General features: G+C 45.1%; 1 protein-coding gene across 3 annotated transcripts; it reads right to left on the bottom strand.

Moving 5' to 3' along the window:
• Positions 1-20532: 20532 nt before the first annotated feature.
• Positions 20533-117779, bottom strand: RADX (RPA1 related single stranded DNA binding protein, X-linked). Of its 3 annotated transcripts, none has more exons than XM_044305334.1 (14): positions 117196-117779; positions 90349-90491; positions 83927-84119; positions 75457-75565; positions 71013-71104; positions 68225-68347; positions 66318-66425; positions 47931-48098; positions 45938-46071; positions 44826-44965; positions 37309-37397; positions 34176-34475; positions 27205-27354; positions 20533-24103 (listed from the first exon to the last, which is right to left on the bottom strand). In XM_044305334.1, the coding sequence occupies exons 1-14, from the start codon at positions 117743-117745 to the stop codon at positions 23967-23969; spliced, it is 2436 nt and encodes an 811-aa protein (XP_044161269.1). In that variant the 5' UTR covers positions 117746-117779; the 3' UTR covers positions 20533-23966. The 3 variants fall into 3 exon arrangements, with proteins under 3 accessions (XP_044161269.1, XP_044161270.1, XP_044161268.1); XM_044305335.1 differs by having other exon boundaries at positions 44826-44959; positions 45938-46074; XM_044305333.1 differs by having other exon boundaries at positions 45938-46074.
• Positions 117780-144179: the final 26400 nt, after the last annotated feature.

The raw sequence follows: 144179 nt of genomic DNA on the forward strand, positions 1-144179 counted from the left end.
TATTCAGAATGCTATTATTTTCCCTTATAACCATGTTATAAGGGAAAATAATACAATCTTCAGAACATCAATCCCAAGCCCGAACTTCTATGAAGAAGTTCGGGTTTGGGTACCAAACATGCGCGATTTTTCTCACGCGAGTGCAACGCATGACAATGTTTTGCACTTGCGCAGAAAAAATCGCGCATTTTCCCGCAACGCACCCGGCTCTTAGCCGGGCCAAAAAAATGACGCCCGTGTGAAAGAGGCCTTATAGTCCTGGATGCACACAGGTTTGGAGACTGATTCTGTGGATCCACAAACTGGAACAGGGGTGGATCTGTCAGCATGTATGGTAGTAAGTACAAAGATGTCACGCTTGTCTTTGTACTTAACAAGTATGTTATTACTGCAAACTGCCCTGCTTTCCCTCACTCTTATTCTTTGGTCTATAAAAGTTTTAGGCAGAGGCATGCAACAGTGTCTCTGGAAAACAGGCATTTCAGTAGTGGGACACTTGTGTAGAAGTTGTCAAGGTACAAGTTGTACCCTTGACCTAGCATGGGGTGAATCAAGTCCTATGCTATTTTGCCTGCTATTCCAAGGAGAGTGGGGCACTCTGGGGGTTCAATTTTTGGAATCTTTTCCCTTGTAAACTCTAAATTTATGTGTATAGCCACTTTGTCTTTCAAAGAGTTTGATGCCATACTTGGCCCGTTTGTTGGGCAGGTATTGGCGAAAATGCAGTCTGCCCTTGAAGTGTACAAGGGATTCACCAATGGACAGATGCTTTTGGGGGGGGGGGGGGGGAGTATACCTGGCCAAACTTGAGATTATAATAATTTATAAATGGGCCAAATTGTGTATAAATGATTGTATCCAGGATCATTAGGGGGGTGGACAATCTGTAGAAATTTCAGGAGACTTTCGAATCGGGTCCTGGAAATAATGGTGCGGTATATTGGCGTGTGATGTAAAAGGTCATTACTCCAATATGACCGTAGTGATGGTTTTTTAATTATCCCCATATTAAGTATTAGACCCCCATTGAAAGTCAATGGGGGATGGATCCTTTTTCTATTGTGTCAGAGAAAATGGATACATCCCCATTGACTTACACTGTGTCTCAAAACGGATCCGTCTTGCTCCGCACCACATCACTGACATAAAAACACTTTATTCTGTCCGTGATGGGAGTGCAACCAAATGGAACGGAATGCATTTTGGTGCATTCCATTTTGTTCAGTTTTGTCCAATAGCGGAATTGAAAACGCTAGTGTGAATAAAAGTAGCCTTAGAGTCACTGTCCTTTTATACAATTTAATTTCATTTATTAGAGAATGGTGTAAAAACACATTTTTGAAATCACTCAATTTAAAAAATATGCATCAACCTAAAAATAAAATTAAGGAAAGACATAGCCACTAGGTGTCTTACTTCCACCTAATTTGCAGTCTAGTGCCTTTTGTCAGGCAAGATCCATCTAAAATATAAAGCTGAGTTTATGTGTGTGTGTGTGTGTGTCCACTAAAGGAATCCGAACAGTTGCATTTACAATCACGAAAATTGTCACACAAGTACAATCAGGTGTCCGGGAAGGTTTTAGACCGGGTCTCAGCTCTCTAGCACGTACCGTTCGTGAGATCTACAAAAAATAAATAAAAATGCATTAGCCAATAGAAGCCTGCACATGACCTTTATCAGCTAATAGAAGCTCGCAGGCCCTTAGTCTCCACATACACAGTTTTTCACCAGGCTTCCATAACAACCCAGCCATTTTTCTTCACTGCTGTAGGTCAGCTTTAAAGGAGCAGGGTGCTGTGGATGACACTTAAGGGAGTGGAGTGCTGTGGAGATCACAGTTAAGGGGGCAGGTAGGGTGGTGTCACGGTTGGGAGTGGGGGAAACCCCACACCATACAATGAGGAGCGGGAAGAGCAACTAGGCCTGAGAGATAGGATAAGGGAGCAGGTAACCTCCTATTGCTTTCCTAATCCTGGCCCGTCTCCTCACCGTATGAACGGACCTGGATGGTAGGACATCTCATACCCAGGAACCTGGGACCCCGAGCCCTAATAATCCCTCAAATAAAGAAAGGGCTGAGACGACATGTTCATCCCAGACACGGCTGAACAGGAGTCTCACTGGCCTAGCTGCCAGGGATGGGACAGACAGCTACTGATTCGGCAGGCAAGTGCCCAGAAACAACACGCACTTACCTGCTGCGACAACAACGACAAACTGAGCCCCATGCAGATAGGATGCATGGCAGCCCCCTGGCAGAGCTGCACACTGCCTTGTGGTCCCCCTCCGGGGAACCCTGAGACCCCCTTCCAGAGGAACAACACACAGGGAACATGTCTAGCAAACATGCTGGACTACAGACACCAACAGACCAGACATGTAACAACCACTAGACAAGACAATAATCACCCATACATAAACATCACCAAACATATGCAAGGGTAGGTAAAGACATCAAGAAGACATTGATGTCTAGCTAGGAGGCCCTCCCACTGGACAGATGGCATATCCAGGATAGGAGCAACACTCCAGCTCTCACAAAGGCTGAAGGGAAACTGACCTCAAGCTCACAACACTACATATAAAAGATCCAAGAGGCCACACCCAAGACACACCAGCCAGATAATTAACCCCTCCAGCACCAGACAGGGAAGGACCCATGGGAAAGGAGCAGCCACCCACATGCTGCAACAGCATGCATGGCAGCACACACAACAAAGACAGTGACAGGTGGCTAATTAGGCCACCCTCAAAAGATGGACTTAAAACCCCTCCCCAGGTCCCACTAAGCCACACCCCCATCTGGTAAGGCCACACCCCTCCCACTCCGCAGCCGACGGGGATTGAAAAAATAAAGGTAAAACTCAACTTCTGTCAGCTGCAGGGGTGGGAGGGAAGGTGACTTTCTCCCTTCAGCTCACGCTCAGACAGCACAGTGCTGTCTGCGGGCCGCTGTGAAGGTCACTGTTAAGTGGGCAGGATGCTGTGGAGGTCACTGTTAAAGGAGAGGGTTCTGTGGATGTTACTGTTAAGGGGGCAGGCACTGTGGAGGCCACTATTTAAAGGGCAGCAAGGTACTGTGAGGTCACTGTTAAAAGGGCAGTCTCTGGGGAGGTCTGTTAAGGGGGACAGGAATGGTGGAACACCTTTAAGGGGACTGTAACTTATGGTCAGTGTTAAGGGGCGGGTTCTGTAGAGGTCACTTAAGGGGACGGACCCTGGGGGAGGTCAGTGTCAATGGGGTGGGGTGCTGTGGAACTCACTTTTAATGGGACAGGCTGCTGTGTAGGTCAAAGTTAAGGGGATGGGCTATTGTGGAGGCTCATTAAATGAATACATGAATATTATATATTTTGCTTCATTAATAAATGCCTAATTGTATAGGTAATTATCACCAGCTGCATAGAGCTTCTCTTTATCTCCTGTCATAAATTTAAAAGTAGACAAGGAGGCCTCTTCTCAGACTGGTACATTCATGAGAAGAATAACACTGAAGAGTAGAAACCTTTGTGCGACCTTACTGTGGACTACTCAAGATATACAAAATTATAACTATAGTCGAGCATGGCTCTTAAAGGTAATGAACATTCATCTTGACAAAAATAATTGGATATCAATGCATTTACCTATGAAAATGCACAACAAGTGTAATTACACCTTTTTCCTGACAACTCCACTGACAGGAGGAATAAAAAGAACAACTAAAATAGGGTGGGACAGCAGCAGATTGAACGTTACGGCCAAAAGATAAATCCTAGTTAGCAAAAATGCCCAATAATAATATTTGCCCAATGCCCAATTATAATATTTAAAGGTCATTGAGTTCGCCCAAGTAGCTGCCTGGCAAATCTGTTCAATGGAGGCTGAAACCTCTTTCTGCTCAAATGTCCTTTCAGATACAGCTGCTAGCTTCTTGCTTCTCATTCCCTTGTTGATTTACATAGGCAACTGTGTTTACATTGTCAGAGAGGATGGACATAATGGGTCTTTACGAAAGACTGGAGAGATGTCAATGCTAGAAAGACAGCAGTTCCCTCAAGTTGGAGGAGGCCAGAGCCATATCTTTATCTCAGGTGTTCTTAACCACAGACTGATATAGGAGTCCCCAGCCTCTAAAGCTGGCATTGGTAGTGATAATAGTTTGGTTCCCTGGTGCCATGATATGCCTTGTTGAAATTTGCTCTTTAGTACCCTCCCCCAATAGAAGAAACGTTTTACCTGCAATGGATCTATCAACTTTTTGTCTAAAGAGGACTGGTTCCTGTCCCAAGAAGTAAGTCGATACCATCAGGCCCAGAATGGTCATGCTATCTTTTATTGAAACCAGTCTGGCATATTGAAACGAGAAGATTTTCTGAACTATCGAGTTCTGTTTTTCCAAGGGAAAGAAGGACATAAGTTGTCGAGTCCAGAAGGAACCCCAGGAATATCTTTTGTTGACTAGGTGAGAGATAAGATTTTTTTTACGGTTTAGCAGCCATCCAAGAGTGGAGGAGGTTTAACCCCTTAAGGATCGGGCCATTTTTCACCTTAAGGATCAGACTGATTTTTGCAAATCTGTGTCACTTTGTGTGGTAATACCTTTAAAACGCTTTTACTTATCCAGGCCATTCTGAGATTGTTTTCTCGTCACATATTGTACTTCATGACACTGGTAAAAATGGAGTAAAAAAAAATCATTTTTATTTATAAAGAAAAATATCAAATTTACCCAAAATTTTGAAAAGTTTGCAAGTTTCCAAGTTTCAATTTCTCTACTTCTATAATGCATAGTAATACCTCCAAAAATAGTTATTAATTTACATTCCCCATATGTCTACTTCATGTTTGGATCATTTTGGGAATGCAATTATTTTTTGGGGGACGTTACAAGGCTTAGAAGTTTAAAAAAAAAAAAGAAATGGAAAGTTTCCAGAAAATTTCCAAAACACACTTTTTAAGGACCAGTTTGCATCTGAAGTCACTTTGTGAGTCTTGCATAAGAGAAACCACCCAAAAATTACCGCATTTTAGAAACTACACCCCTTAAGGTATTCAAAACTGATTTTACAAACGTTCTTAAACCTTTAAGGTGTACCACAAGAATTAATGGAAAATAAAGATGAAATTTCAGAATTTCACTTTTTGGGCAGATTTTCCATTTTAGCCCATTTTTTCAAGTAACAAAGCAAGGGTTAACAGCCAAACCAAACTCAATACTTATTGCTCTGATTCTGTCGTTTACAGAAACACCCCATATGTGGCTGTAAACTGCTGTATGGGCACACTGTAGGGTTCAAAAGGCAAGGACCGCCATATGGCTTTTGGAGGGCAGATTTCGCTGGAATAATTTTCAGGTGCCATGTCACATTTGAAGACACCCTGAGATACCCCTACAGTGGAAAACCCCAAGAAGTGACATCATTTTGGAAACTACACCCCCCCCCCCCCCCCCAAGGAATTATTCAAGGCATGTAGCGAGAACTTTGACCCAAGTGATTCATAGAATTAAGAAATATTTGGCTGTGAAAACGAAATTATTTTTTTTTACAATAAAATGTCTCTTTAGGCCCACATTATCTATTTTCACAAGGGGTAACAGAGTAACTTACACCCACAATTTGTAACTCATTTTCTCCTGAATATGGCAACACTTCATATGTGGCCGTAAACTGCTGTATGGGCACACTGTAAAGTTCAGTGTACTGATAAGCAACAGCTTATGTATTGGGTATCCTACAAATTTTATGTATAAGCTTTATATGGTAGGACATAGTCGCCAAATATAGCAGCTAAACAACAAGGGTCTCAAATTATATCAAAGAAATATGTTGTATACTATATGTTATCACATTGCAGAGGCACTGAGCTACCAGAACATACAAAGTTCTAGTCCCCTTTTATAAAACAACACCCATCAAGGTATTCATCCAGGGGTGTAATGAGAATTTTTAGCTTTATTATGGTTTTTTTTAGAATGCCAATTGAAATGTGGAGAAAAGGGAAATTATAATTTTTACCAGCATACAGTTTCAAGGGGGTGTTTTAGAAGATGATCAAAGGGGGTTTAGTTAAAAGTCAACAGAGGTGTGGTAGATTCTAAAACAATCTTTTATGCAAAGACCCGGCATTGAGGAGCATGTCTCACAATGATGAATTGTGTCTTTCCTGATTTCATTTCTGGAGCATACCCGACATCTTTTTTGTGGCCTTCTCCGCTTCTCTGTGGGGGAAACTACACCAGGGAAATGCTGTTCTCGTATTATTCTGCTCTCACTTCCTGTGACCCTGCTCCCTTCCCCTTCCTGTTCCCCAAATAAAAAAAAGTATTTATTACTTTTTCTTGAAAGTGCAGGAATTTTCCTGTTTCCTTCACTTCTGTATATTACAAAAGCATTATAGAGGGCAATTTGCATCAGGTGCAATGCCAATTTTTTATACCAGGCTCGAGTTTTGCAGGGGGCAGTGTATGGTTGCAGTACCTGGTCTGACAGATCCACCCCTCCCATAAACTTATTAGGCCCCTTTCACACGGGCGACTTTTCCGTGCGGGTGCGATCCGTGCGGCGAACGTATGGCACCCGCACTGAATCCTGACCCATTCATTTCTATGGGGCTGTGCACATGAGCGTTGTTTTTAACGCATCACTTGTACGTTCAGTGCAAATCGCAGCATGCTCTATAATGTCCGATTTTGACGTGACGCAGGCCCCATAGAAGTGAATGGGGTGTGTGAAAATCGGATGGCATCCGCAAGCAAGTACGGATGCCATGCGATTTGCACGCATGGTTGCTAGGAGACCATCGGGATGGAGACCCGATCATTATTATTTTCCCTTATAACATGGTTATAAGGGAAAATAATAGCATTCTGAATACAGAATGCATAGTAAACCAGCGCTAGAGGGGTTAAAATAAAATAAAAAATAATTTAACTCACCTTAGTCCACTTGTTCGCGAAGCCGGCATCTCCTTGTGTCTCCGCTGCTGATGAACAGGACCTGGGATGAGCTGCTCCATTAAATAGAGCTTAAGGACCTTCGATGACGTCACTCCGGTCATCACATGATCTTTTACCATGGTGAATCACCATGGTAAAAGATCATGTGACGTACCATGTGATGACCGGAGTGACGTCATCGAAGGTCCTTAACCGGTATTTAATGGAGCAGCTCATCCCAGGTCCTGTTCATCAGCAGCGGAGACACAAGGAGATGCCGGCTTCGCGAACAAGTGGACTAAGGTGAGTTAAGTTATTTTTTATTTTATTTTAACCCCTCTAGCGCTGGTTTACTATGCATTCTGTATTCAGAATGCTATTATTTTCCCTTATAACCATGTTATAAGGGAAAATAATACAATCTTCAGAACATCAATCCCAAGCCCGAACTTCTATGAAGAAGTTCGGGTTTGGGTACCAAACATGCGCGATTTTTCTCACGCGAGTGCAACGCATGACAATGTTTTGCACTTGCGCAGAAAAAATCGCGCATTTTCCCGCAACGCACCCGGCTCTTAGCCGGGCCAAAAAAATGACGCCCGTGTGAAAGAGGCCTTATAGTCCTGGATGCACACAGGTTTGGAGACTGATTCTGTGGATCCACAAACTGGAACAGGGGTGGATCTGTCAGCATGTATGGTAGTAAGTACAAAGATGTCACGCTTGTCTTTGTACTTAACAAGTATGTTATTACTGCAAACTGCCCTGCTTTCCCTCACTCTTATTCTTTGGTCTATAAAAGTTTTAGGCAGAGGCATGCAACAGTGTCTCTGGAAAACAGGCATTTCAGTAGTGGGACACTTGTGTAGAAGTTGTCAAGGTACAAGTTGTACCCTTGACCTAGCATGGGGTGAATCAAGTCCTATGCTATTTTGCCTGCTATTCCAAGGAGAGTGGGGCACTCTGGGGGTTCAATTTTTGGAATCTTTTCCCTTGTAAACTCTAAATTTATGTGTATAGCCACTTTGTCTTTCAAAGAGTTTGATGCCATACTTGGCCCGTTTGTTGGGCAGGTATTGGCGAAAATGCAGTCTGCCCTTGAAGTGTACAAGGGATTCACCAATGGACAGATGCTTTTGGGGGGGGGGGGGGGGGGGGGAGTATACCTGGCCAAACTTGAGATTATAATAATTTATAAATGGGCCAAATTGTGTATAAATGATTGTATCCAGGATCATTAGGGGGGTGGACAATCTGTAGAAATTTCAGGAGACTTTCGAATCGGGTCCTGGAAATAATGGTGCGGTATATTGGCGTGTGATGTAAAAGGTCATTACTCCAATATGACCGTAGTGATGGTTTTTTAATTATCCCCATATTAAGTATTAGACCCCCATTGAAAGTCAATGGGGGATGGATCCTTTTTCTATTGTGTCAGAGAAAATGGATACATCCCCATTGACTTACACTGTGTCTCAAAACGGATCCGTCTTGCTCCGCACCACATCACTGACATAAAAACACTTTATTCTGTCCGTGATGGGAGTGCAACCAAATGGAACGGAATGCATTTTGGTGCATTCCATTTTGTTCAGTTTTGTCCAATAGCGGAATTGAAAACGCTAGTGTGAATAAAAGTAGCCTTAGAGTCACTGTCCTTTTATACAATTTAATTTCATTTATTAGAGAATGGTGTAAAAACACATTTTTGAAATCACTCAATTTAAAAAATATGCATCAACCTAAAAATAAAATTAAGGAAAGACATAGCCACTAGGTGTCTTACTTCCACCTAATTTGCAGTCTAGTGCCTTTTGTCAGGCAAGATCCATCTAAAATATAAAGCTGAGTTTATGTGTGTGTGTGTGTGTGTCCACTAAAGGAATCCGAACAGTTGCATTTACAATCACGAAAATTGTCACACAAGTACAATCAGGTGTCCGGGAAGGTTTTAGACCGGGTCTCAGCTCTCTAGCACGTACCGTTCGTGAGATCTACAAAAAATAAATAAAAATGCATTAGCCAATAGAAGCCTGCACATGACCTTTATCAGCTAATAGAAGCTCGCAGGCCCTTAGTCTCCACATACACAGTTTTTCACCAGGCTTCCATAACAACCCAGCCATTTTTCTTCACTGCTGTAGGTCAGCTTTAAAGGAGCAGGGTGCTGTGGATGACACTTAAGGGAGTGGAGTGCTGTGGAGATCACAGTTAAGGGGGCAGGTAGGGTGGTGTCACGGTTGGGAGTGGGGGAAACCCCACACCATACAATGAGGAGCGGGAAGAGCAACTAGGCCTGAGAGATAGGATAAGGGAGCAGGTAACCTCCTATTGCTTTCCTAATCCTGGCCCGTCTCCTCACCGTATGAACGGACCTGGATGGTAGGACATCTCATACCCAGGAACCTGGGACCCCGAGCCCTAATAATCCCTCAAATAAAGAAAGGGCTGAGACGACATGTTCATCCCAGACACGGCTGAACAGGAGTCTCACTGGCCTAGCTGCCAGGGATGGGACAGACAGCTACTGATTCGGCAGGCAAGTGCCCAGAAACAACACGCACTTACCTGCTGCGACAACAACGACAAACTGAGCCCCATGCAGATAGGATGCATGGCAGCCCCCTGGCAGAGCTGCACACTGCCTTGTGGTCCCCCTCCGGGGAACCCTGAGACCCCCTTCCAGAGGAACAACACACAGGGAACATGTCTAGCAAACATGCTGGACTACAGACACCAACAGACCAGACATGTAACAACCACTAGACAAGACAATAATCACCCATACATAAACATCACCAAACATATGCAAGGGTAGGTAAAGACATCAAGAAGACATTGATGTCTAGCTAGGAGGCCCTCCCACTGGACAGATGGCATATCCAGGATAGGAGCAACACTCCAGCTCTCACAAAGGCTGAAGGGAAACTGACCTCAAGCTCACAACACTACATATAAAAGATCCAAGAGGCCACACCCAAGACACACCAGCCAGATAATTAACCCCTCCAGCACCAGACAGGGAAGGACCCATGGGAAAGGAGCAGCCACCCACATGCTGCAACAGCATGCATGGCAGCACACACAACAAAGACAGTGACAGGTGGCTAATTAGGCCACCCTCAAAAGATGGACTTAAAACCCCTCCCCAGGTCCCACTAAGCCACACCCCCATCTGGTAAGGCCACACCCCTCCCACTCCGCAGCCGACGGGGATTGAAAAAATAAAGGTAAAACTCAACTTCTGTCAGCTGCAGGGGTGGGAGGGAAGGTGACTTTCTCCCTTCAGCTCACGCTCAGACAGCGCAGTGCTGCTGTCTGAGAGTGAGCTGTACAAAAGGACATCCCTGTGTCCGTCCAGGCCCTGTGCCGGACAGAGGACGGAGTCTGAAAACCGGACCTCTGGCCACCATAGGGGCAGGCTGCTGTGGAGGTCACAGTTAAGGGAACGGTCCGCTATGGTGGTCAGTGTTCAGGAGCAGATTGCTGTAGAGGCCACTGTTAAGGGGACGGGGGTGTTGTAGAAATCTCTGTTAATGAGATGGGGTATTGTGGAGGTCACTAATAAAGGGGCGGGCCGCTGTGAAGGTCACTGTTAAGTGGGCAGGATGCTGTGGAGGTCACTGTTAAAGGAGAGGGTTCTGTGGATGTTACTGTTAAGGGGGCAGGCACTGTGGAGGCCACTATTTAAAGGGCAGCAAGGTACTGTGAGGTCACTGTTAAAAGGGCAGTCTCTGGGGAGGTCTGTTAAGGGGGACGGGAATGGTGGAACACCTTTAAGGGGACTGTAACTTATGGTCAGTGTTAAGGGGCGGGTTCTGTAGAGGTCACTTAAGGGGACGGACCCTGGGGGAGGTCAGTGTCAATGGGGTGGGGTGCTGTGGAACTCACTTTTAATGGGACAGGCTGCTGTGTAGGTCAAAGTTAAGGGGATGGGCTATTGTGGAGGTCCCATTTTAGGGAGACGGGGCAATGTGGGAAGGGGAGGAGCTGTGGAGGTCACTGTTAAGGGGGCAGGGTACTGTAGATGTCACTGTCATAATGGATATTGTCAATTTCTTTTATATTTTAATGACACACCCAACATTAAATGAAATATACCCGTGCAAAGCCGGGGCCTTCAGCTAGTTCCTAATAAGAGAGAAACAGAAGACGGCAGCAATGAAGTGGGTGTGTGTAAGAGCTAGCTGAGCTGAACCTGATCAATGAAAGTGATAGGAGCCTCCTGAGTGTCTGTAAGTGTGATTTTCCCTCCTTATCTGTTCTGTGAGCTCTGGAGCTGATGTAAGGGTAAGGATGTCACAGCAGTATAGTACTAGCAGATTCCCAAAAAAAGGGAGCCGCCCTCTACTTGTGAGAGAAATGCATTGAGCTGTGCAGCTGAAGTAGGGAATAATTAGTCTGAAAAAGTCATTAGGGAAGCCCAAAAAAGACCTATTCCTTCACACTTGTACAAAGAAAAAGCCATTATGCTAACTTTTTTTTTATTCAGGTATGTTTTCACAGATCTATATCTTCAAAATGGAAGGGAGGATTTCTTTTTTTAAATCCAAGCAACTGGGGGTTCAATTGTAGGAGTCTTATCCTACAAAGCATTATCTTCTGCTGAAAAGGCATACTTCCTTTTAAACACGTTATAGACTGCTGCTCTCCCCTCTGGGTCCCTCTATGCTTTAGAGATTAACTTCTTGACATTAAAATGGGATTGGGAAGAATATCCTTTTCCTTTCACCTAGATATTGAAACACCTGATCCTGAATGGATTAAGACTCTCTAATGTTCTCAATATTCATTGTAGTCCTAATGGTTTTAAGGAGTGACTATGTACCTACATAGGTGGAGGCGAGACCCATTGTCTGAGGAATGAGAATCGAAAACAATTACTCCTTCATCAAGATCAATACAGACATTAGAAGCATCTTAGGCTTGTTGTCTGATGGATATAGAAGGACCAGGAGAAGAGGGGGTTGTCTTGATTCAATTGCAGAATAAATCTGTTCCTTAATGAAAGTTCCGAAGCTATCCAGTAGAAGGAGCATTCTTCAAAACAACTTTATCCATGCATTTAAAGCAAAGCATCTTTGTATAAGTGGGAGATAAGTATTGTGCCATTTGCAGAAATGCCTTATCAAAAAGGTCCCCACTGGAGGACTTTGAAAAAGAGGTTTCCCTGCCCTAAACAGGGCCCATAAGAATATGTGAAAGTATTGAAACCTACCATAAAAAGATCATGTAAGGGGGAAAGACACTTGTATAAAACCAATAGGTTAAAGGATAACTGTCACATTTAGACCCCAATTTCAATTTTCATATATGTAGTTACTAATAACATGATATTCCAGAATCAGTTACTATTAGACTGACTTACCCCATATTTAACCCCTTAAGGACACAGCCCTATTTCACCTTAAGGACCAGGCCATTTTACATGTTACTTTTATGGAGAAGATTTTTACGGACGCGGCGATGCCTTATATGTATGGCTCTCAGACTTTGGAAACAATAAGCAGGCATCCTAAAACTGCGGCCCTCCAGATGTTGTAAAAATTAGCTTCCGTGTCTCCAAAGTCTGAGAGACATAGTTTTTTATGTTCTCCAGGGGACTGTTGGGGATTATAAAAATTTTGTACTCCATGGAAGTGTGATACTCCCTGAAGCAATCGATAACACAGAGGCCCGGATGACAGTGTCACATTGAGTGGTAGTGTCCTTCCGTATCCCCCTCTTGTAACACACTCTGCATCTTTTTTGGGTTCGTCCCTTCTTTCCAGTATGGAGGACCACACCTGGAAAGTGTTGGCCAGGGACGATCCGGGCGCCTCCAGTTACCGAGGTACTCCGGCCTGCTCTTTCCCGGTCCGAAAAGATTAGGTCCTTGAGGACTGCCTCATAGAATTGGAGGAATGCCCCTGTGCTGCCAGCGCTTCGGGATAGTACAAAAGAGTTGTATATGGCAACCTGTACCAAGTAGACCGCAACTTTTTTGTACCATGCCCGGGTTTTGCGCGTGGCGTTATATGGCTTGAGGACTTGATCAGAGAGATCAACTCCTCCCATATACCGATTATAATCGACGATACAATCGGGCTTGAGGACCCTTGCCGCGGTACCTCGCACAGGGACAGGGGTGGTGCTGTTACCGTGGATTGTGGACAGCATAAGGACATCCCTCTTGTCCTTATATCTGACCAGCAACAGGTTTCCACTGGTAAGTGCAGGGGTCTCACCCCTGGGGATAGGTACCTGGAGGGGGTGAGCAGGGAGGCCGCGCTGATTTTTCCGCACGGTCCCACAAGCGAACGTGGATCTGGCGGCAAGGGACCTGAACAAGGGAATGCTGGTATAAAAGTTATCCACGTACAAGTAGTAACCGTTATCCAGCAGTAGGTACATAAGGTCCCACACGAGTTTCCCGCTAACACCCAGAGTGGGGGGGGGGGGGGGGACAACATTCTGGGGGTTGAATACGGGAATCTCGCCCCTCGTACACACAAAATTTGTAAGTGTACCCTGAGGTACTCTCACAAATTTATCGGAATAATGCAGACATTTCCGGATGGCCTCAAACCGGGGACGTGTCATGGCCATACTGTACAGTGGGCCAGGACGTCCCCACTCCAGTATTGCCTGACACTGGGTTTTTGGACTAGACCTATATGCAGCACGAGGCCCCAAAATGTCCTCATCTCGGCTGCACTGACTGGCATCCAGCCACCGGGTCTAACCAAAAATGAGCCTGGGTTTTGAGCGACGAACTGTTGGACGTACAGATTCACCAGTGGGTTACTGAAAAAAAATAATAATTTCAGTAAACCCCACTGTGGGAATCTGGATTCCAGGATTGCCAGCAAAATTCGGAATTTCTGGCTCAAAGTCCACTGGGGGACACCAGCTAAGTTCATCGGCAGGGGGCTCCGGTGGACTTATGTGGTGGGCCGGGAAACCAGTACAAACCCCAGGGCGGCTCGTACTAGAGTGGGCCACAGGATCCCTAGCCTTGGTTGCTCATCGTCATCCGATGATGATGAAGAGGAGGATGTGGATGACAAAAGGAACGTGGGGTGATCCTCATCCTCACTGGGGCTTTCGGAGTCGGAGGCAATCTGGGCATATGCCTCCTTGGCCGAGAACATCCGGCAGGCCATGGGTGTGTGCGTGTATGTGTGCGTGTATGTGTGCGTGTGTGGAAAACTTTATTATATGTGCGTGTGTGTGGGGGCAACGGGTGTTCGCGTACTAAAAAAGGCAAAAAAAAAGGGGCAAGTGTTAGGAAAAAAAAAAGTTCAAAGATGCTGATCAGCGGTACAATGCTGATCAGCGCTGGGGCGGGCGATGCGCTAACAGTGGCCGGACGATAAAAGTGCAGGACAGTCAGCGCACGTAGAAAGAAAATAAAAAAAATAAAATAAAATAAAAAAGTGGTGGTAAGGGGGGGGGGGGGCAAGTGGCAGGGGGGGGGGGGGGTCTGATAGATGGATCAAAGAAAGTTTAGGGTAAAAGTTATATTTTTTTATTTCCTAACTAACTTTTCCCTTCCTAATGGTTCCTCGCCCTCACTGACCCTAACCTACCTGGGTAGCGATGGGTGCAGGAGGGTGATGGATAACAATTAGGGGGACGCAGGAGCTGGTGCTGAACGGTGAGGGTGCTGGACAGGAAGAGGAGGGGAGAGAGGAGCGCAGGAAGTTTGAATCTCGCGCCTCTCTCCCCTGCACCAATCAGCACCTTGGACAGCGGTGTTCAGCACCTCTTCAAATCTTCGTACTGCGATTGGTGGTGTGTAATCACGCCACCGATCGCAGTCTTTTTCTGGTTCCGAATGGACCGGAAACGCAGAAAACCGCAGGTCTGAATTGACCTGCGGTTTTCTGAGATTGCAGATAGGGGGGGGGGGGGGTCAAATGACCCCCCCCCCCTGCGTTGTTACGGGATGCCGGCTGAATGATTTCAGCTGGCATCCCGTTCCGATTAACCCCCGCGGCGCCGGAATCGCGAATTAAAGCCATACGTCATGGGTCCTTAAGGATTCAGGATCCATGCCGTACCGGTACGTCATGGGTCCCTAAGGGGTTAAAAAGGGGTTTGGGCGTGGCCTCTCATGAACTATATATTTACATAAAAAAAACTGCTGTAAAATAGAGCAAATCTACGCCAGCTCATAACTGGAGAGATTTGCTTTTCTGTTACATGGACTGCCAGACAGACAATGTTCCAAATGTATTAAGAGGCCTGCGCCTCTTAATCCAGCACACTTCTTAATACTGGCACATGATTCCCTCCCATAATGTGGAACTCTTCTTGTAAATGCCTTGCTGTTGCCCCTCTGTAAATGTAAATACTATGCTACAATTAATTCCCAGACGTCTGCAAACTATGTACAGCATTAAGCACATTATTGAAGCAGAAGATCAAAAAACTAATTCTGCATTATAAAAAAAAAGGCAGAAAAAAAATTATATATTAAATATATATATATTACATACATTCACAGAACTCAAAAAGTTAGGGATACAGGTGAAATTTATGGAAAACGTAAGAAGTTCACACTAGTGATATTATATCATGAAATTAGGGCATTTAAAGGGCTTCTGTCACCCCACTAAAGTCTTTTTTTTTTTTTGGGGCTACTTAAAGTCCTTATACTGCGGTTATTTTCGTTCAGCAGACTTTTATAATATGTAAACTACCTGTCTACCAGCAAGTAGGGCGGCCACTTGCTGGTAACAGCCGCATCCTCCTTTCATAAAGATGCCCCCCTCCTCATGTTGATTGACAGGGCCAGCGAACAGCTCGTCCTCTGGCTAGCCCTGTCTGCGTTCAAAATCTGGCGCCTGTGCCGTACCGGTCTTCAGTCGGCGCAGGTGCACTAAGAGGAGGACGCTCGCTCGGCCACTCCTTCCTCTGTGCGCCTGGTGTAGATGTGACGTCATCAGCGCATTGAGGATGGAGCGGCCGAGCGAGCGCCCTCCCCTCAGTGCTCCTGCGCCGACTGAAGACCGGTACGGCGCAGGCGCCAGATTTTAAACGCAGACAGGGCTAGCCAGAGGACGAGAACGTTCGCTGGCCCTGTCAATCAACATGAGGAGGGGGCTGCTACCAGCAAGTAGCCGCCCTACTTGCTGGTAGAGAGGTAATTTACATATTATAAAAAGTCTGTTTTTTTAAGAAACTGCTGAATGAAAATGAGTAAGAGCATAATATATTGATATAGCGCAGTATAAGGAATTTAAGTTGATATATATATATATATATATATATATATATATATATATGACTTTAGTGGGGTGACAGAAGCCCTTTAAGTAGAAGCAGCAATATTGTTTGATGAGGAAATCTATTTATTGAAACAAAAGCCAACAGTGGTAGGTATACCCCCATGAAAAAAAGTAAATGTCTAAAAAACTTGTCACGTGGCCTTGTGCGTCAAATACAACTTGACAATGACATCTCATGCTGTTCACAAGTCTACTTATTGTCTGCTGAGGCATGGCATCCTATTCTTCAAGGGCGGCCCTCAGGTCATTAAGGGTCTTCTGGGGGTACAGAGTAACAAGCCTCTACACGGCAACTCAGCTGGTCCTATAGGTTTTCAATGGGATTTAGGTCTGGAGAAAGTGTAGGCCACTACATTTGTGGTACCCCAGTCTGTAGGAGCCGTTCCCTAATGATGCGACCTTGATGAGATGGCGCATTGTTGTCCATGAAGATGAAATTAGGCCTGCATTGTTCATGCAGAGGCACAATAACTGATTATTTTATTCAACTAGTATGGGCTTGTCACTGTACCACTCACAAAGTGTAGTGCAGGTCTCTATTGACTAGACACACCAGCCCACATTAACACCACCACCAAACGCAAACAGTGGCTGATGTACAGCGCTCTCCTTGAAGCCTTCAACATCGTTGGCAGCCATCATTTCTGCTCCGTGTGAATCGACTTTCATCAGTGAACAACACTGAGGCCCACTGGTCTTCTATCCAGTATAGATGCTCCCCGGTCTATGCAAGACGAGGACGCCTGTGCCTGGTGGTGTGCAGGTACACTCTGATGTAAACAGTTTCAAATGGTCTGACATGACTCTTGAATGCCATACAACTCCAGGCACATTTAAGGGAGGCGAGAGGCACCCATCATACGGCTCCACAAGGCATTGTTCACAATGAAGAGGTCATCAGTGTGGGATGTGGCCAAAAGACATCCACTTATATCCCTTTCTATGACTCTCCCATTCTCTCCCTCTCTGTTGCAACCTGCTGATGACACTCGCACTCTAAGCTCAGTCTGTACCTGGCGGTTTCTGCCCCGAAACGCGTTATACCACCTGCTAAACCATTAAATCAAGTTTGTCGTCGTCAAAGATTGGTTCTTTGTGCCGTGGGTTTCTTCTCTCTCCATTTGGATCTATCCACCTTCTTGGGGAATCCAGGCATCCCTATGCGGAAGTGCGTACATTCCTGGCTGCATGACCATCTGCTTTGGGTTCGATTGCACCCCCTTTAAGCCTTCACTAGTTTTGTGCCTATCTATTGCAGAACTCATTCAGGTGAGCCTCCAATTTGGAGTAATTCAGGTTTGCTTATTGATCTAGACTGTACTACCCTATGGTGCGCCTATTGTGTTTTTCAGAGAAACACCACCTGTTACGGTGAACTCTAAAGCTCAGTGGCCACTTCCATCTGAGAATATCCCGCTTAAAGACTCGCAATGGTGAGGTACTGTTGATCAATTGTTAGGTGTCGTCTTGGTCCCATGATGTCAAAATGTGAACAGCGTGATGAGGAGGACTGTTTAAATATGAATTGTAATTGAGCCAGTAAATTTATAGGGCGATTTATAGATTAAACACCTTTTGCCATTAAGCTCCTTGTTAGAGAACAAGTTGTTCAAAAAGTACAGAAACGTTGAACATGTGCATTCAAAAGTTTAGAGAAAGTCACATTAAGTTCACATGTAAAGGTTAGAGTGCATTTTAGGTTCATTCTGAAATTTCACCCACAAACCAAATATCCCTAACTTTGTGAGTAGTGTACATATACATACACACTGTATATAACAAATACATTATATGCATCGAAAATACAAACCCAACACCATTTGGTTATATGATAAAAATCCTAATGTTTATTTTAAATGTCTGATAAATAAGCACATAAATACCCTAAAAATGCCTGTTTACATTAAATATTTCATTTAAAACCAATCACATTTTTTATATTACTTTAAGGGGTTCAAAAATACACAATTTCTAATTTCCAACCCCTGGCTGAAGAGGATCAGGTGACCATGCCTATGGTGGGAAAAAGAAAACAAATCCGATACCAAAAGAGAACACAGGAGTCAGCACAGACAAAAGTATGATTCGTTCAGTAGGGTAGGCAGGCTGCCAGCACCTGTTAGAATTGACTGCTGAAAAACCCCTTTGGCTGCTCCCTGCAAGTGCATTTGTTGGCTTCACAGACAAAGAACCAAGAGGAACAAAGGATATTTGAAGAGGTTGTGACTTCTTAGACTCTGATGACATATCACTAGGAAATGCTATCAAAGTCAGATAGGTGTGGGTACCACCTCTGAGATCCACACCTATCTGGAGAATGGCCCCCTGAATGTGAAGCAGGGGGCACTGCCCATGCACTCCATTCACCGTTATGGGATTTCTGAAATTTGAAGAGCGATTGTGCTTGGCTATTTTCAGAAGTCCCATAGAAATTAATGGAGCTCACCCCATACATTACTTCATTCACTTCTCTGGGACTACCATAGATAGTCGAGCCAGTGCTCCACTATTTTTGGCAGTCCCATAGAAATGGAGGGCAGCTGCACAGGCATGGCTACTCTGTACTCACTTTGTGGGTCCTGTTCTGGAAATAGGCGCAGGTCCCGCCCTTAACTGACAAAAGGTGGCATTATCCTAGCGATACACCAACGATGTTACCGATACACCACCTTTATTATTTTGTAGCTCCCTATTGATCAAGAGTTCCCCAAAACTTTAAAGGATTTGGTCACTTTGTGGTTTATGGGCAGCAATTCACAAAGGAAGAAATCAGCAATAAGTTTTTAATAACCATATATTAATAAGTTGAACTTTATAAAGTAGTTTACAACATATTTATAAAAATAAATAAAGTGGCCACCCCCTTTAAGGCTGGAATTGTATGGTAGTGTTGTACTTTTAACAAACTTTACATAAAGTTTAAACTCAAATAAAGATATATTGGACAGTTTCTTATATCAGAGGAAAATTCCATTTTCTCCCTCTAGCAGCTCTACTTCTCACCACACCCCTTTCCATAGACTTTTATAGGCAGCACATAATCTGATCCTTCAGTGAGCTGGCAGTTTAGGAATATTCATTTAGGAGGGAGGAAGTGGAGAAAGACATTTTTCTATGATGAGATAATATTACACAGCTTCTTGCATCCACCTGTACTATCAATTTATGAAAATTCTGTTCAAAAGTACATTGACCATTTAAATACGTTGGTATTCAGCTTAAAAACTTATTGTGCGATTCCAGCCTAAAGAAAGTATATTTACTCAACAAAAAATACAATTAAAAGTAGAGTTACGATAAATTACAATACAATTTACATTTTAATACTGTGAAAGATTTCTAATAAATCAACACATGGGTTTCAAGAATGCTCTTAAAGAGGCTGTGGTGATATATAAACGTATTTCCTATTTCAAGGATAGGGGGTAATCATGATTGGTGTGGGTCCAACAGCTGGCATTGCCCACCAATCTCAAGTACTGTGCAACCATATTATTGGAGTGGCAGGTCAAGCATACATGATGCTACTCCATTAATTCTCTATAGGACTGCCCTTGATGGAGTGACCTGAGCAGCAGCACACATGCTCCTCCATTCAAAAGGAATCCCACCGATCAGATACTTATACCCTTAACCTATGGGTAGAGGATTATCCGATATGTTTGTGCAAACAGTTTAACCTTGTTCAGGCTATGGCATTTACTTCAGGGGTTGCACACAGGATTTTATCACAAAGGAATGGGTGTTTACAGACATGTTTAGGAACGCGCTGTAAAACACTCAGGTGTGAACCCAGCCTAAGTCCTCTTGCACACAAACTTTTAGGCTATATTACACTGGCACCGGCCCACGTGCTTCTTTGGCGTTTCTGTCCGTGCCTCCGCACCGCAAAAAAAAATAAAAAATAGAACTTGTTCTATATTTTTTGGGGCGCAGACTGATTACGGACCCATTCAAGTTGAATGGGTCTCGATCTGTCCCAGCCACCACAAGGACGTGCATTGGGGACCGCAGATTGTGGTCCCCAATGCACGAAACTGATGCACAACGTTCGTGTGAAAGAGGCCCAAGTCTATGCTATGGCTATACTTGCTTGAGGAGTCTTAGTAAATAGAGATGAGCGAACTTCTGTTTTAAGTTCGGCGTCTAAAGTTCGGGTTTGGATTAGCGGAGAATCCCGATCTGGAACCGGATCTGGATTCCGACTTCCGTTGTGGTCCGTGGTAGCGGAATCAATAATCGGCCATTATTGATTCCGCTACCACGGACCACAACGGAAGTCGGAATCCATATCCGGTTCCAGATCGGGATTCTCCGCTAATCCAAACTCGAACTTTAGACGCCGAACTTAAAACAGAGGTTCGCTCATCTCTATTAGTAAATAAGGCTAGTGGGTGCCATAATTCTGAACATGCACAAAATGGGTGTAAAGGCCACTGTTCAGAAGGAGCACTATAGAGGGAATCTTAGAAAATCAAAACCGTATCACTTTAAACAATGCCACACGAACAAAATAGTGCCAACAAAAGGTTGGTTGTATAATCGGTGGTGGTTGTAAGCAGTAAATTAATAGTAGTCTAGGATGGTGAAGTGGTTAGTGTCAATTTGTTTTGTTTAAACTAGACATAATTATGTGCAAATAAATTTTATAGATATCATTTTTGACTGCATTTAAAAAAAAAAAAATTTGCAGGTACTTTGAAAATAATATGTTGACAATGTAATAGTTTGGGTTGTCATAAATGTGATAGTTTGAGATAAAGCATGTTTAATTCAGAAAGGGGTTTGTTATTTTTACAATCGGGAAAAAAATAATTATATTTGCGTTTTACTTATTTTAGGCATTTTTTTTATTGGTCTTTATCAAAAACATTGAGCCGTTCTTTCACAAAGGGTTAACCATTTGTCTAGCTGTGTGAATAGTTCTTTTTAGTAATTTAGAGATGAGGGTTATTAGATTAAGCAAAAAGTGAAAGGTCATAGCATGGTAGCTCAGTGGTTAGCACTGTTGCCTTGCAGCACTGGGGTCCTAGGTTCAAATCAGACCAAGGACAAAATTAGCATGGCGTTTGTATGTTCTCCCAGTGTTTGTGTGGGTTACCTCCCACACTCCAAAGACTTAATGCTAGGGACCATAGATTGTGAGCCCCATACGGGACAGCATGATGCTAATGTCTCCAAAACAAAGTAATACTGATGGCACTCACTATGATCGCCCAATCGTTATTTTCATCCAAAGGATTATGCAGTGGCAGCAGCGGTACAAAGCGCAACACAGGCACCAATGGCCGTTTCGCATCAACGCACTTCCTGATGCCAAGGTCTGTAAAGCGCTGCAGAATATGTCAGCGCTATACGAGTATAAGAAATAATAATACACTTATTTAATCCACATTCTTATCCGTAAGATAAGAATTGAGCTTTAATGAGTGCTTATAAGGTCAGAGATAAGGAACCAGTCGGTTCCATGCCTGACGAAGCAGCCAGAAAATACAGATACAGCTAGTAAGTAAACTGAAAGCTGTGCAGGGAAAACAGCTAAGAAAAAGAAAAAGATTTTTAGCTCAAAATAGGTACAATGCAATATATAAAAAAAAAAAACAAAAAAAAAAACACAAAAGGTGTACATAGCCTTTAAGTCCTGTTAGAGGTCTTCACCACTAAGAGACTTGATCTGTGTTCTAAAACACTGCAGTAAATATGTAATGCAGTATTTTATGTATACATATGTATGCAGTGTATACTAACAGGCATATTATAAGACCCTTGGGGTGATGGGAACGTAGGTCACTCATAACTACACATAAGGAGTTTGGCAATCGATTACATCTGAGGAGTTTTATGGCCAGGATTTGAGTTCTCGCCAATCCTGCTAATTACAGGAGGCCCAACTCTGGCAGTCACTGTTTCTCTACCCCAGTATACATAGGTAAATCTTTAGCAGGTACATAATGCAAATGTACATGTACGACATTCTGCATTAAGGGATTAAAGGTTAAAATTCTGGCTGCTTGCAACAGCCACTGGAGAATCCCATTTCTAAAGCTGCCACAGACATTGAAGAAAGGAAGGTCTAGGTTTAAAAAATAAATAAATAAAAAAAATGGCTGCTTTCTTCCAAAACCAGTGCCACACCTGTCCACAAGTTGTATGTAGTATTTTAAGCTCTGTTCTATTCAGTTCAAAAGGAGCCAAGCTTCTAGAAGGCAGCCATGGTACTGTAATTCTGAACATCCCCTTCAAAGTGGTGTACTTAACCTTTCAAAACATTTTGCATTAATCAATAGTACAGTGTGTGCACGCATATGAGGGAAAACACTATTTCTGTTCATTATTTATGTATCTGGCATTTTTACCAGTTTTAATCTGTGCATGTTGAATGTCTAGTTTGCAGTTCTCCAAGATCTGGTGGGTGGAGACCAGCTGCCATCCACTGCACATAAAAAGGAGAATCTGCATCCAAACTTTCTCACACTCATTCATAAGCAGACCCAAGACCATGGATGACATTACAGAGAGGAGCTGACGTGTATGGATGTGAATTTAGCACTTGGCTGAGACACTTTATTAGCAGTCTCTAACCTCCTGCTCACTCCTCCCCTTCCCTTCTCCATAGACTTATGTGATTATGTAGTCTGATCCTTCAGTGAGCTGCTCTGTTCTGGACTGCTTCAAGAGAATTTTCAGAGAAAAACGTTAAGCAATCAGAGAAGGGAGGTATACAGATAAGAGGAAAATGTAATACGTCTTATCAGAGAAATGCTGCTAAGTTTCTAATTGTCTCTTGTACTATTGATTTATACAAAGTGGTGTGAAAAGTTAGCGACTATTTAAATATGAACCGTGTAACTAAATGTTTTCAGCTCCCCCAAGAAGTGGTCACTTGCAGAAGCAAATATAAACATATTTACTCCACAAAGGGATGAAGGCCAGTGGTAAACCCTGTAAATTTCCGCCTCTTTTTGTAAAACTAATTTCTTTAGTACAAAAACATAATTTGTTTGTCCATATACAACTGTAAAAATGTAATCTTCCTGCTGGCACCACTAGAGGGTGAACCTGTGTCTCCAAGTATTTTCAATCGGAAATATATGCAATATAGCTAATATTAGAGATGAGCAAATCAATTTTTCTCATCAACAGGGCTTCTTCATCTGTGGATGCTGTGCTGGCAGGTGATTAATTGCCCACCTACCGCCACAAGATTTACAGCGTCAGACATGTTACCTAGCCTTGACAGTTTCCTGCATCCCTGCTCCAATTAGCAAAGCAAGCTCTTCTACGGCTTCGGAGCCATATCTGTGCAGACGGTGCTCCGAAGCGAAACCTGTGTTCATCCTCTGCTAATTGAAGCAGCGGCATAGGCAGGAAATAGTGAGAGCTGGGCTAAAGGTCGCACCCTGCCAAACTTTCGGCAGGTGGGCGTTTCTTCACCTGTGACGACAGCCCCCCTCCCATGGGAGGAAGGAGAAAAAAAATAAAAAATAAAAAGGAGAGAGACACACACAAAATAAATGTTATACATTAAAAAGGCTTACTAAAATATTACATTAAAAATAAAAGCAAGAAATACAACAATAGGAAGCGAAAATATAAATATAGTTCAAATATTAAAAAGTCACAAAATCTTTAGTGGTTTAAACCACATCACTTAATCTTAGGATTAAAAAAACTTCCCAATAAAAATATCATTTATCAAAGTTTCCAAATGTTTGATAAATGACAAAGTGCAATAAAAAAAATAGGACTGATAATCGTAATGCTGTATTTTAATCAGTGCAGTCTATTGTTGGATAATATACTCTGTTTAAGAAAACTTCCACTTTGCTTTCTCCAAGGTGACACAAGTCCAAGATGCAGATGACATGCAGTCTGTCCCGTGTTCTTGCATATTCTACAAGCTCACCTGAAAAAAAAATGTGCTGTTTACACCACTGTCAAAGTACATATACATATAAAAAATGATCAGTTAATAGTAAAGTGTGAGGAGGTCATGACAAGCACATCCCTAGAGAATTAGCTGATCTACTGTAATAAAAATGGGACAGTAACATTTTTCTACAATCGGAATTATACTAGTAACACTGCCACCAATGTATTAAAACAATAGAGGGAGGAAGGGGGGGGGGGGGGGGGGGCGCACACTGCCACTAATGTATTAATAAAAAATAGAAAGGGGGGCGGGCGCGCGCACACTGCCACCAATGTATTAAAACAATAGAGGGAGGAAGGGGGCGCACACTGCCACCAATGTATTAAAACAATAGAGGGAGGAAAGGGGGGGGGGGGGGCACACTGCCACCAATGTATTAAAACAATAGAGGGAGGAAAGGGGGGGGGGGCACACTGCCACCACTGTTAATGCAATAGAGGGAGGGGCGGGGGGCGCACACTGGCCACCAATGCTATTATTACAATAGAGGGAGGGAGGGGGGGCCGCACTGGCCACCAATGATATTCAAACTGGGGAGGGGGGGGGGGGGGGTCTGCCCCCTGCTGCCTGGCAGCCCCGGATCTATTACAGGGGCTATGATACGCACAATTAACCCCTTCAGGTGCAGCACCTGAGGGGTTAATTGTACAGATCACGGCCCCCTGTAAGATCGGGTGCTGCCAGGCAGCAGGGGGCAGTCATGTACACAGTCCCCATCACCATGGGAACGCCTCTGTTAGAATATACTGTCGGATATGAGTTTTCACGATGTACCTCATAACCGACAGTGTATTCTAACAGAGGCGTTCCCATGGTGATGGGGACGCTTCAAGTTAAAATATACCATCGGATTGGAGAAAACTCTGATCAGATGGTATAAAAACTCCAGACTTTACATTGAAAGTCAATGGGGACGGATCCGTTTGCAATTGCACCATATTGTGTCAACGTCAAACGGATCCGTCCCCATTGACTTGCACTGTAATTCAGGACGGATCCGTTTGGCTCCGCACGGCCAGGCGGACACCAAAACGACTTTTTTCATGTCCGTGGATCCTCCAAAAATCAATGAACACGGACGAAAAAACGGTCACGGATCACAGACCAACGGAACCCCGTTTTGCGGACAGTGAAAAAATACTGTTGTGTGCATGAGGCCTTAAAAAGACAGTTGCTATGGCTTGTCTATCTCCGGCTAAGAAGACAGAGACAGAGGGGCGGTCCTTCACACTACATGCCTGAGTTAGGCTTCAGAGTGAGGAGGCGTGTCTCTCAGTAATCCAATCTGATTGGCTAGTAGGGAGCTGCTGGCTACAGCAAGTGTGTATGGGAAGTGAGGGACAGCAGTTTTGGCCTCAAACTACTGGCAGAGGAGCCATCTTGAAACGGTCCTTATATTGTAAATGTTTAAACAGCCGTAACTAAGTGGAAAACTCAAGGAACAGTGGTATGTGAAGAAACTAGATTGCTTTATGCCTAATGCTGCTGCTGCAGCAGTAACATATGCTAAAATAGATTTTTTTTTGATGCAAACATGACAGTTACACTTTAACTTTCCCTTCAGCAAATTGCATTTATCATGTAGATAGACAACCCCTTTAACATAAAGGCAGACTCATTTTCCAGTGGTCCCACTGATGCTAAATTCCTGACCGCTTATGGTTGCTATCCACAGGCCTAAACTGTCTCATCAGCTTGGATGTTATGTCACAGCTGTGAGGAGAGGTAAAATTCAAGCCATTGGTCATGGGATCCAGCTGCTTCTTGGTCCTGCAGGAATCAGAAGCAGCCAGGAATGGAGTGGTGACGTGGCCACTGGCAGATAAGTCTGCTTTTATTTTTTATGTTCAGGGGTGACAAGGGTTGGTGGCTTCAAGGTCAGACAACCTCTTGGAGCCTGCAGAATTGTATAGTAGCTCTGGAGTATGAATGTTTGAGGTGGGCTGGGGGCATGCGCCGCAGGACCAACCTCTTGGGATAGTGTGGGGGATTTGTGGGCTCAAGTATATAATCTAGTTTAGTATCTAATAATTAGCATTTTCGGTTACTTTAATAACCAAAAAACAACCTATTTTTCGTTGCTGGGTAGGCCATTTATTTTTACATTTTGGCAACCAGATGTATATTTAACTTTTCAGTTCAATACATTTTCTGTGTGTATATTTGGTCTAGGGTGTGATATTCTAATAAAATGGGGCATAGGAATATACACTAATAAAAATGAGTGGTTAATTATTTCATTATGGTTATGCAATTTATTATTTATTTTTTTTGTAACAGGATTACAGGCTATAACCCAGGTGGTCAGTAGTAAACACACCTTAGGATTCTGTGGTTCTGTAACTCAGGTTGGGATGAACCAAGGAAGGTACGTGTTTTGTGTTCACAGAAAAGCACCTGTATTACAACTGTCTGAAAGTCTGTGGCAGAGTTATCAAAACTGGTGTAAAGCAAAACGGGCTTAGTTGCCCATAGCAACCAGATTCAAAATTTCATTTTCCAAAGGAACTCCGAAAAATTAAATATGTAATCTGATTGGTTGCTAACTTTCCCCATGTGTCGGTAACGTGGCACTGCTCATTTAGTTATTAGGTCTTTAAGGGGACCCCATCAGCACCAACTGAACTGCCTGCAGTACCTTACATCGGATGCCATCTGGTTTCTACTGATGCGCTCTAAGTCGTCTGATGGGCACGATTGCTGTAAAACAAGTTTTAATTCACTGCACGATGTATGCAAATAAAGATTTGGTTTCTTGTTGTCTTCATGTGCGATTCCTTCTTGAGATCTTGTGAAAGCACACCACAGATCATATGGCTCATGTACGAGATCTCAAGAAGGAATTGCACATGAAGGGGCACAGCAAGCGTGACTTCAACATCCTCATTTGCATACAGGCTGCAGCGGAATAAAACTTGTTTTACAGCAATCAGTCGACTTGGATAAGCACATCATTAGAAACCAGATGGCATCAGTTTTAAAAAGGTACGGCGGGCAGTTTAGGGGCCATTTTGGTGCAGACAGGTTTCCTTCAAATGGTAAAATATCTCCTTATGTTATTACAACCATCTTACCTCTTAGAGAAAGCCATTGGTGGCCTTGGATTTCATAATTAATACCCGATCCAGCAGGTTGGAGACGATTAGGAAGATGGTTCTTACCAAACACACTGAAGTTTTCTAACATTGGTAAAGATACATCTATTGCTATATTCTGATTTAGTCCTGTTGAGAAGAAGCAAAATCTTAAACATTAAAAATCTGCTCACAGCAACTGAACTTGCTAAAAAAAAAATTTGGTATTGAACAGTAAAGTAGTAAAACAAAAACTGCATACATTTTGCATCATAATCATGTTGACAAACAGAAAATTTAGCATGTCCTTTACAACACATTGGACCCAGTAATCATTCACCCCTTCCAGTCCTGATGAGTCTTCCGAATGATGTGCACAAGCTCATCAGCCCTGTTAGGCAGGACTGAGGTCTCCCCATCTGCTCTGATATACACCATCCCAGGCAGCATGGGAGCTGCTGAATATGAATATTCAACAGGAGGTAGAGAATGCCTGGAAGGATACCAGGAAACCTTAATCTATGAGAAAATGCAGTTAAGTTTTACTAAAAGTAATACATATTAGAATAAGTCTGTCCCACTATGCATTACTTCTTATGTTCATTTGGAGGACCGCTCAGCCATGTACCGTATTTTTCACCCTATAAGACGCAACTAGGTTTTTGAGGATAATAAGAAAAAAATATTTTCCATTACACCTCAGGTCAAACCAACAATCAGACACCCAATGTTAATCAGACCTCAGATCAGCCCCCAATGCCTCAGATCAGACCCCCATGTCAGCCATCAGCGTAAAAAAAATAAAAATAACTTACTCTCCTGCTCCTGGACGCCGCCACCAGTGCTCTCTCTTCTTACTTATTCTCAGCTGTCAGCTTCGAAGGCTGCGCACAGTGAGGTCACATGGTGCGCAGCCCTGAGGACCAGGAAGCGGCGATCTTCACCGCTACTAATGAAGCGCTTCCAAAATGGAAGGGGCATTTTTTCCCCCACTTTGGGGGGTGGGCGTGGGAAATGTGTCTTATGGGGCGAAAAAATTGGATTTTTTGTACTCACCGTAAAATCCTTTTCTCGTAGTAGGCATTGGGGGACACAGCACCATGGGTATATGTCCAACTACCACTAGGAGGCACTAGACACAAAAAGTGTTGGCTCCTCCCAGGTGGGCTATACCCTCTCCACAGGCACGAGGCTATTCAGTTTGTACCAAAAGCAGTAGGAGAGAGAAGAAAAGCAAGGAACCAACAACTCCCGTACCGGGAAAGATCAAGAGACCAGCCCGGAGAAGCGGAAGTAAAAACATAGGGTGGGATCTGTGTCCCCCAATGCCTACTACGAGAAAAGGATTTTACGGTGAGTACAAAAAATCCAATTTTCTCGTGCATGGCATTGGGGGACACAGCACCATGGGACGTCCCAAAGCAGTCCCTGAGGGTGGGAAAAGAAGAGACGTGCCACCGGCTGGGCATACAGGTGCAGGAGAATGTGACCATGTGACCCAACAGGAAAAAACACGGAATGGGCAAGAGGTCTCATAACAAGGAAGAAACCTCAGAAGAAGCAGGGAAGACTGCCAGCACCCCAGGACAAATGTCTGGAAGAAAATCCCAAATGCAAGAAGGTGGCAAAAGGGAACACCAAGCGCAGCCAAGGGCTGGAGAGAAAAAAAAAAAAAATTAGGACAGCACTGCGTGTTGGATCGACCCAACGCCCTACATTGTCTCAGACCCATAAACCTGTGGCCATCCCCTGAAAGGCCAGGGGAGAAAAGAAACAGGGAAGCACTGGAAACCAAACGAGTGAGGGAAGCCATAGCAAGGCTCACATGTGAAGGGAGAAGGACTCCCCTCACCGCAAGGCCAGGTGAAGAAGCCAAGCGCCCCATGTAAAGGCGAAAACCCAAGGCTGCTAGAGGAAACTGCCAACCCTTGGAGAAGGAGGGGGTTGTAGGTAAAAGCCAGGAACAAAGAACGATCGCTCCTGCGTCCCCAAAAACAGGAAACGAGGCACAAGCCTCCGAAAACAAGATAGCACTGTAAAGCGCAAGACCAGAGGAAACTCTGGGCATGTGAAGTATCATGGAAAAAAGGAACCAGAGACAGGCCCAGGCAACCTTGGCAGGAACACACTGGACTGACAGACATGGGAGTAGAAGAAGAGCACTCCAAACAGCCTAAGGAGGAAGGGGTCTACAACAGGAGGAGGTCCCTCCCGAAGGAGACCATACGGTGGAATTGCAAACCGTAGCACCAAACCACTCAATACCAGGTACTTGACGTGGGAGGATGGAAAAAAAAGACAAATCCCAAGAGGACCTCAAATGAACAGGGACAGGGACTCCAGAAAGGAGTACCCAGATGGGGTCACAAGGAACCAGGAGCTGAACCACCGGAAGACAACGCAAGCCAGCATATCCAGGAAAGGCGAAAAGAAACCGCCATAGGGGAAGGGACATTGGCCATGGACAACTAGCCGCACCAAAAACATTGACCAGCAAACCGTAAACATTGTCCCAGAGAGGGCAAGTACAGCAGCTCGGAGGTACCACAAAACGACAGACATCGATATGCATAAGGAATGCAGAAGTCGCCATGAAAAAACCGGGGTAGCCTACATAGAAATGTAGAAACCAGCTGCGACCGGCATACAGAAAACTCGCAGGGGGGAGAAAGTACCTGATAGGTACAGACGACGGCAAGGTCCAAGGGGAACGTCCCTCCGCCATGTAGTGCAACCAAGCATAAAATACAAGGGAAAACCGAAAACACCTGGACCCAGAAGGAACTACGGGGCCCTGACCGATACCAGAGCAATCAGCTGAAAATTCAGACAGATGTGTGGCGCGCAGTGGTTCTGTCCTTGACCCGTCAGGGAGGACGTCCAGCGACGAAAAAAAAAAAGCCGTGGACCCAGAAGGATACCGTGAGGCGGACATCCAGCGATGACCGAAAACCGCTGCCGATGCTCACCAGCTACATGTCCAAACAAGGTAGAAGATCCAGTGGAGATCCTTGTACTACACCAGGAATGGCCCGCTCAGCAATAGGAAACAATGTGAGTACTCCCCTATAACATGGGGTAACGCGGAGCACAGCATACCGTAGGACCTTAAAGAGAAAGCAAGAGCAACTCTAGCACAAAGGCCAACAACCACCTGGCCATGGAGTAGGAGGTTGAATGAGGACCACCCGCCGGACCAGACAGATCAGTCATATACTGGAGCTACCAGAAGCAGCACTAGACCGATAAGGTGGGGGATGGGCTGACCCACCCCTGCCAGATATGGTAACCATGCACATGCTGAACAAGGGTGACCTGGTGCTGACAGTGCCTTGAGCGGCACAAGGAGACCAATGAGGACGACAGTAACGGAGTGGCAGACGTATGGAAGAACCAAACAGATGGAACCAACATCTGCAGCACAGATTAGAACCCGTGGGCAGAAAACACCTAGTAAGAAAGAAACTGTCTGGGCCACAGATCGCACCATAGGGCCCAGGACTTGGGGTACTACAAACACACGCCTAAAATAAAGGTAAAGTGGCTGCATGTTGCCGACCAAGGAGAGTGGAAACATAGCCACAGCATCTGGGGATGCGACAGCATTCGGAGGGTACAGGTACACAACCTGTAAAGTAGAAATATGGCTGTGAAGAGGAACTTCATTTAAGATCGAAGCAATGTGGCCGCATGGTGCACCCCAGACCCAGAGAGGTGCAACAGCAACTGCGTTAACAATGGAACCCATAGGGCCGCACGGTACCACAAAGAACAAGACAGGTGCACACTACAATCAGGTAGGTGCAATGGCAACAGAAACAGGGCCGCATAGTACACCATAGAAGCCAGACAGGTGTAACGGCTGCAGCATCAAAGACGGTTCAGGAACTCTACCTATGAAGGAAGTAAGATGGCTGTTTGGTGCACACTATGATGAGGTAGGTGCAATGGCCACGGCAACTGGAGGAGGCCTCAAAATCTCGTCCTGTAAGGGAGAGAAAATGCCACATGGTACACCATAAAGCCGGACAGGAGGAACGGCTACCACATCCGGAGATGGTGCAGGTACTCTACCTGTTAAGGGATCAAGGTGGCAGGGAACAGACAGGTGTAACTGAACCGGACAGGGGCAACTCTATGGCAATAGAAAGTGGCCTCTATATCTCGCCCGTAGGGAGAAATGTTGCCGCCTGGAAGACAATAGAGCCCGCCAGGGGGATCGGCCACAGCACCGGAGATGGCGTAGGTACTCTACCTATGAAGGGAGCAAAATGGCTGGGAATAGACAGGTGCAATTTCAACGGCAATTAAAGGCGGCCTGTAAATCTCGCCAGAAAGGGAGAAATAGTGCCGCACGGAACACCATAGCGCCAGCCAGGGGAATTGGCTACAGCATCAGGAGATGGCGTAGATACTCTACCTATGACGGGAGCAAAGTGGCTGGAACAGACAGGTGCAATTGCAACGGCAATCGAAGTGGCCTGTACATCTCGCCCGGAAGGGAGAAATAGTGCTGTATGGAACACCCCAGAGCCAGCCAGGAGTAATGGCTTCAGCATCTGGAGTAGGTGTAGGTACACTACCTATGAAAAGGGGCAAGGCAGCTGTACAATTGCTCTTAACTCCCCAACCTACAGGAGGCGATAGCCGAGCTAACCGCTTGCCCAGAACAGGAACCTCCTGTAATGAGGTAGAGTGGCGAACACCACCACCAGGATGGGGACCCTGTGGAAACACTCTCAAATGTGTAGAGGATAGCCCCTGGTATAGGGGAACCAGGAAGGCTTGTCAGGGACAAGGAGAAGGCGTACGTATCAGAGACACCGCGTAGGTGACTCAGTATGCTAAACACGGGGACGGCTGCCTTACCTGTGCGGTTGAATACCTGTGCGGTCAGGGGAGCACCATCCGAAAATCCACTAGAGGGGATACCAACCCTGGGTAGGAAAGGTTCCTCCGTCCACATTCGTCTTGACCTCCCAGAGGGCTTCTGTATGGAGGAAGACCGCCTGATGCTCTGTTCCGAGGGAATCGGCGCAGAGGTGTCCCCAGAGGCAACGGATGGGGTGACAGGAAGGATTCGTCACCAGCCTCAGGCCTGTCCTGGGGGGGATCCGAGGATGCCGAGGAGGGGTGGTACCCCGTTGAGACCACCCGAGGGAGTACCGTGAGCTACCCCTAGCCGAACCCGGGTGCAGGTACCCCTAACTGAGCGTGCCCCATCTGCAGGGAGGACCCTGGGAGGGCAGAGGTGGCCGCAATTTGGATTGGTAGCGGCCAGCGACACCGCCAGGGAGAGGCGGTCAAGGTTCCCATGGCATTGACACGGAGGGAGCCCATTCATGGGGGACCGACACAAAGGGATTGTTCGGGGAAAGGATCTGGGAAGAGGTACTGCACCCAGCAGGGACAGGCTGACCGCACGGCAGCCATTGTTAGACCCAGAGAGGTGCAGACAGCGGACGCACGTGAAAACACGTGGCGACCGAGGAGAGGCTGGGAGAGGAGATGCTCAAAAAGCAGCCAGCAGAGGCTGTCTATCTGGACCCGGACGCCCTGTTCCCCCAAAGAGGCGCTGCAGCAGCTTGTCCCCCCAAAAGAGGTGGTCAGTAGGGCTGCAGGGGACATGAAGCAATTGAGGGGAGGGAAGGGGTTAACCACCCCCTTCAGCAGAAAAAACACGCTAGCCCAGGAAAGGGTGAAGAGATAGCCCCTCCCAAGGGCCGGGCGTGGCTCAGAAAAGCCCGGGAAGCAAGGAGGAGGGGCCGGGAAGATTGCGGCCTAGCAGGCCCAAAAGCCGGGGCCTCGATTTATTAAGGCGGCCGGGAATGGAGCGAGGGGGGCGGGGCGAACCGCGGCCGACAGAGGGCCCACCGAATCATAAAAATAGGTGAGGAGGGTAGGGGGGGAGAAGCGACACCTAGGGACAGGTGGATCAGGGCAAACGGAGCACCTGGGAGCCGGGAACGGGCCACAGAAGATGAGGCCTAGTCCCGGCAGAAGCCGGGGACTAAAGTAGCGGAGAAGCCAGGGAGAAGACTGTGTGGCCAGGGAGGAGAGAAAAGACCAACCAAGGGGGAAGAGAAGGGAGGGGAAACAAGAATATAACCCCCCCCCCCCCCCCCCAAAAAAAAGGGGGGGTTGGCTAGGGGGAAGATGGAGGCTCCCCAGGACCCCCAGCTAAGGTGGATCCCATCCCCCTGGCCACAGGAGGGAACCTAACCCTGGGGCAGGGACACAGGGACAGGGGAGTATACTCACCATCAGATATACTCACCATCCGATGTCTTCGGGCGCAGCACGGTCACCCCTTCGGCAGACTCAACACGGAAACCGTGGGAATGCCGGCAAGCCACTGCGGATGCAGTCCGTGGGGACTGGGTGACCGGCGATGGTACCGAAGTACGCGCCCGCAGGGGGGCAACTAAAGTGGAACACGATGGAGCCCCAGCCTGCAGCAGGTATAACGGTGGAGAACACCGAGACCTGCGGAAGAGAGAAAAAAGAAAAGAATAAAAATAAAAAACAGCAGAACCTGCAAAAAAGCAGGACAGGTCTGCCTCCTACGGACACTAGACTAAAACTGAATAGCCTCGTGCCTGTGGAGAGGGTATAGCCCACCTGGGAGGAGCCAACACTTTGTGTCTAGTGCCTCCTAGTGGTAGTTGGACATATACCCATGGTGCTGTGTCCCCCAATGCCATGCACGAGAAATACAGTACATAAGTTCTCAATGGGGTTAGGGAAGTAAACTAATGCCAGACACCTCTGATGCTGGCTTATCTCCATGAGAACAGAAGAAATTGACATTTCAACATACCTGACCCATCTCCCTCACGACATCAGCCTTTGGGAGGTTCCATCCAAATTTGGTAGGCCGGTTTCAAAAGTTATCGGTAGGTTTGGCCAACATAAACCTAATGAGCATGGCTAGTTTTAGTTTTCACAGTTAAGTTCATTATTTCACTTACCTAGTATTGTCAATTGGTGGTGGCCAAGCGTGCTGGCACTGGTAAGGCTGGGGCGATGTCTTGTTAGGCTAGTGACTTTTGCTGAATGTAGGTTATATTGCTGTATCAGAAAGTCTTTCATCTCCTTTTGTTTATAGTCATATTTCTGAGTTAAACTTTCTGGAAATAACTTGCTGTAGTATAGATGTTCCTTTACATTCTGCTTAACCTCAGACCACAAAGGATTCTCCCAGGACAAACTAACACATGAGGTTTCATCACTTGCATCACTTTCTGCAGCACAGCTTCCAGCTCCTTCATCTGCACATGTGGGAACAAAGTGCAAGACACACAGTTAGCAAATGTCACATCCCGGCCAATTTACAAACATGTAGATATTTTTGTGATCATGCCGATTTCTGGACACTGATTGGAACATTGGTCCAAATACGAAATGACACTAACCTACATGAAGATTGCAAAATACTGCTTGGCAGAGGAAGAGGAAAATGCTTCCGATTACCATATAAACGTGCCTGAAAAGTTACATTTTGTTCAAGCATATCCTGGCCATATCAAACTTGCTGATCAGTGGGGGGTGGGGGTCAGAAGCAAATTGGTGGCCAATGCGGATCCATTCATTCTCTATGGGACTAATGGAAATGGAGCACAGCATGCCAATTTCAGTCAGTCCCAAAGAGAAAGGAGTGACAGTGTGCATGCATGAAACACAGGAGCCCCACTGTCATGAACTCCCAGCAATATAACAATCACTAATGTACAGTCGTGGCCAAAAGTTTTGAGAATGACACAAATATTAGTTTTCACAAAGTTTGCTGCTAAACTGCTTTTAGATCTTTGTTTCAGTTGTTTCTGTGATGTAGTGAAATATAATTAAATGCACTTCATACGTTTCAAAGGCTTTTATCGACAATTACATGACATTTATGCAAAGAGTCAGTATTTGCAGTGTTGGCCCTTCTTTTTCAGGACCTCTGCAATTCGACTGGGCATGCTCTCAATCAACTTCTGGGCCAATTCCTGACTGATAGCAACCCATTCTTTCATAATCACTTCTTGGAGTTTGTCAGAATTAGTGGGTTTTTGTTTGTCCACCTGCCTCTTGAGGATTGACCACAAGTTCTCAATGGGATTAAGATCTGGGGAGTTTCCAGGCCATGGACCCAAAATGTCAAAGTTTTGGTCCCCGAGCCACTTCGTTATCACTTTTGCCTTATGGCACGGTGCTCCATCGTGCTGGAAAATGCATTGTTCTTCACCAAACTGTTGTTGGATTGTTAGAAGAAGTTGCTGTTGGAGGGTGTTTTGGTACCATTCTTTATTCATGGCTGTGTTTTGGGGCAAAATTGTGAGTGAGCCCACTCCCTTGGATGAGAAGCAACCCCACACATGAATGGTCTCAGGATGCTTTACTGTTGGCATGCCACAGGACTGATGGTAGTGCTCACCTTTTCTTCTCCGGACAAGCCTTTTTCCTGATTCCCAAACAATCGGAAAGAAGCCTCATCGGAGAATATGACTTTGCCCCAGTTCTCAGCAGTCCATTCACCATATTTTCTGCAGAAGATCAATCTGTCCCTGATGTTTTTTTTTTTTTGGAGAGAAGTGGCTTCTTTGCTGCCCTTCTCGACACCAGGCCATATTCCAAAAGTCTTTGCCTCACTGTGCATGCAGATACGCTCACACCTGCCTGCTGCCATTCCCGAACAAGCTCTGCACTGGTGGCACTCCGATCCCGCAGCTGAATCCTCTTGCTGAGACGATCCTGGCGCTTGCTGGACTTTCTTGGACGCCCTGAAGCCTTCTTAACAAGAATTGAACCTCTTTCCTTGAAGTTCTTGATGATCCTATAAATTGTTGATTGAGGTGCAATCTTAGTAGCCACAATATCCTTGCCTGTGAAGCCATTTTTATGCAACGCAATGATGGCTGCACGCGTTTCTTTGCAGGTCACCATGGTTAACAATGGAAGAACAATGATTTCAAGCATCACCCTCCTTTTAACAGGTCAAGTCTGCCATTTTAACCCAATCAGCCTGACATAATGATCTCCAGCCTTGTGCTCGTCAACATTCTCACCTGAGTTAACAAGACGATTACTGAAATGGTCTCAGCAGGTCCTTTAATGACAGCAATGAAATGCAGTGGAAATGTTTTTTTGGGGATTAAGTTAATTTTCATGGCAAAGAAGGACTATGCAATTCATCTGATCACTCTTCATAATATTCTGGAGTATATGCAAATTGCTATTATAAAAACTTAAGCAGCAACTTTTCCAATATTTATGTAATTCTCAAAACTTTTGGCCACAACTGTACATAGGTGATAGTTATGGCAGGAGAACCTGTTAAATGAACTAATCACACTGGCAATTTTTTTTTATTATTTTTTTTTTAGAAATTTTGGTCTTTGAGGATGTGGCTCTCGCCAACACTTATGACCAGCTGTTTTAAAAGGGCATCTGTCAGATTTGTTCCTATGAAACTGGCTGACCTGTTGTCTGTGTGCTTGGCAGCTGAAGTCATCTGTGTTGGTCCCATGTTCATAGGTGCCCGCATTGCTGAGAAAAATTATGTTATATGTAAATGAGCCTGTAGGAGCAATGGGAGCGTTGCCATAACTTCTAGAGGCTCAGCTCTCTGCAACATCAGTCAGGCCTGGCCCTGTCAAAGTGCAAAGGGTGCAGTAGAGAGCAGAGCCTCCAGCAGGGCATTGTGGGAGTTGTAGTTTTATAACAGTTGGAGGGCTGCAGTTTGAGGATGCCTGCTCTAGGTGTAATGGCAACACCACTGTTGCTCCTGAAGGCTCATTTGCATATATTAAAACATTTTTCTCCCCAATGCAGGCACACAGGAACATGGGACCAACACATATTCCTTCAGCTACCAAGCGCACATGAAACTGCCTGACCTGTTGCACAGGTACAAATCTTCTGCCAAAAGGGCTGCTAAACGTGTGCAATCACTGTGGCTTCTTCACATCATACTTTTTGTAGTAGCCGTTCTTGGAATTGCAGCTTTGTACCATTCAAGTAAAACTAATGTAAAAAAGGATTGTTTAAATAAAATAAAAAATGCACCATATCCAATATGGAAAACTACGCTAATGTCGTATAGAGTTAACACAAAAATACCTTCAAAGTGTAGGGATTCCCAAGACTCAGGGTTCACTTCTTGGCCTAACTGCTGTGTGCCTGTGATATTCTCAGGTTTGGAAACTGTACTAAATGAAGAGAGAAAATAGTAAAGACCAACTTATACGATACTTTTTTCTTTCACGAGTATTCTTCCCCAAAAAAACACTTTAAAAAGATGTATTATGAACCAAACGAATAATATTTTTTTTCAAATTGGACTGAAGTTAAACTGGAGCCTCTTAAGCGCACATTAATGCAATTATTAGAGGTTGTATTATCAAGCTAAAAGTGATTTTTATTGGCTTTGCAGAAATGGGACATTTAAGAAACATTTTAGTAAAGCAGGGCTGTTGTAATGGAGGATCATCAAAGCTTTTTCTTGACCCCAGCCTAATGCTTAGACTTCGTAGGGTGCCATTTTTAACCCTGGCTGGGACCATGATGAGGGGCCTTTTGAGACTCCACACCCAGAGCAAAGTTGAACCTTTTTGAATGCTGCAATGTAATGGTTAAATTACTATTTGGAAATCATATCCAAAATATTTAAAGGAGTTTTCTGGTCCTTTTATATTTATGGCATATCCTGTAGTGGACGAAGCTGGTTACTGCAGTACTGTTCCCACTGAACTGAATGGGAGCAGTGCTGCAGTAACCAGCTGTAGTTCTGGCACGGACGACTTCTTAGGAAAGGAAATCACTATACAAACACAGGAAAACCCCTTTAGAATTGAAGTGCAAATCAGTTTTGTAGAAAATGGTCAATTTTCTCAGCGAATAATATTTACCCCAAAAAATGACACCCCTAATTCTCCCACACATCATATGTGTACACTGCGTAATGTAACAATGCTATAGTGCTGTGACAGAAAAATCTTTACTACTCGTGTATCTCCCTCCCTATACATGACATGTACAACATGATTTTACATATTTAGTGGACTCGCATTGAGGTTGCACTAAGCTTCAGACTTAAATCTGCATTTATTTTCAGCCTTCTCATATTCAGTTGACAACCTGCTCCTAGTTTCAGACTTTGCTTATGTGGACGTGTCCCTCCCAGTAATATAGGCTGGATGTGAGATCTGTGTGTCAAGGATGCTGCTGCCTTCACCAGATCTCATGTATAGGGATAAGCGAACTTGTGTTTTCAAGGTTTAGGTTTGTGTGCAACTTATGGTCCGTAGTAACGGAATCCATAATTTAATTCTTCGATAACCCGAACCTTGTATGCCAAACTTAAAGACTAGTTTGCTCAACACTACTCATGTATACATCAATCTTTTAAAGGGCTGTCTGTACTAAGAGCTGATCAACCCAAACGTGCCCCATTAAAAAAAAAAAAAAAATTATAAAAAATAAATAAATACAGGCCTGTGTGCCTGCACCACTGCCCCACACCCAATTAAAGTCTAAATGCTGGACAACCACTTTACGAGTGTTTCAAAAGGTAAAAAATACAAATAAAAAATGCTGCAGCCAGATATATGCTAAAAGCCAATAGTGAAATATAAAATGCACTTTAAGCAAACAAAATAAACCCCACTAAAAACCTGTATGTGAAAGAAGCCTACAGGGGGTTTCCAGCGTCAGGCCATCAGTATTCCATCCTTAGAATAAGATATCAATATAAGATCAATGAGGGCTCTAACTTCCAACACCCCCATCAATTAGCTGAATACTGAACGGGCCTCAGTGTTCCAGCTCTAGTGGCTCTACCGGGTATTGCAGTGGGGTACCAGGAGTCAGACCCCGAACTATCTGATATGGATGGCCTACACCAGGGATGGGCAAACTGCGGCTCTCCAGCTGTTGTAAAACTACAACTCTCAGTCTGCCTACAGCTATCAGTCTACAGCAGGGCATGATGGGATTTGTAGTTTTACGACAGCTGGAGAGCCGAAGTTTGCCCATCCCTGGCCTACACTAACCATAGGTCATCATTGTACTACTACAGTCCCATAAAACCCATTTAAAATGTACTGATGTACTGCAGGATTTATCAAAAAGTAATATTTACTTGAATGCCTTAGCAGGTAATCCATGAAAAAAGTGGTATTTAGGCAGGTAAGATTGTAGGAAGGAAGAACTCTTTTGGGGTTTAAAAATGTTTAAGTTTCTTTTTTTTCTTTTTTTGTTAAGTTGGATGGAGTTATAGCTAAGGACCTGGCAACCCAGGGTGGTAAACGATTTTACAATTTTGTATTTAGAATGTACAGGCAAATCCTGGTGAGGGTCAATTCCCATGCTTCTACTGCAAAACGTATTTATTTTTATTTTTTTAGGCTGCTTTCACACTTGCGTTCAGAGCAGATCCGTCTGGGGTCTGCACAGATGGATCTGCTTCTATAATGCAGACGATGGGATCCGTTCAGAACAGATCCATCTGCATTACAGTTTAGAAAAAATTCTAAGTGTGAAAAGTTGCTCAGACGGATCCGTCCAGACTTTACATTGAAAGTCAATGGGGGACGGATCCGTTTGAAAATTGAGCCATATTGTGTCAACTTCAAATGGATCCTTCCGCATTGACTTACATTGTAAGTCTGGACGGATCCGTTTGCCTCCGCACGGCCAGGCGGACACCCGAACGCTGAAAGGTCGGGCGTCCACCTGCTGAGCGGAGGACAAACGGTGCCAGACTGATGCATTCTGAGCGGATCCGCATCCACTCAGAATGCATTAGGGCTGGACGGATGCGTTCGGGGCGGCTTGTGAGAGCCTTCAAATGGAACTCACAAGCAGAGCCCCGAACGCTAGTGTGAAAGTAGCCTTAGAAAGATAAAAAAGTGGGAAATTTCCACTTCATTTTTTAAGTAGCATCTAACCATCTGTGTGATGTCCGGCCAGCTGAGTGTTCAGCCTCAAACGTTATCACTACAGAGAAAACCATTTGGTATCTGTGGTTTTTCACAGAACCAGGATGTAAACCCTCTTTAAAGTGACTGTCTTATGTATTTAAAGGCAACCTGTCACCATGAAAATGTGGCACAATCTGCAGGCAGCATGTTCTAGAGCAGGAGGAGCTGAGCAAAGTAATATAGATTTCTGGGCAAACATTTCAGAACTTGTAATTTATGCATTTAAATTTCCGCCCTTTGAGCACAGTGGTCAAGTGGGCGGTCCTAATCAGTAATGGACGGCGGTGTATCCACACTAATACAGGGAAGGCTGATCACATGGCTACTGAGCTCAGAAAAAGCAGTTTTAAATTACAAGTTCTACTGAAATCCAATAAAACTATATACAACAATCTGCTCAGCTCTTTCTGCTCTAGAACCCGCTGTCTGCAGATTGCACTACATTTTCACGGTGAGAGGTTCTCTTTAAAAGGCTTGGCCACCTAATATACACTCAGTACAGAGGAGTTGGTGAACAGGTTATAGGCAACTTACTAATAGTCTTCAGAAATCTTACACCATTTCTATTTAGTCTCACCCTTTTGCTATCAAAGTCTTCTCTGCAGACAGCCCCGTTTCTCCAGCACCGAAAGTGGCCTCTGATGGAGGGCACCAGACATAACCTCGCCCATCAGCATTTAAAAGCATTAAAAGACGCTGTGCTGCACCAGTCTCCTATCAAGATGCAGGTCCTAGACGACCAGGAAACTATTAGGAGGCACTGACCGCTGAGGTCGCATGGCATACCCCTCCATCAGCAGCCATATTTAGAATGAGAGTGGTAGGGCTGTGTGTGGAAAGGACTTGGATGGCTAGGGGACGTGGCTTCAGAAATAGACGGCACAGAACTTATGAAGACCATTGCATATCTTAAAGAAAGTGTGTAAAGAGGATATAAGCAACATATTGAGAAGATAGGTAAGGTGACCAACCCATGCAATGTTTACATTTACCATGTAGAGGAAGTTGATACAAGACACTTACTAATGTATTGTAATTGTCCTTTGCTGGCTTGATTCATTTTTCATATTATATATAAACACTTTATATATATATATTGCTTGTTGCCAGGGTTTGCAACCACCCTGCAAATCTATCGGTGGCGGCCATACTCACACTTACAGGTTTTCAGAGATTTATTTATTTTTACTCATGACCTATCCTCTGGATAGGTCATCAGAATGTGAACAGTGTAGGTCAGGGGTGGACAACCTGTGGCTCTTGAGCCACATGCGGCTCTTTGCTTCTTCAAGTGAGGCTCTAGCTGTGAAGCCAGGAAGCACTCTCCACCCCATGCTCAGATTTCTTTTCCTGATCGGGCACTGTTACTACTTTGCAGCTCCAGCTCACTCTCCACTACGTCCTGATGCACACCGTGTGAGAACGTAGTACATTGAGACACGTACTATGACCTGACGTTGTGCTCATCAAGTCACAGTGGAGAGTGTCAGACCTGCAGAGCAGCAGGAGCCCGAGCAGGAGCCCAGTGCCTGATCAGGAGAGGGAAGAGATATTTTTTTTTTATTATAGAACTGAGCATGGAAGGTCCTGATCTGGGCATGAGTGAGAAGATCTGAGCATGAGGGTGCAGATTTGAGCATGAGGGTCTTGTTTGAGCATGGGTTGCTCAGGTTTGAGCATGGGGGTCCAATCTGAGGAGGGGGAGAGAGATCTAAGCATGCGGGGTAGATCTGAGCTCTGAAGGGTCTGACACGGAGTATGATTTGTGTTGTCTGAGCCGAGCATTGGGGGTCTGTTTTGGAGGTTTGATGAGATTTGGGGATCTTATTGTAGGTCAGATGAGGATTGGGGATCTGATTTAGGAGTCTGATCTGAGGTCTGATGAAAAATATATTTTTTCTTTTTCTCTCTGCCAATGAATGAAAAATATTTTTTTTATCTTATTTTTCTTTGTTAAAACCTTGGTGCATCTCGTAGGGCGAAAAATACAGTGACTCGTGTGTAAATGTATAGCTTGTGGCTCCTGGTAGTCATAAGTTGTTGTTTTTTTTGGCTCTTTGTGTATGTAAGATTGGCCACCCCTGGTGTAGGTCCACCCAGAACCCCTGCCAATCAACTGTTGAGCGCCACAGCCTTCTTTCTGCTTTTCCTAGGCCATGTAACGACACGTTCATCGATGTACGTGGCCTAGAAGCAATACAACGTACGACGCAGTGCTTGGTAAACTATTTTTTTGCTGTGCGGAGGCATGGACAGAAACACCATGGAAGCACTCCGTAGTGCTTCCGTGCCTCTGTTCTGCACCACAGCTCCGGATTGCGGACCCATTCAAGTGGGCAGGCTGCAATACGGCAACGGCCATGTGTAGGAGGCCTTAATCAGATATAAGTCTGTAGAAGAAAAAAAAAAAAAAAAAGTTTTTTTTAAATGTTGCATTTTGTTTTAGTTATAGCTAGTGTTGAGCGAACTTGTGTTTTAAGTTCGGCGGCTAAAGTTCAGGTTATCGAAGTATCCGGTTATGAATTCTAAATTTCGTTATGGTCCGTGGTAGCGGAATCCATAACCGGATACTTTGATAACACAAACTTTAGACGCCGAACTTAAAAATCACAAGTTGGCTCAACACTAGCTATAGCCATATCGGTGAGACACTTTCCTGTATAGAGTATATAGACAGTACATCAGTTTGTGTTCATTAAATGCCTGCTCTCTGCTAATGCTATTCAAGTCTACAAAACAAAGCTGTAAAGTAAGCTACAGGCACCCTACTGCGACTGCTCTAGTGGCTAGTGTGTAAATAGGAACACATTAAAGTTTTTTCCCCTTGTGGCAAGTCACTAAAAAAAGTTAAAGAAATTTATAAAGAAAACTCTGTTCAGTACTGAATTCAGCAAGTCCTGAGTACTGAAACAGCGAAAATACGGGTGGACAGCACTCCTTGGTGATACTGTTTCGGGTGCTCGTCTCCAGGAGGGGTGGTAAAAAGCCCCTAGCAAAGCAACTAATAGGTATCAAGAAAAAAAAAAAAAAAAAAAAAAAAAAAAAAAAAAGGAGACGGCACGTCCAAAAAGGTGGAATTTATTCCAGATGCAACGTTTCGGCTGTGTGGTAGCCTTTTTCAAGCATGCATATACATCACCTTCTGAAGTATATGCATGCTTGAAAAAGGCTACCACACAGCCGAAACGTTGCATCTGGAATAAATTCCACCTTTTGGACGTGCCGTCTCCATTTTTTTATTTTCTTGATACCTATGAGTACTGAAACAGTTCAGTGACAAAATCAGCTCTGTTACATCTGTACCTGAAATGTACATAATAATAATAATGATAATAATATATTTTGCAGCACTTTACAAATTTAGAGGGTTCATGTACAAACCAAGACATCAAAATATAACTGGCTAATTAATACACAGCTGAAACACTAAGGCCCCTTTCACACTGGCGAGTTTTCCGCAAGGGTGCAATGCGTGAGGTGAACGCATTGCACCCGCACTGAATCCGGACCCATTCATTTCTATGGGGCTGTGCAAACGAGCGGTGATTTTCACGCATCACTTGTGCGTTGCGTTAAAATCGCAGCAAGCTCTATTTTGTGCGTTTTTCACGCAACGCAGGCCCCATAGAAGTTAATAGGGCTGCGTGAAAATCGCAAGCATCCGCAAGCAAGTGCGATTTTCACGCACGGTTGCTAGGAGACGATCGGGATGGGGACCAGATCATTATTAATTTTTCCTTATAACATGGTTGTAAGGGAAAATAGCATTCTTAATACAGAATGCATGGTAAAATAGGGCTGGAGGAGTTAAAAAAAAAATTATATTTAACTCACCTTAATCCACTTGTTGGCGCTGCCCGGCTTCTCTTCTGCCTTCATCTGTGAGGAAAAGGACCTGTGGTGACGTCACTGCGCTCATCACATGGTCAGTCACATGATCAATCACCATGGACAATACGGATTGGCTCAAGATGCATTTAGTAAAACTCGCACAATTTTACAAGCAAGTTCAGTCAGTTTTGTCTAAGACAGCATTCAGTTCAGTTTTTCCAGCACTGGTGCAATCCATTTTGATACGTTTTTCACGCGTGTGAAAAACAACTGAAGGTTTACAAACATGTCCTAGCAACAAACAGTGAAACAAAACGCATGGCAACCGGACTGCATCCAGGTTACATCTGGATGCAATGCGTTTTTCACTGACGCACTTCTATGGGGCCAAGGCTGCGTGAAAAAACACAATATAGAACATGCAACAAATAAATTATGCGTAAAAAAAAAAATTCTGCACAGACCCATTGAAATGAATAGGTCAGGATTCAGTGCGGTTGCTATGCGTTCACGTCACCCATTCCACCCGCTCAGAAAACTCACTTGTGTGAGAGGGGCCTAACAGTGAGGGTCCTGCTCGCAAGAACTTACAATCTATGAGGAATTGAATACTTATGCTTCTATAGCAGCATTCTATATACTAATGCTTATACAGCCAGCATACCATCATGGAAAGTGCAGCCATTTCTTGTAAATAGGTAGGATAATTAAAAACTGAAATTGGGCACCAGCATTGGCTTAAATCCAAAATGAACCTAAGAAGTACAAATAATTGCCTCTCTGGAAAGCAGAGTGCACAGTGCCACTAGGAAGCGCCTCACTTACGGGCCCACTCCTGAGTCCGGCCGTTTCCTTCTCTTTACCAGGTTAGGAGCTTCCTTCAGAGGCGTCAGCTGTTCTGCACATCGTTTTGAAATGTTGACAGAGTGGTCCGCCACTGCAGAGACCCCGCACAGAACCTGCTCCTGACAAACAATGAAAAAAACGTTAGGGTCAAGTTAAAAAGTAAAGTACTAAAGTAAACCCAATTACAAATAAAGAGCATTTCTATGTAAAAGAGAAAACTGTATCTGCAAATGTCCCTCCTGGAGTTTCATCTTCAGGAAAATTGCTAGAAACCTGTATATGGTGCATAACCAAGCACATTTGCCATTTAGGAGTACAAGAATGTTTCGTGACCATCAATATTACGAGACCATTAAGGGGGTGGACTTTTAAAACTGGATTAAACAATTTATTTATTAGTACTTTACATTTTTTGGGCACAAATGCTACTTTATTCTAGGGAAGGGAAGGGAACTCTATATATTCATTGCAGTCGTCTCACATAACTTTAGAAACAGGATGAGTGCTGACAAATAAGGCTACTTTCACATTAGCGTTCGATCGGATCCGTTCTGAACGGATCCGCTCATATTAATGCAGACGGTGGCTCCATTCAGAACGGATCCGTCTGCATTATAACTTAGAAAAATTTGTGATCCGTTCAGACTTTACATTGAAAGTCAATGGGGGACGGATCCGCTTGAAGATTGAGCCATATGGTGTCATCTTCAAGCGGATCCGTCCCCATTGACTTCGATTATAAGTTATAACGGATCCACTCGCCTCCGCACGGCCAGGCGGACATCCGAACGCTGCTTGCAGCGTTCAGGTGTCCACTCACTGAGCGGAGCGGAGGCTGAGCGCTGGCAGACGGATGCATTCTCAGTGGATCCGCCTCCACTGAGAATGCATTAGGGCCAGACGGCTGCGTTCAGGGCCGCTTGTGAGCCCCTTCAAACGGAGCTCACGAGCGGACACCTGAACGCAGGTGTGAAAGGAGCCTTACACTGTTATATGCAGGGAAAGGATTAACGCCAAAGACAAGAACATAATTTGGCCACTAGGAGACACTTTTTGCATGGTACATTAACTGTCTTATTAGTTACACCCACCATTTCAGTTTTTGAGTCATTTTCCACAAATGTACAAGCAGCAATAATTCCCTGAACAGCAACACGCTTGTGCTCCCTGTAATGAAGCTGCTCAACCATTGCCTTCAGTTCCAAGATTGTAATTAATATTTCCTCTGCTGCAAAAAATAAATAGTTGGTAGAATACCATTGGTATGTTGTAGTAAAGGGCACAACTTCCATTACATTTGAGGATAATTCAACTACTAACGGACACCCTATACATATGCATAATATGTAGTCTCTTGAGTTATGCAACAATGAGAGAGTTAAATTCCTGGATATTGGAACTGTCTTAGTAAGTACTGTATTCTCTTGGGCTTGGTCTTCTTTAGTAGGCCTCTTTCATATCTCAAAGTGAAGATATTTTGGGAAGGCTTACTGGGAATTAGGATATAGTGACATGCAGTATCCCATCCCGTGTGAAAGTACCTTCAGGGTACGATGCCTACAATGTAAGGCCTTATTCACACATCAGTGTTTTGGTCAGTGATTTCCATGGCGATTGTGAGCCAAAACCAGGACTAGAGCCTCCACAGACGTAAGGTATATGGCAGGCATGTCCAAACTGCGGCCCTCCAGCTGTTGCAAAACTACAACTCCCAGCATGCCCTAATAGCTGTAAGCTATCCAGGCATGCTGGGAGTTGTAGTTTTGCAACAGCTGGAGGGCCGCAGTTTAGACATGCCTGGTATATGGGAAAGATCTGCACCTGGCTTTGGCTCCAAATCACTGAATAAGGCATAACACCCTACTCAGGGGTTTAGTGGGCTCACTTATACCCACAATTTTAAAAGGAGTTATCTACCATTTTACATTAAGGGCTCATCCTTAGGCCTTGAGTGGGTAATTGGGAAGGCTTCCCCTACACTGTTGCAGGATAAGGATACCTGGACTTCAGATACCACTACTTCATTGCAGTACTTGAACCGAATCAGTCAGCAGGAAATTCACTGTTAAACCAGGCACGATGTCTTGAAGGGCTAGCTCAGCTGAATGTAATTCACTTGTTATATTCTGGGAAAAAACTATTTTTAATCCATATGCAAATAAGCAGTTATGTGTACTGAGTGCAAGCCCAAGCCACTCCGTGCACCCTTGCTCCTATATGGTGGAAGCCGTTGCTTTATGGTGCAGCGGGCGCCATAACCACTAGGTTTCAATGGCAGCGATCGGCCACAACACCAATCTCATACACTTAACCCCACAGATGCAGCAATCAAATGTGAGCGCATCTGAGTGGTGGAAATGTGGGAGTCTAGCGCTCCTGCTCTGGTTGAGAATGGGGAAGCTGTTAACTTGTAGTGAAAGGCCAGAACTTTCTTGAAGCTCTGATGCCCATCGTTGATATATTCCAATACAATCAAACTGTTGCTCTATTCTGGAGAAAAAGGGCTTTTAATTCATATTCAAATAAGCCGTTAAGCATAGTGGGGGTGGCAGCCTCTTTGCACTCTTGCTCCTCCTTCCGGCCATTCCCTCTTCTTAATAGAAATGGTCAGGTTCCTGCATAGTCATCTGGCCCCATCAATCAAGGAGAGGCTGGCAGAGGAAGAGTGCACGGGGTGGCTTGCGCACTTAACTGCTCATTTGCATATGGATTAAAAGTATTTTTTCTCCAGAAAGAGGCAACAGATTGCTAAGTGAATTCTGCTAAGCTAGCCCTACAGGGCATTGTGCCCAGTTAATCAATGAATTTCATGGTGGTTACAGGTCCCTTTAACAGAGTGACATCTATGTGTACGCAGGCACTGAAATGAAGTAGCAACTAAAGATCAGCCATCAATGTAAAGTCTCAAAAAGTACTTAAAACCATAATAACAAGATGTACATAAAAGTCCCTTCAGTCAAGTTGATGTAAAGAGATAAAAATCATGCCTCAGTAATACAATGCACAGTATGTATTCATGATGTAGACCTTTCAGCAGATTGTACTTACAAGCAATATAGTGTGAATAAGGTACAAGACACTAACTTTTTCTATCATTAAGGAACTTGGAAAAGGTTGATGGGATTGGTGGATAGGGATGGTAGCCACCAATTGATGTTTTCTGCCCGATTTCAGCTTCATTTTGAGTTTTCATCCATTTTATATAGTTCTTTACTTTCTCATCGCTTGTATACGGCTGCCCTTTATGATGACCTAAAAATGAAAAATGTCACAATCATGAATGCCACATGACAAAACGAAGGCAAGATTCACCAGCCTCACCTCAAGCAGAAGACAAAATTACTAATAACAGCGACTCCGGTGTGAAGTCCTAAACCCCAAGAATGACATATTTGAATCTGCCATATTATAAACATATCGAGGGTAATTTACCAACAATTTCTTTTTATATTAGTTCTATTTCTGGTGCAGATTACGGCACAAATGTTCTTTGCGTCACAATCTGCGATTTTCCCCACTCACGCCAGGTGTAAAAAAAAGCAGGAGGGGCATCGACCGGGAAAGGGGACAGGCTGGCAGGCCCATCTCATTCATCATTTTCTACGCCTGTTTTAGGTGTAGAAAAATGGTCTAAATCTATGCCAACAAAAGGGAGCTAGCGTAGATTTAGAAGTGGTGGTGGATCCGCCTAAGTTATGTAGAGGCCGGTACCTCTACATAACGTCGGTAGATCCACCGGCAGCACTAGTGCTTATTAAAGACCATAACATGGCAGATAAGTAGGTAGCTTAACATGGAAAGTTAAAAATAACATCCTTAAAAATTCATTAAAAAAAATATATTACAGGATAAAAACTTGGTTTAAACAATAGGTCATTTTCTGATGACATCCCCTTTAACGACCGTTTTAGTCAGTGTTTCGTGATTTTCTGCGGACCCATTGACTTTCAATGGGTCCGTTGAAAACTCGGCTAATGCACAGTTTGTCATCCGTGTCAGTTATCCAGTGGTTCCTGTCCGTCCAAAAAATATAACCTGTCCTATTTTTTTTTCACGAAAAACGGTTTGCGGACCCATTCAAGTCAATGGGACCGTGAAAAAACACGGAGGCACACAAGATTGTCATCCGAGTCCGTTTTTTTCCTATCATTTGCATGGCAAACTTAACTTAGATATTTTTTTTTTACTTTCCTTCATGTCTGGTGATCCTCCAAAAATAAAGGAAGACACACGGAAACAAAAACTGATCACGGAACAACGGAACCCCATTTTGCGGAACGGAACACAACAACGGTCGTGTGAATGAGGCCTTAAGCTGGTGACAGCGTTCAGCTGAAGACTCGTTCGGCCAACAGCTTTATTCTCTGACCCACGACTCACACTCGCATTTTATGCAGATTTGTCATGGACGGATCGGTTCAGATAATACAAACGCCTGCATCCGTTCAGAACGGATCCATTTGTATCATCTGTAACATGGCCAAGGCGGATCCGTCTTGAACACCATTGAAAACAGAGGAAGGATGCTTTTTGTATTGTGCCAGTGAAAACGGATACATTTGGCTCAGTTTCATCAGACGGACACCAAAACTGCAAGCAGCGTTTTGGTGTCAGTCTCCAAAGCAAAATGGAGACGAGACTGAACTGATGCATTCTGAGCAGATCCTTTTCCATTCAGGATGCATTAGAATGCAAAGTGATCCGTTTTGGACCGCTTGTGAGAGCAGTCCAAAACGCCAGTGTGAAAATAGCCTAATCTGTAAGTCAATTGACTTATTTACTACAGTTGCCATAAAGCATACATGACTTACTGCACTGACTAAACAGGAAGGTGGTGTGCATCTCCAAAATGGTCCCCAGAGAAGCTACAATACAATCCCTTCAATAGTCTTCAACACAGAGCACGAGTTATTCTAACTATATTTGCAAGGATGACAGTAAAAAAAATACTTGCAGACCAGAGATTTCACTGTCTTAAACACATTTTCTAACATTTAAAATATGGTTTCATTCTAAATATTTTTTCTATCCAGCAATGAAAAAATAAATAAAAATCTTGAAAATTTCAGGTTTCACACTGGCCACTAAAGCAGACATACAATAAACTGATGTTTCCAGTTTTCTTCAGCTAACTATCAGCTTTGCTGTGTAGCCTGGGACAAGATTGGCAGAGGGGATTTAATGGCAGCTTCTCTGTACTATTTGAGGTACAGATAAAGTAGGACGGCAACACAAATCTCTAGAGGTAGCACCCCTGTCACTTTCTGGTCTCTGGGAAAGGGATCTGTACATCACTTCCTGGAGACTTCGCCAGTGAGATGTCACTATACTATTAAAGTCTCTACAGACTTTTTTCAATATAATTCATAAAAATAAGATGAAATACATGGTATTTTCCGGAGATCGTACAAAAGTCATAGATGGCCATTTTACTTGCTGAAAAAAATATATTAAAAATAAATAAAAAGGCTGACGCATATCAATAAGTGTTAGACTTTTCTCTCCTCCAACGTAGATGTGAACAAGCCCTTAAAGGGCTTCTGTCACCCCCAAAAGTTTTTTTAGGCTAATTAAAATCCTTATACTGCGATTTTTCAATATATAGTGTTCTTACCCTTTTCTGTTGGCTAGTTTCTTTAAAAACCGCACTTTTATAATATGTAAATACCCTCTCTACCAGCAAGTAGGGTGGTTACTTGCTGGTAGCAGCCGTATCCTCAAAAAAAAAAAAAAAAAAAAGCCCCCTCGTCCTGCTGATTGACAGGGCCAGGGAGCGCTCTCCTCCTCCGACTGGCCCTGTCTGCAATTCAAATCCCCCGCCTGCACCTCATTCGGCGCAGGCGCTCTAAGAGAAGGACGCTCGCTTCCTCAGTGAGCCTGCGCCGATGAAGTCTTCTCTTTCGGGTTTAGAGGTGACGTCATCGGCGCAGGCGCACTGAGGGAGTGCTGAGGGAGGAAGAGAGCGTCCTTCTCTCAGAGCGCCTGCACCGAATGAGGTGCAGGCGCGGGATTTAAATTGCAGACAGGGCCAGTTAGAGGAGGAGAACGCTCGCTGGCCCTGTCAATCAGCAGGAGGAGGGGGCGTTTATTTGAAAGGAGGATGCGGCGGCTACCAGCAAGTGACCGCCCTACATGCTGGTAGAGAGGTAATTTACATATTATAAAAGTGCATTTTTTAAAGAAACTAGCAAACAGAAAAGGGTAAGAACACTATATATTGAAAAATCACAGTATAAGGATTTTAATTAGCCAAAAAAAAAAAAAAAAAAAAAAAAAAAAAAAAGATTTTTGGGGGGTGACAGAAGCCCTTTAACATTATGTAAGCCTACATATTATTTATTTGAATTACTGCAACATTCGCACTCCTCCTCAGTCTCATGATACTCCTCAAAAATGGTAATGGGAGTATTTTTACTATTGTCAGAAAAAAAGCGTAGTGCAACTTCTGGTACTTTCCATCTATCATATTAAAGTGACGGTCTATGTTAGAAGCCATAACTAAGGTATTGGAAAACTAAGACAAGTAATTTCCACCAAACTGCTCATTTTAAATGAGGTAACAGATGAGATCAGCAAAAATATCTTAATCGAAAAAGTGTGCTCTCATCAAATTATCTGCAGAATTAACGAGCCCTTTATTGTAGGCTGTATTTTGTCACCAAGGAGAGAAAAGGGGCTGCTGTAAAATCTTCAGTGTCTTAGTGGCTCCAACCAACCGTGCCCGTATTCTGACTATGGACAGCAGTGGTGGCATATACCAGTATGTACTAAAGAATAGGAAATATTAACCCCTTAACCCCTTAAGGACACAGCCCTATTTCACCTTAAGGACCAGGCCATTTTTTGCAAATCTGACCACTGTCACTTTAAGTGCTGATAACTTTAAAACGCTTTGACTTACCCAGGCCGTTCTGAGATTGTTTTTTCGTCGCATATTGTACTTCATGACACTGCTAAAATTGGGTCAAAAAAGTTAATTTTTTTGCATAAAAAAATACCATATTTACCAAAAATTTTGAAAAATTTGCAAATTTCAAAGTTTCAGTTTCTCTACTTCTGTAATACATAGTAATACCCCCAAAAATTGTGATGACTTTACATTCCCCATATGTCTACTTCATGTTTGTAGCATTTTGGGAATGATATTTTATTTTTTGGGGATGTTACAAGGCTTAGAAGTTTAGAAGCAAATTTTGAAATTTTCGGAAATCTTCAAAATCCCACTTTTTATGGACCAGTTCAGGTTTGAAGTCACTTTGTGAGGCTTACATAATAGAAACCACCCAAAAATGACCCCATTCTAGAAACTACACCCCTCAAGGTATTCAAAACTGTTTTTACAAACTTTGTTAACCCTTTAGGTCTTCCACAACACTTCATGGCAAATGGACATACATTTTTAGAATTTAGATTTTTTGGAAGATTTTCCAATATAATCAATTTTTTCCTGGAAAAAAACAAGGGTTAACTGCCAAACAAAACTCAAAATGGGTTGCCCTGATTCTGTAGTTTGCAGAAACACCCCATATGTGGTCGTAAACTACTGTTTGGCCGAACGGGAGGACATAGAAGGAGGGGAACACCATATGGGTTTTGGAAGGCAGATTTGGCAGGACTGGTTTTGTTTATACCATGTCCCATTTGAAGCCCCCTGTTGCACCCCTAGAATAGAAATTTCAAAAAAGTGACTCCATCTAAGAAAGTACACCCCTCAAGGTATTCAAAACTGGGTTTACAAACTTTGTTAACCCTTTAGGTGTTCCACAAGAGTTATTGGCAGATGGAGAAACAATTTAGAAATTTCTATTTTTTGGAAAATTTTCCAATATAATCAATTTTTTCCAGGAGTAAAACAAGGGTTAACTGCCAAACAAAACTCAAAATGGGTTGCCCTGATTCTGTAGTTTGCAGAAACACCCCATATGTGGTCGTAAACTACTGTTTGGCCGAACGGGAGGACATAGAAGGAGGGGAACACCATATGGGTTTTGGAAGGCAGATTTTGCAGGACTGGTTTTGTTTATACCATGTCCCATTTGAAGCCCCCTGTTGTACCCCTAGAATAAAAATTTCAAAAAAGTGACTCCATCTAAGAAAGTACACCCCTCAAGGTATTCAAAACTGGGTTTACAAACTTTGTTAACCCTTTAGGTGTTCCACAAGAGTTATTGGCAGATGGAGAAACAATTTAGAAATTTCTATTTTTTGGAAAATTTTCCAATATAATCAATTTTTTCCAGGAGTAAAACAAGGGTTAACTGCCAAACAAAACTCAAAATGGGTTGCCCTGATTCTGTAGTTTGCAGAAACACCCCATATGTGGTCGTAAACTACTGTTTGGCCGAACGGGAGGACATAGAAGGAGGGGAACACCATATGGGTTTTGGAAGGCAGATTTTGCAGGACTGGTTTTGTTTATACCATGTCCCATTTGAAGCCCCCTGTTGTACCCCTAGAATAAAATTTCAAAAAAGTGACTCCATCTAAGAAAGTACACCCCTCAAGGTATTCAAAACTGGGTTTACAAACTTTGTTAACCCTTTAGGTGTTCCACAAGAGTTATTGGCAGATGGAGAAACAATTTAGAAATTTCTATTTTTTGGAAAATTTTCCAATATAATCAATTTTTTCCAGGAGTAAAACAAGGGTTAACAGCCAAACAAAACTCAATATGGGTTGCCCTGATTCTGTAGTTTGCAAAAACACCCCATATGTGGTCGTAAACTACTGTTTGGCCAAACGGGAGCACGTAGAAAGAGGGGAACGCCATATGGGTTTTGGAAGGCAGATTTTGCAGGACTGGTTTTGTTTATACCATGTCCCATTTGAAGCCCCCTGTTGCACCCCTAGAATAGAAATTTCAAAAAAGTGACTCCATCTAAGAAAGTACACCCCTCAAGGTATTCAAAACTGGGTTTACAAACTTTGTTAACCCTTTAGGTGTTCCACAAGAGTTAATGGCAGATGGAGAAACAATTTAGAAATTTCTATTTTTTGGAAAATTTTCCATTTTAACCCTTACTTTATTACTGAAAAAAATGGGTTAACAGCCAAACAAAACTCAAAATGGGTTGCCCTGATTCTGTAGTTTGCAGAAACACCCCAAATGTGGTCGTAAACTACTATTTGGCTAAACGGCAGGACATAGAAGAAGGGGGAACGCCATACGGTTTTTGGAAGGCAGATTTTGCTGGACTGGTTTATTTACACCATGTACCCTTTCAAGCCCCCTGATGCACCCCTAGAGTAGAAACTCCATAAAAGTGACCCCATCTAGGAAACTACGGGATAAGGTGGTTGTTGATTTGGTACTATTTTAGGGGTAAATATGATTTTTGGTTGCTCTATATTACACTGTTTTGAGGCAAGGTAACAAAAAAATTAAATTCTAAAATTTTTCTACATTTGCTATTTAGTTTTGTGGAACACCTAAAGGGTTAACATAGTTTGTAAAGTAATTTTTGAATACCTTGAGGGGTGTAGTTTCTTAGATGGGGTCACTTTTTTGGAGTTTCTAGTCTAGGCTACATCAGGGGGGGCTTCTAATGGGACATGGTGTCAAAAAAAAAAACTGTCCATCAAAATCTGCCTTCCAGAAACCATATGGAGTTCCCTTCGTTCTATGCCCTGCCGTGCGGCTATATAGCCATTTACGACCACATATGGGGTGTTTCTGCAAACTACAGAATCAGGGCCATAAATATTGAGGTTTTTTTGGCTGTTAACCCTTGCTTTATTACTGGAAAAAAAGGATTCAAATGGAAATTTTGCCCAAAAATGGGTGTTTTGGCACCGTTTTTATTTTATATTTTTAACACCGTTCATCCGAGGGGTTTGGTCAAATGTTATTTTTATAGCGACGACTTTTACGCACGCGACGATGCCCAATATGTATGGCTCTCAGACTTTGGAGACACTAAGCAGGCATCCTAAAACTGCGGCCCTCCAGATGTTGTAAAACTACAATTCCCACCATGCCCTGCTGATGGCTGTAGGTTGTCTGGGCATGCTGGGAGTTATAGTTTTACAACATCTGGAGGGCCGCAGTTTGAGGATGCCTGCACTAAAACTAATATTTTTTTGGGGAAAAAAAATTGTTTCTGTGTCTCCAAAGTCTGAGAGCCATAGTGTTTTATGTTCTCTAGGGGACTGTTGGAGATTATAAAAATTTAGTACTCCATGGAAGTGTGATACTCCCTGAAGCAATCGATAATGCAGAGGCCCGGATGATCGGGGCAAGTGTCACACTGAGTAGTGGTGTCCTTCCGTATCCCCCTCTTGTGACACACTCTGCATCTTTTTTGGGTTCGTCCCTTCTTTCCAGTATGGGGGACCACACCTGGAAAGTGTTGGCCAGGGACGATCCGGGCGCCTCCAGTTCCCGAGGTACTCCGGCCTGCTCTTTCCCGGTCCGAAAAGATCAGGTCTTTGAGGACTGCCTCATAGAATTGGAGGAATGTCCCTGTGCTGCCAGCGCTTCGGGATAGTACAAAAGAGTTGTACATGGCAACCTGCACCATGTAGACCGCAACTTTTTTGTACCATGCCCGGGTTTTGCGCATGGCATTATATGGCTTGAGGACTTGATCAGAGAGATCAACTCCTCCCATATACCGATTGTAGGCGACGATACAATCGGGCTTGAGGACCGTTGCCGTGGTACCTCGCACAGAGACTGGGGTGGTGCTGTTACCGTGGATTGTGGACAGCATAAGGACATCCCTCTTGTCCTTATACCTGACCAGCAACAGGTTTCCACTGGTAAGTGCACGGGTCTCACCCCTGGGGATAGGTACCTGGAGGGGGTGGGCAGGGAGGCCGCGTTGATTTTTCCGCACGGTCCCACAAGCGAACGTGGATCTGGCGGCAAGGGACCTGAACAAGGGAATGCTGGTATAAAAGTTGTCCACGTACAAGTGGTAACCCTTATCCAGCAGTGGGTACATAAGGTCCCACACGAGTTTCCCGGTAACACCCAGAGTGGGGGGACATTCTGGTGGTTGAATCCGGGAATCTCGCCCCTCGTACACACGAAATTTGTAAGTGTACCCTGAGGTACTCTCACAAATTTTGTATAGCTTCACGCCATACCTCGCCCGCTTTGTGGGAATGTATTGGCGGAAACTGAGTCTCCCCTTGAACGCAACGAGAGACTCATCAACCGCGACCTCCCTTCCAGGTACGTAGGCCTGCTGAAATGTGGCCCCAAAGTGATCGATGACCGGCCGTATCTTGTACAGCCGGTCATAGGCAGGATCACCTCGGGGGGGACATGCTGCATTATCGGAATAATGCAGACATTTCCGGATGGCCTCAAACCGGGAGCGTGTCATGGCCGTACTGTACAGTGGGGTCTGGTATAGGACGTCCCCACTCCAGTACAGCCTGACACTGGGTTTTTGCACTAGACCCATATGCAGCACGAGGCCCCAAAATGTCCTCATCTCGGCTGCACTGACCGGCGTCCAGCCACCGGGTCTAGCCAAAAATGAGCCCGGGTTTTGAGCGACGAACTGTTGGGCGTACAGATTCGTCTGCTCCACCATCAGATTCACCAGTGGGTTACTGAAAAAAAAACTAAAAAAAGTCTATTTCAGTAAACCCCACTGTGGGAATCTGGATTCCAGGATTGCCAGCGAAATCCGGAATCTCAGGCTCAAAGTCCACTGGGGGACACCAGCTAAGTTCATCGGCAGGGGGCTCCGGTGAACTTATTTGGTGGGCCGGGAAACCAGTACGAACCCCAGGGCGGCTCGTACTAGGGTGGGCCACAGGATCCCTAGCATGTGTGGCCCCTGGCTCCGCCTGGCGGCGTCTCCGCTGCCTTGGTGGCTCATCGTCATCCGATGATGATGAGGAGGATGCGGATGACAAAAGGAACGTGGGGTCATCCTCATCCTCACTGGGGCTCTCAGAGTCGGAGGCAATCTGGGCATATGCCTCCTCGGCCGAGAACACCCGGCGGGCCATGGGTGTGTGTGTGTGCGTGTGTATGTGCGTGCGTGTAAACCTTTATTCTATGTGCGTGTGTGTGGGGGCACGGGTGTTCACGTACTAAAAGTCCAGGCAAAAAAAATGGGCAAGTGTTAGAAAAAAAAAAAAAAAAAGTTCAAACTTGCTGATCAGCGGTTCAACGCTGATCAGCGGTCGGTGGGGTGGTGGGGGGGTGGGGCGGGCGATGCGCTAACAGTGGACGGACGCTAAAAAGTGCCGGCCAGTCAGCGCACGCAGAAAAAAAAGTGGTGGTGGGGGGGTCTGGTGGGGGGGTCTGGTGGGGGGGGGGGGGGGGCTGGTGGTGAGGGGGGGGCAAGTGGCAGGGGGGTCTGGGGTCTGGTAGCTGAAAAAAAAAAGTTTGGAATAAATGTGATTTTTTTTTTTTTTTTTTTTCTAACTTTTCCCTTCTATCCCTGCCTAAAGGTGACTCTCCCTCACTGACCCTAACCTACCTGGGTGGCGATGGGTGCAGGAGGGTGATGGATGGCGATTAGGGGGACACAGGAGCTGGTGCTGGACGATGCTGCCGGGTGCTCGTGCAGAACAGGAAGAGGAGGGGAGAGAGGAGCGCAGGAAGTTTGAATCTCGCGCCTCTCTCCCCTGCACCAATCAGCACCCTGGACAGCGGCGTTCAGCACCAGGGCCAGCTCCGCCTCTGCAAATCCTCGGACTGCGATTGGTGGTGTAAAATTACGCCACCGATCGCAGTCTTTTTCCGGTTCATCGGGTCACAGGACACCCGAATGGACCGGAAACGCAGAAAACCGCAGGTCTGAATTGACCTGCGGTTTTCTGCGATCGTCGATGCGGGGGGGTCAAATGACCCCCCCCTGCATTGTTACAGGATGCCGGCTGAATGATTTCAGCCGGCATCCCGTTCCGATTAACCCCCGCGGCGCCGGCATCGCTATTTAAAGCCATGACGTACCGGTACGTCATGTGTCCTTAAGGACTCGGGAAACATGCCGTACCGGTACGTCATGTGTCCTTAAGGGGTTAAGGACCGTCTCATTTTCACCTTAAGGACCAGGCCATTTTTTGAAAATCTGAAGTATTAATACCTACAAAATAGTTACTTTACACTCCCCATATGTCTACTTCATGTTTGGATCATTTTGTGAATGCCATTTTATTTTTTGGGGACGTTACAAGGCTTAGAAGCAAATCTTGAAATTTTTCTGAAAATTTCTGAAACCCACTTTTTCAGGACCAGTTCGGGTCTGAAGTCACTTTGTGAGGCTTACATAATAGAAACCACCCAAAAAATGACACCATTTTACAAACTACACCCCTCAAGGTATTCAAAACTGATTTTACAAACATTGTTAACCCTTTAGGTGTTCCACGAGAATTAATGGAAAATAGAGATACAATTTCACTTTTTTGGCAGATTTTCCATTTTAATAATTTTTTTCAGTTACAAAGTAAGGGTTAACAGCGAAACAAAACTCAATGGTCGTAAACTGCTGTACGGGCACACGGCAGGGCACAGAAGGAAAGGAATGCCATACGTTTTTTGGAAGGCAGATTTTGCTGGACTGGTTTTTTGACACCATGTCCCATTGAAGCCCCCCTAGAGTAGAAACTCCAAAAAAGTGACCCCATTTTAGAAACTACGGGATAGGGTGGCAGTTTTGTTGGTACTTTAAGGTACATATGATTTTTGGTTGCTCTTTATTACACTTTGTGAGGCAAGGTAACAAGAAATAGCTGTTTTGGCATAGTTTTTATTTTTTGTTATTTACAACATTCATCTGACAGGTTAGATCATGTGGTATTTTTATAGAGCAGGTTGTCACGGATGCGACAATTCCAAATAGGACTACTTTTTTGGGTTGTTTCAGTTTTACATAACAATGCAGGGCATTGGGCAGCCTCTGCACGGCATCTGGCTGCCTTGTCACGCATTGGGTCCCCACCAAAGCAGCGCGGGGGACTCTATGCGATCACTCACCCGCCGCAAACCACTTCTATGTCAGCACGGACCGCGGCATAGAAGGGGTTAATCAGCAGGGGCCCGGCTACCAGGGACTGCCGGACCCCTGCAGTGATCGGGCGCGCACCGCTCTGGTGCCTGCCTGATCATCCCGCCGTGCATGTATGGCAGAATGCATTCTGGCAATGCATCCCCCGCCGTACATGTACGGCGTTCTGCGTTAAGGGGTTAGAAATCATCCACTGGTTAAACGGGCATTTCCAGTGATTTTGACTGCCTGCTCAGCCTCAGCGCTACCCCACCTCAGGCTACTTTCACACTAGCGTTCTTGCTGGATCTGACAGGGTTCAGCAAAAACGCTTCCGTTACTGATAATAGAATCATCTGCATCCATTCTGAACGGATCCAGTTTTATTATCTTTAACATAACAATGACGGGTACGTCAAACGCCACTTTTCAGCGCTACCCCACCTCCGGCTACTTTCATACTAGCGTTCTTGCTGGATCCGACAGGGTTCAGCAAAAACGCTTCCGTTACTGCATCCATTCTGAACGGATCCGGTTGTATTATCTTTAACATAGCAATGACGGATACGTCAAACGCCATTGAAAGTCAATAGGGGACGGATCAGTTTCTATTGTGTTAGATTGTGCCAGTGAAAACCGTCCCCATTGACATGCATTGGGGTCATGACGGATCCGTTTTGCTCAGCATCCTAGGACGGAAAGCAAACTTCAGCATGCTGCAGTTTGCTCTCCGGTATGAGAACAGAACGGAATGCATTTTGGAGCACTCCGTTCTGTTCAGTTACTTTTTATCCCCATTGACAATGAATGGGGACAAAACGGAAGCGTTTTTCCTGGTATTGAGACCCTATGACAGATCTCAATAACAGAAAATAGAAACGCTAGTGTGAAAGTAGCTTTAGCCAGTAATTGGCAAAATGACCAGTCCAAGCCATTTCCTGTGCATCTAAGCCGGCACCAGAATGGCAACAATGGAAGAGAAGGCGAGTAATCACTGTATTCAGTTTAACCCCTTTTGCATTTTCTGTCTTTAACACAAGAGGATTACTAAAATACTGTAGTTTGCTTAAAGGGAATGTGTCACCATAAAATTACATTATTTAAATCACTATGTTAAAACACTAAGAATTTTTGGTTGTTCTTTTTAATTTTCTATGTCAATATCTACATTTAAACAAAAAAGTCAAATAAAAAGGTGTCACTTTTTGGCCTGTACCGATCACTTTACTGCAGGTATCTCATTACAGGCAGATTTAAAATGGCATATATCACTGCTGTGTACAGATAAGACAGTATACGCTATTCACAATAGGCGATTGTCAAAGCTTATCTAGTCTTCCCTTGTACAGTGACAGAGCATGCCTAGAAACCTCTCCTATAGAAGTCAATGATGGCCCCTCCTGACTATTGTGTCTATGGACCATGGGGCTGCCATAAAGTTTTTCTTAATGCTTTCTAAATGCTGTTACGAACAGATCAGGAAAGATGCCACCCCCATAATAATGTTCAGGAAATGAAAAATAAAAATTAAAACCAGTCACATCCTTTTTCTAATCATCTGGTTTTAACTGGTAGAAAAATAAAAAAACGAGATTTTTGTATAACTTACCAGTAAAATCTCTTTCTCGCTCTTTCCTTGGGGGACACAGAAGACCTTGGGTATAGCTCATCTCCATAGGAGGCGTGACACTAAGTGAAAACTGTTAAGCCCCTCCTCCACAGCTATACCCTCAGCCTGGAGAGAGAGGCTGCCAGTTGCGTGTCCAAGTAGTGAAAAAAAGGCAAAGTCCAAAAGTGGAACCAACAAGCCAACTACCCAACGGGTAAAACAACTCGGAAACCGTGTAGAGAAAAAACAAAGAATGGGTGGGTGCTGTGTCCCCCAAGGAAAGAGCGAGAAAGAGATTTTACTGGTAAGTTATACAAAAATCTCGTTTTCTCGCCCAGTTTCCTTGGGGGACACAGAAGACCTTGGGACGTTCAAAAGCAGTCCAAAAGGGGGAGGGACCACAGCACCAAGGCGAATCACCCGAAGGCATCAAGAAACCGCCGCCCGCAGACCAGGCGGCCCAAGGCAGCATCTGCCGAAGCCAGAGTATGCACCCTGTAGAACGCTGTAAGGCAGACCAGTGACCGCCGCGCACAGACGCATGGCCGAAACCAAACGCCACCGGCCCAGGAGGCACCGACCGCTCCGGTGAAACGAACGGTGACACCAAAAGCAGAACCCCGCCCTTGGTGCGGTAACCACAGCAACAACCACTGTGAGAAAGCGGAGGAAAGCCACCCCGGAGGCCACCAACCCGTTGCGCGGACCTCCTGGAAAACCAAGAGACCGAACGTCGACAAGAGTCGGAGATCTCCAAGTAAAAACCGCAAGGCCCAAACAACTCCCAAATCGGTGAAGTGTCCGTTCCCGGGGGTGGGAAGGGGAGGACGAAAGCCCCGTTAAAATGAAAGACAAACACCACCTTCAGAAGGAAGGAAGAGACGGGATGGAGAACAGCCCTGTCCCGAGGAAAGAGAAGGCTCGGAACAAGAAGGGCCGCCACCCAGGCACCCGCCAGAGACACGACGGCTACGGAAACATAACCGTACAGGACAGAAGGAGTAGAGAGAACTCCTGTAACGGCTCCAAGGGAAAGATTGGAGCGCCAAGAGCCCAGTATGCAATGCCCAGGGCGGTACCCAGGGGCAGTACGAGGGAACCCCAAAGCCGCTCCACGGAAAAGGGCCCTGACAGGCCCAGAGGGCCGGGGAACGCCGAAAGGGGAAGGACAGCGCTGACACTTGACACTTCAAGCAACAGAGTCCCAGTCCCAGATCCAGGTCGGACTGGAGAAAGACAGAACCATGGAGAGAGAAAGGCAGAGTGGGGGAACGCCCAGCTTCCCACAGAACCCCCGGTAAAACCCCTAAGTCCTACAACAGATCCTGGACAAAACACGGCCAGGAGCGAACACTAGCGAGCCCGCTAGAGTCGCCTGGGCAAGCGGGTGAAACCCAATGTGAACAGGCGCAGACCAGTAACACCGGCAGAACGGTCGGCAAAAACTGGTCCCGTCGGCCCCCGAGCAACGTAGTCCTGTAACCACCCGGAGTGGGGGAGCAGAAGGACAGACGGAAGGAACCGAAGGGTCCGCCCAGCAACCGCCAGGACAAGACAGGCTAAAGTCCATGCTGATGTAGCCACCACAGGAAGACGTCCTACAGTCCCGGTGTGGGAGATCTAATGACAATCTCGACCGAATGGGGGTCCTCCCAAGTTACAGCCAGAGTGAACAAGGGAGACAGCACGAGGCCAAGAGGAACATCAGAACCATCCACATGAACAACCAAGCTCTCCCCAGAGGGGAGGGCAGCGAAGGAACAGCCACTGAAGCGCGGCCGGGCAAAAGCCACATCGGAGGGAGCCGAGCCAAACCGAGTGGGAGCCAAGCAGAGCCGGCGAAAAAAGGCAGTCGAGACAGAGGCCGGCATAACACCCTACAACTGAAAGGAGGAGTGGGCAACAGGGAAGCCATAGGACAGCTCAAAGGCAGAACCCCGCTCACCGAGACGCCCGGTTCACTGCCACGCAGAAGGCGAGTACCCTGAAGAACCCAAGGTGGAGGTCCTACGGACCTGGGTAAGTGAGCACCCAAGAGTAGCTGGGTGACCATCCCGAGAAAAGCGGCCCGAACCCGGTAGCGGACCAGCCTAAAGCGCAGAGGGGGCGCCAAAAGAAAAAACTCATACTGCACGACACCCGAAGAGGAGGAAAAAACAGTAGCAGGCGAGGGAACAGCAGTCCCGCCAGAGCTAACGCAGAAATCGAGTGGCACTGCAAACGGCACTCTCGACCCAGTGACCACTTGCGCCGGGAAGCGAGTGCACGGGAGAACGAAAGGGTACGTATCAAAGAACCACGAACACTCCCCAGGTGGAAAGGCCAACGGACATGGTGGATGCCGAAACAACGGGACCACAATATACAGGCCAAACCAGAAAAACGAGCACCACCCAGCTCGGCGAAGTAGAGAGCAAGTAGAGCCCATCTACTCATATCTAAAGAATACACCTTTGAATACAGCGGCATACTTGTAATGCTTGTATGACAGCACCCAAGGGTTATACAGGTGGACAGAATGATCTCTTTAGAGAAGAGTGCAAGGCCCGTGACAGCACCACATCCCAAGAGAAAAAAGGGTATGTCGCAGGAGGAAGTGAGGCATACGTACGAACAGCCCCGCAAGCAGTGAGAAGGCCAACCCACCTATGGGAGAAGGCATACACGGCCCAAACAACGGACAGAGCGCACCAGAAAATTCCGCTCACTGCAAAAAAATAGTCACCCAGTGAAGGGGATCAGCCACAGAGCCCAACAGTATCAACGGAAGTGCAAAGTGCAACCTGAAAGGGAGTGATGCACAAGACATCAGTATGGCATGCGATGGGAACGCAGGCAGGCCCCCCAGAAAAGGGGGAAATGCACCTGGCAACACTGCAGCTGGTAAGAATGCAAAGGCCCGTCCCAAAGGGGGGTTGCCCAAGGCCAGTAACAACTTCAGAGAAGTAGAACATACCATAGTTCGCCCAGAAGGTGACTAATCACATGGCCGCACAGTACCCAGCGGGAACGCAGGAGGTCCGCCCAGAGAAAGGGGGACATGCACGGGATTATCTTACCATAAAGCGAGTGCGCAATAACCCACCTAACACCGAATACTGTGAGAGTGCAACTACTCCACAACGAAGGAGAACAAGCAAGAATCCCGCACAGCATTTCAAGGACAGCCATGGGTCACGTGAGGGTGCAAATTCTTGCCCATGGATGAGGTGGGCCGTGTATGGCCCGCAACATATCCGGCGAAAGAGCAGTATTCCACCCAGAAAGGGGCGGGTAATGCACACGGCCGTCATCGCATCCAGCAAAAATGCAAGCACCCCGCCAAGGATGCGGGACATGCACATGGCCAGCAACGCACTGGCGAGAAAACAACCACAGTCAGTGGCGTTGTGCATATGCCGCCTGAGGAAAGGATACATGCTCATTGCTGGCAGCGATTCCAGTGAGTGCAGCACACCACCCAAGGAAGGTGTCGTGCACATGGCCGGCAGCGAATCCAGTGATAGTGCAGCAAACCACCTATGGAAGGAGTTCATGCACATGGCCGGCAGCAGATCCAGAGAGAGTGCAGCAGTCCGCCTATGGACGGAGGTCATGCGTATGGCCGGCAGCGAATCCAGAAAGTGCAGCATTCCGCCTATGGAAGGAGGCAATGCACATGGCCGGCTCATGCATATGGCCGGCAGCGAATCCAGCGAGAGTGCAGCGTTCTGCCCATGGACGGAGGTCATGCATATGGCCGGCAGCGAATCCAGAGAGAGGGAGCGCAGCAGCCCTCCTTTGGACGGAGGTCATGCGTATGACCAGCAGCGAAGCCAGAGAGAGTGCAACATTCCACCTATGGAAGGAGGTCATGCATAAGGCCGTAGCGAACCCAGCGAGAGTACAGCATTCCGCCTATGGAAGGAGGTCATGCATATGGCCGTAGCGAACCCAGCGAGAGTGCAGCGTTCCGCCTATGGAAGGAGGTCATGCATATGGCCGTAGCGAATCCAGCGAGAGTGCAGCGTCCCGTCTATGGAAGGGGGTCACGCATATGGCCGTAGCAAACCCAGCGAGAGTGCAGCGTTCCGCCTATGGAAGGGGGTCGTGCACATGGTCAGCATCGTATGCGGTAAAAGGGCAGTATTCCGCCTACAGAAGGGGGTCATGCACAAGGCCAGCCCGCAGCCAGAGAGAGTGCAGTATGCCGCCTATAATGGGGGGTCATGCACATGGCCAGTACCGTGACTGGAGAAGGCGACTAATTCTGCCTATAGAAAAGGGCGGCCTGCACCTGGCCAGCGCCGTATCCCAGGAGAGGGCAAGGGTCCGCCTAGAAGGGGAACATGTATACCTGGCCAGTGCCACGGAGCGCAACATGCCGCCTATGGAATAGGGGCAGGCATACGGCCAGCGCTCTAAGGTCAGGCTGCAGCATCCTGCGCAGCCAACAAAAAAATACAGATACCTCATATATATATATATATACACACATACTGTTAATTCTTTTTTTTTTATTTTTTTTTTTATTTATTTATTATTCTAAAACACAGCCTCTTTGAGGCAGGAAGGGGCCACCATATAAGGGCACAGCCTCTTTGAGAGGCTAGCCATCCTAGGGTCTCCTCCAGATGGGAGCCGTCGGCATCCAAGAGGTTAACAGGGATCCGACCTGAGAGCGGTGCAGCGATGCCCTGGGGGCGGGGGGACCTCCGGCGGGAAGAATTCGCGCCTGGAGAGTGCCCGCCCCCTCCAATCGAGGCCGGAAATTTGCGGCCTACTAGGCCGCGAAGCCGGGGCCTAAATTTTCGCGGCCGCGAAGCCGGGGCCTAAATTTTCGCGGTGCCCGGAGGTACCGGCAAGGACCTGGAGGGAGCGGAGCGGCGCGTGCATAATACCGGCCGCGGGAGCCCACCCCGCGGGCCGGAACAGTCAGGGGGCCCGAATCTTTCTGCGGCGCCCGGCCGACCGGAAAGACAGCCTCTGAGAGCAGCAGTGGTCGCCAGGGTCTGCTGGGACACCGCACCAGTCATGCCGGCCGCGGGTGCCCACCCCGCGGACCGGAAACAAGGGCCCTACGCTGCAGCCGTCAGGAGAGGGCCTCTGGCCCTGAGCAGCGCACCGGTAAGGCGATAGGGGGGGGGGGGGGGGGGAACCCTGTGACCGGGTGCCCGTATAGAGGCAGCTCCCTGGGCGGCATGATAGGGACGCCAGCATAACCCCTCAGTGGGCACCTATTGTGGAGGGGAGGAGAGGGAGCTAATAAAACAAGCTAGGATGGGGCCAGCCTAGGACCAGCAGGGACCAATATGGGGGTCAGTCACGCAGGAGACCTGGGTGGGGGGAGGGGGTCGTAGGGCTGGAGAAGCCACTCTCTCACCACAGCCGTCTTCACCCTCGGTCCGTTCCAGCAGGGTCGCCCCTTCAGCTACTGGCACCGTAGTGGCAGGACGCTGGAAGAGGGGCTTGGCGTGCGGGCGACCCTTGCGCTGGCGGGATGCAGGGGAGCTGGGCTGCCCTGGTCCACCTTGCCTTCTGTGGGGGAGGCAGCAGTGCGGATGACCGGCACTGGCGCAGCTCAACCCCGGGAGAAACAGAGAGGTCTAGTGCGACTCTGTTGTCCCGTAATGTCTGGAACAAAAAGAAAAGAAAAAGTAAAAATCAAAATTAAAAACAAGGAGAAAACAGCCCTGCAGTAGCAGGGAGTGTCTTGCCTCCTTGGACACTAAGCAAAAACTGGCAGCCTCTCTCTCCAGGCTGAGGGTATAGCTGTGGAGGAGGGGCTTAACAGTTTTCACTTAGTGTCACGCCTCCTATGGAGATGAGCTATACCCAAGGTCTTCTGTGTCCCCCAAGGAAACTGGGCGAGAAATAAAATTGATGACACATTCCCTATAAACCTCTTAGCAGTCTATTACATACCAGTTATAAATACTTGACTTTCATTGGTGGTTGTAAGATAAGCATTGTAGGTGGTATCATCCGGATATTCTTGGATCACGCGCATCTGAGTGCACACCAGATAAGACACTAGCATAAGAAGATAAAAAATAATAAAAGTTAGGCCAAGTTCACGCTATATTTGGTCAGTTATTTCCACCAGTTATTGTGAGCCAAAACTAGGTGGGTGTCGAAAACAGAACAGGAGAAAATCTTTCTAGGATATCAGTTTAAAAACTATCGGAAAACCTCTTTAAATGGCAGCCATTCAGATAAAACAGACTTTCATGTAGAAGTACACCCAGAAAAGGAGACTACGTCCATACGGCATAATAGGAAAGGGTGCGCCTTAGGAGTGCCTTTCATTTGTGAAAGGAGCCGCCTCTGCCCGATCAGAGTCAGTGGCCTTGCAGTCGCTGACGGCTGAGCCCCTGCTGTTCACACAGACAAGAGTGAAAAACACCAGGGTTAGAAAAGGATTCTAGCTCATTCTGCCAGAGTCATGGTATTCGTGAAGTGGTTAGTGTGGTCATAGCACCATCTAGCGATGTTAAGTTGTATTACACTATGTTTTTCTGTTACAAAGACTACTGCATTGTGGTGGTGAAAAGCATCCTGGTAAAGAGAAGTCTCCAGCCTCCAGGACATATTAGCAGAGCTGTCCTTTTGCATATCTCCTTCTTAAACTTCACCATCCTTGGAAAAGCATATCTGGTGAGAGATCTACTTTTGTTTCAGGTATTGTGTTATGCAAAGCTGTTCAGCTAGTTGTAATTGTTACTCAGGGAGTTGTTACTACTGTTAGCTAGACATGTAATCTTATGTACAGGCAGCTATTTTACCACGTGCTTCAGTGTTGATGCAAATGTTCTAGTACATGCTATCTATACTTTATACTTGCCATTTGCATTCTTGTAGTTTTACCACACTTGTACAATCTCTCACTTAGGGTCCATGCTCACGTCCCTATGTGTTTTGCGTTCCGCATTTTGCAGACAGCACATTGCCGGCACTCTTATAGAAAATGCTCAAATGTTCTATTTTTTTTTACGAACGGAAGTGCGGATGCGGACAGCACATTTCGGCCCCATTGAAAATAAATGAGTCTGCACCTGTTCCGCAAATTGTGAGTTACATATGCCAAAAGCCTGGAGGCGTTCAGGTACAGAACAACATTTAATTTGTTGGCGACAAAATGCAAATGAACATATTGCTGAATGCTGAGACTATAACAAAAGGGGTGTAAAAATAATATAGAATTAAAAGACATTCAGGTAAAATAAGAAAAATTGGTCTTTTCTTTTGTGGTGGCTTCCTATTTTAAAGTTTAGTCCCTGTACACAAACTGGGTTCCGTTCCATCCTCATATGTGCAGTTAGGCTTCATACACATGCCCGTTTCAATATCGATAAAATTATGTCCCCCACCCCCTGCGGACGCCCATGCCTACACGTATAACATGCTGCTGAGTATCCCAGCAGGCAGACATGTCACTCAGGGCAGATTTATTCACTCCCTTTGCAGAGCAAGAAAGGGCCAGAAGAAAAACCAGGGAAATTAGGAAATATTTATATTGACTAAAACTTGCTTAGCTTCGTTATACATTACTGACCATCAGATTTACAGTGCTATATATTTTTTCATAACTCGGACAACCCCTTTAAGGACCAGCCAGCAATATTGTAGTCCTGGAAAGCCCCTTTATAAAAATAAATAAAAAAACATACCAGACATAAGTAAAATAGAGAATCTACATGTGCATTACCAACGCAAGCCACCAATTGCCAGTTTTTAGTGGGGGGCACAATCGACTTTGTAGCAGTGCATCCTATCAACTAGACCACCACATTTAAAGGCTATGTGGCAAAACTAATCATTCATTTACATACTTGGACATATATTTTCAAAAATATCCGGCTGTGAGGTTGCAAAAATTTCAAGTAGAAATGGCTGGTTTGAAGTCCCATCAATCATTTGAACCCATCGATACACCCAGAAATCTTCCCAGTCATCTGAAGAAATGACAGAAAACAATAAAACCATGTTTAGCACTGATGGCAAAAAACGACCTCGGGACTCAAATTTCTAGGGCGTAATACAGACTTGCGTCACACAATACCAGTTTCATATGAACATGTTAAGGGATCCTGTCATCTAGCTTTAGCTTATAGAGCTCTTTACATGTGCTACTAGATCTCCACTAGCATGTCCGTAATATACATGTGCCATAGCTAGGGTGCTTTAGTTTAGTTAGAAAAAAAAAAAGCAAAGAGCCCAGCAGCGCCCATTGTGAAAGAGCCCAGCAGCGCCCATTGTGAAAGAGCCCAGCAGCGCCCATTGTGAAAGAGCCCAGCAGCGCCCATTGTGAAAGAGCCCAGCAGCGCCCATTGTGAAAGAGCCCAGCAGCGCCCATTGTGAAAGAGCCCAGCAGCGCCCATTGTGAAAGAGCCCAGCAGCGCCCATTGTGAAAGAGCCCAGCAGCGCCCATTGTGAAAGAGCCCAGCAGCGCCCATTGTGAAAGAGCCCAGCAGCGCCCATTGTGAAAGAGCCCAGCAGCGCCCATTGTGAAAGAGCCCAGCAGCGCCCATTGTGAAAGAGCCCAGCAGCGCCCATTGTGAAAGAGCCCAGCAGCGCCCATTGTGAAAGAGCCCAGCAGCGCCCATTGTGAAAGAGCCCAGCAGCGCCCATTGTGAAAGAGCCCAGCAGCGCCCATTGTGAAAGAGCCCAGCAGCGCCCATTGTGAAAGAGCCCAGCAGCGCCCATTGTGAAAGAGCCCAGCAGCGCCCATTGTGAAAGAGCCCAGCAGCGCCCATTGTGAAAGAGCCCAGCAGCGCCCATTGTGAAAGAGCCCAGCAGCGCCCATTGTGAAAGAGCCCAGCAGCGCCCATTGTGAAAGAGCCCAGCAGCGCCCATTGTGAAAGAGCCCAGCAGCGCCCATTGTGAAAGAGCCCAGCAGCGCCCATTGTGAAAGAGCCCAGCAGCGCCCATTGTGAAAGAGCCCAGCAGCGCCCATTGTGAAAGAGCCCAGCAGCGCCCATTGTGAAAGAGCCCAGCAGCGCCCATTGTGAAAGAGCCCAGCAGCGCCCATTGTGAAAGAGCCCAGCAGCGCCCATTGTGAAAGAGCCCAGCAGCGCCCATTGTGAAAGAGCCCAGCAGCGCCCATTGTGAAAGAGCCCAGCAGCGCCCATTGTGAAAGAGCCCAGCAGCGCCCATTGTGAAAGAGCCCAGCAGCGCCCATTGTGAAAGAGCCCAGCAGCGCCCATTGTGAAAGAGCCCAGCAGCGCCCATTGTGAAAGAGCCCAGCAGCGCCCATTGTGAAAGAGCCCAGCAGCGCCCATTGTGAAAGAGCCCAGCAGCGCCCATTGTGAAAGAGCCCAGCAGCGCCCATTGTGAAAGAGCCCAGCAGCGCCCATTGTGAAAGAGCCCAGCAGCGCCCATTGTGAAAGAGCCCAGCAGCGCCCATTGTGAAAGAGCCCAGCAGCGCCCATTGTGAAAGAGCCCAGCAGCGCCCATTGTGAAAGAGCCCAGCAGCGCCCATTGTGAAAGAGCCCAGCAGCGCCCATTGTGAAAGAGCCCAGCAGCGCCCATTGTGAAAGAGCCCAGCAGCGCCCATTGTGAAAGAGCCCAGCAGCGCCCATTGTGAAAGAGCCCAGCAGCGCCCATTGTGAAAGAGCCCAGCAGCGCCCATTGTGAAAGAGCCCAGCACCACCCAGCATCTGCCAGCTCCCCTCCGTGCTCCCCCGATGTCACATAGTTAAAGCGCCGTAATCTCGCACAGTTCGTAACCTGAGGCCGATGCCAGCAGATTTGTCCCTAGGAAACTGGCTGACCTGTTGCATGTGCGCTTGGAAGCTGAAGTCATCTGTGTTGGTCCCATAGCTGAGAAAAATTAGGTTTTATTATATGCAAGTGAGCCTATAGGAGCAACAGGGGCGTTGCCATTAAAGAGGGCCTTAGATCCCTGCTTTGTGCCCTACATATCCTGATACTTATTTCATAATGTCTTGACCCATGAGAGGTCCTCTTTAAAATCTGGAGGTACTGCTGTCTCTGCAACTGCCACAGACTCTCCACTCTGACAGGGCTGTGCAGTGAAAACATCATCATGCCTAAACCTGTCAGTGGAGAGCACGGTTGCATCGAGGACAGAGCCTCTAGGTGTAATGGCAACACCCCCGTCGCTCTTAGAGGCTCATCTGCATATATTGAAACTATTTCTCAGTAATGAGGGCACATATGAACATGGGACCAACACAGATGCCTTCAGCTGCCAAGCGCACATGTAACAGGTCAGCTGGTTTGGGCACAAATCTGCTGACAGATGCCGTTTAACACTTTCAGTCATATACAGATACAACCAGACCACTTGTGCAGAGTGGATGCTCATAACCGGTTACCCACACTACCAATGTAGCCCTTAGATAGGTTCTCCAAGACATTATAAAAATAGTCTATGTACACATACCTTGACTTAGATAAGTGCTGTATGTAAGAAACAGTGCCGTCTCTGTAGATGAGGCCCCTACAATCTGCACACAGGGTCCAAATTGCTGCAGAAGACATTACAAAGTGTGAGTACAGAGTTCTTTCTTCAATCAACTTTATTTACAATGTCCTGGAGAACCCCTTTTAAATAAAAAATGAGCCATAGTTCAGTTTTGAAAATCTGTGACTTACCCCTTTTTCGTAATCGTTCAGATCTTCCAACATAAGTTACAAGTCCTATGACGTCACAGACTCTGTTGTGAGGTAGGTCATTAAATTCTAGTCTAAAATGCATAAAATGGCAATAGACTTAAAAAAAAAAAAAAAAAAATACCAAGAAACGAAAATACAATTTTTTATCATGTTTTCTATGGAGCCTTGATTAAACGGGAAATCCCAACTGAGATATTTAAAGGGGTTGTCACTTCAGCAAATTTAAAAAAGGGGTTGTCCGGGTTTACTGCTGAACCTGGACAAACCCCCATTACTACCCAGGCAGCCCCGGTTCTCATTTGACTTGGCCTAAATCGTGTAGGGCAAAGGCTCTTGTTTACAATAACACACTGACGAGCGTAGGCTTCCGCCCGGCAGTTTGTATTTGGTGAAGTCACCAGCTCTGATGGGCGGGCTTTAGCACTGCCATAGCAGTTTTACTGGCTAGAGCAGCGCTAAAGCCCACCAATCAGTGCCGGAGATATCACCGGGCTCCCTGAGCAGCTGGAAGAAGAGGCTTCAGCTCGCCTGCAAGAGACCCAGTACATCAGAGTATAAGAAAACAGTCACTTCCGGCTAAGAATTTCCTATATGAAAACGGTGCTTCAGAAACATGTGGAAAAGGTAGGACATGTATATATGTAATGTAACTAGTACTATTACACCAATTTTCCTAATCCCAGACAACCCCTTTAATAAAAAGGCACTTACTAATGTATTGTGATTGTCTATAATTTTGTTCCTTTGCTGGCTTGATTCATGTTTCCATCTCTTCATACACTGCTCGATTCCATGGTTACGACCACCCTGTAATCCAGAAGCGCACACTAGAAAAAAAAAAAAAAAAAAAGCCCTAGCCCGTGAGCTCCCACGGTCCTGACCACCAGAGAGGCCAGTACTTTTTCCTATAGTGCGCAAGCACGGCCACCACTGATGGATTGCAGGGTGGTCGTAACCATGGAAATGAGCAGTGTATAATGTGATGGAAAAAAAGAATCAAGCAATATGGAAATACAATAGTGCAGAGGAGATAAGGGGCTCATCTCTCACATGAGAGCTGGGATACTGCTCCAACATTCTGGATCAGCAGAAGTGCCTATCTGGACCATTGAACTCCTAGGGCGGGGGGGGGGGGGGGAACGACGACTTCTACACTAGCGTTTTTCTTTTCCGGTATTGAGTTCCATCACAGAGGCTAAATACCGGGAAATGCATTCTGAACATTCCATTCAGGATGCATCTGTTCAGTCCCTCATGTTTTTTGGCCAGAGAAAATACTGCAGCATGCTGCATTTTTCTCTCTGGCCAAAAATCCGGAACACTTGCCGGATCCAGCATTAATTTCCATTGAAATGGCATTAAAATTGCCTCATTGCCGGACCCGTTCTTCCGGTCTGCGCATGCGCAGACCTTTAAATCTGTGAAAAAAAATAAAATAAATACTGGATCCATTTTTCCAGATAACACCGGAAAAACGGATCTGGTATTTCAATGCATTTGTCAGACGGATCCGCATCCAGATCCATCTGACAAAGGCCATCCGTTTGCGTATGAATTTCCGGATCCGGCAGGCAGTTCCAGCGACGGAACTGCCTACTGGAGTCCTCTGCCGCAAGTGTGAAAACACCCTTAGATGGTGAATAACCACTGCAGCATCTTAGTGGTTTAGATGCAGGGTGCTCCCTCTGCCTCCCATCGCCACCTGTCCAATGAGAACTCGCCGATGTAGTCGTATGGGAGCCTAGGGCCTCATTAAGACTCCAGGCCTGCTTGCAGTGTATCCCTATCAGACTGCGCCTCTCTGGCACAGCCTGTTGGTGACCGTATAAAACACTCTACTGCATAAGCAGTACAGTGTGTTATAAAAGTGATCAAAAGATCACCTGTTAAAGTTCCTTTGTGGGACATAAAGAAACAAAAAAAAATTGTTAAATACAAAAAACTCCAAGTAAAAAAAAGTCTCCTAAATGAATGGAGTGATTGTCACACAGGCACGTTGCCACAATATGGGACTGCCGAGATAGCCAAGCTCTTTTTTTTAAATCACGTTTTTGCATTTTCTATTAACCTAATACTAGGTCGCTGAGCACGTATTCACATGTTACATTCGTATCTCAGTCTATCACTAAGGAGAAGTCCGCACAAGGTGACATTCTCAGACCCGCAGTGATTAAACTGCAGAATCCATATGTGTCACATGAGGCCTTTGTTGCAGATGCACTGCAGGATTTCAACCTTATATACATAAGGGGTGAAATTTGCAGTGGAAATTTCTGCAAAATAAATGGGCAAAATTTGAAAATATTCTTGTTTTTATGCGCAAAACATTTCCACTAGGCGTTTCTGCCATGCTCGGGCACACTGCCAGGAGATGGCCATCGGTAGATTGCTTTTTGGCTGTTTTACGAATATGCAAGTCACAGGATGTCACTAGCTTTGCATTCCTAGAAGCAAAGTTTTGAGGTTTTTCTTTTTAAGTTTACATTTCACAAGCTCAATATTTCTTAGAACCTCTGAGCAAAATGCAAGTTTTAACTGTTATTTTTACCACTATGCACCAATTGGCTATTCTAAAAACAGCAGAGACTACCCAGGATGCCCTAGGGTTGAGCGACATACCGGTATCAACGATATAAAAAACGGTGATATGGCGATATCAGTTTCCTAATAACCACAGTTTTTAATGACGTCAAAGGAGCAGTCGCATGTGTGCTAACCGCTTCTAAAATGTCCACTTCCTGCCACCTGCTTACGTTCCCCGGTCACTGGCCTCTGCCTCCTGCATTATTACTAGGGGGCGGAGAGCTGGACATGGCTGCAAGTGCACTGGAGGGAGGGGATGAGCAGGTCCCCCCCCCCCAATTTATTTAAACCTGTCAAACTGCTCCTCCACCGCTTGAGTCTTGCTCTGCTCCTCTGCCTCTGGTCAGTGCAGTAGTTTGAGTGACATAACTAGAGCTTTTTTCTTTTTCTTCTAAATGGGTATTTATTGTGATATACATAGTTATCGCAATAAATTTCTTAATATAATTATCGTGGGAATATTTTTGATATCGCCCAACCCTAGGATCTGTCATACTTTGCATTGGTGATAAAGGGGTAATCCAGGATTACTCAGGATAGGCCATCAATATTTGATTGGCAGGGCCATCATTTTTTGGTGGGGCACTTGTGTGATTTTTGTAGGGCTCCATGTGTGGTATGATTATTTTTCTCTGGTGCGTTGTATGTGGCACTATTATTTTTGTGGGGTGCTATGTATGGCACTTATTTTTAATAGGGCACCTTGAGGAATTAATTTGGTGGGACTGTGTAGCACTATCATTTTGTATGGGGCACTAAATGTGGCATTTATTTATGGGGTGCGACAATTGTTTGGTGTGGTTGTATTAAAGGGGGTTATCCAGGAATTACTATTAATGACCTACCATCTGGATAGGTCATCAATATCAGATCAGTGGGTGTCTGACACCCGGGATCCCCGCTGATCAGCTGATAGAAGAGACCAGAACTCTGAGCACTGCGGTCTCTTCCTAGGGCATAGGCTGCATTGATGTGAATAGAGCGGAGCTGCATAACCAAGCACATGCACTATACGGTACTATGTATGGTACGGTGCGTGGATAGATGCTGACTGCGCACCGGTGAATGCGGCAGCTCCCTGTAACAGCTGATCGGCGACCGGTACTCAGACCCCCACTCATTTGATAAGGATGACTTATCCTGAGGATAGATCATCATTATATTTTCCAGGATAACCCCCTTTAAGAGGCACAGTGTGCGGCACTGAAGATTTTGTAGTAGCAGTGATGAACCAAAAGATATCCGCAAACTCTAGACTAGTCATAGTGGTCTGGGCCAGATGGAGCAGAAAAGGAGAACGTCTCCAATTAGAGAAGACTTCACTGAATGTCATGGTTTGCTCTCCCTCTGACTGCAGTATATCAGCAGTGGATTCAATTATGGTTTTTAGTGATAATCTAGTTTGTGAAGGAGCAACTTCCATTATACCATTATTGGTCAAATCATACTGGAAGCATTACTTTTTGATGGTAGATACTTGCATACCAAGGGTTATCCCGACTTGAACTTTGCGCTGAGCTTGGCTCTAGCACTGTATTTAGGTTATGACCCTAGTTCTGGTTATGACAGATTATCATATATGTAATGACTTTGGCTCTTTTACTGCATTTATACAGTAGTCTAAGCTCTGGTACGATACTGTGTACGTAAAAGACACTTTTCATAACCATCTTTTTGCAGGGATTATAAAAAGCACGGCCCAGCAAAAATATTGAAGAAAAAAAGAAAAACAACCCCCCCCCCCCCAACTGATCGATAACTTACAACTGTTGCCAAAAGTAAAAAATACAACATATTACACATTAAAAGGGGATTCACAAACAATCATGTAACTCACTACCTTGTGACAAACTGATATTTCACAGCTGGCAAATTCCACTCAGATTTCACATTACTTTCAGAGAGAACAGTAATTTTGGGTGCAGGATCTCTGGCATTCAAGCTTATTTCTGAAAAAAAAAAAAAGAAGTCAATTTGAATCCATGTCTGGACCTCGACACAGAGTAAGGCCTCATGCACACCGCTGTTTGGTTCCGCAGCCAAGCCGCATTTTTTTGCAGCTCGGAAGCGGACCCATTCACTTCAATTGGACTGCAAAAGATGCCGATAACACTCCATTGCTCTGTTCCGTGCCCCCACAAAAAAAAAATAAAAAAAAAATGTAACACTTTTTTTGCGGTAAAGAATGGGCATCTCTATTATGGGCTGCCCGTTCCATTCTACAAATTGCGGAACACACACTGGCGGCATCTTTGTTTTGTGGATCCGCAATTTGCGCAACGCAAAACATGGTGCGGTTGTGTGCACGAGGCCCAAGTGACATTAGTCTTTACTAGATTATTTTTTGATAGGCTTTCCATTTAGAATATTTTCAGACATCTTAGATTTATCAGACATCCACACCATAGACCAGTGACAATTTACAATAATTGTGAATGAGTTTTTCAAAACTCCATCCACACGTCGAGGAATAAATCCATGCAGATTTCAAATCTACAATATGCCCATTATGCTGCTGAACTGTTGTGGATTTATGGTAGATGTTGCACTTTGCCGTACAAAAGGTGAAATCTGCAGCAAAGCGAATTATCCTTAAAAAAAAAAAAAAAAGTTGTCCAAATGTGCCCAAAAAATAAGTAGGACATTTTTTGGATCCATTTGAGCCCATACACAGAGTGAAAGGGGGTTGAGCATTTTCTTGCTACTGGATACCAATATGTGTTAAATCAACGATGGATCCACCAATTCCAGGGCTCCTCCTCTGTTGCACACTGTGCATATAGTCGCCCAAGACACTTCCTGCTCACATGAACAATGCTGGCCAACTCAGCAGGAAAGGTCTTGGACTACTGATATAGGCAGTATGAGAAATGGTGTGGCCATCTTAGAGGACAAAAGAAGATCGCGAGAATCAGCAGTTGAAAAGATGAGAAGGAGGTCACCAAGTGTTTGGTTTGTTCTCCAGTTAGCAAGATTTTTTTTCTGTAATGTCGGCCATATGACATTTCCCAACATACCCTTTTTTTATTAGGCCTTCTCCAAGAGCCACCAATGCCATCTGAATAATGCTCCCTTTCCCATGGCTGCATATGGAGGAATACGGGACCAAAACAAGTCATGTATTCTCCACTGCAACACAGAGCTATTGCCATCTGCCCAGGTACTGGACATTGGGAAACAAACGCACTGCCTCTCAATGGAGGAGACATAATGGCATGCTTTGTCACAATTGCCCCATTTTATGGAAGAGAGCACCAAATGGATGGACAGGAGGCCTACTAAGCTGGGGAGATGGCTTCAGTAATAAGGAAACAAATGTATAGGTAAAAAAAAAAAAAAAAAAAACAACCACACATTAGTAATATTGGCATATGGCATATACGCATAAGGGTACTTTCACACTAGCGTTTTTCTTTTCCGGCGCTGAGTTCCGTCCTAGGGGCTCAAATCCGGAAAAGAACTGATCAGTTTTATCCTAATGCATTCTGAATGGAGAGTCAGTCCTTCAGGATGCATCAGGATGTCTTCAGTTCAGTCTTTTTGACTGATCAGGCTTTTCAGAAAAACGTAGCATGCAGTATTTTTACCTCCGGCCAAAAAGCCTGAACACTTTGACTGAACGCCTGATCAGGCTTTTTTCCCATTGACTTGCATTAACGCCGGATCCGGCCCCGTGTGTTCAGTCAAAACGGATCCGGCTTTTGCATGTTAAACCCGAAAAATGTGAAAAAAAAGTTAAAGTCCATAAATGGCGGATCCGTTTTTTCCAATGCATTTTTCCATTGTGATCGAAAGCCTGATCAGGATTCAAATGTAATCCGTTTTCACACGTTTTTCCGGATCCGGCGGGCAGTTCCGGTGTCGGAATTGAACGCCGGATTAAAACAACGCTAGTGTGAAAGTAGCCTAACAGGAGCAATAAACTGCCCAACCCTATGTACCTGGCTGACCTGTTACACGTGCGCTTGGCAGCTGAAGTCATCTGTGTTGGTCCCATGTTCATATGTACTCGCAATGCTGAGAAAACTGATGTTTTATCGTATGCAAATGAGTGTCTAGGAGCAACAGGGGCGTGGCCATTACACCTAGAGGCTCTGCTCTCTCTGCAACTGCCGCACCCCCTCTACTTTGACATGACCGTGTAAATGTCATCACACTTGGCCCTATCAAAGTGGAGAGGGTGTGGCAGATGGAGAGTTGAGCCTCCCGGAGTAACAGTAACACCCCCGTTGCTCTTTTGCATATTACAAAACATAATTTTTCTCAGTAATGTGGGCACATATGAACATGGGACCAACACAGATTCCTTCAGCTGCCAAGCACACATGTAACAGATCAGCCAGATATATAGGTAAAAATCTGCTGATGGATGCCCTTTAACACTGTACCAGTAGTGCTAAATAGACCCACCTTTCCATACACCCCATTAAAGAATATGGAGGCAATGAGTGAACGCACACTCATTAGCCATATGCTAATTGCAAATCATTTACCACCAGACTATAGTCATGCAAGTTACCACCTACTTCTCCGCTTCATACTAAGTTAAAAAAAATATTCCTGCCGTCCACTAGGAAACTAATTGACAACCAGCAAAGATGAATGAATATTTACACCAAGTTATTCTCTGCATCATAAATCACAATTGTGCCCCGATATAAACCCTAGAAACAAGCTGAATGAGCTGGGATGCTGTCACTATAGAGCGTTAAAAGGTTTAATGGGTCGGGTTTATTGGATTAGTGATGGTCACATGCGCAGGTAACGGCGGAAAAGTATCGCAGGTGGATTAGAGAATATTTAATAAGGAAGTCTATTATAGGCGGATTAGAACGAGCTATATTATCTGAAAAGATGAAATATGGCGGAAATGAGGAAAAGGAACAGACACGTTCCGTTTTCATCCATAAATAATCCAATGATAGAAGACGAGACTGCTTACAAATGTGGTTTAAATAGCAGAAAACAGGATTTAAGCCAGTTTTAGTCGATAGATCATATTAGCCGCATTGCGAGGCGTCTCACCCTGGCTGTCTGAAGCCAGCCCCTTCCTTGTAATGAGGCCCTTGACTCATCCATCAGTCTCTGACAAGTAATTTGCTTAGTTCATGCAGGGAAACAGAAACAAATCCCATCTACTTGTCAACAGGCGAGATAGTTCACGAGCAGGAGGATGGGAAGACCTCAGAATTAGCAGAAGACGGCGTATCTGACAGTGAGCAACTGCCATAGGATATGAACCAAAGACGAGACGTGCTGCTCGTGGATTTATGCAAAGCACCAGGCATGGCGCTCCTGGAATATGGAAAGAGCTCCTCAATACTGAAAAGGAAGAGGCACACATACCTTTTGGGCTTTGGGAAAGGATACTATACATAAGTCTACTGTGAACCATAGAGATAATCATCTAGTGGGGGCAGTTTTAGTTCCAAGAAATATATAAAAACTTTGAGTAAAGTCTTAAAGGAGTATTCTAATTGAAATAAGTCATCACCTATCCAGTAGGGGAAAACTGCTAGTCTGGTGGGTGTCTAACCCCTGGTGCCTACACAGATTATGAGAATGGGGGTCAAGTATACTTACTTTGAATGAAGTGACGCCTGTGCAAGAACACTGCCACTCCCTGCACTCCCATAGAGGGAAACGGCCTATTAGGGAGCATGCATCGCTCCATTCATACTGTGGACAGTTATCGCCCTCATTCTCATAATCAGCACAGGTCCCACTGGCCAGACCCTCATCAATCTAAGGCTGGGTTCAGACGGGCGTTGCAGGAAAAGATGCAGGATTTTCCCCCGCGAGTGCAAAGCGTTGGTACCCAGAAGTTTGGGTTAGGTGGAGTGTAGATTTTATTATTTTCCCTTATAACATGGTTATAAGGGAAAATAGCATTCTTAATACAGAATGACTGCTAATAAGAATACTGTCTTGAGTGTTAGTGCTCTCAAGGAGATCTCTGAGGGGTTTAAAGGGCGGATGCATTAGCCTGGATTGGACCAGATTTAAGTCCTAAGGAGGGACAGAAGATCTAAGCCTAGGGCGAATTCTACTTGCCCCTTTAAGGAATCTTTTGACTACATTCAAATCTGAAAGTTTGATATTTAGAAAAGCATTTAAAGCTGCTACTTGGACTCGAATGGTACTTACGGATAGACCTTTATCAAGTCCTGTTTGAAGAAAGTCTAAGATTAGGGTCACCTCTGGCTCCTTTGAGGGATCCCACCTGTCATTCCCAAAACGTAAAAAAAGGATTCCCAGGCTCTCAAATAGATTTTAGACGTTACTGGTTTCCTACTCTGCAACAGAGTGGAGATTACCGACTCTGAAACCTTTTTCTCTTAAGATACGCCTCTCAGTTTCCAAACTGTCAAGCGAAGCTGGCTGACTCTGGGATGCATTACTGGTCCCTGGAGAAGTAGATCTGGTCGGAGTGGCAGCATCCAGTATTCTTCTCCTGCTAGGTTTTTCAGTGTAGGAAACCATGTTCTCCTGGGCCAGAAGGGTGTGATTAGGAGAATTTGAGCTTTCTCTTGCAGGATCTTGGAAATGACCTTTGGTATTAGAAGAAAAACGTAGGAACGCATAAAGAAACATAGAAACAGAATGTGTCGGCAGATAAGAACCATTTGGCCCATCTAGTCTGCCCAATATACTAAGTACTATGGATAGCCCCTGGCCCTATCTTATTTGAAGGATGGCCTTATGCCTATCCCATGCATGCTTAAACTCCTTTACTGTATTTGCAGCTACCACTTCTGCAGGAAGGCTATTCCATGCATCCACTACTCTCTCAGTAAAGTAATACTTCCTTATATTAGTTTTAAATTAGCGGGGCAAAGGTTTAAAAGTATGTCCTCTTGTAGCAGTTTTTCTTCTTTTAAATATTCTCTCCTCTTTTACCTTGTTGATTCCCTTTATGTAATTAAAAGTTTCTATCATATCCCCTCTATCTCGTCTTTCTTCCAAGCTATACATGTTAAGGTCCTTTAATCTTTCCTGGTAAGTTTTATCCTGCAATCCATGTACCAGTTTAGTAGTTCTTCTCTGAACTCTCTCCAAAGTATCAATATCCTTCTGGAGATATGGTCTCCAGTACTGAGCACAATACTCCAAATGAGGTCTCACTAGTGCTCTGTAGAGCGGCATGAGCATCTCCCTCTTTCTACTGGTAATTCCTCTTGCTATACACCCAAGCATTCTGCTAGCATTTCCTGCTGCTCTATGACATTGTCTGCCTACCTTTAAGTCTTCTGAAATAATGACCCCTAAATCCCTTTCCTCAGATACTGAGGTTAGGACTGTATCACTGATTTTATATTCTGCTCTTGGGTTTTTACGCCCCAGGTGCATTATTTTGCACTTATCCACATTAAATTTTAGTCCATTCCTCTAGTTTTCCTAACCCCTCCAGGAACATCAATCCTGTTACAAATCTTTGTGTCATCAGCAAAAAGACACCTTACCATCGAGGCCTTCTGCAATTTTGCTGATAAAGATATTAAATAATATGGGTCCCAGAACAGATCCCTGAGGTACCCACTGGTAACAAGACCTTGGTCTGAATATACTCCATTGACTACAACACTCTGTTGCCTGTCCCTCAGCCACTGCCTAATCCATTCAACAACATGGGAGTCCAAGCCCAAAGACTGAAATTTATTGATAAGCCTTCTGTGTGGGACAGTATCGAAAGCCTTACTGAAGTCTAGATAAGCGATGTCTACTGCACCTCCGCCATCTATTGTTTTAGTCACCCAATCAAAAAAAAATCAATAAGATTAGTTTGACGTGATCTCCCTGAAGTAAACCCATGCTGTTTTTCATCTTTCAATCCATGGGATTTTAGATGTTCCACAATCCTCTCCTTAAGTATGGTTTCCATTAATTTCCCCACTATTGATGTCAGGCTTACTGGCCTATAGTTGCCCGATTCCTCCCTACTACCTTTCTTGTGAATCGGCACATTTGCTAATTTCCAATCTTCTGGGACGACTCCTGTTGCCAGTGATTGGTTAAATAAATAAGATCCTGAGGCCAGGGCGTCCACTGCAAAGGGTCGGTCTAGAGAGGATAGGGAAAAGAAGCCCGCAATTTGTCTGTTTTTCCTTGTCGCAAATAGGTCGATTTTTGGAGTGCCCCATCTGGCACAAATTTGAGCAAAGATCTGATGGTTCAGGCTCCATTCCCCTGGCTGCAGTCGATCCCTACTCAGGAAGTCCGCCAATTGATTTTCTCTCCCTCTTACGTGGGCTGCTGATCTAGAGTATAGGTTTTCCTCGGCCCAATCTAGAATTTTCCTTGCGACTAGGGACAGGGAGCGGCTTCTTGTTCCCACCTGCTTGTTTAGGTAGGCTACCGTAGTAGAGTTGTCCGAAAGGATTTTTACGTTTTTCAGATGGATACAAGGAGAAAACTTTATGGCTTCCCAGACTGCACTTAGCTCCCTCATATTAAATGAAGCCTGTTTTAGCTGTGTCTTCCAGGACCCCTGTGTCATCTTCCCATTCAAGTGGGCCCCCCAGCCCTGTTGACTGGCATCGGTGGTGATGACTAACAAGTCAGTCTGTCTCCACTCCACCCCCTGGGATAAGTTTGACTGGTTCGTCCACCAGGCTAGATTCATCTTCAGATACAATGGAATTTTTATCTTCTTGTTCAGACTTTTGTAAACAATCTCGGGGCAGAACTGAGGCCGAATGGGAGAACTTGAAATTTATAATTATGGAGAGATCCCTGGAACCAAACCGCTATTCTCAGAAACTTCTGGTCTCTCTTCTGGATTGGGATGTGATAGTAGGCATCCGCCAGGTCTACTGTTACCATATAGCAATTTTTTTGGTAGAAGATTGACCACAGATCTCACAGTCTCCAGTTTGAATTTTTTGTAAACCACGTATCAGTTTTTTAGATTTATTATCGCCCTGAAGGTACAGTTTGGTTTTTTCACCAGAAATATGTTACTAATATGGGAGAATAGAAACCTTTCTTCTGTTCCCCGACCGGTACCGGAATGATGGCTCTTTTCTCCAACAGGAGCGATATTTGCTGGTCCATTGCTTTAGGGTGACATAGTAGGTACTTGAGTGAAACTTTTGAACCGCCACCAAAGAGAAGTGTGAGGGAGTCAAGAAAATACACACCGAGTGTCCCCTAAAGCGATTCCAATAACAATAGGGAGGAGGCTTACCAGGCTTGAGGGCCTGGGAGCATCTGTGGACTTGTCAGGGACCTCGGATCCAGTTTGCAGGGACATTCTGTTGGAGGACCGGGCTCGATGGCTGCTAGGAACGCCGGCAGCCGGCTCTATTTTTACTTCCTGGTTCCGGGTGCATCATAGCCCAGCCCCGTGCGTGCCGCCGTGCCTCAATCAGCACGGCGCAGTCACATGGGGGAGCGTTCTCAGGTCCCAGGAACACCCTCTGCTGCCCAGAGATCTGCCGGTACAGTACCCGGGAAGTAGAAGCCAGGGGTCACCGGCGTCCGCCGGATTTACACCATGAGGAGGGAGGGATGGAAAAAAAAGGCAGCATCCCGCGAACCCTCCTCCTGCAACGGCCCTCCGGCAGAGCCAGGAATACTCACAAAGGCCGCGCGAGCTGCTGATCCGCGATCTCGACCTTCTGAGGGACAGGAAACAACTGGAGAGGTAAGAGGCCCTTTATTGGCTGATCTCGCTATTGTTTCCTGTCCCTGAGAAGGCGGGCCAACCTCCAGGTAGTGCCATTGGAGGCGTGGGAAAAAATGCCTTTGCCCTGCGCAATTTAGAGCAGGGCAAAGGAGAGCATCGGAGCATGAACTGCTCCGATGCCCAAGTCAGAGGGGCTGCCTGGGTGAAAATGGAGTATGTCCGGGTTCAGCTCTAAACCTGGACAACCCCTTTAATCCACTCAATTTCTAACATGTCTATTGTTAGGCATCTTCAGGCCTAAAAGGTGGTCATACACATTAGCGAAGACAATCATCTAATGTATATGGCTCCTCCAACAGCAGGTGCCAGGGTGAAGAAGAGTCAGACATGGGGTGAGATTAGGAAGTGTCTGGCCAGTCTAACTTAATCACGAGCCTGCTAAATCAAGGAGGCAGACCGTAAATCAACAGTGGATGCTGGGATAAGGGGTTGTTGGACAAATCTGGTGCCACTTTTTCTTAGTGAAATAATAGGACTGGACAAGTTGTAATATTCATGCACCTATACATATAGTCATAGAGAATCTCAATATGTGCTGGATAACTATCTTGATGTTTCTTATTTTCAAGCATTACATTAATATTCAATTGAGGCATACAACAACATGGCGGAAATACTTTACCAAGGGAAGGCAGTCTCTTCACCTGCGAATTCCCTGGAGTCGGGAGGGTCCTGCAGACATAACCCTTCTTCACGGAATATTGGTGCAGTAAGACTACATTGCCAACCTGGAGTGTATTGTACCATTCTGGACAGAGGGAATTCCAGAGCACAAGAGACATCATACCAGAGTGATCAGCAACCTCAAAATAAGCCTAGAAAGAAAAAAAAAAAAAAAAAAAAAAAATGATATTTAAACAAAAATATATACAGTAAAGGCGGCCATTCACCTTAAATAGCCATCGGCCAAATGCTTCTTCTGTGGACAGTTGATCCTTTGGAACCACACAGGCACGCTCAGCTCAAGAAATACAGAACTACAAATATCTCAGCCGATCACACTTTAGAACAAAAAGGATCAAGAGTATCGAAATCCAACACCGCAACCTTCTCCCCATCCCTTCCTGGAAGGACTGAACGGACAGTACTGCAAAGTAGAGTAGAGCCTTTGTGCTTGAGCCGCTGTTTGGAGCAATGGTGCAGGCGCAAGATTGACAGGGCCACACAAGATGTCTGGCTGTGTTAATTATAATGTCTTGAGCAGTGGGACCATCAAAATAAATGCAATTTGCTGAAGTGAGAGGACCCCCTTTAAATTCGAGCTCATTCAGGACTTTGAAGTCAAGAAAGCAGTCCTATCAGTGACCAACAGCCTGCCCTCTATGACTGTGTATAGAGACAGCTGTCAATCACCGATAGGACCGCCTCTGATGTCAAAGCCAAGATTGAGCAGGAATTAAAATGGATAAATTATGTTATAGTGAATCTTTTCCTATAAAACTTTATAATCAATCTGCTCAGCTCCTCCTGCTCTATAACCTGCTGCCTGCAAATCAAACACCATGTTCAACGTGACAAATTCCCTTTAAGATACTAAGCAAATTAGCTGGATGTGTATGAGATAATGGGCACAAGTCCCTTATTCAAGGTATAATAAACAAATTATTTTCTGTTGCACGCTTACTTCCCTATATTGGGATCTGTTCCTTTTTTATAATAAAGTTTCCAGAAGAAAAACACAAACCACAAAATATGCAAACTGCCTTTAAAAAAGACAATGCACACCTACAAATCACATTTTAATTGCATCAATTACGTAATAAAGTATATTTTGCCATTTAGGTTTTATTAAAAATGTTGCTCGGTTTGGCTTCTAACACACCAATTATGGGTAATAAAATATCTAGTTTATTAATATCTTTTTAAAATCAACATTATTACACAGTACATGTGTGAACAAGCAGGGACTAACCACAGTTGCACACCACCCTGCTGACAACCCTTTCGCAATAATAATCAACAGTTATATCAACCAATGACCAATTAGATGTTAGAACAACGTCCCACTGGATATGATAGGTCATGAATTTGGAATATAAATACAGAAATGTATGTGCCCCAGAAAAGATCACGGCAACACTAACACGGCAGGAACCAATCAAGTCTGCTAACCATGGAGTGCGACTAAAATATAGGGCAACATACCAAAAATGCAGGGGCTGACAGCTGGGTGATGGCGCTCCTCGCCGCGCGTTTCCTGTGTGTTCACTTTCTCAGGAGGAGTGAAGGGTCAGGGGAAAAAAGACGGGTTTAAAAAGCGCTGCCCGCCAATGAAGTTACAGGATTCAGATCATGTGATATTACACATGATTTCTCGTCACATTAGACGGCGCATGACTAATCAGCGCCCGCCACGTCAAACTACTTCCGCCCTTCCCCTGAGGCCGGCGGAGAAGAGGGCGGTCACGCACCTATGATGCAGATCGCCATCGCCACAGTCATACCTGGACTAGAGCGAGGGTGGAAGCGGACGCACGGGCCGGACGGTCATGCGCACCATAGACACTGATGTAAGTAGCGGTTACTGCGATCATATCGAAAACAGCCATGGTCGACATTTTGTATTGACAATCGCAATCTATTCTCAATGCAACATATCCATCTATACCCCATTTGGACAGTCTATTTATCCAATACTATGGCCACTTACATACTTAGTTTTTTTCACCAATTACGTATCACGAAGGTGATTCACAGAATTTTATTATTAGGAATGATTTAAATTATCCTTGATCTTAATATTTCATATTTATTAATCACAATATGTACAAACCGGATTCCAAAAAAGTTGGGACACTAAACAAATTGTGAATAAAAACGGAATGCAATGATGTGGAGATGGCAAATGTCAATATTTTATTTGTAATAGAACGTAGATGACAGATCAAACGTTTAATCCGAGTAAATGTATCATTTTAAAGGAAAAATACGTTGATTCAAATTTTCACGGTGTCAACAAATCCCAAAAAAGTTGGGACAAGTAGCAATAAGAGGCTGGAAAAAGTAAATTTGAGCATAATGAAGAGCTGGAAGACCAATTAACACTAATTAGGTCAATTGGCAACATGATTGGGTATAAAAAGAGCTTCTCAGAGTGGCAGTGTCTCTCAGAAGCCAAGATGGGTAGAGGATCACCAATTCCCGCAATGTTGCGCAGAAAGATAGTGGAGCAATATCAGAAAGGTGTTACCTAGCGAAAAATTGCAAAGACTTTGCATCTATCATCATCAACTGTGCATAACATCATCCGAAGATTCAGAGAATCTGGAACAATCTCTGTGCATAAGGGTCAAGGCCATAAAACCATACTGGATGCCGTGATCTCCGGGCCCTTAAACGACACTGCACCACAAACAGGAATGCTACTGTAAAGGAAATCACAGAATGGGCTCAGGAATACTTCCAGAAACCATTGTCAGTGAACACAATCCACCGTGCCATCCGCCGTTGCCAGCTGAAACTCTACAGTGCAAAGAAGAAGCCATTTATAAGCAAGATCCACAAGCTCAGGCGTTTTCACTGGGCCAGGGATCATTTAAAATGGAGTGTGGGAAAATGGAAGACTGTTCTGTGGTCAGACGAGTCACGATTCGAAGTTCTTTTTGGAAATCTGGGACGCCATGTCATCCGGACCAAAGAGGACAAGGACAACCCAAGTTGTTATCAACGCTCAATTCAGAAGCCTGCATCTCTGATGGTATGGGGTTGCATGAGTGCATGTGGCATGGGCAGCTTGCATGTCTGGAAAGGCACCATCAATGCATAAAAATATATTCAGGTTCTAGAACAACATATGCTCCCATCCAGACGTCATCTCTTTCAGGGAAGACCCTGCATTTTTCAACAAGATAATGCCAGACCACATTCTGCATCAATCACAACATCATGGCTGCGTAGGAGAAGGATCCGGGTACTGAAATGGCCAGTCTGCAGTCCAGCGCTTTCACCTATAGAGAACATTTGGCGCATCATAAAGAGGAAGGTGCAACAAAGAAGGCCCAAGACGATTGAACAGTTAGAGGCCTGTATTAGACAAGAATGGGAGAGCATTCCTATTTCTAAACTTGAGAAACTGGTCTTCTCGGTCCCCAGACGTCTGTTGAGTGTTGTAAGAAGGGGAGATGCCACACAGTGGTGAAAATGGCCTTGTCCCAACTTTTTGGGGATTTGTTGACACAATGAAATTCTGATTCAACATATTTTTCCCTTAAAATGGTACATTTTCTCAGTTTAAACTTTTGTTCCGTGATTTATGTTCTATTCTGAATAAAATATTAGAAGTTGGCACCTCCACATCATTGCATTCAGTATTTATACACTATTTGTAGTGTCCCAACTTTTTGGGAATCCGGTTTGTATTGTCTATTATTTATGAGCATATTTATATTATATTAACTATATAATTACAGACTAAAAGGTCTGATTATATTTTTCACCTTTTCATTATCGGGATGCACTATGTACACTTTTTTCTACTATGTTATGGTTATAATGTGTATGCCATTTTAAAATTGTTTTTACTTATGTAAGTGGCCATAGTATTGGATAAGTAGACTGTCCAAATGGGGTATAGATGGATATGTTGCATTGAGAATAGATTGCGATTGTCAATACAAAACGTGGCCCATGGCTGTTTGATATGATCGCAATAACCACGTTATAAGGGAAAATAATACAATCTACAGAACACTGATCCCAAACCCGAACTTCTGTGAAGAATTTCCGGTTTGGGTACCAAACATACACGATTTTTTTCACGTGTTCGTGTTCCCGTGATCTTTTCTGGGGCACATACATTTCTGTATTTATATTCCAAATTCATGACCTATCATATCCAGTGGGACGTTGTTCTAACATCTAATTGGTCATTGGTTGATATAACTGTTTATTATTGCGACAGGGTTGTCAGCAGGGTGGTGTGCAACTGTGGTTAGTCCCTGCTTGTTCACACATGTACTGTGTAATAATGTTTATTTTAAAAAGATATTCATAAACTAGATATTTTATTACCCATAATTGGTGTGTTAGTACTCCTTTCCTGTTGTGTTACATTGTATGCCTTCGGAGTGTACCATTTAATTGAGACCGTTGGTTATTCGGTTTGGCTTCTGTAACCTGTATGATTCCAATGCATAGCAAGCTCTAGAATATACTTCACCTTCTTTCTTCAGTGGTTTTCTCTCCTCTCCTGCGCGACGATTCGAAGAATACTGTTCAAATCTGTTTGATCTTATCAATTATTTGCAGATTTCTGCTCAGGAGAGGAGTGGGGCTGAACAATCAGTAAGCGAGTGTGACGAATTAAGCACACAACAGTATTCAGGAGATGCACTGGAATAAATTAAAGTTGCAAAAGCCAAATGGAGATTTAAAAAATAAATAGAAAAACACTTACATAAAAGGTGGCCATCGCCTTTAAAGGGACACTGACAGGGCCAATAAGCATATTGAGGTCTATATATGTGACTACAGGTCTTATACAGGGTATTACAATCATATAAGTATCCCCCCTGTCCACATTATACAAACAGTAAACTTTAAGTTTTATAACCTGCTCCAAGGTCTGCAATCTGCCCAAGGGGCGGTGTTTCACTTCTCTTGCGCCCAGCCAGCCTCCCCAACTGGCGATTTGAAGCGCCGCCCAGCTCATGAATATTCAGTTTGCTGGGCGGCTTCTGCGGTCCCCGCTCTGAAGCTCTTCGCTTAACAGTGCCCGGCGCATGCGCCGGATCTTGTGAAGTCCGGTACAGTAAGCGCTGCCCAGCTCATCAATATTCACTTCGCTGGGCGGCGCTTACTGTCCCCGACTTCACAAGATCCGGCGCATGCGCCGGGCACTGTTAAGCGAAGCGCTTCAGAGCGGGGACCGCAGAAGCCGCCCAGCAAACTGAATATTCATGAGCTGGGCGGCGCTTCAAATCGCCAGTTGGGGAGGCTGGCTGGGCGCAAGAGAAGTGAAACACCGCCCCTTGGGCAGATTGCAGACCGTTGGAGCAGGTTAATAAAACTTAAAGTTTACTGTTTGTATAATGTGGACAGGGGGGATATTTATATGATTGGAATACCCTGTATAAGACCTGTAGTCACATATATAGACCTCAATATGCTTATTGGCCGTCAGTGTCCCTTTAAGTCTGCAAATACTGCCATTTCACAGACCATGCATAAGTGGAATATTTTACAACCCCAATGATATACTGATGTCTTTATAATTATATTTTGAGCCTCTGACCAAACCAGCAATATTTATTAGCTTTCTAAGCATAGAAAACCTTTACTCAATATAGTAAAGAAATAGCCTTTTAATATGGGTTAAATGAGGTAGAAAAAAAGAAAATAAAAAAGTATGTTAAAAAAAAACTAATCTACAAGTCCTGGGATATCTACATGCAATGCTGTCCACTTACCTCCAGGCTAAAGCCTTATTATATTAAGAATGGTTTTCTATACCTGGAATGCTGATACATATTACTGGTGTCTTTATAATCATTGTTCCTGTAAATAAACCAGTAATATGCATTAGCTTTCTAAGCATAGAAAACCTATCCTCAAAATGGTAAGGCTATAGTAAATATGATATGTACATGCCAGGAAACAGCTCTGCCCTCAGCATGTCTAGCACTGTCAATCAAAGAGAAGGGGGGAGTCTGCAGAGCACAGGGGTCTTACAAAAGCAGTGATCCAAGGATTCAGCCCTGCCCTCTAGTGCTCCAAGATATGAATAAAAGTGCAGATATCTCAGCAGCTGCTTAACATACAGACACAAGAAAGGTATTGTTTTAATCAGCAAGATCAACCCTACCATGCAGTATGCCTTGTTTAATAGGTTTGATCATGCCGACAGTCTCTTTAAGGACTTCTAGGACAGAGAGTAAGGGTAGGTCAGGTTTCCTGCTCCGAATCATATAAACCGTTATGTCCCAGAGATCAGCTTCTCTCCCTCTGTCAGAGCCTGCTCTTAGATAGGACTGCAGAAAGTGCCTCCCAGGCTCGCTATAAAGGCCTACAGTTTGCACGCCATTATCTACTGAGGTCTTTTCTTACTTGATAAGGGTAGTCCGTTCTCTTCTCTGCTTTGCCAAAATAGCGAAGTCTGGATTTGTGCATGACCCGTACAAGCAGAGGAGGTAAGGTTACTCTTGACAGCCCCATCATTTCCAGCTTCTGTAATGAGCAGACTTTGGTGACTATGAGGAAACAGAAAATGGGACATTAGTCATAATAACTAACACTGCCTCATTGAAAGGCATGACTCTACAAAACTCCTATCTGCCCGGAACAGGAGGAAGCTGCAACATCTGTTAGGCGTTCTGGTGAGATCTTTAAAATGATACAGAAACCGTGATAACACCGTATGGAAACCTTTGTTTGCTTTTAGACTTCAATTAAACACATAAAACCACGCTGGACACAACTGATCCTGCTGAATGCTGCACAGTTTAGGGTAATTTTTTACACTAGCGTTTTTCTTTTCCAGCATTAAGTTCTGTTTTATCCTAATTAGGGTTGTTGCGGGTATCGAAATTTCGATACCCAATCGATACTTTTGTCCCGGTATCGATACGATACCGGGATTTCCGTTTTTTTGATACTGGGCTGCGCTTCTGCGCAGTCTAGTATCTCTGAACATGAGCGCGCTGCTATCGGCGCGCTCATGTTCTCTCTCAGCAGCACGGGGAGAAGGAAGCTGTCCTCCCTCCCCCTGTGCTGCTGCTGCTGCCGCTGCCACCAATGAGAAGCGAGGGGCGGAGGAGGGGCGGCAATGAGAAGCGAGGGGCGGAGGAGGGGCGGCAATGAGAAGCGAGGGGCGGAGGAGGGGCGGCAATGAGAAGCGAGGGGCGGAGGAGGGGCGGCAATGAGAAGCGAGGGGCGGAGGAGGGGCGGCAATGAGAAGCGAGGGGCGGAGGAGGGGCGGCAATGAGAAGCGAGGGGCGGAGGAGGGGCGGCAATGAGAAGCGAGGGGCGGAGGAGGGGCGGCAATGAGAAGCGAGGGGCGGAGGAGGGGCGGCAATGAGAAGCGAGGGGCGGAGGAGGGGCGGCAATGAGAAGCGAGGGGCGGAGGAGGGGCGGCAATGAGAAGCGAGGGGCGGAGGAGGGGCGGCAATGAGAAGCGAGGGGCGGAGGAGGGGCGGCAATGAGAAGCGAGGGGCGGAGGAGGGGCGGCAATGAGAAGCGAGGGGCGGAGGAGGGGCGGCGCCGGCAATGAGAAGAGAGGGGCGGAGGAGGGGCGGGCGCACTGCGCCACCAATGATAGGATTATTTCAACACAGAGCTGCGCCCAGCGATGCCCCAGCACTCACCATTAGTCCTGGGCGCCGCTCCGTTCGCCTGCAGTGCCCCATTACTGTCTCCTCTCCTGCTCCACATGCTGCTGATTACTATCGGAGCGATGGGAGGAGACATCAGCTTCACTAGTAGGCGTTCCTTCTCCCTGCGCTGCGATTGGACAGCGCTACAGCCAGGGAGAAGGAACGCCCACTAGTGAAGCTGATGTCTCCTCCCATCGCTCCGATAGTAATCAGCAGCATGTGGAGCAGGACAGGAGACAGTAATGGGGCACTGCGGGCGAACGGAGCGGCGCCCAGGACTAATGGTGAGTGCTGGGACATTGCTGGGCGCCGCTCTGTGTGGCCTGATAGTGAAAGTCTGGACTCCTATACAGTAGTCAGTCTTTAACACATACAGGAGGCGGGTGCCGGCAGCAGAATCGCATTGCCGGCACCCTGCCCCTGACAGGGAGCTGCGATCAGCGGCAGTTAACTGCCGCTGATCTGCCAGTACCCGCCTCCTGTATAAAGAGGTAGTTATCATTGCCCCCCCCCTCCCCCCCTCAACCCACCCATCCCATTAAAATCATTGGTGGCACAGTGTGCCGGCCCCTCTCAACCCCCCAGTATTAAAATCATTGGTGGCAGTGGCCACAGGGACCTCTCCCCCCCCCCCCCCCTCATTGGTGGTGCAGTGGCAGCTTCTGATCGGAGCCCCAGCTGTGTAAGCCTGGGGCTCCGATCGGTTACCATGGCAGCCAGGACGCTACAGAAGCCCTGGTTGCCATGGTAACATCCCTGATGCTGTGTGCACAGAGCAGCAGGGACAGTGTGGAGTCCTATTCACCCTGATAGAGATCTATCAGGCTGAATAGGAAAAGGGATGAAAGATCCCAGGTTCTAGCCCCTAAGGGGGAAATAGTCATTAAATAAAAAGTGTAAAAAAAACAAACAAAAAACACTAAAATATGAAGTATAAATCACCCCCTTTTCCCAATTTCACATATAAAATATTTAAATAATAAACATATTACATCGCCACGTCAGAAAAGTCCAAACTATTAAAATATATTAAAAAAAATCTAGGTGGTGAATGCCGGAACAGAAAAAATAAAATAAAAACTGCGCGATTCGCCATTTTTAAAAATGAGGAATGCACGTGGCTTTTTTTGTTTATTTTTTTCGCGTGGTATCGAATGGTATCGAGTATCGCAATACTTTTTCATGGTATCGAAACCGAATCAAAAAATTGGTATCGCAACAACTCTAATCCTAATGCATTCTGATTGGAGAGCATTCTGTACAGGATGCATCAGTTCAGTCCATCTTACGTTTTTTTGGGCCGGAGAAAATACCGCAGCATGCTGCAGTTTTCTTTCCAGCCAAAAATACTGAACACTTGCCGGAATGCCGGATCCGGCAATAATTTCCATTGAAGTGTATTCTTGCCAGATCCGACATTAAGTGTTCCGGCTTGGAACTGCCTGCTGGAATACTCTGCCGCAAGTGTGAAAGTACCCTTAGTAACACTAAGGCCTCATGCACACGATCGTGCCTTTTTTTTTGCTGTCCGCAAAAAACGGAAGCCGCCTGTGTGCCTTCTGCAATTTGCAGAACGGAATGGGCGGCCCATTGTAGAAAGGTCTATTCTTGTCCGCAAAAAACAGACAAGAATAGGACACGCTATTTTTTGGGGGGGCGGGGCCACGGAACGGTGCAACGGATGCAGACAGCACACAGAGTGCTGTCCGCATCTCTTGCAGTCCCAATGAAATGAATGGGTCCGCACCCGAGCCGCAAACACTGCGGCTTGGATGCAGACCAGCACTACGGTCGTGTGCATGAGGCCTAAGCCTCACTAAAGGAAGTGAAGCTCAGCCATAACATTAAAAAGGAATTGTCCAGATTCTGACTATTTTTATTTAGAGGCTGATTGTGTGGTAATGGGGAAAAAAAAAACACGTCGCCTCAGAGGTCAATCACTGGCTGCATCGGCACACACAACCCTGCCCATAGCCCGGCAGAAAGTAAACAAGTCGGGGATCATACGATCTCCAGTAGATGCCCATGGAGCTCCACAAAAGTGGCAGGAGCAGGCTAGTATGATTTTTTTTCTTTGACCGCCTCACGCAGGATTGCGTCCTGGCGGCGGCCCTGTTCCTCTTGGACGCGCCGGCGCATCATCTCGCGAGAGGCAAGATTTCCTGTGCACGTGCGCACACAGGATCCGGAGGTAAACAAGTGCATCTACAGCCTGCCAGCGGTGATCATTCGCTGGCAGGCTGTAGATGCGATTTTATTAAACCCTTGAAAGGTATATCAGATGCTGTTTTGTTAACAGAGTCTGAAATACCTGGTCCTCTGGTGGTCCCTTTTGCTTGGATCGACCACCAGAGGACACAGGCAGCTCAGTAATAAGTAGCACCAAGCACCACACTACACTACACCCCTCCCTGTCACTTATTAACCCCTGATCACCCCCCTTGTAAGGCTCCATTCAGACATCCATATGTGTTTTGCGGATCCACAAAACACGGACACTGCGGATCTGCAAAACACGGACACAGGCAATGTGCTTTCCGCATTTTGCAGATCCGCACATTGCCAGAACTATATAGAAAATGCCTATTCTTGTCCGCAATTGCAGACAAGAATAGGACATGTTCTATAGGCTCTACAAAAAAACAGTGTTCGCCCGATCAGGCCTGATCTTGTGCGCGCACACTGGCGTTCAATCCACCCCACCGCAGTGACAATTTTTTTTTCCTGATCACTCCAAAAACACTGTAAAATCGCTGCGGCGCTATAAAGATCACTTTTGAGGGGCGAGTTCATAGATTTTTTTTTTGGGCACAAGTTAGCAGAAATTTATTTTAATTTTCTTTGTTTTTTTCTTACAAAGTCTCATATCCCACTAACTGACAATTTGCAAAAGAGTTTGCTTCTCACCGAGCAAGCACTCTTTGGGGTAGATGAGGGGGAGGGTGACAGAGAGGAGGCTGAGGAAAGTGAGGTAGCTAGCTGGGTAACAGTTAGAAAGCGGGGTAGAGGGAAGAGTGCCAGGGAGGCTAGCCCTGATCTAACACACCCCAACAAGTTTGCACGTTTGGCAGATGAGGGGGATGTCAGTCCAGAGACAGCACTGCTGCAGCCGGACACTTCCTCTGCCAGTCCGGGGAATGTCAGCTCCAGTAAGCAGGGAACCAGGAAAGCAGGGCAGGCCAGACAGGTGCTGGTAGTGGGAGACTCCATTATTAGGGGAACAGATAGGGAAATCTGTCACAAAGACCGTGATCGCCGAACAGTGGGCTGTCTTCCTGGCGCTAGAGTTAGACACATCGCGGATCGGGTTGACAGATTACTGGGAGGGGCGGTAGACGATCCAGCGGTCATGGTCCATATCGCAACCAATGACAAAGTTAGAGGTAGGTGGAGAGTCCTTAAAAATGATTTCAGGGATTTAGGTCAAAAGCTGAGGGCAAGGACCTCTAAGGTAGTATTTTCCGAAATACTGCCTGTACGACGAGCCACACAAAAAAGGCAACGGGAGATTAGGGAGATTAACAAGTGGCTCAAGAACTGGTGTAGGAAGGAGGGGTTTGGGTTCCTGGAGAACTGGGCCGACTTCTCTATCGGCTACAGGCTCCATCGTTCCTCAATGGGGAAGGGGCAGCTGTGCTGGGGAGAAAGATGGCTAGAAGGTTGGAGGAGTGCTTAAACTAGGGACTGGGGGGGGGGGAAATTACATTATAGGAGGGGAAGATAGTGCAGATAGAGACTGGGGGCAAGGTAGTGGGACTGGGGGAGGAATGGAAGGAGGGACTAGAATAGTTCAGAAGGAAAGGTGTAGGGTAAAAATTATACATAAACCTCTCAAATGTATGTATACTAATGCCAGAAGCCTGACTAATAAAACTGGGGAGCTGGAATTACTGATGTGTGAGGAGGACTATGACATAGTGGGAATAACTGAGACATGGCTGGATGATGGCTATGACTGGGCAGTTAATGTACGAGGTTACAGTCCGTTTAGAAAGGATCGTCAAAACCGGGGAGGGGGAGGTGTCTGCCTTTATGTAAAGTCCACAGAAAATCTACTACTAAACGAGATAGACGAGGCGGCAAATCATAATGAGGTGGTTATTATGGGGGACTTCAACTACCCAGATAGACTGGGAAACTGAAACCTGTATATCTCATAGGGGAAAAAGCTTCTTGGCAATAACCAAAGACAATTACCTCTCCCAACTGGTTCAGAACCCGACTAGAGGGACGGCCATATTGGACTTAGTATTAACCAATAGCCCTGACAGAACAACAGACGTGAAGGTTTCTACAGGGAGGAACAAAAATACCAAACTTCAAAAAAGCTAAATTTAGCCAACTAAGAGGCCATAGGCCGAACTAACGGGGACAAAGTCCTCAAAAATAAAAATACAGCCACAAAATGGGATATCTTTAAAAACATCCTAAAATCTCATTGTGAGAGGTACATACCGTATGGGAATAAAAGGTTAAGGAAAAAAAAGAAACCAAATGTGGATAAATAGAACTGTAAAGATAGCAATAAATGACAAAAAGAAAGCATATAATTCACTGAAACAGGAGGGGAGCACGGAAGCACTGAAAAACTATAAGGAAAAAAATAGAACATGTAAAAAAACTAATAAAAGCGGCCAAACAAGAGACCGAGATTAATTGCCAAAGAGTAAAACTAACCCTAAAATGTTCATCAATTATATAAATGTTAAAAAGTATAAATCTGAAGGTGTCGGCCCTTTAAAGAGTAATGAGGGGGGAGTCGCAGAGAGCGATGAGGAAAAAACAAAGCTGTTAAATATTTTTTTCTCCAATGTATTCACTGAGGAAAATAAACTGTCAGATGAAATGCAGAATGCAAAAATAAATTCCCCATTAAAAAAGTGTCCTGTCTGACTCAGGAAGAAGTACATCAGCGACTTAAAAAGATTAAAATAGACAAATCGCCAGGACCGGATGACATACACCCCCGTATCCTAAAGGAATTAAGTAATGTCATAGCCAGACCCTTATTTCTGATATTTGCAGACTCTATCAGGGCTCCAGATTAGACCCTCCGCGGCAGCTCTGCAGTTGAACAGCGGCGGGCACAGGAGCCGATCGTTCTCTGCCCCGCTGCCGCCGATGTTCTCCTCAGTCTCAGTCAGCTCGGTCACAGCACACAACAGCAGAGCCGCTGGCAGCAGGGAGGGGAGGGGCTCGGGAGCAGTGTAATCTGATCCTAGAGTGGAAGCTGCTTCTGCCAGCCCCTCCCCTCCCCACCCACCAACCAATCAGAGCTGAGGCAAAGCAAGGCGAGCACTAGCAGCTCTGAGTCACTGACAAGTACAGGGAGAAAGAATCGAATGAGTCACAGGTGAAAAGAACTAAAGATCCGACTTAGTGACTCATTCGATTCTTTCTTAGACTCTCTGTAGAGTGTGCCCCCCCCCCCCCCAACACCCCAGTATAAGAAACATTGGTGGCACAGTGGGAAGTGCCAATGAGGGTTAAATAATAATTAAAAAAATTAACTCACCTCCTCCAGTTGATCGAGTAGCTGCCGGTCTCCTGTTCTTGCTTCAGGACCTGTGGTGATGTCACTGAGCTCATCACATGGTCCATTACCATGGTGATGCATCACGTGATGTCACCACAGGTCCTTTGACAGGTCATGAAGAAAGAACAGGAGATGATCAATTGGAGGAGGTGAGTTAATTTTTATTTTTTTAACCCTCATTGGCACTGCCCACTGCGCCATCAATGTTCATTATATTGAGGGGGGGGCGCACTGCGCCACCAATGTTTATTATATTGAAGGGGCCACACTGCGCTACCAATGTTTATTATACTGGGGTGTTGGGGGGGGGTGCGCACTGTGCCACCAATGTTTATTATATTGAGGGGGGCACACTGCGCCACCAATGTTTATCATACTGGGGTGTTGGGGGGCGGCACTGTGCCACCAATGTTTATTATATTGACCTTCTACTATGCAGTCTGTATTAAAGAATGCTATTATTTTCCCTTAGAACCATGTTGTAAGGGAAAATACAGTGAATAGACTTTCATCCTAGCAACCATGAGTGAAAATCGCACCGCATCCGCACTTGCTTGCGATTTTCACGCAGCCCCATTAGCTTCTATGGGGCCTGCGTTGCGTGAAAAACGCACAACATAGAACATGCTGCGATTTTCACGCAATGCACAAGTGATGTGTGAAAATCACCGCTCATGTGCACAGCCCCATAGAAGTGAATGGGTCCGGATTTAGTGCGGGTGCATTCTGGTATTTTGAATGCCAGATCCGGCACTGATACATTCCTATGGGAAAAAATGCTGGATCCGGCATTCAGGCAAATCTTCAGGTTTTTTTCGCTGGAGATATAATCGTAGCATGCTGCAGTTTTCTCTTTTGCCTGATCAGTCAAAATGACTGAACTGAAGACATCCTGATGCATCCTGAACGGATTACTCTCCATTCAGAATGCATGGGGATATGCCTGATCAGTTCTTTTCCGATATTGAGCCCCTAGGACGGAACTCTATGCCGGAAAAGAAAAACACTAGTGTGAAAGTACCCTAAAATATTAAGTTTAAATCCCCCCTTTGCCAATTTTACATATAAAATATATAAAGAATAAATAAACATATTACATAGCGCTGTCCAAACTATTAAATTATTAAAAAATATCTTCTATGCGGTGAGCATTCACCATTTTTTAGTCACCCCAAAAAATAGGATAGGACTGCTCTATTATGGGCCGAACATTTCATAATATGCAAAATGCACACGGCATTTTTTTGGTGTTTTTTTTTTTTTTTTTGCGTGGTATTGAGTATCGCAATACTTTATGGTGACGAAAGCGAATCAAAATTTTGGTATCAAAACAAACCTATGCCGATCTGATCGGAGTAGCGTTGTCACGATACCAAAATTTTGATTCGGTTTCGATTTGGCGACTAAAAATTAGATTTGGCTCCTAAATTTTTCAGTTCAGGAGCCAATGGCTACCAGGTATTTTTTTTAGTCTGGAGCACTGTCTATACTGACAGGGAATGTCCCACAGGATTGGCGCATGGCATATGTGGTGCCAATATTTAAAAAGGGTCCAAAAACAGAGCCTGGAAACTATAGGCCGGTAAGTTTAACATCTGTTGTGGGTAAACTGTTTGAAGGTTTTCTGAGAGATGCTATGTTAGAGCATCTCAACAGAAATAAGCAAATAACGCCATATCAGCATGGCTTCGTGAGGGATCGGTCATGCCAAACTAATTTAATCAGTTTCTATGAGGAGGTAAGTTCTAGACTTGACAGCGGCGAATCAATGACTGTCGTATATCTGGACTTCTCCAAAGCATTTGACACTGTACCACATAAAAAGTTAGTATATAAAATGAGAATGCTCGGACTGGGAGAAAACGTCTGTAAGTGGGTAAGTAACTGGCTCAGTGATAGAAAACAGAGGGTGGTTATTAACGGTACACACTCAGATTGGGTCACTGTCACTAGTGGAGTACCTCAGGGGGCAGTATTGGGCCCTATTCTCTTCAATATATTTATTAATGATCTTGTAGAAGGCTTGCATAGTAAAGTATCGATTTTCGCAGATGACACTAAACTGTGTAAAGTAATTTACACTGATGAGGACAGTATACTACTACAGAGCGATCTGGATAGATTGGAGGCTTGGGCAGATAAGTGGCAGATGGGGTTTAACACTGATAAATGTAAAGTCATGCACATGGGAAGGAAAAATGCAAGTCACCCGTACATACTAAATGGTAAAACACTCGGTAACACTGACATGGAAAAGGATCTAGGAATTTTAATAAACAGCAAACTAAGCTGCAAAAACCAGTGTCAGGCAGCTGCTGCCAAGGCCAATAAGATAATGGATTGCATCAGAAGGGGCATAGATGCCCGTGATGAGAACATAGTCCTACCACTTTACAAATCGCTAGTCAGACCACACATGGAGTACTGTGTACAGTTCTGGGCTCCTGTAAACAAGGCAGACATAGCAGAGCTGGAGAAGGTCCAGAGGAGGGCAACTAAAGTAATAACTGGAATGGGGCAACTACAGTACCCTAAAAAAGATTATTAAAATTAGGGCTATTCACTTTAGAAAAAAAGACGACTGAGGGGAGATAATTAATATGTATAAATATATCAGGGGTCAGTACAGAGATCTATCCCATCAGCTATTTATCCCCAGGACTGTGACGAGGGGACATCCTCTGCGTCTGGAGGAAAGAAGGTTTGTACACAAACATAGAAGAGGATTATTTACGGTAAGAGCAGTGAGACTATGGAACTCTCTACCTGAGGAGGTGGTGATGGGGAGTACAATAAAGGAATTCAAGAGGGGCCTGGATGTATTTCTGGAGTGTAATAATATTACAGGCTATAGCTACTAGAGAGGGGTCGTTGATCCAGGGAGTTATTCTGATTGCCTGATTGGAGTCGGGAAGGATTTTTTTATTCCCCTAAAGTGGGAAAATTGGCTTCTACCTCACAGGGTTTTTTTTTTTTGCCTTCCTCTGGATCAACTTGCAGGATAACAGGCCGAACTGGATGGACAAATGTCTTTTTTCGGCCTTATGTACTATGTTACTATGTAAAAAATAAAATCTCACATGAACTCACCATACCCCTCACGGAATCCAAATGCGCAAAATTTTAGACATTTATATTCCAGACTTCTCACGCTTTAGGGCCCCTAGAATGCCAGGGCAGTATAAATACCCCATAAGTGACCCCATTTTGGAAAGAAGACACTCCAAGGTATTCCGTGAGGGCCACGGCGAGTTCTTAAAATATATATTTTTTGGCACAAGTTAGCAGAATTTTATTTATTTTTTCCTTTTCTTACAAAATCATGTTCCGCTAACTTGTGCCAAAAAAAAGATATATAATAGTCTAGGAACTCGCTATGCCCCTCACGGAATACCTTAGGGTGTCTTCTTTCCAAAATGGGGTCACTTGTGGGGCATTTATACTGCCCTGGCATTTTAGGGGCCCTAAAGCGCGAGAAGAAGTCTGGAATCCAAATGCCTAAAAATGCCCTCCTAAAAAGGTACTCATTGGAATTTGGGCCCCTTTGCGCACCTAGGCTGCAAAAAAGTGTCACATGTGGTATCGCCGTACTCAGGAGAAGTAGCGCAATGTGTTTTAGGGTGTCTTTACATATACCCATGCTGGGCGAGAGAAATATCTCTAAAAGACAACTTTTACAATTTTTTTATACAAAGTTGTCATTTGACAGATATTTCTCTCACCCAGCATGGGTATATGTAAAAATACACCCCAAAACACATTGCGCTACTTCTCCCGAGTACGGCAATACCACATGTGTGACACTTTTTTTCAGCCTAGGTGCGTAAAGGTGCCGAAAGTCCAACGAGTACCTTTAGGCTTTACAGGGTTGCTCACATCTTAGCCCCACCCAAAATGCCAGAACAGTAAACACCCCACAAATGACCCCATTTCGGAAAGTAGACACCCCAAGGTATTCACTGAGGGGCATATTGAGTCCATGAAATATTGAACTTTTTGTCACAAGTTAGCGGAATGGGAGACTTTGAGAAAGAAAATCAATTTCCGCTAACTTGTGCCAAAAAAAAAAAAAAAAAAAAAAAACCCTATGAACTCGCCATGCCCCTCACAGAATACCTTGGGGTGTCTTCTTTCCAAAATGGGGTCACATGTGGGGTATTTATACTGCACTGGCATTTTAGGGGCCCTAAAGCGTGAGAATCCAAATGCCTAAAAATGCCCTCCTAAAAGATACTCATTGGAATTTGGGCCCCTTTGCGCATCTTGGCTGCAAAAAAGTGTCACACATGTGGTATCGCCGTACTCAGGAGAAGTAGGGAAATGTGTTTTGGGGTGTATTTGGACATGCTGGGTGAGAGAAATATCTCTGTCAAATGACAACTTTGCATAAAAAAAAAAAAAAAAAATATGAAAAAAAAAAAAAAAAAAAAAAAAAAAGGGAAAAGTTGTCTTTTAGAGAGATATTTCTCTCACCCAGCATGGGTATATGTAAAAAAAAAAAGACACCCCAAAACACATTGCCCTACTTCTCCCGAGTACGGCGATACCACATGTGCGACACTTGTTTGCAGCCAAGATGCACAAAGGGGCCCAAATTCCAATGAGTACTGTCGGGATTTCACAGGGCATTTTTACGCATTTGGATTCCAAACTACTTCTCACGCTTTAGGGCCCCTAAAATGCCAGGGCAGTATAAATACCCCACATGTGACCCCATTTTGGAAAGACACCCCAAGGTATTCCGTGAGGGGTATGGTTATTGTCACAAGTTAGTGGAATATGAGACCAGGGCTGTGGAGTCGGTAGATAAATAGTCCGACTCCAACTCCTCAGTTTTTGGTACTTCCGACTCAGACTCCCCGACTCCTTTGTATTTAAATATGAGAATGTCATTACTACAGAACTACTGGCTAGGAAGCTGCTGCCTTCTCCTTTGTGTGCTGATCTTCTGCTGAAGATAGGGCAGTGGCAGGATCCAAGAAGGGGGATTCATTTTAAAACATGATTTCCCTAGTAGAATCCCATAGTCATGTTTAAGCTAACAATCTGAGTTTACAAGTTTTTATAGCCTTAGCTGAATGACAGCAGTTTTTCAAATGGTTTACAGCTTCAGTCTTGAACTATTGACCATCCATTCCCTTCACTTATACAAGTGTCTAGTCCTGCAAAACAAAGGTTTAGTCTTACCGGTAAACTGTTTTCCAGGAGTCCGACATGACAGTACCCACTGGAGGGTGTCCTATTGGATCTCTGTAGGGACAGGAAGCGTGAGAGGTTAAAAGGCCCCTCCCCTACCCTCCCACCAGTGTTCTTTCCAATTACTACACCAGATAGGATCCAACGTATTTATTAAACTTCCATGTTAGACTCACATCGGAAAGATAATTTTAAGGATCCTGGCAATAACCGAAAATAATTATGGGGGGGGGGGGGAATAACGGGTACTGTCATGTCGGACTCCTGGAAAACCGTTTACCGGTAAGACTAAACCTTCGTTTCCAGGACGTCCCTCCATGACAGTACCCACTGGAGAACTACCAGCTAAATAACTAGGGGGGGACCACAGCCTGAAGGACCTTGCGACCAAATGCCAGATCCTGGTTGGCCAGGGAATCTAATCTATAATGCTTAATGAATGTAGAGAAACTGGACCAGGTTGCGGCCTTGCAAATCTGCTCTACTGAAGCATCTGCTTTCTCTGCCCACGATGATGCGACTGCTCTGGTGGAGTGGGCTCTTAAGGGAAACGGACAAGAAAGTCCTTTCTGTGGGTAAGTCTCTCGAATCAAGTCTCTGATCCAGCGAGCTAGAGTCTGTTTCGAGGCCTTGTTGCCGCTGTTCTTTCCCCCAAAGGAAACTAAGAGGTTCTGTGATCTTCTCCACGGCTCCGTCCCCTGAAGGTAAGCGAGAATGGTTCTTCTTACGTCGAGGCAATGGAACCTTCCTTCTTTCGCATTCTTAGGGGAGGTACAAAAGGAGGGAAGAATTATTTCCTGCTCTCTGTGAAACGGTGATACCACTTTTGGTACAAAAGATGGGTCTAATTTCAGAATGACTGTCATCCAGAATCCTCAAGAATGGTTCTCTGATGGAGAGGGCCTGAATCTCCCCAATTCTACGAGCTGTGGTAATGGCTAGTAAAAAGACAGCTTTAAGGGAAAGCATTTTATCCGATAATTGGTCAATAGGTTCAGAGGGGGAACTACACAGACTCTCTAAGACTACATTTAAGTTTCATGGGGGAACCGTCTGTCTAACAGTGGGTCTTAACCTGGAAATCGACTTAACAAACCTCCTAATCCATCTGTGGTCGGCCAGAGGGGTGTCGAGAAAACTACTCAAAGCCGAAATCTGGACCTTAAGGGTACTGGGCTTTAGGCCCAGGTCGAACCCTGCCTGTAAAAAGTCCAGAATGCAGCCTATAGACGGGACCGAGATTCCTGGATGAGTGTCTGCGAGCCATGATAAAAATCTTTTCCATATCTTTAAGTATATGGCAGAGGTTACCAGTTTTCGGCTCTGCTGCAAGGTTGAGGTTACCTTATCTGAAAGGCCTTTACTTCTCAGGATCTGCCTTTCAAGATCCAGGCTGTTAGCTTTAACTTCCCGAGATTCGGGTGTTCCAGGGGCCCCTGAACGAGAAGGTCCTTCCTTGCTGGAAGGGTTATTGGGTCTCCTAGGAGTAAATCCATTAACAGCGGAAACCAGGCTCTCTTCGGCCAGGCCGGGGCTATCAGGATAAGGGTCGCTGAGCAAGCCTTTAGTTTTTTCAGGACCAGTGGAATTAAAGGAAAACGGAGGAAAGGCATAAGCTAATTCCATGTCCCATTTCTGGGATAAGGCGTCTACCCCCAGCGGATTGTCTCTGGGGTTCAGAGAGAAGAATTGATCTACCTGGGTGTTCCTTCTGGAGGCAAATCTGTCTATCTGTGGGAACCCCCATTGATGGCATATTTGAAGGAAAACTTCCCGGTTTAGACACCATTCTCCTGCATCGAGACAGTGTCTGCTCAGAAAGTCTGCCGCGGAGTTCTCTGCCCCCTTTAAGTGGACAGCTGTCACCGAGAGGACTTTCCTCTCTGCCCAGTGAAATTTTTTTTCTGATAAACCCTGAAGTAGAGGGTTCCTGGTCCCCCCCTGACGCTTCAGGTAACATACGGTGGTCACGTTGTCTGACAGAACTCTGATGTGGTGGTTGGAGAGAATGTATTAGGCTGATATTAGCGTCTTCCATACCGCCTTCAGCTCCCTGTAATTTGACGATCTGCGGCTGTCCAGGCTGGACCATCTGCCCTGGAAGACCTGTCCCTCCAGATGGGCCCCCCAACCCCACTGGCTTGCATCCGTGGTGATGACTATAGAAGGAGAAGGGTTCCAGGCTACCCCCTTTAGGTTTTCGGGATTGGTCCACCAGGATAGAGAATCCAGACACCGCTTTGTAAGCGTTACTTTCGAGTCTAAGGAATGATGATCCTTGTCCCAAGATGCCAGTACTGCGAACTGTAGGCTCCTGGAATGAAACTGGGCCCACGGGATCACTGAGATACATGAAGTCATCAGGCCAAGGACCTTCATTGCCTCCCTTAGAGTATGACCCTTCTGTTCCTTGAAGGACGTTATCTTTCTCCTTATCGTCTCCTGCTTGAATTCTGGAAGGAAGGAGAATTGACTTTCTGTGTCCAAGAGAACACCTAAAAATTGCTTCCTGGTGCTTGGTACTAGGTCGGATTTGGGGTAATTTATCACCCAGCCTAGATCCTTGAAGAGGGCTAAGGTCTGATGAATACTGCCCTCCAGATTCTGTTTTGTGTCGGCCACAAGAAGAAAATCGTCCAAGTATGGAACAATCCTTATTTGCTGTTTTCTCAAATGCGCCACAATTTCCGTGATGACTTTTGTAAAGATTCGAGGGGCTGAAGAGATTCCAAAGGGGAGACACGAATTGATAATGAAGGACCGTCCCCTCCTGAATGATTGCAAACCTGAGATATTTCTGGTGTAGGGGGTGAATCGGGATGCGGTAATACGTATCCTTCAGGTCCAAGGTACATAGAAGGTCTCCCTCTGAAATCAATGGAATTGCCGACTTTATGGATTCCATCTTGAACTTGTGATAGATTATTGATTTTGTTGACTCACTGAATGGACTTTTGTAACTAGGAATCTTTCCGGGGGAGGACCGCGGAATTCTAATTTTACCCCTTCTCTGATGGAATTTAGGATCCACTGATTTTGGGTAATCCGAGTCCAGGATTCCCAAAATAAGCGGAGCCTGCCCCCTACTGGCCTGATGTCATTGCTTACTTGGGCCTGAGTTGGGATTGAAGAGGAAACCCCTACCTCTCCCTCCTTTAGGGTAGCTCCATCTACCAGTTTTACCTTTCCCTCTCTCTGAGGGTGTAAACTGTCTAGAGGTCTTACGAAAGGGCTGCACTGGCTTTTTTGCTTTTTCCTCCGGAAACCCCTTTTTGTCTGCTGCGCTTTCCAAAATGGAATCGAGGACCTGGCCGAAAAGGTATGTTCCGGTGAAGGGAATTGCGCATAGTTTGTTCTTAGAGGCAATGTCTCCTGTCCAGGATTTGAGCCAGAGGGCCCGTCTTGCTCTGTTCATAAGAGCGTCGTTTCTAGCAGCAAAACGAATGGACTCTGCTGAGGCGTCCGCCATGAAGGATGCTGCAAATTTTAATAAAGGCAAGGACTCCAGAATTTCCTCCCTGGAGGTCTTCATCTTGAGATGCTCCTCCAGTTGCTCCAGCCATAAGCACATTGCTTGAGCTACTGAGGTTGCTGAAATGTTAGCATTAATAGTGGCCGCTGAGCATTCCCAGGCCTTCTTCAGGAGTCCATCCATTTTCCGGTCCATGGGGTCTTTTAATTGTGAGGAATCCTCGAATGGAATAGACGTCTTTTTCACCACTTTGGCCACCTGGATGTCGACTTTTGGAATTTCATCCCAAAGTTTAGTTTCCTCAGGATTGAAGGCCAGTCTGCTCTTGAATTCCCTGGGAATATAGAGTTTTTTGTCACCCTCCTACCATTCATCTTTGATAAGATCTTGAAGATAAGAATTCACCGGGAAAAAAAGCTTCCTTTTCCGGGCCCTTAATCCGCTGAACATCTCGTCCTGTATAGAACGTTTCGGCTCCTCCTCCTCCACTGCCATGGTCTGTCTTACTGCAGTAAGGAGCGAGTCCAGTTGATCCGAGGAAAACAGGTATTTCCTAAGCTCCTCCGACACCGAAGGTGGGATCTGATCTTCCAAATCGTCTGAAGGGTACCCGGCTTCTTCCTCTGAATTCGATACTAAGTGTACCCTGGTACGCTTGGACGGAGGGGAAGCGGGAACTGGAAGGGAAGGGGGCTGATTCATTCCGGCCGCCTGTACTTCCTCTCTGACGATGGTTCTCAGCTCTTCCAGGAAGGATGGTTGTTCTTCCTTCAGGATCTTTGCTAAGCAATCCATGCAGAGGGCCTTCCTATACGACTCAGACAGCTTTTTAGTGCATGTCGCACACTTCTTAGCTTTTTTCTTGGCGTCTCCATGCGGTCTATGTCCCGCCTCCTTTTCCACCTTAATAGGGGGAGAAGGAGATATAAAACCAGCCTAGGGGGAACTATACACCTGCCAGCCGGATACCACTTACATTAATCTGGATGAGGGGGTCAGCTACCGCATCTAGCTTGCTCACACCTTGGGCCTCCATGATGCTACCGCCAAAGCACACATCACAGTGTTTATATAAGGATCCTACCTTACAGGCCCTCCCCTCATCGCCGCCGGGACCGCCTCCTCTTCTGGGGGACTCTTCCTCAGAAAAATCGACCCCACATGCGAGGCCCCTAACCGAGGCCTCCAGCATGTATGCGCGCCGCCATCTTGGACGCGTCACTTCCGGGTCGCACAGGAAGTGACGCCGACCACGTCATCGAGGAGGGCGGAGCCGCTGCTGAGCGCAGAGCTCCGTTGGAGAAGCCGCTCAGCGTCCAGGTACCTGCGGCCTGTTCCAAGGAAAAAAGGTACCAGACAAGCTAGGGGACCCCTTCCCAGAGGGGTGCTGGCTTTTAGGCCGCACGGAGGCTGAAGAGGAGAGGCAAGAGGCCCCCGACCAGCCTCGGCCTAGTGTTTGTTCCCTACATTAGCAGGGATGCACTCACTGCTCCTATCCCTGTAGGAACAGGAAGAACACTGGTGGGAGGGTAGGGGAGGGGCCTCTTAACCTCTCACGCTTCCTGTCCCTACAGAGATCCAATAGGACATCCTCCAGTGGGTACTGTCATGGAGGGACGTCCTGGAAAAACATATTTACTTAATTAGTTATCAGTAAGAGGCTAGGTTAACCATGGGCGTTGCGTTCCCTGTAACAGCGGAACACAACACAATGAAAAGTATAAGTATTGCCGGTCCTTAACTGTGCGTTGCGTGCCATATAGTGAAGCATATGAAAAACATGCTTCTTCATGGTCACTTAACGTGTTCGTTTTGCGGTAACGTAACGCACTGCATGCATTGGCCTTTATTCTTACAGTAGAGAAGTACTGTATTTTTCGAAAAAGTGGGGGAAAAATGGTGCGTCTTATGGGGTGAATGCTACGACCGTCCGGTGAATAGGCTGAGAGGGAGGAGGGGCTGGGGGCCGGCATCTGTTTCTGTAACGGCAGCGGGGCCCTGTGCAGTTACTGTATTCTACTACACCGGTCCCCGCTCACTGTAGTAAACAGTAATCATATCTAACTTGTGGGTATTGTTAAAGTATTCCAATCATCTTAAAAACTTCTTGGCAGTCAGGAGGCCGGGCGGGCGCTTGTAGCGTAGCTCACTGCGTCACGCGCCTGCTCCGCCCACTTTATGAATGAAGCAGGCAGTGGGCCCCGCTGCCATTACAGAAAGATACCGGCCCCCTTCACTACACAGGGACACTGTTATGAAGGGGGGATCTGTGGATGACACATAAGATAAGATGATATATATATATATATATATATATATATGTGTAATCCACAGATGCCCCCACAATGATCCCCCCATAACAGTGCCACCCACAGATGCCCCCATAACAGTGCCATCCACAGACCATTCGTTCAAAACCCATCAAAAGCACACCTTTTGGTTCAAATATTTTTCTTCTTATTTTCCTCCTCAAAAACCTAGGTGCGTCTTATAGGGTGAAAAAATACGGTAATTAATTATAACTTTGTGAATTGGGACATTTAAACTTTCTTATTTTTTTATTCCAATTTAAATCTAGTAGGAGTCTTAATTTTTTGCCGACTCCAGGTACCCAAAATTGCCTCCGACTCCACAACCCTGTATGAGACTTTATATACATTTTTTTCTTACAATTATTTTCTGCTAACTTGTGACAAAAAATAAAAACTTCCATGAACTCACTATGCCCATCAGCGAATACCTTAGGGTGTCTACTTTCCGAAATTGGGTCATTTGTGGGGTGTTTCTACTGTCTGGGAATTGTAGAACCTCAGGAAACATGACAGGTGCTCAGAAAGTCAGAGCTGCTTCAAAATGCGGAAATTCACATTTTTGTACCATAGTTTGTAAACTCTATAACTTTTACCCAAACCAATAAATACACTTATTGCATATTTTTTTTAATCAAAGACACGTAGAACAATAAATTTAGAGAAAAATCTATATAGACATGTAGTTTTATTTGAAAAATGTTACAACTGAAAGTGAAAAATGTCATTTTTTGCAAAAATTTCGATTAATAACAAAAAAAGTAAAAATGTCAGCAGAAATGAAATACCACCAAATGAAAGCTCTATTAGTGAGAAGAAAAGGAGGTAAAATTCATTTGGGTGGCAAGTTGTATGACCGAGCAATAAACCGTGAAAGTAGTGTAGTGCAGAATTGTAAAAAGTGGTCTGGTCATTAAGGGGGTTTAAGCTAGGGGGGCTGAGGTGGTTAAAGGATAACTGTCTTTTTTTTGGGGGGGGGGGGATTATTGGATTGTGGTTATTAATATCTCCTTGGTGGCCCTATTTCAATTTTTCACTGTGTATTCAATTACCCCTTAATTCCACATTTTTGTTCTCTGTACTGCCTACTTTTACCTGTGCTTAAAATAGGGTTGCTAGGCATGGTCTGTCTCTCTGTTGAAGGACGGAGGATGCAGAAGCACGCAGCGTGCAAGGTCAGATTACCGACAGGCAGGGACTGTAAGTAAATGATTAGAGCCAGGTCCTCCCAGCAGCTGATAACAGTGCCTGGGCTGTGTGCACTTCTCCCTGTCCCTGCGCTTGGCAGACGCTCCCTCACTCAGCAGAGCTGGAGAATGCAGAGTTGAAGCAGCGCAGACCAGGGAAGGGAGATCTGCCATCTGCTCAGTGTATAAATGACAGCAACATGTGGTAAGAGGACCCCTCTGTGCTGCAGGAGATTAACCCTTTAGGGGGGAGGGCTCTGGTTACTGACACTTTTGGGGAGCTATTGTTACTGGCTAGTGAGGGCAGGCGGGATTAGCCTCAGGGTGAGGGCAGTGGCGGCCATTTTAACTGAATAGTGAAATTTCAGTTTTATGCAGACTGGTTGCTAAGGGCTGAATCTTATTAAATATGGGGTAAGTCAGTCTAAGGGTCCATTCACATGTCCGTTTCTTGTGGAACAGATCTGGACCCAGTCATTTTTAATGGGTCCTGAAAAAAAAAAAAAAAAAAAGGACAGCGAAACAGGAAAGAAACAACGGACGTGTGAATGGACCCTAATAGTAACAGATTCTGGAATATCATGTTATTAGTAACTACATATATGAAAATTGAAATTAGGGTCTAAATGTGACAGTTATCCTTTAAGTACTACAATCCCTAGGTAAAATGGCCTCTAAAGGATTTATGGACTGTAGATATTCAATTGGTGGGAGTCTGACATGATGAGCTGCAGGACAATTGCATGGCTACTACTGTGTATGGAGCCTCCTACTTCCGGATCCACTCACAGCAACTGCAAAGGACTGGTTGGTTGGGGTGCCAAGTGTCAGACCTCAACATATATAATTATTTATTAGTAAGTAGTAAAATGTTTTTAATCGGATATTACAATTTAATGAGCGGAGTAAAATACTAAACAAAACCCAAACCCCATACCTCCTCACTCAGGTTAAAAAAAAATATATATACATACATCATATACAAGGTAGGATAGATAGATAGATTTTATGATGCCATCTCAACATCTGACCGGGAACTGAAACAATCCAATAATTCAGTCATCTAGAGTTGCACACAAAATCAGCAAAACATCAGTTACCGTAATAATGAGCTATTAACAAGTAACAGGTCAGTAACGCTATGGACTGATTTTGAGCTGTGTCACTTTTTTTGTAATTCTGCCAGCTCCTTCTTGGAATGTACGGTTGGAGAAAACCAAACAAACATGAAGACGCCATGTAGACTGATTTTATGTTCCTCCCTCATAGGTAAAAAGGAATCAAGACCCTTCATTCTTAGGGTCAGTGAGGGTCCCTGAAGTACAACCCGCACTAATCACAATGTTGTGTCACATGCTAGTAATTATTTTTATTTTATTTTTTAGGAATCAAACTGATTTCCTAGCCCATATCATTGCTTTTTAATATTTGTCATAATATATATATTTTTTTTTTAATCAAGGTCAGTTGGAACTCAAAGTGAATCTATAGAGGGTTTTTTTTTTTTGGTTTTTTTGAACTCTTCTTCCAAGATACAGTAAATGGAACACAATTCTGGACAATTTATAAAAAGTGTAAATATTTAAATAAATAAAAACTTTTCTTTTTTCATCCAAGTCACATTTGAGTTTTAGATGTGGACCCATCCACTTCAGTGGGGCCGCAATAGGGGCAGCAGTCCATGTGCTGTCCACATCCGCTCGTCCGTTCTGTGCCATCCGCAAAATGATAAAACATGCCCTATTCTCGTCCTCATTATGGCCAAGGATAGGACTATCCGTTCTGGGGGGGGGGGGGGGGCCTGGCCGTTCTGCTCGGTGAAATGTACAGTATCAGTTTTGCAGATCTGCCAACAGTTGTGTGAATAATCCCTTTTCTGCATTAAATCCACAGAAGGGGAAAAAAAATAAAAAAATTAAAAAATAAAAAAACAGCAAATAGTGATTATTTTTTGTTGCAGATTTCACTGCGCAAATGCTGCTGATTTGACAGATTCCACTCTTCGAATTGCAAATAGTAAAGTTCACAAGGAAAATCCGCAGTACGAAGGGGCATGCACCGCAGATCAAAATCCACAGCAGATTTAGGGCTGTTTCACACGAGCAGATGCCGTGCGTGACATCCGCTGCGTGAATGACAGCCAAGACCCGCTCCGGACTGCAGAAGCACGGAGCAGTAACATGACTGATAATGCTCCGTGCCTCTCTGTGATCTCTTTACTACGAAATCACAGTGAGATAAAGTTGTCACCGTGATTTCGTAGTAAAGAGATCACAGAGAGGCAAAGAGCAGGATCAATCATGTTAATGCTCCGTGCTTCTGCTGCCCGCAGCGGGTCTTGGCTGTCATTCACACAGCGGATGTCACGCACGGCATCCGCTCGTGTGAAACAGCCCTTATTTTCCCACAGCATGAGACTTTCTAGAAACCCATTAACGTTGCCGACACTGTACAACACTGCAGATTTGCCGCACAAAGATACGGAACTGCAAATCTGCAGCATTTTGGCATTCATCATGTAGATAAAGTTAATACAAGGCACTTACTAATGTATTGTGATTGTCCATATTGCCTCCTTTGCAGGCTGATTTTTTTCATCACATTATACACTGCTCGTTACCACGGTTTACGACCACCAGCAGCAGAGGTCGTGCTTGCACACTATAGGAAAAAGCCCTGTCCTCCCTGGTGGCCAGGACTGAGGGAGTGTTCATAAGGCGGCGCTTTTTCCTATAGTGTGCAAGCACGGCCACCGCAGCTGGATTTCAGGGTGGTCATAACCATGGAAACGAGCAGTGTATAATGTGATAGAAAAAAATAATCCAGCCAGCAAAGGAGGCAATATGGAGAATCACAATACATTAGTAAGTGCCTTGTATTAACTTTCTCTACATAATAAATACCATTTGCTGAGGTGAGAGAACACCTTTAATGAAAGTGCAGACGGCACTTTTTTTTTTTAGCCCAAACCCAATTCTCACAATGGAGGCTTTGTTACAATTGTATCCAGTGCAGTTACAGCACAGCTCTCTCTCCAGCGCAGGCCTACAGCACAGCTCTCTCTCCAGGGCTGGTAAATCCGCTACAATGTACAATGGTACACATACCACCCTCAGAGGACCTGTAGCCTGGACACAAGTTTGGCAGGGGGGTGTCAGTGGGGCGCTGGGATGTTCCTATTTACACACAGAAAGCAGATTTTATAAAGATTCAGGACTATTCACTACACAGCAATTTCCATAAGGGTCCATTCACACGTCCATAGTGTATTGCGGATCCGCAACACACACGGGCTGCACCCCCATAGAACTGCCTATTCTTGTCCGCAATTGCGGACAAGAATAGGCCATGTTCAATTTTCCCGAAGCCGCGGACTGGAAGTTCAGGGCCGCGCTCCAGAAATGCAGAAGCAGACAGCACAGTGTGCTGCCCGCGTCCATTCCTCCCCCATAGAGAATAAATGAGTCCGCACCCGTTCCGGATAATTGCAGGTGCGGACACATTCTACGGACGTCTGAATGGAACCTAAATCCGGAAATTGGTTTCATAAAGAAAAACTATTTTAATTTAGTCTTAGGGTTTTATATATTTTTCTAGCATCCCGCCCCGCCACCACCAACTTTTCTGCAGCAACTTAGGCTTCGTTCACATCACCATTCAGCCTTTCCGTTAAACGGGTCAGGAAAACGGAAAGGACGGATTCGGCACATAACTGAGCCGAACAGAGCCCACCGGCCCCATAGACTATAATAGGGTCAGTTAGGTTTCTCCTGAGAAGATTGTGGAGCGGAGATAAAAGTTGTGCGCGCAGGACTTTTGTCTCCGCTTCAAAAATCTTCTTCTGAGCGGAAACCTAATGGAACGGAAAGGCTTAACGCTCATGTGAACGAAGCCTAACGCTGGGTTCAGACCTGAGCGTTGTGAAACGAGCGCTCTGTATGCGCGATTGTACGGGCGTTTACAATCGCGCATACAGAGACAGGGGTGCACACATTGTCGCGCGTTCCCGAATTTCTATGTGCGGGAACGCGCGACAAACGCCCAAAAAAAAGCTCAAGCACTTGTTTGAGCGTCGAGCGTTTTACAGCGCGATCGTACGCGCTGTAAAACGCCCAGGTGAGAACCATTCCCATAGGGAATCATTGGTTCTTGCCTGTTGTGCGTTTTACAGCGCGTAGGAACGCGCTGTAAAACGCTCAGGTGTGAACCCAGCGTTAGTGTACTTTCACACTAGCGTTTTTGTTTTCCTGTGTTGAGTTCCGTCACAGGGGCTCAATACCAGAAAAAAATGGATCAGTTTTATCCTAATGCATTATGAATAGGGAGCAATCCGTTAGTTCAGTCCCTCTTACATTTTTTTGTCCAGAGAAAATACCGCAGCACGCTGCAGTTCTCTCCGGCCAAAAATCCTGAACAGTTGCCGGAATGCCGGATCCGGCATTAATTTCCATTGAAATGCATTAATGCCGGCCCCAAGTGTTCCATCAAAACGGATCAGTTCTTTCCGTCCATGCATGCGCAGACCATTAAATCTGTGACAAAAATAAATACTGGATCCGTTTTTCCAAATGACAACCGGAAAGACGGATCCGGTATTGTAATGCATTTGAGAGACTGATCAGCATCCGGATCTGTCTCACAAATGCATCCGTTTGCGTCCAGATTGCCGGATCCGGCAGGCTGTTCCGGCGACAGAACTGCCTGCCGGAATCCTCTGCTGCAAGTGTGAAAGTACCCTTATTGGGCAAGCAGAGCAGGGGGGCGTCTTGCAGGTTGTGTGCTCGCCCCAGCCATGATACAAGGACAGAAATGAAGCAGGACTATTGAGCCGCAGTCACATTTGCAGGCGGATGTGATGCAATGACTTGGCCACAGACGAGATGGTGACCTTCAATGGAAAACCACCACGTGGAAACACCACGCTCTGTCTCACAGCTCCACAACACAATGGTAAAGGAGTCAAACAGTAAGGCTAGTTTCAAATATGTGTTAAAGCTATCCAGCAGAGGAAGAGCCTGCTGGCGTTCACCGTATCCGGTTACTGCCGTCCACCGCTGAAGCCCATTGACTAGAATGGGACCTGGAGGGGATCCAGCCAGACTATCACAAGCACTGGTTTTTGTCCGGCCGGATCCCCGCTGGGTTCCATTATAGTCAATAGGGTCTGACAGTGCTCGCGTCCGGTACCTTCACATCAGTATCTGCAAACCAGTACATGGGGTGCACAACCTTTGTTGCAAGCAGCGTTCAGGTGTCCGCCTGCTGAGCGGAGCCCAAACGGTGCCAGACTGAGGCATTCTGAGCGGATCCGCATCCACTCAGAATGCATTAGGGCTGGACGGATCCATTCGGGGCCGCTTGTGAGAGCCTTCAAACGGAACTCACAAGCGGAGCCCCGAACGCAAATGTAAAAGTAGCCTTAGCTGAACTGATCCAGATATCTGCGGACCGCAAATAACATACGGCCTTCTGAATGGGGACTTAGGGCTCATGCACATGAACGTATTTTCTTTCTGTGTCTGTTTTTTTTTTTTTTGTGCGTACTGTATACTGAACCAATCATTTCAACGTGTCCGCAAAAAAAACTACGGAAGTTACTCTGTGTGCATTCCGTATGTCAGTTACGCAAAAGAATGGAACATGTTCTATTATTGTCCGCATCACAGGCAAGGGTAGGACTGTTTTATTAGGGGCCGGCTGTACTAGGTATACATGGAACTAACAGTCAGAAGCCCCAAGCCAGAGAAGTGGAGGAGGAGGAACAAGCAACCTGGTACAGTGTCTAAGAACAAGTAACAGGGCGGAAAAAAGCGCTTCCCCACAGGGGAACTTACTGCAGGTCGCACAGAAGGGTCTCCAGGGGAGCGGGGTTCGGTCGACATGACTGCATGCTGCTCCGATGTACGCCGGTACACAGACATTCGGCACCGCTGGCGCCGAAAATTTGAATGGGAGACGCCTCTGAATGACGTCACTTCCCCGTCCACCCGGAAGTGAAGTCTGCCGCTTTCCTGAAGCGCTTAGGCGCGCACCCGGCGATAGCCAAGCAGGCCCGGCGGGAGAACGCGACCCGGGAGCAGGCTCACATATTATAATGGAGCGAGTCCTCCCTCCTTCACCCCTGCCCAGCGTTAGTACGAGGACCGCAGGAGGGCAGGGGGAACACCCGGTAGGTGTCAGGAAGTTACATTCTTCAACTTCATCTCCCCGCAGGGAGACTCTCTCTGCCCCTGTCCTCTGTAGGGACAGGAAACACTGGTGCTGGTGGTGGGAGGGGGGGGATTTAAACCCTCTCTCTGTTCCTGCCCCTACAGAGGTCAGGGGTCAATCTCCTTGTAGCCGTCGTGGTGATGAGGTGGAAAAACAGAATGCACAAGGACGTAATCCGTGTTATTTGGGAATCTTTTTTGCGGACTGCAAAATACATAGTCATTTGCATGAGCCCTGACTTTGGACCAAACTTACCCATTGAATTCTATGTGTCTGTGAAAACCACTGACAGAACACATGTGGCATCAGTGTTCAGTCAGTGATTTTTTACTGACTATTGGCAAGAGACGCACTGGTCCCAAGTCCCATGTTCAGCCTAGCAGCGAGTGTGGAAAGGAATGAGACTGGGAGGGCAAAATCCAGAAACACGCGCCCCTCACAGACATCCTCGCGTAAGAAAACCCCGACTTTTCTGCCACAGACGTGATTTGAGCATTAGGGCTGTGGGTTGGGGGTCAGTTAAACCTGTGGTCGGGGCCGACACAAGTAATACAGACAGTAATCCAGCCTCACACTACAATCCGCTATTAAACCCCCCACATCTAGATAAGGGTACTTTCACACTTGCGGCAGAGGATTCCGGCAGGCAGTTATGGATGCAAACGGATGCATTTGAGAGACTGATCCGTCTGACAAATGCATTGCAATACCGGATCAGCCTCTCCGGTGTCATCGGAAAAACGGATCCGGTATTAATTTTTTTTTGCATTTTTAAAAGGTCTGCGCATGCGCAGACCAGGAAACCGGACCCGTTTTGACGAAACACTTAATGCCGGATCGGGCAAGTGTTCAGGATTTTTGGCTTGAGAGAAAACTGAAGCATGCTGCGGTATTTTCTCCGTCCAAAAAACGTAAGAGGGACTGAACTGATGCATCCTGAACGGATTTCTCTCCATTCAGAATGCATTAGGATAAAACTGATCAGTTCTTCTCCAGTATTGAGCCCCTAGGACGGAACTCAATACCCGAGAAGAAAAAAAAAAAAAAAACACTAGTGTGAAAGTACCCTTAGGAAGAAGAAAAATAAAAAAAATAAAAATAAAACACTTTTGCCACCGTCTACTAGCCGTAAAAAATTTGGGCAATCCCGTTAACTAATTAGATGCCAGACAGAGGCAATTCCTTGATTGATAATGGGCCACAGGACATTTTTCTATTAACCCCCTCTCCCCCATGCACCATGACTCAGCCTGACGCCAAGGACTCCAACTAAACTTTTTGTCCCCAGACTGCCGTGGTATAATTGCGAGTTAACCCGGCAGATGGGAGTAGTCATGCCACACGATCAGAGTTATTGTAGGGCACGGCTTCCCGCCAGGAAAAGCCACAATTTTACCATAAGGATCACGTGGCCCCATCCTAAGGCTGCTGGTCTTTGCTTGTAAAAACTCTGCAAAAATTTGTCATTTTTGACAGGTTTTAGAGATTTTTAGTAATTTTTTGATCATTTTTTTTTGTTGCTGAGTGTTTTATGGGTTTCTAGCTAAAAATTGTTTTGTTTTTTATAGAAGCAGTATTCAAGCCCCCTGTAGGCCGAACTCATCACCTGCCCAGACAGATAGCAGAACGATGACGTCACAGCACAGCCCGTGACGTCACGGAGAGGCCTCACCGTCCACGCCGCCGTCCTGCCCCTGCTCTCGCCTCCTCCACATGTCCCCGTACGGGTCCTCGTTATTCCACAGCGGCAGATAATGCCTCCTGTCCCCGGAGAGCGGGCTGGCCGGTGTCCGGAGCGGCTGCGGCTCCCCGGGGGGCCCCTCCTGGCCGGGCTCCAGCTCCTCTATGCACACCAGTCCGCTGGCCAGCTTCTTCTCCAGGTAGCGGTACGAGCAGCAGCGGACGAGCACCGAGCAGCCGCAGCGCAGCCGGTTCCCCTGCACCAGGTGCCGCAGCTCCGGGGACAGCAGCCAGGTGTCCTGCTCGGCTCCGTCCCACAGGGTGACATCGTAAGAGTAGCCGGAACTACTACTGTCCCCCAGGTACCGCTGCACGGCCAGCACGGCCACCGGCACCGGCTCTCGCACCGCGCACCTCAGTCTCAGGGACACACGGTCCCGGGTACGCCGCAGCCAGGAGGCCTGCCCTGCCGGGGGACTGGGAGACCGCCGGGACGAGGGGCCGGGGCTCCCGGCATCGAACTCAGAGAAGGGCTCGTCCATGTTGTCCCCCGCGGGTGAAGGCGCCGCGGTCCGCTCTCCCGTACACAGCGCGTTTGAAAACAGCACAGAAAATGTGGGGCTGGCCAAACAACCGCCCCCCAGCCTGACGCCGGCTTCTTATTGGCCAGCTTCTCTCACGTGATATCTAGTTCTCTTTTTTTAATAAATATTCGAAAAGAACATTTCAATGAGTTGCGGTGAGCTGCTCTGAGGTAAATCAGCTGCAAGGGGCTGGCACGAAAGACTGTGATCTAAAGGGTTAAATGAATCCAGGCCACTGATGAGGGCCTTACCTAAACTAGTTCTGGGCGCAAGGAATGGCATCAAAGCATAGCTGCCGACTGTCCCTGCAAATTAGTGCTGTCCCAGGCTGGAAATGGGTGGGGCTTACACAGACCCCGCCCACAAGAGGGTGTTCCTAGGCAGCAACTGTCAACATTGACCAACTGAAACATTGTCAACTGACCAACTGTCAACATTGACCAAACATGTCAAAGTGGGCAGAGGGACGCTTTTTACCGATAACTGGTGTTTTTAAGGGTTAAATGAATTTAGGGTGCTGATCTGACACTGGCAATATACACAGGGTAATGAGAGGCATATGGGGACTGATGAGAGGCATATGGGGACTGATGAGGGGCATGGGGGCTGATGAGAGGCATATGGGTGCTGATGAGAGGCATGTGGGGACTGATGAGGGGCATATGGGGACTGATGAGAGGCATATGGGGACTAATGAGAGGCATATGGGTGCTGATGAGAGGCATATGGGTGCTGATGAGAGGCATATGGGGACTGATGAGAGGCATATGGGTGCTGATGAGAGGCATATGGGTGCTGATAAGAGGCATGGGGGCTAATGAGAGGCAATGGGAGCTGATGAGAGGCATATGGGGACTAATGAGAGGCATGGGGGCTAATGTGAGGCATATGGGGACTGATGAGAGGCATATGGGGACTGATGAGGGGCATATAGGTGCTGATGAGAGGCATATGGGGACTGATGAGAGGCATATGGGTGCTGATGAGAGGCATATGGGTGCTGATGAGAGGCATATGGGGACTGATGAGAGGCATATGGGTGCTGATGAGAGGCATATGGGTGCTGATAAGAGGCATGGGGGCTAATGAGAGGCAATGGGAGCTGATGAGAGGCATATGGGGACTAATGAGAGGCATGGGGGCTAATGTGAGGCATATGGGGACTGATGAGAGGCATATGGGGACTGATGAGAGGCATATGGGGACTGATGAGGGGCAATGGGGACTGATGAGAGACATATGGGGGCTGATGATAAGAGGCATGTGGGCTGATCTAAGGTCTTAATGGGGGGGGGGGTCTTATTTATTTTGGAACTCTTATATCAGGTCTAATTGGGGGTCATTCACATTGGGGTCTGAGCTGAGATCTGATTGGGGTCTTATTAAAGGGGTTCTCCAGCATACCAAAACCGGAGATCCCCCTCATCTGATCTAATTTTAGCTGCCAATGGTTCTATGAATACTGCAAACAATAAAGGAGAAAGGGGACATCCCTGCCTTGTTCCTCTATACAACTCCATTTTTTTCAGACCATACTCCGTTAATATTAATTTTAGCTTTGGGGTGATTGTATAGGATTTAGACCCATTTAATGAAAAAATTTGCCCATATTCATCCTATACATTACCTTCCAGAGGTATTCCCACTCCACCCTATCAAACGCCTTTTCAGCGTCTAATGACAGGATGGAGCTGGAGCCACCCCCCTGCTCAACCTGCATGTTCAAAAAGGCTCTACGGATACTAGATTGCACTAGTCTCTTGGGTATAAATCTGGTCTGATCTGAATGGATTAACCTGTCAATAACTCCCTTTAGTCTATTGGCAAATATTTTTACGCAGATTTTATAATCTGTGTTTAAGAGAGAGATCGGGTGATACGCACCGATCTCTCGCTCGTCCTTGCCCTTTTTAGGAATGAGAGCAATCACTGCTTCGGATAGAGACGCGGGAGCTCATCTGTCTCATATGCATTATTTAGGACCTGTAGTAACATTGGTAGAATTGTGTCCCCATATTGGCGATAAATTTCAAACTGGAGCCCGTCAGTCCCGGGGAAGAATTTCCTAGAATAGTCCTGACAACCTCGAACAATTCCTTTAGTTCTATAGGACGATTTATTATCTTACTCTCCGTTAGTTCGGGGAGGTTAATATTCTCCAAGAATTTGTCAATGTCTCCATCCTGCAGGTTTTTATTATTAGTGTATAGGGTTTTATAGTACTTTACAAACTCTCGCTCGATCTCCTCCGAGCATGTGATAATCTTTCCGTTTACCAGTTTAATATTTTTTATTCTATTGATGTCTTTGATTTTTTATTAAAAAATGACAAAAGATTTCCTGGTTTCCCCACCTGCGAGAAATATTTGGCTCCTGTGAAGAAGACCCTATGTTGTGCTTTTTCAAGTAAAAAGTTTTTATAATCCAATCTCTGACCTCTGACAAGATAAATATTTATGCAGATGACATCCTTATTTTTTGGGAGAACCCAACATTACAGCTGTCTCATCTTATGGAACTAATAAATAACTTTAGTGATATCTCGGGATATAAAGTTTATTGGGCAAAGTTAGTATTATTACCACTTGATCAGGAAAAAACGCCAAATCCCCAGAGAATAAGAGTATTAAAAACAACGGAATCTATGGAATATTTGGGTATAAAGTTGAGTGCAAGCATATTAGATTTTGTGAGATTGAATGTTACTCCCCTGTTGACTAGATGTGAAAGTAAAATCGGCATCTGGCAGAAGCTCCCAATGGGGCAGGCGGATAGAATTGCTTTAATAAAAGTGGTTTTGCTTCCCCAGATTTTGTATATTCTGGCGGCTTGTCCAGTCTGGATAGAGGATCGTTTCTTTAATCATTTGGAACAATTGCTGAATGACTTAGGCCTCATGCACACGACCGTTGTTTTTTAAGGTCTGCAAAAACGGGGTCCGTGATCCGTGACCGTTTTTTCGTCCGTGGGTCTTCCTTGATTTTTGGAGGATCCACGGACATGAAAAATGAAAAAAAAATCTAAGTCAAGTTTGCCATTGAAATGATCGGAAAAAACGGACATGGATCACGGATCACGGACGCGGATGACAATCTTGTGTGCATCCGTAATTTTTCACGGACCCATTGACTTGAATGGGTCTGTGAACCGTTGGCCGTGAAAAAAATAGGACAGGTCAAATTTTTTTCACGGCCAGGAAACACGGATCACGGATGCGGCTGCCAAACGGTGCATTTTCCGATTTTTCCACGGACCCATTGAAAGTCCGCGAAAAAAAACGGAAAACAGCACAACGGCCACGGATGCACACAACGGTCGTGTGCATGAGGCCTTAATCTGGGGAAGAAAAAGGGTAAAACTCAAACAAAAATATCTCTGGTTAGCGGAAGAGGATGGAGGATTATCGGTTCCTCTTTTTCAGGGATATTACTTAGCCTCCCAAGTGCAGTGGATAAAATCAGGGGGTACAACATAATAGACTATGTGGAACGGGGCTTTAGTGGCCCTAAATATAGTATATTCAGTATACTCGAGACGGGATTCATTAAAAACAAAGGGAAAAAATGCCCAATATGCCAAATGGTGGACCTTTCTTGGGGTAAGATAAAAAAAAATATTAGGAATCTCGAACACCCCGTATTGTGGTGCAATAGTAACATTGTAGAGTTTCAATTAATCACAGATTATAAACACTGGGTAAATAACGGTATTATATATGTATCACAGTTAGTAAAGAATGGGATAATAAGAGAACTTACAGAATTATGTCCTGGTAAAAATATAGACTTAATGAGTCAATGCCGATATTATCAATTAAAACACGTATTTCATGCTACACAAAATAGGGAATATTTTACCACTATAAAACACGAATTTATAGATTTCTGTCACCAACACACGACAACACGGGTGACCATTTCTCAAGTTTATAGGATAATAAGGAAGGGAATGGGGAAAATACAAAAATGTAAAAGAGAGGAAAAATGGTTAAAGGATATTGGATTAAACACAATTGAATGGAGGAATATATACAAAAATATAAAAAAGACAACGATTTCTAGTAATTTTAAGATTATTTGTTTTAATATTATCCATAGAATATACTTGACCCCAATATTGCTTAGTAAGATTTACAAGGAACGAGAACCATAATGCTGGAGACGTAGTAAAGAGTCTGCTATTTATATTCATATGATATGGACCTGTTCAAGTATGCAGTCGTACTGGCCAGAGGTCTTTGGAGCTTTAAGTGCAGAGTCTTTAATATCCCTTCCATATAAACTGGAAGTGGCTCTCCTAGGCTGTTTTCCATCACCATTTAGGGAAAGAGAGAAGAAAAGAGTCTGGACAAGAGGCCTCATGGCGGCAAAAGTCATTATAGCAAGAGAATGGGGATCAAAAAGAGTACCGAATATTAGGCAATGGAAAAATCTTCTTGCATTGATTGAGAGATATGAGGAATATGTGGTATGTCCTGAATGAGTATTAGCTTTGTCCCGAGATGGGGCGGGGAGGGTGGAGGGACCGGAGCAGCTACCGGTGAAGTTCACCGAGATGACCATCGGGGGGGGGGGGGGGGGGTGATCGGCGATAAGGTTGGATAGACAGAAGATGATCTGAGTCAAAAGTAATACGGAAGCGATTAGGGAGTTTGTGAAACCCCCTAAAATAGCGTAGACTATGCACTAGATTTGTATGTTTTTGTCTGTTCAATGTGTTATAACTCTTTATATTTGTAATGTTGGGAGATTGTGTATTGTTGTACTCAGACTCAGCACTGTTACATTTTATTCCAATTTTGTATTGTAAGAAAAAAACCAATAAACAAATTTAATATATATATTTGGGAATGTAAGGTATTTGGGAATATATTTATAATAAAGAAATATTTAAGTATTTTCATTTTCTTAATTCCCGGAAACCCCCCCTTTTTATATATATATATATATATATATATATATATATATAAAGGGGGGTTTTCCGGGAATTAAGAAAATGAAAATACTTAAATATTTCTTTATTATAAGTATTTTCATTTTCTTAATTCCCGGAAACCCCCCCTTTTTATATATATATATATATATATATTTATATATAAAGGGGGGTTTTCCGGGAATTAAGAAAATGAAAATACTTAAATATTTCTTTATTATAAATATATTCCCAAATACCTTACATTAGTTATAATTGCTCGTTTTGTCTGGGGAGCAATCATTAGGAGAAATAAAATGGCCACTGTCCTATTAGTCCACAAAAAACCTGTCCTAATCACACAGGATGACAAGTTACTTCAGAACACTGAGCCAAAGAACTGCCTCATCCTCCTCTCTGCTTTACCTGTCAGGGATTATGATCCTGAATACAGATGATAAGATCTTTAGCTGAATCTCTGTTGGAATTGAGTTCATGAGCAGATGTGGCTAATGAGCAGCAGCACTTGTATGCAGTCTCCATTACCACAGCCCCACATTAGCACAGTCTGTCCTGTGCTTCCTCTCTGTACTTCATGTCTCCTCATGAACTCCATTCCCACAAAGATTCAGCTAAATATCATATTAAACTGTATTCAGGATGATAATCCCTGACAAGCAGAGCATAGAGGAGGATGAGGCAGCGCTTTAGCTCAGTGTTGTGAAGTAACTTGTCCTCCTGCGTGATTAGGACAGGGTTTCTGTGTACTAATAGGACAGCAGCCATGTTGTTTCTCCTAATGATTTCTCCCCAGACAAAACGAGCCTTTATAACTAATGTAAGGTATTTGGGAATATATTTATAATAAAGTAATATTTGCGTATTTTAATTTTCTTAATTCCCGGAGAACCCCTTTAACATTGGGGGTCTGATTGCTGGTCTGACCTGAGGTCTAATGCAAAATATTTTTTTCTTATTGTCCTCCTCTAAAACCTAGGTGCGTCTTATAGGCCGTATAGTGCAAAACATGCGATAACTGGTGTTTTCAAAGGGTTAAATCAACTCAGGCCACTGACCTCGCACTGCCAACATAGAGGGTGATGCCCTGCATCATGTGCACTTCAGTTCAGCCTGGCTCTGGGCACAGGATCTGGCAATAAAGTGGGCAAATTGACACTTTTCACTGATTTGAATTAGTCACTGGTGTTTTTAAAGGGTTAAATGAATTTGGGTCACTGATCTCTCACTGCCAACATATAGAAAGTGCAGTTGAATTCAGCCTGGGCCGAAACAGGTTCTGGGTACAAGAACTGGCATCAAAGTGGGCAGACAGACACTTTTTAGTGATTAGAGTATATAGCTGGTGTTAATTGACTTTGAGCCACTGATCTTTGTGGGGGTTCACATCAGTTTTTTTTTAAACATATGCACATGATGTATACATTCAAAGGGTTTCTTAGATGCCATACAGTGGGATCTGTCAGGAGTGGGTTGTATTATGAAAAAAAAAAGTCAAGTACAGGCCAAGGTCAGGGCAGGCAGATTATTTGCAATCCGACAAACAATCCAAGGTCAGGGCGGGCAGCTCAGGGTCAGAACAAGGATGAGGTAAAAAGCCACAGAACTAGCAGAAGCCGGTACACATGCAGATGAATGTAGAACAGCACACCTTTGCTAGCCACTAGCAGACTAGAACCTGCTGCTCAGGCACCCTCCCACAGGAGAAGGTACCTTAAGGGCCATTTCACATGAGCGGGAATCACGTTCCGTGTGAGCGTGATTCTTCGTTTCTGGACTTGCAGGAGCGCAGGGCATTACGTAGATTTATAATGCTATGTGCCTTTAATTGACCGTTACTTCTACAGGATCATACTGACAGCTTTATGTCACTATGATTCTGTAGATACAGGTCACACAGAGGCAGTGCCGTCCTCTCTGGTGGCCGGGACCAGATAGGCTAGTGCTATAGTGTGCAAGCATGACCACCACTGATGGATTGCAGGGTGGTCATAACCATGGACACAAGCAGTGTATAATATGATGGAAAAATGAATCCAGCCAGCAAAGGAACAATCACAATACATTAGGAAGTGCCTTGTATTAACTTTCTGTACATGATGAATGCTATTTGCTGAAGTGAGGCATCCCCTTTAAAGGTGTTCTCTTACTTCAGCAAGTGGCATTTATCATGTAGAAAAAAAACACTTACTAAGGTATATATAGAACCTATGAACAATCATTCAGAGACCACAACATATCAGCACAGCTAATCTTTTTCTTTTTAGTAAATTTACTACCATTGTTCAGTGTGTGTCAGCTTGAATATTCAGTATAAAATTTTGTTCTAATACTGTGCTTGTTTTTTTTTTTTACTTTAAACTTGTCTTTGGGCGTTGTGAGCAGTCAGAGCCCAAAGCTGCCTGACTGCGCAGGTGCAACCCGCGTGTGGATTGTAGCTAGTCCTATAATACTCAAATACTGCTAGAGTTACAAAGCCGTGGTTATCATAAATATCTTCTGGGAAGCGCTGATAAAAAAGATTCTAGCCCAGTATAGGGCCCAGCAGCATTTTTTATTATTATTATATTGTTTTATTATTTTTATAATCATTTTTTTAATCAACCTATGTCAATGGTTATTTTAATAACTGTGTATTGTATGAGTATTTATCAGTAAATCTTTAGGATGTTCTCATACTGGATTTGGTTTGATTTAGGCTAATTTCACATTAGTGCCAGGCCGGATCCCCGCCGAAACATTTTAGCCCTAGTTTGAAACTAGCTCTATGCCTTGGGTGCCAATTATCTGGCTATACAATTTATCATTTGTGCATAATTTTGTGTGCTGTGTTTCTGAGTAGGTATAATCATTATAATAATTAGCATTGTCAAGTATAAAATGTCATACTCCAAGTCTGATACATTTGTCGCAGAGTATAAAGCATCCATTCCAATGTAACCTGCTGGTGTATTCATTACCCAGCCCTGCTGTATGTACAGCTCCTGGTGCTGATACATATACATTTCCTGCGGTATTGTGTATGCACTTGTTTCCTACCAGGATCTCCATAAAATGAATAATACCACTTAACTCCTCCATTGCAGAGAACCCACCTTGGTGCCTTGTTGTCAGGGGAACATTCAGTCGCTGGATTCCTTTTGATACCAGGTGGGGTACATTGTCCTTATGATGCCTGCTGGATGCCCTCGTATCCCCCGTTATTCTAGTAGTTGGTATTCCAGTTGGTAACATGGCATCTGCCACATGGTCTATTGTAATATTACCATAGGTACGCGGCATGTCTTCCCGCAAGAAACTGAGCCATTCAGATCAGGAAGTCATAAAGCGTGGGCTCACCTTTGAACACTATTTTACAGTTTAGATCTAGATTAAATCTTTGTCAAAAGTTGTGCAACTTCAATGCAATTCAAAAATACTACCTTAAAGGGGTTCTCCAGGCTTTTACTATTGATGACCTATCCTCAGGATAGGTCATCAATATCAGATCGGCGGGGGTCCGACACCCGGCACCCCCGCCGATCAGCCGTCTCCCTTCTCTCTCCCTGTTCGTTGATGCTGCTGTCTATGGTCTTTGCCATTGACAGCAGCAGGAAGAGAGAAGGGAGACGGCACGTGTGCACTGTGCGCGCCTTCTCCTGATCCATCTGATCAGCGGGGGTGCCAGGTGTCGGACCCCCACCAATCTGATACTGAGGATAGGTCATCAATAGTAAAAACCCAGACAACCCCTTTAAAGAGTTATAATGCAATGCGCCAATTAGCATACACTGCTTTGAACCATCAGGGGGTGTTCACCAGCACATCTTAGTCATTATGGAGACTAGACCCAGATGTATAACCCCCTCAGCTGCTGCGGTCAATAGCAATCATGGGACAGGGAGGGGGCGCTTTCTGTCCCCCAGTGCACACATTGCACTGTTGTCATGGGATGTGGGGGCCTAGTAAATGCCTCAGTCCTGCCGTGGTTAGCAATCCTATTACACCCACACAGAAGTATTGGAGTGTATTGCACAAGCAATCAAGTGAACCCACGTTCGATTCCCCTAGGGTGGGCTAAAAAAAAAGTTATAAAAAGATTTATTACATTTCTAAAAATATTAAAATGACCTCAAATATTACATTTAAAAAACAAACCTTTTCCCATTATCATATAAAAAATATACAAAAATAAACATAATTGGTATCGCTACATCAAAAAATTTCTGAATTAGGCTACATGCACACGAGCGTTGTTTGTTTCCGTGTCTGTTCAGTTATTTTTGCGGATAGGATGCGGACCCATTCATTTCAATGGGTCCGCAAAAAACGCTGTGCTGTCCACATAAGTATGTCCGTTCCGTAGCCCCGCAAAAAAATAGTCCTATTCTTGTCCGTTTCAGGCATTGTTACAATGGATTCACACAAAAAAAAAAACGGATGGCATTTTTTTTTTGGATCCGCAATTTGAGGACCACAAAACACATACGGTCGTGTGCATGTAGCCTTATTAAAATATCACGTTATTTATCCCACAAAATGAACACTTTAAAAAAATTGCCATTACCCTGCTGCACTCTCACAGCTCAAGTGTTTTGGGCCATAGCTGCTCAGGGCACTACGCAGTGTACGGAGCTGGAAGCAGGCAGCGCTGTGCCAGGGTACTGCAGCTCCCATTCAGGTAAATGGGAGTTGAGTTGCACTACATTGGCCCCTCAAACTACAGCTTTCTGATTCCGCTTTGCACACTGTATAGTTTCAGGAACTGCGCCTGCCCAAAACAGCTGATTGGAGGGGGGGGGGGGGGGGGTGCCCTGTGTTGGACCCCACCTATCTGATATTGATGACCTATCCTGATGATCTATCTGATCCTCCTGGATAAGCCCTTTGTCAGCCATGATGCAAAATCTCCATTGAGGTCCCTTTACATACAAATAACATGCCTCCTAAATGTCCCTCTTTTGGAGATATACAGTCCTTCTTTTTGACCCAAGTCCCTCTTTACCTCTTTGATATTTAAATGCCCCTCTTTTGCACCTAGGTAATAAACGCAGCAATAAGGCAAGACCATGTCCACTTATTTTTATGTTCAAGCTCTAAGCATTTACACCAGGGGCAGATTGGGAACTTAAAGTGGCCCTGGAAAAAAATCGTAAAAGTGGCCCCATGTTGTAGGTAGGTCCAAACTGACAGAAGGCGGGGCAACATAATTAGGCAGAGCCAACAGAAGTAGGCACGGCCAGCAATACCATAGTGCAGAGCAATATACCGCCTCAGCCGAACCAAATACCACAGTGCAGCACACAATACTGCCACCTGCTGAACAGTTTTCAAAACTGTATTGCTGTCCTCAGGACATAGATGCAGTTCAATTCAGGAGGACACCTGCGGCTGATGGCCAGGTGCGTAGGAGAGAATAGGATCATTGAGTACCTGGCTAGCGGCCGTGAGGAGGGCTGAGTGGCCCTCCCAGGGATCGACCCCTGGAAAATTTCACTGTATGGTCTATGGCCAATCTGCCCCTGACGCCGACAGAAGCAGGAGCGGGACTAACTGAGAATTTAGGTTCCCATCAGAATATCGTCCATCCCAGTGCCGGAGCGCTGCCCCTAGTGGGGAGCGCGTGTCTGTAGCACAATACTCTAGGTTAGCTCTGTAAAAGAAAATACGTTACAGGGTGGGCTCCTGATGATACTTGTTATGTAGAAACGCGTTGAGCCAGGCACCATGTTTCTGTAACCACAATTAGAGCTTGGCCTGTGTTTACTTTGAGCCGGGAGAATCCTTTTTGTTTTTCCTTTACATGTGGTCTGCAATAAGCTGCAGCTGGTAACGTCAGCGTGTCTTTGCGGCGTGTATCCGCATTCACATTGTGGACTATAGAGTTACATTGAGTCCATGTTGTGATACTTCTAGTGAATGCAAATTTACACGATTGTTGCAGACCACATTTGTAAGTGATTGTAGGTGGCTGTGTCAACTGTCACGGTGGTGTACATGACCATAGCCCCCTTTCTGTACAGTGAGGGCTAGCGGTGGAGTTCAGGGGCCATTTTCCACCATTGTGATATCTGTATGGTGGGTCTCTGATAGATATTTCTCCCCCTGCCCTGTATATTTCATCAAATCCCCCCCCCCTTCCTTTTTAGAATGTATATTTTATGAAACTTTTTTGTTTCGTTTTTAAGCATTCCACACTACTGGACTATATCCCATCAGCATATACATAATTCCTGATATGGAGATATCATTTTCTTTTTCATTTGCACAATTTTATACATGATTTTGGTACAATATAAAAAAGATAAGATGGTAATAATTAAAATAATCACATTAGCTGTTAGTAAGCAGAAAAATAGAAGAACTGAATGAGTTAACAAAGCTGCCAATATCCAAAGGGAATGAAACTTATTTTATGTCTATATTTGAAAAGGGGATTTTCGTGAGTTCATCTAGCAATGTGATGCAAAGTATCCATTTGTGCAGTGAGTCAGAACCCGCCGGGCATCCGGCTTGTGATAACACTTTCCTATTATGCATACTCTGCAGTAAAATATTCTCCTATGGCAATCGGCCGAAGACAAGATTCGGCGGCTTACGAAGGCGTTCCCGTGTATCATGCTTTGTGCATGTTCGTTCTTAGCGCTGGAGTAAAAATTTTACTTATTTCATCAGTTCATTTCCTTTTTTACAATAAACATCATTTTCTCCTGCACAAAAATATTCTGACCCATTCATACTGTTTATCCCTCATGCATACAATACAGTACTGCCATTGCATAATGTGGTGGAGACCCTCTAAATATTGTTAGAACCGCTCTACCACTTGTAGTATTCCCTGTGTTGAGGCTTAGGAGTTTATATATCTTCTCTTATGGAAAGTAGTGTGGTGATGTGTACAGTATAAGTGCTGGGAGGTGTGTATATTCCACCCAGATACCTAGGCTGGGTGAGATAACTGAAATCCAGAAAGCTCCAGTGGTTTCAGCAAAGTGTAGTTTGCTGAGACAGTTTTGTCTAGATGTTGTTCTGGGCTGGATTTCATGTGGACTGGGGGATAGGCTTGGTAGTGGGCTCTACCAGTCCACACCCTTCCACTACATGTATTGTCTTTTGCCAGAGGTGATCGCAGGCGAGGCCTGCTGCTGTAAACACGGAGAGATAGAACAACCCTCTGTGTATGACTTGGAGGGAGAAAGGCTGAGGAAGCCTGGAAGGCTCTGTGTGGTCTCAGCCAGGAGGGCTGAGGGGTCACGGGGCTTTGTAAAGCCTAAAGTTTGGGGGGCCCAGCGACGCCTACGGAAAGAGGGTCGCACGGTCAGAGTCGGGAGGACTTCTGGACCATCTCCCCCCCGAAGGGTGCTGGTGTGGTCACAGCCTGGAGGCTGCTAGACCGTATATGGCTGAGGAAGCCGGATCTAATCCCATGTGTGAACGGCGCTCTATTGGTGAGGTAGAGACAACACGTGTATTAGGTAGAGCCCAGACTGGCAGGTGTTTATTTTCGATGTTTATGTGTGTGATAGTGCTGAAGTACCAAAATAAAGCACCTTTTGGACTTGAACCCCGTTGTCAGATAAGCCTGTGATTGCGACCCCCTGTGAGAGAGCGATCCCTTACAGTAGTTATACTGTGTATCTTGCATATTGCTGTATGTTGGCACTCCAGTTACAAACACTTGATGTTGACTGTGCCCTTTCCAATGTGGCGACAGGGTGAAACACAGCCCCAGATTCCATGATTGGCGGACAAGTAGTGTATACAGTGTTGGCCCTTTTCAGTGTTGGAGCACACAGACATAGCGGCTCCATACTGCTCTCCTGGCCTAATGGCTAACTGATAAAAGAGGATGTCCTTCCTCCAGGGAACCTGATTGGGTTGTAAGCCCATGTAATTGCATTGGCCCTGTGATGATCTGGGTCAGAGGCCAGAGGATACAGTGACGTTGTTGCCAGCTGGTCTTTTCCTGGATTCCACTGCAGTCCATGTGGCAATATCAGCCACACAGAGACCAATGCAGTAGGAGGACCTTGCGTTGAGAGACTTACCTTTAGGCAGGTCTTAGAGAGACCACCATGATACCACCATGACTTCAGCTAGTCTTAGGGAGACTCTATAACATCAAGTCACCATACAACGACTGAATTACTACTGCATTTATTGCATTATTCTAAGTTGGACTGTGTAATGCTGCGTCTCTCTTGTATGTGAAAAAGTGTTGCACTGCTACATGTCCGACCAAAATTGCCATGTTTCCATGTTGTGTGATTTCACTATGGAGGTTTGTGGGAACTTGGCTGTAAGTTGTATCTTAGCACCTCTCAGACCGTTGTTCACACTCCGTAGGTAGCTTAGTGGTAGGAACCCATGCCACACTGAGATACCTTGACGGTGGTGCAAAAGGGCTCTGATGTGTTCCTTACAGGTATACATTGGCTAAAGTCTTAGTTCTTAACATCAGCAAGAGGGATTAGCCAGTTGCATATCATTGTGGTGAACCTTTCGCAGTGATGTATTTTTATATTTGCATCCACACATTATTCCATCTTGTGCAGGATTCTTTTCTGGTGCATGTGGTCCGCTGCCGACATCCTCCATTGTATGCATTTTTCTGGGGATCGCCATTAGCAACTGATCACATGCGGAGGAATTGCTTCCCCGGTTATAAGCACGCCACAGTGTTTGGGGTTTTTGAGAATTTCCTCCCATTTAGGCCACTTTATTTCAGTTATTTTTCTTGATGTTTCCATGTTGTCATCAGATCTTTCTGTTTTCCAGTCTCAGACTTAGGGGTGACCCTATAACTTCTGTAAACTATGTATCACTTGTGTAGGTTTCTTCTAATAAGCAGTATGCTTTCTAGCATTAGTTAGCTGTTTATGTTGTTCAACTCTTTATACCACGCCTTTTGCTTTTAGTCATCCGCAGTGTATCTACTTTTGGAAAGTACCTAATCAGCTGTGTGCTGTGACATTTTCTTCTCCATAAAAAAAAGAAAAAAAAAGACAGTTGATGACTAATTCTTTGAGTAAACAAAACGTGGGGGTTTTCTAAAAATGACACCAAGGTTTCAAATTTCTGGTGTTATTAAAGGTGTTTTACCAAAAATATTTCAAATAAGCTAAGTATGTGTATTTTAAATCCCCTACCACTCTTGCACCAATACCATTCCCATCTGCTGATCTTTGTCTATAGGACTGCAGATATGACATGTCAACCCGGCAAGAGGTAGCCGATTATGTGCTGCATCAGTGACCATACCTGATTGACTGTTGTGGTCATAATAGGAGTCCAGGACACTGGTGGAGTGGAACAACAAGGTGAGTGTATAATTTTGTTATTTTAACACCACTTACATTAGAGATGAGTGAATCGATTAAAAATAAAATTTGTTAGAAATTTCACAAAAGTTTATCTGCCATATGAGTTTTTTTGTGATTCGTCTAGGAAAAATTGTGTAAAAATACTCCCAGCACCATTTTATTGTGAGTATTGGCAGGTAAAACCATAAGGAAGGAACAAGATGGAGGATCCCACAACACTGGAAGGAAGTGGGGGGGGGGGGGGGAGGCTTGCCTTGATTGGTTTAGAGAGACAGCCTGTTCAGCCAATCAGGGGCAGGATTCAGAATGGTCCTTTGCTTTGAACATCATAGAACACCATTCTGTGTTCAGCTTGTGACATGAAAGTAGGTGTTGTGGCAGTGTCTGGCAAAAAGCAATTGCACACCATCAGTTCTCACTAGTCAACCGTCAGATGGTCAGATAGTGAAGAAAGTGGAAAAGAAAAGAATATAATTCACTGAAAGCACCACTAAAACTTAACTTTTAATAGAGATATCATCCCTGATAAAATCTGCAATATTCACTTGGCCATTTGTATAAAGCTGAGTACATAAAATAAAAGGAAAAGAAAAACAATTCTCTATCTCTCACCCTATATCTATTTAAGCTCTACCTATAGGTGGAATAGCCGCCCTGATACGGGCGATCCCGTGTCAGGAACTGTCACGGCGGACAGGATCTCAGATACACAGACAACCAAATACACAAGTGTCTAGGCTAGATGCTGGGGACAGGCACATCCCTGACTTATCTCCCTATGCTGCTAAGCCCACATTCAGACCTTGATGGTAGGTATGAAGTGTCCTCGTGCCTGGACTGCAAACACCCTAGAATCTCTGAGATGGTGAAAGGGGAGAAGGGGCAGAAGACACACAAATAGCCTAGACCGCAAACCACACAAACAGAAATCAAACTTATCTGAGCTGGAACAGACAATCCTTCCTTCCTTGAATCCAAGGCCAGACAGAAATCTATAACCCGCACTGCCCTCTGGGATTGAAGGCAATTTAAGCCAATGACCCCACCCAGAGCACCTGAAGGAAGGCGGATCCAGCATGATTCCAAAACAAACAATCTGACAGACCTCCGCACACCTTCCGAGCAGGGCATGACAGGAACCTCCTAATTGCCCTAATAGGTCCCTGGCACAGTGATAGATCCCATCACCAATGAACTTGCGATGTCCGTCAGTCAGGTAGAGTATAAACATCCACTGTATGGTTAACAGGTAACGTACAGTTATAACGAGACATACAAAAAAATACAAGAAAAATCCTCAGAGAGTATATATATATATAGTGATGTAAGGTTATTGCCACAACAGATTATTTCTAAATCTCGTTCACATCCCAACACGTTTCATTGTGCCAGAACAGGCCACAGCTCATCAGGGGACAAATCAGATTAGATTGTATCCTGAGGATAAGATACACACATACAAATAACTCAAACTATTTTTTCCCCCCAGGTTTCAATGAGAGATATGATAAATAATATCGTGGTTTCAGGTGTAATAACTGGCAATATGTCATACAGCACTCTTATAAGTCATGTTTATATACCAATCTCCGTGAGCCTTTTAGGGACCAACAAGTAGAGCACTAATTTAAAAGGTATACACAAAAGAGCCCCAGCAGATATTCAATGATAAGGGGATAGATAAATGCTTTCAGTAGATCATTTGCTCAAGGACCTGTGGGGATTTGCTCTGGTAGGCAGGTTAGCGGACACAGTATAGAGGCAATCAAAAAGTCTTTACCTTAAACAGTTCAGTGTTTATTCACACAGAAGGCAAAACAAAATATCAGTTCGCAGTCTTGGTGTTTGTTCACACCATGGAAAGTCCACAGAACACATTCACCTTGTTAGCAGTTTTTCATCAGCGGTCCCCAGGTGGCTTTAGGGGCCTGTTTTCCAGCATGCGGCTCTCAGCCCTTTTGCATGACACACATCTTCAGATCCCAAACCACAGAGGCTCCACAGCTTCACTGTGAGATGGAGGATAATCCACACTACCTGATTGATGGTGACTGCTTTTTATAAGCCTCCCAAGACCCAGCCTGGAACGTGGGGAGCAGCCACCCACCCAGCACTTTGGCTACTCCCAGTAAGAGCCGTCCCGGATCGGCTTTATAGCCATACTAAACAGCTGAAGTGTCAGACTGCAAAGCAATAATGACAACAGGAAAAAAACGGCTCTTACCTCACCGAGGCCAGGAACCTTGGTGACACGTACCGACCATCAATGATGGCCCCTTGTTCCTTCCTACAGACCATGTAAGGTCCAATACTTGCGATCTTAGAGATGCAGAAGTCATGTCCCAAAGGAAATAAGGATAGGCAGTGCTGTAATGACGATGCAGCAGCATGACGGTTTGGATGGCAGGTGAGGAGCCTCTTTAAATGAGTGCTTTTTAAATTAGTGCTCTACTTGTTGGTCCCTAAAAGGCTCACAGAGATTGGTATATAAACATGACGGATAAGAGTGCTGTATGACATATTGGCAGTTATTACACCTGAAACCACTATATGTTTTATCATATCTCTCATTGAAACCTGGGGAATTTTTTTTTTTTTAGTTATTTGTATGTGTGTATCTTATCCTCAGGATAAGGCCTCATGCACACGACAGTTTTTTTTCACGGTCCGCAAAAACGGGGTCCGTGGGTCCGTGATCCGTGACCGTTTTTTCGTCCGTGGGTCTTCCTTGATTTTTGGAGGATCCACGGACATGAAAAAAAAGTCGTTTTGGTGTCCGCCTGGCCGTGCGGAGCCAAACGGATCCGTCCTGAATTACAATGCAAGTCAATGGGGACGGATCCGTTTGATGTTGACACAATATGGTGCCATTTCAAACCGATCCGTCCCCATTGACTTTCAATGTAAAGTCTGGAGTTCTTTTATACCATCGGATTGGAGTTTTCTCCAATCCGATGGTATATTTTAACTTGAAGCGTCCCCATCACCATGGGAACGCCTCTATGTTAGAATATACTGTCGGATATGAGCTACTTCGTGAACCTCAGATCCGACAGTATATTCTAACACAGAGGCGTTCCCATGGTGATGGGGACGCTTCAGGTTAGAATACACTACAAACTTTGTACAAGACTGCCCCCTGCTGCCTGGCAGCACCCGATCTCTTACTGGGGGATATGATAGCACAATTAACCCCTTTAGGTGCGGCACCTAAAGGGGTTAATTGTACTATCATATTCCCCTGTAAGAGATCAGGGCTGCCAGGCAGCAGGGGGCAGCCCCCCCCTCCCCAGTTTGAATATCGTTGGTGGCACAGTGTGCCCCCACCATCGCCCCCCCCTCCCTCCCTCTATTGTATTAAATCGTTGGTGGCACAGTGTGCCAACCACCATCGGCCCCCCTCCCTCCCTCTATTGTATTAAATCGTTGGTGGCACAGTGTGCCAACCACCATCGGCCCCCCTCCCTCCCTCTATTGTATTAAATCGTTGGTGGCACAGTGTGCCAACCACCATCGCCCCCCCCTCCCTCTATAGCAGTAACATTGGTGGCAGTGTGCGGTCTCAACAGTAGAAGATTCATACTTACCTGCTTGCTGCTGCGATGTCTGTGTCCGGCCGGGAGCTCCTCCTACTGGTAAGTGAAAGGTCTGTGCGGCGCATTGCTAAAGAACTATCACTTACCAGTAGGAGGAGCTCCCGGCCGTTCACAGACATCGCAGCAGCAAGCAGGTAAGTATGAATCTTCTACTGTTGAGACCGCACACTGCCACCAATGTTACTGCTATAGAGGGAGGGGGGGGGCGATGGTGGTTGGCACACTGTGCCACCAACGATTTAATACAATAGAGGGAGGGAGGGGGGCCGATGGTGGTTGGCACACTGTGCCACCAACGATTTAATACAATAGAGGGAGGGAGGGGGGCCGATGGTGGTTGGCACACTGTGCCACCAACGATTTAATACAATAGAGGGAGGGAGGGGGGGCGATGGTGGGGGCACACTGTGCCACCAACGATATTCAAACTGGGGAGGGGGGGGTCTGCCCCCTGCTGCCTGGCAGCCCTGATCTCTTACAGGGGAATATGATAGTACAATTAACCCCTTTAGGTGCCGCACCTGAAGGGGTTAATTGTGCTATCATATCCCCCTGTAAGAGATCGGGTGCTGCCAGGCAGCAGGGGGCAGTCTTGTACAAAGTTTGCAGTGTATTCTAACTAGAAGCGTCCCCATCACCATGGGAACGCTTCTGTGTTAGAATATACTGTCGGAAATGAGTTTTCACGAAGTGAAAACTTAGATCAGAAAAAGCTTTTATGCAGACGGATCTTCGGATCCGTCTGTATGAAAGCAACCTACGGCCACGGATCACGGACACGGATGCCAATCTTGTGTGCATCCGTGTTCTTTCACGGACCCATTGACTTGAATGGGTCCGTGAACCGTTGTCCGTCAAAAAAATAGGACAGGTCATATTTTTTTGACGGACAGGATACACGGATCACGGCCTCGGCTGCAAAACGGTGCATTTTCCGATTTTTTCACGGACCCATTGAAAGTCAATGGGTCCGCGAAAAAAAACGGAAAACGGCACAACGGCCACGGATGCACACAACGGTCGTGTGCATGAGGCCTAAGAGTGGCCTGTTCTGGCACAGTGAAAAGTGTTGGGATGTGAACGTGATTTAGAAATAATCTGGTGTGGTAATAACCTTACATCACTATATACAAGTGGATATAAAAAGTCTACACACCCCTGTTAAAATGTCAGGTTTCTGTGATGTAAAAAAATAAGACAAAGATAAATCATTTCAGAACTTTTTCCACCTTTAATGTGACCTATAAACTGTACAACTGAATTGAAAAACAAACTGAAATCTTTTAGGTAGAGGGAAGAAAAAATATAACAATAAAATAATATGGTTGCATAAGTGTGCACACCCTAAACTAATACTTTGTTGAAGCACCTTTTGATTTTTTTACAGCACTCAGTCTTTTTGAGTATGAGTCTATCAGCATGGCACATTTTGACTTGGCAAGATTTGTCCACTCTTCTTTGCAAAAACTTCTTTGCAAATCTGTCAAATTGCGAGGGCATCTCCTGTGCACAGCCCTCTTCAGATAACCCTACAGATTTTCAATCGGATTCAGGTCTGGGCTCTGGCCGGGCCATTCCAAAACTTGAATCTTCTTCTGGTGAAGCCATTCTTTTGTTGATTTGGATGTATGCTTTGGGTCGTTGTCATGCTGAAAGGTGAAGTTCCTCTTTATGTTCAGCTTTCTAGCAGAAGCCTGAAGGTTTTGTGCCAATATTGACTGGTATTTGAAGCTGTTTATAATTCCCTCTAGCTTAAGTAATGCCCCAGTTCCAGCTGAAGAAAAACAGCCCCAAAGCATGATGCTGCCACCACCATGCTTCACTATGGGTATGGTGTTCTTTTGGTGATGTGCAGTGTTGTTTTTGCACCAAACATATCTTTAGGAATTATGGTCAAAAAGTTCAACCTTGGTTTCATCAGACCATAACACCTTTTCCCACATGCTTTTGGGAGAATTCAGATGTGTTTTTGCAAAATGTAACCTGGCTTGGATGTTTTTCTTCGTAAGAAAAGGCTTTCGTCTTGCCACGCTACCCCATAGCCCAGACATATGAAGAATACGGGAGATTATTGTCACATGTACCACACAGCCAGTTATTCCTTCAGCTCCTTTAATGTTGCTGTAGGCCTCTTGGTTGCCTCCCAGATCAGTTTTCTTCTCGTCTTTTCATCAATTTTGGAGGGACGTCCAGTTCTTGGTAATGTCACTGTTGTGCCAGATTTTCCCCGCTTGATGATGACTGTCTTCACTGTGTTCTATGGTATATCTAAAGCTTGGAAATTCTTTTGTACCCTTCTCCTGACTGATACCTTTTAACAATGAAATCCCTCTGATGCTTTGGAAGCTCTCTGTGGACCATGGCTTTTGCTGTGGGATGCAAGTAAGAAAATGTCAGAAAAAAACAACTAGAGCAGCTGAACATTATTTGTGGTTAATCAGAGGCACTTTAAATGATAGCAGGTGTATGCTGACTCCTATGTAACATGATTTTGAATGTGATTGCTTAATTCTGATCTCAGCTAGATCCCCAGTTATAAGAGGGTGTGCACAATTATGCAACCACATTATTTTAGTTTTATTTGTTTTCTTCCCTCCACCTAAAAGATTTCAGTTTGTTTTTCAATTGAGTGGAACAGTTTATAGGTCACATTAAAGGTAGAAAAAGTTCTGAAATTATTTATCTTTGTCTCATGTTTTTTACAGCACAGAAGCCTGACATTTTAACAGGGGTGTGTAGACTTTTTTTCATATCCACTGTATATACTCTCTGAGGATTTTTCTTGTATTTTTTGTATGTCTTGTTATAACTGTACGTTACCTGTTAACCATACAGTGGATGGTTATACTCTACCTGACTGACGGACATTGCGAGTTCATTGGTGATGGGATCTATCACTGTTCTAGGGACCTTAGAGGGCAATTAGGATGTTGCTGACATTGGATCGCCCCTATCAGGGCAGCTATTCTGTCTATCGGTAGGGCTTAAATAGATATAGGGTGAGAGATAGGGAATTGTTTTTCTTTCCATTTTTTCTTTTATGTACTCAGCTTTAGGCTACATGCACAAGACCATGCAGTTTTCTGCGGTCTGCAAACCGCGAATCCGCAAAAAAACAGAAGCCATCCGTGTGCCTTCCGCAATTTGCGGAATGGAACGGGCGGCCCATTGTAGAAATGCCTATTCCTTTCCGCAAAACGGACAAGAATAGGACACGCTATATTTTTTTTGCGGGGCCACGGAACGGTGCAACGGATGCAGACATCTCACGGAGTGCTGTCCGCATCTTTTGCGGCCCCATTGAAGTGAATGGGTCCAGATCCGAGCCGCCAAAACTGCGGCTCGGATGCGGACCCGAAAAATGGTCGTGTGCATTAGGCCTTATACAAATGGCCAAGTGAATATTGCAGATTTTTTCAGGGATGATATCTCTATTAAAAGTTGCGTTTTAGTGGTGCTTTTAGTGAATTAAAAAGCAATTGCAGACACAAATAAAATACATTAGATTTAGGGGCTCACCAGAGTGGAGCTGCAGCTAGAACCACTAAGCTAATTTAAAACATAACAAACAGCTCACAGATTCAAAATACAAAAATACTATTTATTACACCATTCGCAAGATTCATATCATATAAAATGTCTTAAACCTTCTAATTCATACCAAATAGTAAGTCTCGGTCCCTTTTGATACCTGATTGCGGAGCTCACGCAAACAGGACCAAAATCAATTCACACAGTGCGTTATATAGTCTCTGCTTCAATGTAAATCTTTACTTGATCTCTATATGTATTATTTATTTATATGTGTCAAGTAAAGATTTACATTGAAGCAGAGACTTTATACCGAACTGTGTGAATTGATTTTGGTCCTGTTTGCGTAAGCTCCGTAATCAGGTATCAAAAAGGACCGAGACTTTACCTACAGTATTTGGTATGAATTGGAAGGTTTAAGGCTACTTTCACACTAGCGTTCGGGCGGATCCGTTCTGAACGGATCCGCTCATATTAATGCAGACGGAGGCTCCGTTCAGTACGGATCCGTCTGCATTAATAACTTTAAAAATATTCGCAAGTGCGCAAGTGCGCAAGTAGCCTGCGCGGATCCGTTCAGACTTTCAATGTAAAGTCAATGGGGGACGGATCCGCTTGAAGATTGAGTCAATTGGTGACATCTTCAAGCGGATCCGTTCCCATTGACTTACATTGTAAGTCTGAACGGATCCGCACGCCTCCGCACGGCCAGGCGGACACCCGAACGCTGCAAGCAGCGTTCAGCTGTCCGCCTGTCCGTGCGGAGGCGAGCGGAGCGGAGGCTGAACGCCGCCAGACTGATGCAGTCTGAGCGGATCCGCTCCATTCAGACTGCATCAGGGCTGGACGGCTGCGTTCGGGTCCGCTCGTGAGCTCCTTCAAACGGAGCTCACGAGCGGACCGACGAACGCTAGTGTGAAAGCAGCCTAAGACATTTTATATGATATGAATTTTGTGAAAGGTGTAATAAATTGTATTTTGAATCTGTGAGCCGGCCGTTGTTTGTATTGTTTTAAATTGCAGACACAAGCCAGCAATGTATCTGTACTAAGGACATTATAGGGAGAGAATAAGGAAATACAATTAGGTAGATTTTTGGTAACTTGATCAGGGAAAGCTTTGAAGGAGTGAGGGACAAGAAACCCAGTTGTGTGCTTAACACAGCGGCTGGTAGCTAGTTCTGCACAAAAAACCCTGCAAGAAAAAGAAACTATTTTTTTTTCTGTATATGGACAGCCAGCTTTTAAAAAACTAAAACAAACAAGGGGGTCATTTACAGTCAGAAATACGCCTTTATTAGGTATTTCTGACGCTGATTGCGACACAAAGGTTATTTGCGCCGCAATCTGTGACTTTTCCCTGCTCATGCCAGGTCTATAACAAGTGGGTGTGGTATGCGAAGGGAAGGGGACGGATTGACAGGCCCATCTAATCATTTTCTACGCCTGTTTTAGGGTAGCTGGCTTACATTTAGACTGGTGCTGCTGGATACGCCGAAGTTACGTAGAGGCTATCACCTCTACGTAACTTCGGTGGATCCACTGCCAGTGCAGGGGCATATTAAGACTATAATATTAATGGAGCACATTATAAGGGAGCATTTTTCGACTGTCACACATTATAAGTAGAATTATTACTACCAGGGGCATTATGGTAAGCTTTATTACATGGGACTATGGGAAATATGAATACTAGTATGGGCACTATGGGAGCATTATTACTTCTGGACACTAGTACTGTTAGGGACACTGTAGGAGAACTATTACTACTAAGTGCACTCTGGCAGAGAATTATTACTATTGTTGGGACTTTGGGAGCACTATTACTGTGGGGGCACCCTGGCACTGTATCAGCTTAGCACAATTCTTTTTGGGTGACATGTTTACACTATTATGTCAGGGACAACATTTGCTGGGTGCAGTTATTTTTTAGGGCACTAAGTGCCAATAATTATTGAAAGGGCACTATCTGTGTGGTACTAGAACTGCGGCAACACCCTCGTTGCTCTTAGAGGCTCATTTGCATATATTAAAAATTAAAAAATAAAAAAAAAATTCACCAATGCAGGCACATATGAACATGAGATCAACACAGATGCCTTGATATGCCAAGCGCACATGCAACAAGTCAGCTAGTTTCATAGGGACAAATCTGCTGATAATGTTGTTTCCATACAGCATTAAAATGTATTGGCTCTGTGTAGCCAAACTCCGTCTTTCGTATCTTTGGTTAATTACTATAGTATTCCTATTTGCGTATTTAATAACATTTTAGAATAGGAATCCGAAGTGGGCTTTGATACTGGCTGGTGCCTCGGTACTAGTGTTGAGCGAAGCGAGGTTCAGATCATAGATCCAAAGTCGCTTCGGTCAAAACTTTGTTTGAATGCTGTACGGAGATTCGTCTCTGTATGGCATTTAAATGTATGGGCTGCGGCGAGGCAAAGTGAGTTATCGCCGAAGTCCTGCGAGACTTTGGGATTTGATTTTTGCAATTTAAAATCATTTTAGAAGATGGATCCGAAGTCGGCTTCGGTACCGATATACCAGTCGGTACCGAAGCCAACTTTGGATCCATGTTTTACAATGGTTTAACATTTTAAAAATCAATGGCCGAATTTATTCACCGAAGTCTTGCGAGACTGCGGTGATAACTCACTTCGCCTCGCCAGTGTCCGTACAGCATTAAAACGGAGTTTGAAACGAATTGACTTCGGATCTGGGATCCAAAGCTTAATTCACTGAACACTACTCGGTATCAAAGCCCACTTCGGATTTATATTTTAAAAATTTTTTTTTTTCAGGCCAATTGGAGCATATTTGATTTGTGCAGAATCGATTCAGACACGAATCAAAGTTTTGGAAATATTCAACAAATCAGACCCAAAATGAATTTCAAGAAATTCTCTCATCTCTAACTTACATATATTAAAGGGAATCTGTCAGTGAGAAATCCACTGTTCATGGAGGCACAATGCCTTGTAGGGCTAGCTCAGATCACTTAACAATCCGTTGCTTCATTCTGGAGAAAAAGTACTGTAAATCCATATGCAAATGGACAGTTAAACGGGTTATCCAACCTCTATAATAACCCCCAATGCCTGGGCCCCCCAGATAGATTATACTTACCCCGCTCCCCAGAACCCGCGGATCAATGCAGGCCGTAACGGGGACGAGCCTCCCTAGCATTGCGGGTGATGCTAGGGAAGCTCGTCCCTGTCACAGCCTGCTATTGGCTGCCCCCCCTCCCTATGCGCCGGATGTTTTGCCGTGCTGGGATCAGGAGCAACCCTGGTGCTGGGGAGCGGGTAAGTATCATCTATATGAAGGGCCCCGACATTACGGGGTCATTTTAGGGGTTGGATAACCCCTTTAAGTGCACCAAGGGTGGGCCCAAGCCTCTCTGTGGACCCTTACTCATCCTGCTTCCTTTTCCAGCACTTCCCCCTTATTCTTCATTGACAGGGCCGGGTGAGATGACCATGCAGTAACCTGAATGTCAGATATACATATTGTGGGGAACTGGAGCGGTGACTGACTGTGGGGTTCCAGCTGAAATGGGTGGAATCAGAGATAACTCCAGTCCAGATGTTTAGTCCCTTAATATTAAAATTTTACAAAGAAAGGGGCCTCCCTCCATCGCCCCAGTGAAGTGATGGGGTGCCAGTGGTTGGTATGGCAGCTGGGAGCCTAACACTGTCCCCTAAATCTGGTATCTTAGTATCGCTATTAAATTCTTCCCAATATGCAGCCCCTGAAACATTTCTCGGGAGCTGCCAACTGTGTCATCATTACACTGTGAATGGAATAATGGTCTCCAGGCTATTGCCCAGTTTACTGCCTGAATGTTATTCAAAGAGAGTGTAGTGATAGAAATGTTCTTACATACTGCCTATTCAAGTAAATAAGTAGAAGCTGTATATAGATTTCCAACTTGAGTTCAAAAGGCTGTATACTGAACACACTGCCATTTATCAAAACTTGTGCAAGGGAAAAGTGGCTTAGTTGCCTATTGCAACCAATCAGATTTCTCCTTTTATTTTCAAATGGAGCTCTGAAAAATGCCAGTTTTCCTTTGCACCAGTTTTGATAATCCCCGACCCCATTTTATGACATATGCATTTACTATATTCATGTAAGGTATTAATAGGCCATATTCGCAGCCACCACTAGATGGGACTGGTGTCTCTGTCTCTATATAAAGAGTGAGAATATTCTGGTCAGTGAGTCTAATCAGCCAGTCTAGACCAGTTTTAGGTCTAGCCAGTAAACATTTCAGATCAAATGTAGAAGCTGACAGTTTAGCCTGTCCTTGAGTAGGTACCAACCAGGACAAGGCCTCAAAAGAACATCTACAAAAAGCAGGCCAGAAGAGAGAGAGGTATAGAGTAGTAGTGTATAGTCTTCTGGCCATGGAAATACTTAGCAGCTTGATCACCTATGTGAGAAGATATCTACATCCAGCAGTGGAAATTGTGGACTCTCAACCTGTTCAAAAAAAGCTCAGAGAATAGTCTGATGTTTAGTGTCCGCTCTGTTTATTTAATTTCAAACAGAAATGTGCGCACCCCATGCCTGGATGCTTATGTCAATGTCAGCTTAAGAAGTGCAGCATATGGCCTATTAACTACCTATGAAGCTATGAAACCAGTACAACTGTGGAAAGTGCATTTTATGTACCAGCTGCCAGTCCATTCATGGTAAGAACTATCCTAATATGTTTGTATTTGCTTTCATCAATAAAGAACTGTTCTACTGCACTACTGCCTCATTATTGCTTTCTGCACTGGCACCAAGGGGCCCTGCCTTTGACCTCAATACTCAGGGCACCTTGTATATAAAAGGGTTACTTTAGATTTTTTAACCTTTAGAGGTTAATTGTCTAGTAGACACATAGCTGTTCCCAGCCTCAACAGAGAAGACTTGTTAAGAGCCCCCAGTCTTTTCTCCTGGTACTGGAGGCACCATAAACATTCCTTAGATAAGGGATTTTGGATTCTGCTCAATGCTTATTGCTTTGTTAAGAAGGCAATGC

Source organism: Bufo gargarizans, chromosome 9 (assembly GCF_014858855.1).
Source record: "Bufo gargarizans isolate SCDJY-AF-19 chromosome 9, ASM1485885v1, whole genome shotgun sequence".
Taxonomy (NCBI): domain Eukaryota; kingdom Metazoa; phylum Chordata; class Amphibia; order Anura; family Bufonidae; genus Bufo; species Bufo gargarizans.

Excerpts from the sequence above, each read along its gene's own strand:
- RADX (XM_044305333.1), bottom strand. The coding sequence starts at position 117,745 with ATGGACGAGCCCTTCTCTGAGTTCGATGCCGGGAGCCCCGGCCCCTCG. Across the intron at positions 48,099-66,317 it reads AAGTCAAGTATTTATAACTG|GTCATCATAAAGGGCAGCCG; the intron begins GTATGTAATAGA and ends TTTCATTTTTAG. Across the intron at positions 27,355-34,175 it reads CCACCAATTGACAATACTAG|GACTAAATCAGAATATAGCA; the intron begins GTAAGTGAAATA and ends TCTTCTCAACAG.